The 144,179-nt window shown below is 38.3% G+C and overlaps 7 protein-coding genes across 13 annotated transcripts; 4 read left to right on the top strand and 3 right to left on the bottom strand.

Moving 5' to 3' along the window:
- Positions 1-12,142: 12,142 nt before the first annotated feature.
- Positions 12,143-18,133, bottom strand: LOC148410275 (transcription factor Sox-8-like). Its single transcript, XM_088436586.1, has 3 exons — positions 17,553-18,133; positions 17,093-17,352; positions 12,143-15,491 (listed from the first exon to the last, which is right to left on the bottom strand). The coding sequence occupies exons 1-3, from the start codon at positions 17,969-17,971 to the stop codon at positions 14,851-14,853; spliced, it is 1,320 nt and encodes a 439-aa protein (XP_088292712.1). The 5' UTR covers positions 17,972-18,133; the 3' UTR covers positions 12,143-14,850.
- Positions 18,134-73,534: 55,401 nt separating this feature from the next.
- LOC148410274 (ras-related protein Rab-26-like) lies at positions 73,535-102,461 on the top strand. Its single transcript, XM_088436271.1, has 9 exons — positions 73,535-73,935; positions 76,881-76,991; positions 90,977-91,018; positions 92,934-93,000; positions 93,297-93,349; positions 99,497-99,562; positions 101,553-101,609; positions 101,684-101,760; positions 101,855-102,461. Exons 1-9 carry the CDS (start codon positions 73,768-73,770, stop codon positions 101,952-101,954), a joined length of 741 nt encoding a protein of 246 aa, XP_088292397.1. The 5' UTR covers positions 73,535-73,767; the 3' UTR covers positions 101,955-102,461.
- Positions 99,839-112,399, bottom strand: LOC148410273 (arf-GAP with dual PH domain-containing protein 1-like). 2 transcript variants are annotated; one of them, XM_088436264.1, is made up of 11 exons: positions 112,196-112,399; positions 111,019-111,149; positions 110,778-110,869; positions 109,366-109,448; positions 107,118-107,230; positions 106,866-107,012; positions 105,569-105,652; positions 105,405-105,467; positions 105,262-105,333; positions 104,962-105,190; positions 99,839-103,712 (listed from the first exon to the last, which is right to left on the bottom strand). In XM_088436264.1, the coding sequence occupies exons 1-11, from the start codon at positions 112,284-112,286 to the stop codon at positions 103,684-103,686; spliced, it is 1,134 nt and encodes a 377-aa protein (XP_088292390.1). In that variant the 5' UTR covers positions 112,287-112,399; the 3' UTR covers positions 99,839-103,683. The 2 variants fall into 2 exon arrangements, with proteins under 2 accessions (XP_088292390.1, XP_088292391.1); XM_088436265.1 differs by having other exon boundaries at positions 110,782-110,869; positions 112,196-112,345.
- A 474-nt stretch (positions 112,400-112,873) lies between these two features.
- On the bottom strand, positions 112,874-117,870 carry rnps1 (RNA binding protein S1, serine-rich domain). Of its 4 annotated transcripts, none has more exons than XM_088436270.1 (7): positions 117,797-117,870; positions 117,005-117,154; positions 116,576-116,761; positions 116,375-116,504; positions 114,633-114,786; positions 114,239-114,380; positions 112,874-113,202 (listed from the first exon to the last, which is right to left on the bottom strand). In XM_088436270.1, the coding sequence occupies exons 1-7, from the start codon at positions 117,868-117,870 to the stop codon at positions 113,097-113,099; spliced, it is 942 nt and encodes a 313-aa protein (XP_088292396.1). In that variant the 3' UTR covers positions 112,874-113,096. The 4 variants fall into 4 exon arrangements, with proteins under 4 accessions (XP_088292396.1, XP_088292392.1, XP_088292393.1 ...); XM_088436266.1 differs by having other exon boundaries at positions 117,005-117,151; positions 117,793-117,862; XM_088436267.1 differs by having other exon boundaries at positions 116,576-116,737; positions 117,005-117,151; positions 117,793-117,862.
- A 19-nt stretch (positions 117,871-117,889) lies between these two features.
- On the top strand, positions 117,890-124,136 carry LOC148410271 (uncharacterized). Of its 2 annotated transcripts, XM_088436263.1 has the most exons (4): positions 117,890-118,007; positions 118,353-118,960; positions 119,032-119,151; positions 120,363-124,136. In XM_088436263.1, exons 2-4 carry the CDS (start codon positions 118,367-118,369, stop codon positions 121,227-121,229), a joined length of 1,581 nt encoding a protein of 526 aa, XP_088292389.1. In that variant the 5' UTR covers positions 117,890-118,007; positions 118,353-118,366; the 3' UTR covers positions 121,230-124,136. The 2 variants fall into 2 exon arrangements, with proteins under 2 accessions (XP_088292389.1, XP_088292388.1); XM_088436262.1 differs by having other exon boundaries at positions 117,933-118,960.
- Positions 124,137-124,269: 133 nt separating this feature from the next.
- Positions 124,270-126,525, top strand: LOC148410270 (uncharacterized). Its single transcript, XM_088436272.1, has 5 exons — positions 124,270-124,433; positions 124,498-124,533; positions 125,900-126,049; positions 126,116-126,234; positions 126,322-126,525. Exons 1-5 carry the CDS (start codon positions 124,340-124,342, stop codon positions 126,430-126,432), a joined length of 510 nt encoding a protein of 169 aa, XP_088292398.1. The 5' UTR covers positions 124,270-124,339; the 3' UTR covers positions 126,433-126,525.
- Positions 126,526-127,600: 1,075 nt separating this feature from the next.
- On the top strand, positions 127,601-139,044 carry ccp110 (centriolar coiled-coil protein 110). Of its 2 annotated transcripts, XM_088437161.1 has the most exons (14): positions 127,601-127,742; positions 128,146-128,297; positions 129,637-129,840; positions 131,473-132,562; positions 132,639-132,760; positions 133,794-133,938; positions 134,009-134,118; positions 134,206-134,322; positions 135,011-135,112; positions 135,242-135,358; positions 135,724-135,797; positions 135,920-135,985; positions 136,111-136,167; positions 137,532-139,044. In XM_088437161.1, exons 1-14 carry the CDS (start codon positions 127,634-127,636, stop codon positions 137,614-137,616), a joined length of 2,550 nt encoding a protein of 849 aa, XP_088293287.1. In that variant the 5' UTR covers positions 127,601-127,633; the 3' UTR covers positions 137,617-139,044. The 2 variants fall into 2 exon arrangements, with proteins under 2 accessions (XP_088293287.1, XP_088293288.1); XM_088437162.1 differs by lacking the exons at positions 135,011-135,112; positions 135,242-135,358; positions 135,724-135,797; ... (1 more) ...; positions 136,111-136,167; positions 137,532-139,044 and adding an exon at positions 134,756-134,969.
- The last annotated feature ends 5,135 nt before the right edge of the window (positions 139,045-144,179 follow it).

The following is a 144,179-nucleotide window of genomic DNA, read 5'->3' as shown; positions in this document are numbered from 1 at the left end:
GAAAAAATATAGTCATGAAAAAATGTGACAATAGTTTTTCATCTACAAAATGAACACTAGCAAAATCAAAATGCATGGGATGTTATCAGGGTTAGCACAATATCTTATAAATTTAAATGAAAATATCAATCAATATTTGCCTCAAATAAAGAGTTTTAAAGTGTATCTCTATGAGCCATGGAACCGTGCAAAAAGGCCAATACCGATACATGTCGAAATGCTGATAATCGGCTTGGACGATAAACGGTCTGTCCGGTTTACTTTATTTAGTGTATCCCAGATATTGTCACACAACATACAGGTGACAAATCCTTCATTTCCATCCATTCAAATTTCCGTTAGCTCTCGTACGTGCACGCTGACGTTGAGCGACATTTAAAGGCCCCGTAGTCAAATCAAACCGCTGGTATCTTGCAACAAAAGTGTCAGTTATCAGGCACATCGTAAATGCGTGAGCCCAGTGGACCCCCCCATCACAATAGGACCGCCCCTCGTCTCTGAAATCCCGGGCGCCAGAGGATTTTACAGCGGCTGACCTCTGCAACCACATTGAGGTTTGCATTGCTTGGCCACAATTAACCGAAGTAAACCGCTAAGATTTCTCTTACCAATGGCACGTTTGTCTATTATAAAGTTTTCCTATTAGGGTGATTGCCACATTTGTTAGGGGATTAGCAAGAACGACCGATTTGTTTGTTTTTTTCCTTTTAAAGGATGTGGTTGCAAACTACATATACCGTGTAACACAGATTTTGCTGAGTGCCTAAATGCAAGGCAACAATTGTGATCATTTGTTGCCAAAAAGTCAAGGTGTAACATTACACATCTCATTTAAAATAAACACTGTGTTACTATTGAACATAGGGGGTCTGCTACATCGTTTACAATTTGATAATGTTTTATTTGTGAGAACACAAATTCTGACTTGTGGGGACACACACCTTTTTTTTCTCATACTTCTCACACATGACACTTGTGGAGACCAGCAATCACATGCATCTCAACACACACATGCACACGCTTACACACACAAACACACACATACACATGTGTCTGGTGAATGACACTTGCGGGGACCACCAATCAAAGGTACGAACTTGGATACACAAACACACTTCACATGAAACTTCCTGATGAATAATTGTGGGGACAACCAATCACAACAGCCATATAAACACACACGCACATGCACACACAAACACACACATAGGTTCAACTCATAAATTTATGATAACAGAGATTCTGACGTGTAGGGACTGAATCTGACTTATTTTTCTGTCATTCCACTCACACACTCTAATTTACATGCAAATACACACTTGCATACAATACACACATACACACATGTGTCTGGTGCATGACGCTTGTGGGGTCCACCAATTGTAGATACTGTGCATACATGCTAACATAAATACACTTCACATAAAACTTCCTGATGGATAATAACTGTGGGGACCACCAATCACAAAGGCATGTAAGCATATGAACACACACACACATGTATGGTCATCATACAGGAATACACGACTTTCGAAATAACTAAACTTGTGGGTACCACCAATCACAAACTTAAACATGCAAACAAACACACGCAGACATGCATGTGTGCAAGTACAGAACACACACAAATGCATGCACAACTTCACACTCAATTAGTGAATGACATACAACTAATAAATGATGCGCAACTTCACACACAACTTTCTGATCAATATACTTGTGAGGACCACCATTCTCACACAATCATGCCAACACACACACGCACAGGTGCACGTACTTTCATACACACACAACATACATAAGTAAACACAGACAATGTTTTGATGAAGTACACTTGTGAAAATACACATACAGACATGTAAATACACACACACACACACACACACACACACACAGAAACATACTCTTATCTCAACCAAAATCAATTTTAAGTTCATACTCTAAAAGCAAGTTTTGACCCTCAAAATTAGGTCTGAGATTGTTGGGTCAACCAAAATGGTACCCTCAAGCACAAGAGGCCACCACAAAGGCAATAAAACTCATCATGTAGTAGAAACCAAACACGAAAACACACACAAATATGCGCCCACACACATGCATGTGCACCGAAAAGATCCCCACAAGCACAAAGGGTCCCTGCAAATGGTAGTAAAACCTGAAATTTGGTCCCCACTGTGTAGCAAAAACCAAGAACACACAAACACGTACACACATAGTTTCTTTTTTTTTGTTATATCGTAGTGGGGACACCTCATTGACATAATGGATTTCCTCGCTCCTAATCATTAATCATTAATTAACCATCACAGATTGCTTAGCCCTAACCCTTACAGTAATCTCAACCAAATTCGATTCAAACCGATATTCGAAAAGCGAGTCTTGACTCTCAAGAGATAGGAATTTTCTGGGTCCCAAGAAGCACAACAGGTCCCCACAAAGGCAGTAAATTCTGGAATTTAGTCCCCACCCAGTCACAAAAACCAAGGACACACATAGACACAAACATGTGCCCACACAAATGCATGTGCATAAAACCACAATCAGATCACTTTTTTTTTCTATCCTAGCAGGGACATATCATTGACATAATGAATTACCTAATCCCTAACCATCACAACACATTGCCTAACAATAATCCTTTCCATAATCTCAACCAAAATCCAGTTCTTAAAGCTAGTCTTTGCCCTCAAAAAGAGGCCTCAATTTGTTGGGCCCAACAAAATGGTCCCCAAAAGCACAATAGGTCCGCACAAAGACCGTAAAACCCGTAATTTGGTCCTTGCCGTGTAGCAAAAACCAAGGCCACACACAAGCACATACTGCCAAGCATGTCCATCCCACATTGTTGCGCGTGACAATAGATTGTGTTACATAAGGACGGCGGGTCCATATGAAAGGCAGGAACGGATCGGGGCCAGACTGGCAGGGCTCCAGCCAATCCAGAATGGGCCGGAAGAACTGTGGAAGAGCAAACCCTGCTGTTTGTCACAGCCCACAAAAAGATATCAAATGTGAGCCACTGGACATGTGTTGCTGATCACGGCGGCATTGAGGAAATATCAAAAACGGTCACCTAATATGTTGCGGTCATCCCTGAAAAACGAACCGGCTTGCGGCGTATCCAGGCCAAATTGAGTTTGATGGAACCTTATTTGGACTCCCAGGCTCCGTCACTGCTCTGTCCTTTTCCCTTTTTTGTGTCTTTTTTTTTGTCAAAGATTTGTTGCTAAGTGTTCCTCCCACACTCGGCATTCCGGGCTCCTATGGGATCCCACATGCTGGTGGCTTGCTCGCACTTTCCGCTGGCTGGCGGCTGAGGACTGCAACTTGTGTGGGAGCGATAGTGAGTGTGTTGCGAGAAGAAAGGGAAGGGGGGCATTATGCTAATTCCAGATCATTAATTACTTTGGCAAGATGAGCCATTCCTTTGTTGACACGGCGTCATAACCTCTGCCAAGCACAAAGACCGACGCTATTGTTTTGACTGCGCTTCGTTAGTTAGCAAGATTACGCAAAAATGACACAGGTCATTTCCATGAAATTTTGGGCGGGGGGGACCCCATTAAGTGTTGATCAAAATGTAATTAAATATGACGCTGAGATAATCTGTTGTTTATTTATTTATGGAGAAATAGGGGAAATCAACATTGTTGAGTGCTGCTGTTTTGGTTAGCAACTTAGATCAAATCGGCCGAATTAAGTCCAACTCAGTTCATTTACTGTTAGTTTAGGTCAAACAGATTTTTTTGGTTTTTCAATACTCTAATTTTCACAAAATGTTTTGGTTGGGGGTGACAAACCCATTAAGTGTTGATCAAAATATAATTACATATAGTGGTGGAATAATGTGTTGTCTATTTATTTATTGAAAAATAGAAAAAAAATAGCAACAATGTTGAGTGCTGCGGTTTTGGCTAGCAACTGAGTTCAATTTGCCTGAGCAGTTAACTCCAATTTAGTTTGTTTTAGGCTAGCTCAGTTAAAACCGATTTTTTTAATAATATAATTTCCACTAAATTTTATAGTGGGAGAACACCATTAGGTTTTACTCAAAATATGAATAAAAATGGTGACAGAATAATCTGTTGTTTATTTATTTTTAGAAAAATCTAAGAAAATATACAACATTGTGGAGCGCTGCAGTTCTGGTTACCAAATGAGTTCAAATTGCCTGAGCAGTTCACTCCAACTTAGTTCATTTGCTGCCAGCTCAGTTTTTTTTTTTTTTTTTTTTTTTTAATAATCTAATTTCCACGGTTGGGGAGAGAATCCCATTAAGTGTTGATGAAAATATAATTATAATATGGAATCTGTTGTTTATTTATTTATGGTGAAATAGGAGAATTAACCACATTGTGAAGTGCTGCTGTTTTGGTTAGCAACTGGGTTCAAATTGCCTAAACAGTTACTCCAACTTATTTCGTTTACTGCTAGCTAGGTTGAAAAAAAAAAAAAGCTGTGAATGCATAAATTTAGTCATTGCCTGCCCGGTAAACTCTTGTTTTAACGTCGATGGCCATCATTGGAATTGAACGAGTAAATCTAAGCTTTCCTCTTTTTGGCGAAATCTATTAACATGAAAATATTGCAGAGCCACCACCCGGTGGTCCGTGGACAGGAGTTATTGTTTAGGTTAGCGACTGAGTTCAAATCATCTGAATATTTAACTCCAACTTAGTTCGTTTACTGCTAATTCAGTTTAAAACAGATTTGTTATTAATATAGCTGCCAAAGCAATGTATGTGTTATCTTAGTCATTGCCTGTCCAGTAAAATAATTTTTTGACATTTATTGCCATCCTTGGGAGTGAACACATTCATGAAAGATCTCTTGCATGCTGGTGAAATTAACAAAGATTTCATATTTTATATACAGTGAATTTGAAAAATCCAGTACAGATATCACTACTTGATGATATTAGCATCGGGCACTCTCTTGGAGCGGTATCACAATTGGAAGAAAAGAAAATTGCAGTACATTTCATGAAATTATTAGGAATTTCAGGAAAAACTCGGCCGAGTAATCAGTCCACTCTCGTGAACATTTGTTTTGGGTCTTTATCTTTTGACTCTTTGTTGCGACATTGCTAAGTTCAAGTGTACACAGTAGAGGACATCCTTGCATTTTAACAATGTCTCATGTGTTTGGGTGGGATTCATTTCATTTTGTTGTCTCACCAGTGGACACAAATAATAGGCAAGGTATTATTTGCGTTTGGGAATACAGTATATAGGTCTTTCTTTAAAATTATGTGAAAACTACATGATTATGAGTGGTTTGTGTACTCAGTATTGGTATCAGTGACTGCTCAAGAGTTGAGTACGTGTACTCGTATCTGTGTGAAAAAAAAGTGGTATCAGATATCCTTACGAGATCCCTAAGAGACCAAGAAGCAATTTCAGCACCTTTGACCACAATTAATATAATCTATATGACACACAATTCAATTTGAATTAAAAAAAAAAAATAAGATGAGAAAAAGAGGAACATACAATAACCAGCTTGCATAAATGTACACACCCTCAAATTCGATATTGCAGCACCCTTGTCTATTGGAAAATATAGGTCTTTCTTTAAAATGACATTATTGCTTTTATTGGGAAAATTTGGGTATTAAACTATGAGTGGTATTGGTACTTAGTATTGTTGTTAGTGATTACGCGTGAGTGTTCGTACTGGTAGCCGTCTGAAAAAAAAGTGGTATCGGATCTCCAGGCAAAACATGAGACCAAAAAGCAATTTCAAACACTTTTATTCAACATTGAGTGGTAGTAGTACTTAGTATTGGTAACAGTAACTACTCAAGAGTTGAGTATTTGTACTGGTATTAGTCTGAAAAAAGTGATATCATCTCTCCCAACAAAAAATGAGACAAAGACGCAATTTCATCACCTTTGACCATCCTTAATGTAACCTAAAAAAATGCACAACACAACTTCAAAGAAATAAAAAATAAGAATAAGAAAAACATACAATAACCTAGCTGCATAAATGTACACACCCTCAAATATGATGATGCAGCACGTTTGGCTTATGGTATGGCACTCTTTTTTTTCGGAAGGAGCCCAGGACTGAAGACCCAGTTGAAACAATTAGATTCTGGCATGAGAAATGACAATAAGTAATAAGATAAAGATTCAGAGAGAAAAAAAAGGAAAAAAAAACATCAATGGGCAGCTAAATCACAGCCGTGGTTCCTACTCAACAAGTACGGAAAAGCTGTGGAGAGAAGATGAGCAGCTCCGTTGCCACCCCGTTCGCAAATTACTCGTGCCAAGCCGAAGTGAAATGAAAAAGACAAAGTGAAAGACTGTGGACAACTGTTCAGAGAAACACAACGCGACCAGATGTCAATTTGTTGCTGCATTTTTGTCACCCCCCCAGCTTACCACTTTACTTTATTTTCCTGCATGAAATTAAAAACATTCATCTGTGCTGAGTATAAAACGGCACTTTATTACAGCAAATTTTACAATAATGTGCAATGCAAGTGCATTCAAGTTTGTTTTTTGTATTAATCTTTTCACCCCAATTTAAAGTTAAAACAGCCCCTATGAATTATCTACAAAAAAAAATTTGGTAAACACAATTGTAATTGCCATCAGGGTGGATTTAATTGAAAACAAACTAGTTCTCCACGCCTGATGGAGTTCTTTTATGAATCCAATCCGACTATTATGGTTTGGATCGGCATCCAGCAGACATGTTGAGGAAGTTGAGGCCAGGTCCCCGTGGGAAATAACGGACGGAGGTAGCCGACAAGGCTGGAGCCGGCCTCAATTAAGTAAATGCTCATTCTGTCTGCCACCCTGTTTTCTTTGGCACGTACAAGACGTCAATAAATGAAATACTTTAGTCATTTTATTTGGTGCCGGAGAGAAAAGGGCGTCAAAAAAAAAAAATATAGGTGGAGCAACTTGGCACAACATGGGTAAAACTATTAAAAAAAAAAAAAAAAAAAAATCTTCTACCACCCTGAGACCCATTTGTGTCCACTGTTGTAGACATTTGCTTTTGGTCTCTATTACAGGACGAAATGGAGCTACCTCTACTAAGTTCTAATATCCTCAGTTGAGGACATCCTGGGCTTTCCGATAACGTCTCATCCGCTTGACTGGAATGCAATTCCCTTTACTGTCCTGCTGAGACAAAATGGACACACACCAGTGGACTCAAATACAAAGGCTGGCTCTCAGGAGATAAAAAATAATATTATTGAATTTAGAAACAAAAATATCACAATGTGAGAGCACCCAGCACTAATTCAGGGTATGGGTTTTATTAAAAAAAAAAATAATAATCTTTTTTGATTAGAAAAAAATATACATTTTATTTGATCGCCTCAAAAATATGTACAGTATTTGCATAAAAATAGTATAATATTTAATAATTTTACTCAAATTTCATTGATGCTTTGCTGCTGTTGCTTATTTTGTATTTTGTATACAGTGTATGTGTCTGAGTTGAATATACTGAATGTAGTTTAATTTTCAAATTGGAGCAATTTCAGTCTGACAGACTGAATGTACCATTGGAAATATGCTACAATTTTTTTAATGGAAAAAATGTGCTTTGTGAAAGAAATTAGAATTTTGGGAATGAGCAAAATAGTATCCTGAATAGTTTTGGGAGTTTGTTGAAATTGGAATTGTGTAAATCTGTGAATAAATGCAGGCGTAAAGATGAAACATGTGCAGTATGACATATTCATTTTTGGGCTGAAAAACAAATGGGGAAAACATTTCCATAGAAAAATGTGAAATTTCTGCCATGTATGTTTTGTTTTGTTTTTTATTGACAAGGTGTCAAAGAGAGGAGTGGAAGTGTGGAATATTTTGTAATTCGAGTGGCTGAATCGTTTAAAATTATAGGGAGACATCAATATTTTTAGAAATGTTTTATTGCAAATGAATGGACTTTTAAGGGGTGTAAAAAGTGTGAATTTTGTGAAAAAATTGTGAAAAAAATGGCATAGTTGTGAAAAAACTGCAGAAAAAACCTTATTATAGAAGAATAGGAAAACATAAATACGTAAATAAAAATACAAAGCAACGACTCAAATAAACATGCCGTGCCATGGGTGATTTTTTTTTTTTTTTTTAATCCGAGCTAAAACACCCATGGAAGCGCCAATTAAATGTGTGCTTGCCAACCTAAGATATCCAAGTGGAAAACGGCCAAGGAGATTCAGAAAGATGAAGAACCACTCATCCTTTTTCACCCATCCCAGCTCTTTTTTTTTTTCTTGCCCTGAGTCAGCTAGCCTCATTAGTCAGGATTGAAGCTACGCTAGCAGGCGAGCTAGCTCACTCGGAGAAACGACAACAACAAAAACAATGGGATGTGGTCAGGTGGTGGGCGCACTAAGTTTTTCCCCCCGCAAGTCCTATGGGAAGTAACCTCTCCACAATCACCATATTACAAGACTTTTTCTGCATTTCTTCATTCACAGGAAAGTCCCCCACCCCCCTGCAAAAGTCCCCGCAAATTTTATTAGAAGCTGCAGTGGATATAAAACATCTCCACACACACACCCCTGTTAAATTGCCAGGGTTTTGTCAAGAAAGTAACAAGATGAACTTTGATGTTAAGTATACGTCTTAATCCCTGGAAAGTATTGGCTGTGTCTTACTCCCATGTTGTCCATGTGTCTTGGTTTTGGGCTAGCAAGATGGAAGCTCAAGTGTGTCTGCCGTTAAATCATTCAAAGAAAAGTTTTTAACCAATATTTGTTTTCTAATGTTTTAGGTCTCTATTCTTGGACTCATTGAAGCCACCCAATTAAGTCCCAGTGTCCTCATTTGAGGACATTCTGGCCTTTGCAATGATGTGATCTGTTTGGGTGGAGTGCAATTGACTTTGCTGAGACAAAATGGACACAGCAGTGGACACAAATAATAGGCTGGGTCTCCAGTAGGTCTGTGATGTGTGGCAGAAATTTCCTGCAAGTATTTCTATTAATTATTATTTATAATAATGGGTATTATTATCGGTATTAGTATATAGTAGTATTAGTATACATTTGTGAATAGTGGGATTTTTCAAAACACTTTAAGTCCCAGTGTCCTCAATTCAGGACAATCTGGCCTGTCTATTGATGTTTTATGCGTGTTTGGATGCGATTCACTTTGCTGAGACAAAATGGACACAACAGTAGACACAAATTAATAGGCTGGGTGTCCAGTAGGTATGGGATGTGTGGCAGGAATTTCCGGCAAGTATTATTGTACATTTTTATTATTTAGAGAAATTATTATTAGTATTAAAGTTAGTATAAAATATTAGTATACATTTTAGAATAGTGGGATTTCTTTGTTGAAAACCATTTACATTTTTTTTTTATAGATTTTTTTGGGTGCTGAAAATCTAAGTCCTAGTGTCTTCAATGGAGGACAGCCTACAGTAGTTCTGAGGAGAACGTGCAATGTGCGGCAGGAGGATATGGGATGCTTGGCAGGAATTTCTGGCAAGTATTAGTGTAAATTATTATTATTTACAATAATAAAGATTAGCAGTAGGAGTAGTAGTAGCAGTAGTAGTAGTAGTAGTAGTATTAATAGTATTTGTATTAGTGTACGTTTTTGAAGGGTGGGATTTTTTTTAGATGTTAAATCTTATGTGGCATAATTTTGACAAATGATTGAAATTCCTTTGATTTTTTTTTAATAATATCATAAAACAAAAATCAATGGAAAAAAACACTCCGGAGCTGAAATTTCTAGCAGATTATTAAAACATGTCAAAACATGTTCAAAATGCACTGATTCTGACATTTATATGTGATTGCAGCTGGATGCGTGAGATTTTGTGTACAAAAATGATCATTGTCCACATTTTGGACCATATAAAACCATTATAATTACAATTTTTGAGATGCATTTGAATAGGATTCATGGCATTGATTTTCCTGCGTTTTTTGCAAAATTCCATTGAGCGGCGGTCAAACTATGTCAGCAAACAGATTTTTTTTTGTCGACTAATGTTTCACCTCAAGACAGTAGGTAGCGGTGGAGACCATTTAGTGGCATTCTCACTTCACAGGCTACAAAGACAGACCATACCATTTTTAATATGTTTGTGGGTGTTAATAAATCAAACCTACATACAGTATGGATGGATAGAACTGATGCCACTGACCAATTTGAGTGGTTGAAGGAAAAAAAAAAATCATAAATAACCTTGATTGTGATGCCTTTAAAAGCATCTATAAAATTTGGGGAAAAAAATGCAACGTGTACAGTATAGTTTGCAAAGTGTGTGCACAAGGGTTAAACAAGATTTTTTTCAAAAGGGGTGTGTAGACTTTTGAAACCCCCTTCAAAACCAAGAGGACAAGTTCCAGGGAAAACAGACCCAAGCACCCTGAAGAGCCTTTTTGCCTCACTTTTATTCACTCCTGTTCTTTCTCAAGAGTTTCCTCCTGAAAGTATTTGGCAAACACTAGTGCAAAAAAAAAAAAAAAAAAGACTTTGAGGGAAGAAAAACAACAAGTCGTTCTTGAGCCACCCACAGCCCATCTGCTGCGGTATTATCTTTTTTTATTATCCGCAGATTATGTGCGCTGATATGATTCTACAGTTTGTGTGTGTTTTTTATTTTTTTTATTTTTATGAGACAGTGGAAGGGAGGCTAGGAAATCGTCCTCCGTGTGCATCTAATTGTCCATTCAGGACCCTCTTAATGGCTTGTCAGTTCCTCTTGCCCTTCCATTTTCTGTCCAATTAATTCCTTTCGGGCTCTCCGGATAAAGGGACACAATGAGGGCCCTCGGCGGCATAATGAATCATTAAAATTCAGCGGTGCGGCCCTGGCACTGGTTTTGGCATGCGTGCCAGCCCCGACTCGCTCAAATCGGGACGGTCTCCCCTCCCCGTTCATTCGCCGTCTTGGCATTTTTTAGAAATAACTGAGCTAGCCTCTTCTTACGGAACTTCTGAAGGTTCGGGAGACTGTCAGTCATTTTGGGTTGAAAAATGCGAGCAAAACTATTTTCATGCTTTCCAACTTGTTTGTGTCCATAGTTGTGTCCATTTTGTCTCAGCAAAGTCAAACGCATCCCAGCCAAAAACATGAGCCATCAATGGAAATGCCAGGATGTCCTCGACTGGGCACACTGGGACTTCGTAGGGTAGTTCTAATGAGTCAAACTATTCAGACCCAAAACAAGTGTCCACTGCGCACACGTACACACGGAGGCTTTCTATCACAGTAGGGACACCTCAGTGACATAATGCATTTCCTTGCTCTAACCTTAATCATCACAAAAAGAAGGGATGTCAAACATACGGCCCGTGGGCCAATTCTGGCTCGCAAATGGGTTTACTACGGCCCATGAACAACGTGAATGTTTTATGATTAACAGTGATGTTGTGCATGTGTCAAAAAAATAACAAGACATCTGAAGTTGTGGTAATAAAGTTATATAAATAAATATAATTTTCCTCTCTGCAGCCTGCATTTTGTATCAAAATACAAAATCTGCTTTAATATTCATAGAAGAATTTCAGGCAAATACTGACTGTTTCCTACATGTGACAACAATCGGCCAAATTTTTCAGAATGTAGATGCATTAAAAACAAAAGCATGCAGTGAACACTCTAAAAATAGGCCGAAGTAAACACTCCTCAGTTGTTTGACAAAAAAATAAATAAACAAAAAGTAAAAAATGATCTTGTACAAGTTGAGCCAAATATTAGGTCAGTCTTTTTTGTTTTTTGACCATACCTAGCTTCTTTTTTTTTTTTAACAATACAAATCTGCGGTAAGTAATTGGGCAAGTAATTGCTTTGGCTGCAGGAGTTTTTGGCAAGTACTGGATCTGTCTTACACATGAAGCTTACCTTATTTTATGGCTTGGCTATGGATTTAAATCATCCAGAACCTAAATGGAGGAACAGCAGGAAAGCACCGAGCTTGTAGTACATGGGACAGCAATCGCCAGTATGCTTGAAATATGGCAAAGAAGGTCAATATTGAAAAAACTTGAAAACAGCTAGCACATTTAAACAAACTCCAGAAATTTCTGGCAAGTACTGGCTCCGTCATTCTGTACATGTGACAACATTCTCTAATGTTCACCTGAGAACAGAAAGTCAGAAGCTTTTGTCATCCTTGGGTTGAATAAAGACAATAAGAGGTACAGTATATGGAACATGTATTTTATTAAAAAAAAAAAAAAAAAAACACTCCAGAAAAATCAGCCAGCACATGGGTTAGCGTTGCTAGTGTGTGTGATTGAAAAATAGTTAATAGAACAATCATTTTCACAACAATTTTGCTCAAAATCATACACCCTTAGTAATGTACATAACAAATTTGAGACTTTTATGGTCTCAGGTTTTGTTTTGGGAAATACTGTCAGTAAAAAAAAAAGAATTAAAAAAAAAAGGAGGGAAAAATTGCTCCAGGAATCAGACTCTCACATTTACATACGGAATGGGCGCACACACACACGACATGTGTTGACCAGCTGACGCGTCACTCAGAACGGGCGGTGTTATTTCATCCCGTTTCCTTGAGCCCTCCGTCACGACCAATGGCAATTTGCCGACACCTGTTGCGTGCGTCCGTAACGAGGAATGCTGCGTTCTATGGAATTCGCTTTCATTGGAATGACGGCTTTCCTTTCGATTTTTTCATCAAAGCAAAAACACTAATAAAAATTAAACACATTTCATGTGTGTGTCCACTAGAAGAGAAACCAAGAATGCAAAAACATAAATATATTTATATATATATATATGTATATATATAAAACTTTTACACGGAAAGATTCATGTTAAGACTTGACTTACGGGAATTACAAAATTCATTTCATTGTTAATGTATACACTTCTCACGTCCCAGGAATTAGTCAGTAGCCCCTTTGACACAGCCTGTTTAGAGTCAGGAAGAGGATAAGAGCTGTAACAGGGACGGGAATGGGGTCTGTGTGAAAGTGAACACGAAAAAGGCGGGACCGGGGCAGGGTGTGAAGTTTCACAACTCGGTGCTCACATCTCTCGCCCCGACAAGACGGTTGGCATTGTCGTCATCTCGTTATGTGATTTTTTTTTTTTTGAGAGTCAAAAGCTGACAAATACTTTCTGTTGTATCTGTGAACTTACATCTCTGTGTGAAAGGCAAGAAAAGTTACACACTGCCGTTTCGTGCTGAAAGCAATCATCAGTGTTCAGTAAACTATTTCACGGTTGAGTTTTGTGGCAAAATATCGCTTTTCTTGGCTCTGTATGAAATGCTTCTGTCATGGCTGTGGTGCAGGATCTCTGTATGAAATAATTATGCCCATGGGAGTTTCAGAATGCTGGGACACAAGTGTGCAATTTATACCTGACATTTCCTTAACCAGTTATGCTAAAAATAACTGATGCTGTCAAATTGAATACATTGACCTCTGTGTTGTCAAATGATCAGATTGCATCAATATGCTACTTTTGCTGGATTCTGCGGAAAAGGTACAGGCAGGTAAATGTCAGCTCTGCTCCCTATCATTCTTTTATCTGTGTGAAAGGCGCGTTTAAGGGAATAGCCTAATACTGAGGCAGAGGCTTCTCTTGCCATTTTCAAGCATTTTATACATCACTTTAATAATTAAGAATATGATGCTAAGAATATGATGCCGTGTGAATGTGACAATAGCTGGTCTTTTCTGGGTTCTGAATGAAAAAGAAAAAAAAAAGAAAATGCCTTAAAGAGCTTGTAAAGTAAATTCAGGGGATTGTTACTGAATAAATATTTGAAATGTTTGGTTTCGTACTAAGGTAGACTTGTGGTAATACACTGTAGAGTTAAACTACTTCTCATTTTTCACAATTCTCTCGGTGTTGTTAAAATTTAGATACCTAGCTTGCTACGCTCTGTAGACACGTTTCCAGGATACCACAATTTACACAACATCTTATCGTCGATATTTAAGTTGACACTTAATCAGCTGTCTTATTAGCATGAAGCTAGCTGCTAGCTACATGATGTAAACACATGTTCTCTGGATACCACAATTTACACAACATCTTAACGTTATTTAAGTTGAGAACAGAGGTGACATTTTAGCCGCAGACTTATTAGCATGGAGCTAGCTTGCCTAGCTAGCTATGCTATTCCTAGCTATGCCCTGTAAGCGTGTGTTCACTGCATACCACACTTTACACAAAGTGTGTTAAGTGTTCTTAACTTTTGAAGAAGGGACTTGACACTTTAGTCGCTGACCAATTAGCTTAAAAGCTAGCCTGCTAGCTACGCTCTGTAAACACATGAATCCCATCTCTGGATACCACAATTAACACGTTAGCACCTTTATAGATGTTTTGAAGAAAGGAGGTGACACTTTAGCCGTTAGCTTGTAAGCTATCTTGAAGACTAGTGCCTCAGCATATGGGAAAATATTGCCACCGTCGGTGGATTCAACATTGTAGCATCCATTTGTCACTGTGACTGTGATTTACGCATTCAGGAGCGGATTACTCTTGGTTTTTAAGTGTTTTTTTTTAATGATTCAAATTTAGCTTGGTTGCTGGCCAAGCTTTCTGTGATGATAATAATTGCCACTTTACAGGACTGTTTTCGGTTATGTCTCTGATGCAGCTGTTTTGCGGGATCTGTGTGAAAGAGGCTAGTGTTTCACCGTTAAGTGCATGCCATAAAAAAAGAAAAAAAAAAGAAACACAAGGTGAACGTACAGGCTGAGATAATACGTCCTCATGGAGGCCCCACCAGAAGTCGTCTTGGTGTAAAAAGTCAAGTGTTGCAAAGATATAGAGTCTTTCGTATAAAATCAGCAGGCACTTTTTTTGTTCCTCTTTCATCGTTTGCTTGTTGTGCTTCCTTCGTTAGTAGCGCCGGAGCGGAACGCATCAAGGTCGGGTGAGCGTGGTGTAGACGGGTTGGTCCCACCCGGAGGCGCCGGGGCTGTGAGCCGGCGCCACCGACAGGCCGTTGAGGATGGGGCTGCCGTAGGGCCTGCGGGGCGAGTGGAAGTACGGGTACTGGTAGAGGCCCGACGGGTAGCCGGAGTACGGGTTGTAGTAGCCGGATCCCTGCAGGTCGCTATAGTCACACTGCGAGGCGGGGAAGGGGGTCGGCGAGGGGGCGGCGCAGGCCTGCCCGTTGTAGGCGCCGTAGTCGGGGTGCGAGGGCGAGCGCTCGCTGTAGTGGCTTGGGCTCAGCTGCTCCGTTTTGATGTGGAGGCGGTGCTGGGACACCTCGGGGGACGGCGAGGACACGGCGCTCTTGCGATTCCACGCCGAGCCGCCGTAGGCGTAAGAGGCCGGCTCCGCGGAAGCGTGGCCGTTCGGCGGGAGGTACTGGTCGAACTCGTGCACGTCGAAGGCCTCCATGTTGCTGATGACGTCCGAGCTCAGCTCCGAGATGTCCACGTTGCTGAAGTCGATGTTCTGACGCCCGCTGTCGGCCGGCCGCCGGCCTTCGTGCTTGGCGCCGTGGTGGGCGTCCGTTTTCGGGGTGGTGGGCGGAGTAGGCGGACCGTGGGGCTGGCCTGGAAAGGAATCAACCGGCAGAATTTAGGCAAGGATTCGGTTTTAATAACTCTTAACAGTGTCAGCTTTTTCAGACCCTTGTATAAATGAGAATAGAATAGAATAGAATGCTTTTATTTTTATTGTAAAGCCAGAATCTAACTAAATTTGGAACGCTGTTTGGATTGGTCCATGTTAAATAAATATGAGCAATAAATAGATGAAATATAATAGAATGCAAATCACTGTTTCACAGAGTGTAATATTTGTGAATTAAAACACTTTATGGACTCCATAAAGACATATGAATATGCGTTTGGGATTGAATGACAATTTAGTCTCTGCTAATTCAGATCCTTCTTACTTTAATACAGTATTTGAAAAAGCAGAACAAAAAAAACAACCAAAATGTCTAAACAAATGGGACTGAATACTGGGACTCCGTAAACACGTATAAATACGTCTTTGAGTTTGAATGAGTTAACTTTTTTTTTTTTTTTTAGTATTATTTAGGAATAAATGATTAACCAATATCATACAAGAATGATTATTTCACAATGTTTCAAACGGATTCAATTACTGGTTGGCTCATTTCATCAACATTCATTCATGAAGGAATTCCCATTTTGAGGCTGATGTGGATTTCGACAATTTTAATTTAAACAATGGGTATGAATGATTAATAAAAGTAGCTGTCAATAACTGTGATAAATCATTTATTAATTGACACCTCTAATCCACAGAGCTATAAAACTGGTGTCTGCAGCTGATTTTTCCCCCCCAACTTTCCCCCCAAAACGCCTGGGTATTCCAAATTTTGACATCAAGCTCCGCCCACATTACAGGCAGTAAACCATGTTTAAGTGTACTTAAATTTTTATAGGTAATCTTCTTTACAGTCAGCGCGTTGAGTGGGGGGAGGGTGCGAAAAGGAGCTTGGCAAAATATAATTGAGAAGCACGGGGTTAGGGGCAAGTTTTTTGTTTTGTTTTTTTCCAGGGGGCGCCACAGAATAAATATTGGTTCGGACCCCACCAAATGACATTTTCAACACATTTTCAACCAATCCAAAAAATGCAAATGACGTGACACTATGTGGACACGCACGTTTCCTAAGCAGTAGTCCATTTAGCTGAGCTCTGCCTACTTTTCTGTGGCGTCTCTGTGTTATTTAATTTTTATAATAGACTGGGATTACATGGTAGACAGGAATTGTCCTGATAACTTGTTGAATTAAAGCACAACCTAAATAAATGGGTAGCCCAGCCTATTGATTTGTGTCCATCAAAGTGGACAATATTTTTTTATATATATCATTTGATTCATTCAAGCTACCCTAGTAAATCCTAGTGTACTCAGTTGAGGACAACCTCTCCTTTCCAATGTCCCACAGGCTTTGATGGGATTCAATTTACTTTGTTCTCTTGAGACAAAATGGACACAACGGCGGACACCAACGGATCTCAGGAGGTGATGTGCCTATAAGAATTTAATCAGGCCTGCAAGCTCATTTATTTCCACTCCAATGTAATCCATACAGTAGCCCATAACACATAATAAGAAACATATTCACCATATTTATAATTGTTATAATTCAAATCCCTTTTGAAACGGAGCTGACCTGTATGTTCAGGATGGTGGTGGCCGTCGCCCATCCCGCCAGGTCCAGCCATCCCCGGTTCCGCTTTATACATGTGATGATGATGATGATGGTGATGCTGCTGGGCCAGCTCGGCACCAGAGTCCGAGTCACTCTGGCCCGGCTTGATGTTCTTCCGCCGCCTGGGCTGGTACTTGTAGTCCGGGTGGTCCTTCTTGTGCTGAACCCTCAGCCTCTCCGCCTCATCCACAAATGGCCTTTTTTCACTCTCAGATAGCAATCTGTTAAAAGGTAATAATTAAGAGGAGGAATTTGGAATCAGAGCATGGTGATTTGTTGTTTGGATTTTTATTTTTCTGGGATGTGAAGCTGGGAGATGGAATTCAACTTTGCGACAAAAGTCCACAAACAAACGTATACATTTTGTGTTCACCCCTAAATAAAAATCGAGATTGAACAAATAAAGACGTAATTTTCTTACCGCCAGAGTTTGCCCAGCGTTTTGCTCAATTCGGCATTGTGCAGATGCGGGTACTGGTCGGCCAGCTTCCTACGGGCCGCCTGAGCCCAAACCATGAAGGCGTTCATGGGCCTCTTGACGTGCGGCTTGCTTTTGAGGGAACCGTTGCCCCGAACCGGCATGGGCACCAGGGACCAATCGTAGCCCTTCAGCACCTGCGACACGGCGTCCCGGATGCAAGCCGGGAACCGCTCGTCATCTTCCGAGTCCAACTTCTTGCTCAGGCCGGCGAGCAGGGAGGCGGCGTGGCCGTCGGAACCGGTGGGCGAGGACGGCGCGTCCGAATCGGACTCGTCCTGGGACATGGAGCTGCTGGTGCCCGCGGGGCTGCACGGGTGCTCGCCCGCGCACTTGTCGTGATCCTCGCTCATTTTCAACATTCTTGTCGGGGAAAAGAACCAGCGGGGGAAAAGAACCAGCGGGGGAGCTCGGTGCGCTCTTTACGCGCGGCGCGTCAAAAGTTGGATCCGGTCTCGCGACAATCTTTGCGCCGTTTACTGCTTGTTTTCCTTCATCGTGATGCAAAGCATTCGTGCGGGAGGGACGCGTTCCGACGTGTGAGATGCGCGATTCACGTTTGCACAAGTTGACTTGGAGGTTTCGACGCGTCACTCACTCCGCCTTCCGCCTGCGATTGGACCGAACGAAGTCCACGCGGCTCTTCCACTGGTTCGACTGGTTTCGATTGATTTACCCTTTTTAGTTGACTCGCCCCACCCTCTATTTTTTGTCGCAGTTTTGGTTAAGTGCACGCGTTGTGGATATCATGTGATGTGCCACAGTTAAAATTGCAATATAATGTGAGTGCACTTCTATAACCTAATCATCGTTTTGGCAGTACGTTTTTTTTTTTTTTTTTTTTTTTTTTTTTACAGCTGACAATTGTGTGTCTGTGTCTGTTTTTTCCTCTATTAAATAATGTGAATTAAAATTTAAGTCACCCAATTTTTTTTGGTGATCAGAAATGTTACAAAACAATCATTTAGATAATTTAAAGTTGGCACTTTTTGCAGCTTTGCAAATCTTTTACAAAATAATAGTGATAATGCTTTGAGACCTGAAATGATTCATTACTTTATAGCTGTGGATTTGAGTTTTGATTTAACATATTGAACTTATAGACACACATTTCATCAAAACCAATGTATATTCATTACTGTATGTACAATTATATATTGTCAATTTGAAATAGTTAATAGCATCTGAACATAGAAAAAAAATTAAAGGTTTTGACTGTCACTTCATATCTTACAACTTTTATTTTTCCAAAAATCTTTTCAGCTAAAGTACCCCATAACAGCATAAAGCATTTTTGGTTGGAAAAAATATACAAATATATGAATGTTATGTCGTCATAATTTATGAAACAAAAATGCATATTGAGGATGTGGACCGTACAATAGTGGAAGGCAGGCCACAAATGATCCCGTTGTCAGAGTTTGGATGCGGCTGATTTACTCCAAGCAAATCAAATTTTTGTTGTTGCTCATTTTTAGGAAAGCACAATGCAAGAAACACAATAAGAAAAGAGTTGAGATTTCCACTTAAAATTTTAATTATTATCATTATTGTTTTTTTTTGGTTTGTTTTTTTTAACAGTACTGGCCACCTCAAGCAAATTGGCCGACTTACATTCTTGTCTTTTCAGGTGAAGTTCTTGAAATCTGTTTGTGGAGCACCTCATGTTTGACATGTCGCACTAAATTCTTGCAGCTAACATAAAATGGCTTCATGAGTTCAAAAATGTGTGAGACAATGTTTGAAGGTGAGAATTTTTCTGTTGTGGACGGTGTCCCTCTTTGGATCAGCACCAAGCCTTTTTCCAAGTAATCTACTCGGCGAGGTGGCGTTTGAGAGCGCTGCTTTTAATCATGGCCGTTACCCCCAGTGAGAGCCGGCATGTGCCAGGACCTCCGGTTGACCCTTCACCCCCGCACCCGCCCAAAACGTCTCCTATTAAAATGCCATAATGAGCGCTTTACTGAACCAATAGGCAGTTTTAGTTAAACCTATTAGGCAGCTTGGAAGCGGTGAAGGGGACTCGTGAACGGATCGGGGCCCACTGAAGGAAACAATTAGTCCAAAATGTCTGAGGGTGTGTTTTTGGCCTTCAGCCACGCAGTTTTTTTTTTGTTTAATGTCAAAAGCATAAAAGGGCTCAAGTGTTTCCAGATTATTTTCTGTCATTTCTCAACTGTTTCTCGCTGGCGATAGTTTACGCGTGTTCGTTTGAATTAGGAAGGATGAACAACAAGGATTTGGAAGCTGTTTTAGTAGCAGCTCGCTCGCTTTCACTCCAGGAATCTGCGATCTGCTCAACGTCAGGTGTCTCACCGCGACCACGGATCGCTTGCTCATGTTCTTTTTTACCTCCGCCAAGCATGAAAGCACAAGGGCGGAAAGGCATTATCATGGTCATGAATTGATTTTTTTTTTTTTTTTTACTTACTTTTAGTCAGGCCTGGAATCGCACCACAAATAAGCTATCGCTGTGAGCTTACCATTTTACAGAGTCCACTCGAATTTGAGTACTTTCGCCGAAAAACACGTCATATATGCCAACAAATGAAAAATACGATTTGGTCATATTGGTAAATGCACTTTATCTACACTATATGTTGTCTATAGCAGGGGTTCTCAAAATGTTTTGAGTCAGGGACCCCTTTTAGAAAAGCAAATTTTCCAAGGACCGCATTGCAAATGTTTGCAGAAACAAAACAACGACAACAACAAAAAAAATTAAACCATTTCAGTCATCCATTACTGTTTTCTATCAATTCAAATTTTGTGTACGTCATACTCATATTTTCTTTATTTGGACAGCTTATCTTTTTTCTTTTCCTCACTCGATGAAGTGGACGGTCTAACAAAGGCATTCATTGCTAAGTAGATAGTGAGTCAAGTCCATTTTATTTATAAAACACATTTAAAAAGATCATGGTCAAACAAGGTGGTGTACAATAAAATAACAGTGCAGCTAGAAACATAAAACACACAAACAAACAACAAACAAACATAAAAACACAAAAAACCAGGGTCAACCTCTTTGATGATGACGTGGATTTCGTGGTTCTATTTGACAAATTTCAAAATTATTACATTTTGAAAATTATATTAAACTGGTTGACTTGATTGCTTTATTGATGAGTCAGTGGTGAGTCAATTTAGTATGAATTAAAACAAATATACCTATAACCTTCTCAATCCTTCGTGTACACTGTCCAACAGTAGCACTCTGGGTTGTTTTTTGCTTTTAGCATACTTTTAAGTCCAACCATGTTGCCCGTGTCATGCTAACTAGCTAGCACTAAAGTAACAAAACTTTCTTCATGCTATCTTAGTGAAATTAAAACAAAGGCATTGAAAGACTGCCTCGATAGCTTTCATTTACTGACTACATAACAGTAAAATAACAAAACCTTTTTCATGCTAGTTTAGTGAGATTAAAAACAAAGGCATTGAAAGAAGAACTAATTTCCTCTTGTTTATGAATGACCATCATTTATACATTTTTATCATCATTTATAAATTCAATATAAACCATGTTTAGCAGCATACTACTTTCCTCCTTCCCCATATCTCTCCAACATAGATTTTGGCCTAGCAGACAAAATTTGCTGAATGAAAACAGCACATGGGTCAAAAATGAGCTGTCAAAAAATGAACAGAAGGAACGGCAACTGTCTCAGCCTATCAGTCTCAAAGTGTACCAGCATGTAAATTCATCATGCCAGCCTATATGGAGGACTTGAGCGCTGCTAGCTAGCAGCTACTGTAGTTTAACAGTTGTCTACCCGTAAACACTGGCAATGGGAGCTATACGTCAATGTAATTACTGTATTTTCCACACTGTAAGGCGCACCTAAAAGCCTTATTTTTTTTAAAAAGCTGATGGTGCGCCTTATAATCAGGTGCGCCTTATGTATGAATCAATATTGAGATTGGGATTCGTTTGATGGGGAATGAACCAATAATGTAAGCTTTACCTGTTTCTTTTGTGTGTTTACAGTTATTTATTATTATTATTATTATTATTTGAGTTATTATTGTTATAACTTTAGGTATTACTATATTTTGATTGAAAAAGTTTCAAAATATGTAATTAATTGAGGGTGCGCCTTATAAATGGAAAAGTTTTAAAATATGCCATTAATTGAGGGTGCGCCTTATAATCCGGTGCGCCTTATAGTGTGGAAAATAACGTAAGTCATTTTTTTTAGAGCCATGAACTGGTGACTGAACATTATTTTGGAAAAAATGTTCCATAATTTGTATGGGGTAATAACAGCATTACTTGCAGTAAAAAGACCAGTCAAGCTGTAACATTGCTGGGAACAACTGCAAAAAAAACCACTGTGCTAAGGCAGGGGTTTTCAAACTTATTAGAGTCAGAGACCCCCTTTTAGAAAGCAAATTTTCCAAGGAGCCCCATTACAAATGTTTGCGGGAAAAAAAAAAAGAAAAATTGAAAACATTTAAGCCAAACATAAGTGCCCTTTTTATTTACCAACAGATTCAATTTGACAACAAGTATATTAGTTATTATATAGTTACTTTTCATCTATACTGAAGTTTTGATTATAAAACTTCAAATTTCAAGCCCCTTATGACAAACCTGCTCAATTTCCTTTACCAATGATGGCTTCATGGCAAGCGATTGTAGACACAAAACACATTTTGACAAATTATTCCATTTTTTAAAAAATATGTGAAACTGGTTGAATTGATTGCTTTATTATAGAGTCATAAATTTTAAACAGAGGTAGTCAAATTAAACAGCCCTTTCAGTCCTACCTCACACATTTTACTATAATGTTCACTCGGAGCTAAAACATGCCCCCCCCCAAAAAATTGGCATTTGTTTTGATACTCAATTAGCTACTCAATCCCAGTTGTTTTCTATTAGCTTGACAGTTATTTCATTAGTGAAACAGTCAGAAAGAGAAGCTCAAATGTTTTCAGTCTAATGCAAAACTAAAAGGAACGGAACGGAGCACACTGTTCCAATACGTTGGGAGTGGAGTGTTGTTGTTTCTTATTTTCCATCTGGAAGCAAACACAAAACTCGAAGGCCGCCGCTTCCCTTGCTGTACCTTGTCCCCAAGTTATCCCAAAGTCGTGTGGGCGTGTGTTTTCGATTCTCTCCAATCCACCAAACACATCCCCCTCAAGTCCCCCCCCCCCCCCCCCCCCCCCCCCTCCACCTCCCTGAAAATGGTCTCGCCGCCCTCTCATCTTCGCAGCATATGCTCAGAATAAAACTTGCGGTATGCTTTTTTTCTCTCTTTATTCGCATAATGGCCTCCTTCATTCGCCTGCGAATTTGACGGTGGGGACATATAGACTTGTTACGGGAAGGAGAGCCAGGAAAAGAGCAAGTGTTGCCAGAGTGTACTTATTTTGGCTAGGGATGATTAGATGGCGGTATTGTTTTATTTACAAACGGGAATAACGTTGCATATTTTCATCCTCAATTTGGGATGGAGGAAGGTGTCTATGGGCCGGAGCCATTTATAAGTGGAAGCATCAAATTCTACAAATGATCAAATATTTTATAATATTCAAACAACATATTAGAGTGGCCTTTTATTGTGGGCAGCCATAAAGTCAGATTTAACAATACTACAATATTTGAGAAAGAAAACAACTTGTAATCCTAAATTCAGGCCCTGGACCTGAATTTAGGATTACAAGTTGTTTTCTTTCTCAAATATTGTATATATCAAATATGTATATATATGTTTGTTCATACAGTATATATTCACACAGTATTTGTATTTTTGTTCAGGAGATTTTGAAATTGATTGGTTGTATTTTCTTACTTGATAATTCTTCATGGTTTATTTTCATACAATTTATTAGTGTGAATGCATTGCTTTCTTACAGGTTTTAATATACACAGAATATGTTTTTTAAGTTTAAAACATGCATCAGGTTTTAAACAACAACAAAACACAATTTTCTGATAATTAAACACCAGGTTTAGAGTCTAAAATAATTGTTTTTATATTTTTATGTGAATTACTAAAAAATAAATACATTTGATTTCTCATTTAGCAATTGATATTACATTTATTTTTAAAAAATAGCTTTCAGAGTTTTTAGGTTTCGAATATTAGTCTCAAATGTGTTTACATATCCAGACAATGTTTTGAAACTAAAATTATAATCATATCATTTTTTTCATTATTTTTAATTTTAATTTTTAATTTTTCTTAAGTTTACAATATGCATCACATTCGTCCTATATTTTTTGTTACATTCAAATAATAATGAATATTTTTTTAAAAAGTATTGAATTGTTCTCAAAAAATATTTTACTAAATACATTTTCTTCATTTGGTAATTGATATTACATTTATTTGTAAATTATTGAGTTTCTAAATTTATATTAAAATGTATATTAGTCTTTAGTGTTTACCTTCTTACAGACATATTATTGTATACTAATTTAATGTTGTAGTATAACATATATTATGTTTCCTTTTCAGTTGCATCATATTAGTTATTGTATTTATTTTATTTTCAACTAATAAACTACACAGTGATATAATTATGAATAGTATCGATGTTACTAAAATACTGTTATTTGAAAAAACCTCATGTGAAAGAATCAATACAAAAACTAAGTGGAACACAGCCTCCTTCAGAAACGAGGTTGAAAACGCTGTTAATTTCAACCCCATAAACATAACAAAAAGCAGCTAACGCAACACCTGTCACGGTTGCGTCCACTCGACACGACACGCTCTCCTGCCCCCCGAGCATGAAAATCAGGAAGTCTAGCATTTCCTGCACTTGCTAATCCTGATATCACTTCACTATTCTTCAACTGATGCGAGTTGCGAACCGGGGGTGCCAACCACTGCGCTCTGGTGCCACAAACTGGTTTTTCGAGTTGGGCTTACTGGCTTCCAGAAGCCATGACAGTTGCGGAGCGTAGCGGGTCACACGGCGTGGGACTTACTTCCTGTTGGCCTTCAAGAGGTCCAGGGCCCGACGGGACAAAGGATTACATGGAAGTACTCGAGTGGCGTAAAGGGCTTAAAGAGTTTCAGTCAGCGGAGCAAAGTGGACCTCTTCATTTACGGGGGTTGAGCACTCTGGAAAGGAGCATGCGTATTGTCTGCTATGTGACTCACCACCCTAACAAACCTCGCTGAAAAGGTGATTAAAATCCTGGACTGATTGCTCGAATAGAAAGTATACTGCAGAGCTACTTACTGGAAGCTCCCCGAAAGTCAACTATGCGAAACATATACTCATATAACTCGACCCAAAGATAAAGTATATCAGGAGGATTAAAAGATATACTGAGTAAGCAAATGTTCCGGTCCCTGGTGTCAACTTTTCAAATGAGGGTACATGAAGGCATTTCAGGGTGTATATATGATTTTAACAGGATTCCTACTTCAATTTAAAGCCGTGATACTGTACATGCCGTGCGTACATATTTCTTTTCAAATTAAGAGCAAATTGATTGGAAAATGAAACAGCATATGACTAAACTGTGTAGTAGTCACTCACTTGCAAAATGTTGCGTGTCTTTAATATGCACAGATCCACTTTCATCCGGCATTTCTGAAATTAATGATGATTTAACATCTTATCCTCTTAGAAATGTAGAACCCAGGTTTAGTGAATCAAACACAGTTGACATAGCACTGTTTTGATTTTTTCTAGTTAGCGGATACATTGATTTAAGATAAAAATCATACAGGGTACATAAATCCCACTATTTGAGAAGGACTGCTATAACACAATTTAGCAATAACCCTCTCAATGAAATAATAATTTCTTACCTTAGCATATTTTGTCAGCCAATTATAATCAAAAGTTCAAAAAAGCAGTAAAGTTAAATTTGAACCCAAGAGGTTTGAAAAAAAAAGGACCCAGTTTGTTCATTTGCAACCACTTTTGTCTTTAGCAAGACAACAAAAGTGAACTGTTTCCTACCCAAACACATGAGACAACATTGGAAATACCAGCATGTCCTTTACTGAGCACACTGGGACTTAGTAATATACCCCCAAAGAGTCCAAAGCTCATAACGAAAAACAAACGTCCACTGGAGTGGACACAAATGAATACACTGAAAATGAGTTAGCTGTGTAAACCACTAGCTGACAATGCAAAATTTGCCACTTAATAAGTATTTTCAGATCACTAGCCCCTCCCCACTCTTCCCATTTTACGTGAACATGTGCATTCATGAGCTGCACCTCAGGTACGTGTTTTTATAGCGGCTATAAAGGGCACATGTACACTGCACTTCTGCAGTCTAATGACTTTTCCTCTGCTAGTCACCACTCAGTCTGGCTTGGAACCACAGGGACCCAATACAAACTCAAATGCCTCCGGGGGGTTATGTTACGATTTGCAACCATAGTCACTTTCTAACTAGGAACCCCCCCTTTAACAAAAAAAAATGTCCTTCAACCATTTTCAACCTGCTCTTTTTATTTCAGTGCAGATTGTTTAGAGCAGGACTTTCCCTTTCAGCAGCCATTTTTTAAAAAAAATACTCAGAGGACCAAGCTAGATTCATATCAACCCCAAAACAAGGTAAAAGGCAATACAGGTAATTCACCAGAACAGGAAATATCACTACAGGATGGACGCAACACAGGATAGCAAAATCAACGACGAACCGAGAAGAAATGGACTCAACCAGTGAACTACAAACACAGCCCACCTGACGAGATAACGAGGTACACCTGGAAAGACAGGTGTACGGTAAATGAGCTCACAGGAACAGGTGGAATCGAAACGCTAACGAGTGGCCATCACATGAAAAAAGAGGACACAAGCAAAACGTCAAAATATGAAATCTGAACAAAACTAAGTCAACATATCACATATTAGTACTAAGTGGAGCGTAAAATTCTAGCTTAAGTGTCCCTTTATCTGAGGCTTGAAATATGAGAAGCTAACGTCTCTTTGGTTGCTAACGCAATCCTGAATCACATATCGTTCTTAAATGGATTGTGACTCCAGCGCACCAGCCCAAAAAAACAACTAGGCCTACATTTGTCAATGGCAATAGTTTGTGCAGCGTTTGTTCATACGATCAAAGTTTTAATACCGCTACAAATTTAGCATGTGTACCTGTTAGCTTCATTAGCACAAGGCTTAAATTCGTGAGGTTTGTGAGGTTAAAATCACGTAATAAAATCTAAATCCTGAAGATATTATTATTGTTACAGTAAAACGTGTGATTCCAGCTGATGTTTATGATTGATGCTAGCATTTGCGATGAACAAACTTTTAAACAATCAGCAAAAAAAAAAAAAAAAAAAGCACCACAAAATCGTATACTTTAGCGCAGTAAAACAATTTGGGTTATTAATAAAAAAGACAGATTTGTGTTAATTTCATTTTATTTTATGTTAAATTGTGAATGTATTCATGACTCCTCAATAAGCAATCATTTAAACCTGTTTCATATATATTTTTAAAATGTAATAATTTTGAAATTAGTCAAATAGATCCATAATCCAAGTCATTACTAAGGAGCTTGATTATTAAGTCACCAAATATTTGGCAGCAACTTTGACCCATTTTGCGATGATGAAGCATGCAATTTGCACTATTTATTTTGTAAACTTCAGTATGATTGAAAAGTAACATACTTGTGACATTGAATATGTTGGTGAATAAAAAAGGCACTATTGTTTGCTTTAGATTATTTTTTATGTTTTGTCTCCGCAAACATTTGCATTGGGAGTCATTGGAAAATTTGCTTTCCAAAAAGGGGTCCCTGACTCCAAAAAGTTTGAGAACCTCTGCTTTAGCGCACTTTGACATAGGTGGACCAGTCAGCACAACATTTGAACTAGCATTGGCGCTAATGTTTCTGATCACGCTTGTGTGCATGACTCGTACATTTAACGCCATAGATTTGGCTGTTTTCACGCATTAGCCATGACTTGCGAAACTAACCATGTAACTCGGTAGATATTATTATTAAGGTTATTAGTATTCAAGGTTAATATTCAAATAAGTACTGCAGTACAAACGTAAGGGCAGTTAATGGCAGATAAAAAAGGAAAAAAAAAAAACGTTTTCAGCAAAAGAGACAGCCGTTGATGGATTAATAATGACTACGGCTTTTCATAATTGGGTAGAACAAGTTTTCCTCCCTTGGTCATTGCTGCGCATCTTTCTTCCTCCTCCTCCTCGGTTTGTGCATCTCCCGGCAGCAGTCGTATGCGCGCGCCTCGGAAAGATTACAAAGAGGCGCTTTGTGAGGCGGGATGCAGCTGCTGAAATCTGACTAGATCCAGCTGAAGAGAGAAGGGAGCAGGTGGGTCAACAACAACCCCACTCGGGCCGTTCCCAGAATATCAGGCTGCAGCAGATCGGCCCTCTACCGCCACCCGTCCAGTCCCGCAAACACGTATAGAACACGCATGTACATACAAACATCAGGCTGTGCTGTTTGGAAAAGTGTACCAAAGACTATGCGCACAAAGGTTTAAAGAAAAAAAAAAAAAAAGCAGAAACCACTATACAAGTGAGCCACCATTTCAATGACTCACCTCGGGCATAAACTGAAACGTTAATTCATATTATTCCTTGAAAAAAAGATTTCTACCAAAACCATTTATACCTTATGGAGTGAAAAGCAAGGAGTTGCTTGTGAACGTTACAGATAAAAGCGTTGTTAAAAACGTTAAAACTCTTGCGATCTTATATTGTTCATACAGATGCGAGGAAAACTCGGCAAACTCGTTTGAACGTACTTGGTGGAACTGGTGGTGGAACTCGCTTGAAATATGATGTAGTGACATGATATACTGGCAAAATATGTGTTGGAACAAATTTGCAATATAAAGCCAAACTAACATGCAATATACATTTGAACAAATTTGCAATACGCATTCATACATATTTGAAATATATGGTCAAATGTACTTGCAATATAGTTAAATGTACTCACACATTCTGACATACTGGCAAAATATGTGTTGGAACAAATTTGCAATATATATACAAACTAACATGCAATATAAATTTGAAGAAATTTGCATACGCGTTCATACCTATTTGAAGTATATGGTAGTGTATAAGTACTTACACATTCTGACATACGTGCAAAATATGTTAAAACATAATAGAAGACACATTCCAACATAAGCCATATCCGTTGGAACATACTTGAAATAAATATTTTGAGTGTATTTGCAATATATGTTTGAACATACTCACATTTTATTTTGGAACAAACTTGCAATATACGTTCAAACACACATGCAACATAGGTTTGAACGTACTTGAATACACATTCAAACCTACATGCAATTTACATTCGAACGTACTTGCAATATACCTTTGAACCTATTTGTATAAAGAAATTCTAAATACATCAAATCTTTCCCATAACGCCTTTCACATGTGCATACCCTATGGCATTATAGGAAAAATAATACACATTCATATATACTTGAAATATACATTCGATACGTTCAATATACATTCGAAAGTACATGCAATACACGATTGACTTGCAAACTACATTTGAACCTACTTGAAGAAAAAGTTTTATATACATCATTCCCATAATGCTTTGCACATTATTGGAAGATAATGCTAAATAAAACGCTCAAAAAATTACAATTGAACAAAGTTTGCTTACTTAATTTTCAAAAAGTATTGGTTTGATTACCAATTTGTGTGTGTGTGTGTGTTTTTTAAATAAGAGTTGTTATGCCATCTCTAGCGAGATATTGAAGTATTGCATGACTGATCTCCATCCTAATCATCTGCAGAGAAGCGACTTTGTTCAACATGTGCATGCTTCATGGGAACAGGCAGCAGGGAAACGAAGGACATTTTCCCTTCTTTTGATAATCACAAAAATCATATGCTAATCGGATGCGAAGGAGTTGGAAGAGCTGAAAGCCGCCATTAGCTGCATAAAATATGTTTCTCTTTACTGACGTCCTGACGGGGAGTTTTGACGCACATGGCGCACACCCCCTCAACACCCCACCAACCCCCACCCCACCCCTCCCCTCCCCACCCACCATGTGTGCAGCAATTCCTCCTTCTGTGCCTCCCAGAAAACCAATGTATTCACACTTTGAAAGAACCCACTGTCTGGCCCACCAACACCAAGTATTACGATGCGGCCACTCTGGTATGCGATCGTTTGCTTTTCGGTTGTCAGAAGTGATAAGGATACCAAAATAACCGATCTACTACAATATTACACTGCTGTAGCAACCACAAACCCCAAAATGGAAATGTAAGTTCTCTTTCCCCGCAGTAGTTTGGTTTGGTTCTGTTTTTGTTTTTTTTCTGTGTATTTCTATTGGAAATGGTTTCACATGCTGTTTGCGGTATTTGTTTTCGCATACAATCAACTGCTGAAGACTAAAGCTGTACTCTATGGTCGTAGATGATTGAGTTTTCAATCTAAAAATGTAGGGATGAAATGGAGAGAAAACAAAGTACAAGAGAATTAAAAAGATGAAAGGTTCCGTTCAGTCTACTGTTTTATAGAGCAGCAAAGGCTGAGGAGCAATCTGAAACGAGAACACAACCAGAAATGTTGCTATGAAGAAGCAGCGATTGCTACCTGCTCACTTTTACACTTCTCAGACTTACCATATTTTCCGCACTATAAGGCGCACCGGATTATAAGGCGCACCCTCAATTAATGACGTAATTTAAAACTTTTTCCACATATAAGGCGCACCGGATTATATGGCGCACCCTCAAATAATGACATATTTTAAAACTTTTTCAATCAGAATATAGTAATACTCAAAGTAATAACAATAATAACTCAAATAATAACTCTAAACTCTCAATAGCATAATAACTCAATGTCAATATGAGCAACCTTGTTCAACTGTAAACACACAAAAGAAACAGGTAAAGCTTACTTTATCGGTTCATTCCCCATCTACGAATCTAAATCTCAATATTGATCCATATATAAGGCGCACCTGATTATAAGGCGCACCATTGCCTTTTTAAAGAAATTAAGCCTTTTAGGTGCGCCTTACAGTGCGGAAAATACGGCTCTCTAACCCAGGGATGTCAAACAATAAACTCTGTCAGAGGGCCGGTATGACTGTAACGTCAAATAAATTCAAATAAATAAATAAAGTGTGTTCGTCACACATTTACCTAGTTTGGGAAATCAGAGGATGGTAAAGTCTGTTCAAAAGTGAGATAGGAAAAAATGCTTGAAAGTTTTAAAAGTTGAATACAACTTGTAAATTAGGTGTTTGAGCCAAAAACTTGCAGTCAAATTTGCATTTTGTAGGCCACATAAAAAGATGAGCCGGATTTGGCCCCCGGGCCTTGAGTTTGACCCTCGTGCCCTAAGCTTTTTAATACAGTTTATCTCTATCCATAAGGACTTGTCCCGACTTTGGGGCATTTTTTGACATCAAAAAGAAAACAACACCAGATTGAGCGCACATTTTGGAATGTTACAACAATAAACAAGACTTGTGGATTTTACATCCCTACATATTTAATCTGAGAGAAGATTTAGGGCATCATAAAAACTGAATGATTGAAAACCTTTCGAAACTGGTAAGATCATCTTCGAAATGTTTGTTTTTAGATTTGTTTGAAGGGGTTCATCCTCGTGCACCTTTCAAGTTTGAGTTCAAGTCAAGTTTGAGTCACAACTGTCTGAGTCCGAGTCAAAGTTGAATCACAAAATGTCCAAGGCACGTGTGAGTCAAAAAGTTCAGAGTCAAAGTTCAAGTCTGGATGAGATCAAGAGTAAACCTTACAAAATAATACTGTTTTTACCACTGCAAATTTAGAAAAATTGCAAGATGCAAATGGTTGAGACAATAAAAATACTTTGGGATTCCAATGACTGAGAACAAAAACATCCGAGTCAAAAACCAAGTTTGAGTCTGGATTGGAGTCTGAGTCCATATTGTAGTACATTATTTGAGTGCAAGTCCAGGTAGTAGTGTTACATGAGTCTGAGTCTGATCATGAGTACTTAAACCCTGGTTAGTATCCTGAAATTTTACAAAGTTATTATAATGGCGAAATGTTCTTTTTTTTTTTAAGAATCATTTTAAGAATCATTTTTTAAGAACCAGTCTGTAATTGTTGTTTCATTGTTTTAATTGATTTTTCAGCTCCCATCTTCACCAGGGGTGGACATTCTGCAATTTTTTTTCATTTCGGCAGGAAAATAGGCGCCCATCAGTGACGAAAAGAGGTAAATACAATGACGGACGAGAAACTGCCTAGTTTCAATGCTTATGTTGTCCTTTTTTTCTTTCATCTTTTTGTTCATCTGCTAAACGGGCATTCACACAGTATATCTGGCTCGGCGGGCTGCTCACCTCACCACCCCTCAAACGTACTTATAAGAGTATTATGGCTAAACTAAACGTCCGAACAAGCCCGGCTACTGCCGGTTGAGTAAAAGCTGAATTCCGACGGGTTTTTACTTTTTGAACCCGGATTCTCCATGTCCGATTGACCCAAGTATCCCTTTTTGTATCCAGTTTCTAAGATTTCGCTATCTTTTTTTAGTCAATATTTTACGGTCACTGGGTGAAACGTTCATGATAAAGTGCCACGCCAATCATCTGTTTGTCATTCATTTGATAGCCAGCAGACTCTGAGAGTTCCTGAGTGTCTTTTGTTGAGACAGAGTGATATCTCACACACGCTCACACACCCGTAGGAAAAACAAGGCTTCCATCCGTCATGCTGTGCGCTGGGTTATTATTCATGCTCTTATCTGTCACTGTAGTTCATCTGATCCACAATGAGGGTCAGTTGAGGTTCTCCATTTGCTCGGAAGAAGGTGGATGTTTTTTTGAAAAAGGTTCAAACTGTACCTCCAACTAGGCGCTCACTTGGGAGTGTGTGGTTATTGTTTAAGTGGCCATTGAAATTACCCATTACTGCCATTTACATTCGTTTATGGTAAATCATTCCGTCGATCATGTTCAATTACGCTTCATTGCAAGTCTCAAAATGAAGACAGATGTTGTTACTGTGGTGCTGGAGCATCGTGTTTTGCCTTTGTGCTGCTATGTCATCCTTGACAAACTGCAATACCCTCTCAACTAGGCATGGGCCGATAACCGGCTTGAAGGTTTACTTGTTTTTAAAAAGTCAAGGTTTCAATAACCGCTAATACCGTCCGTCACCGGTAATGAGAGCTCCTTATTTTAATCAAACAAAGGGAGTTAAATGCAGCAGAATATGATAGCTGCTTGCACAGTGGACTCAACAAGGTATTTCTTTAAAAATAATTAGATGGAAATTGCTGGGGGTTTTTTTTAACCTCCTTGGCATGCGGGTGAGGATAAGGAGGAGGTCTTTGTCTTAGCCACTTTGGAGCTAAGAGGCATGCTGCAGAGTGTGACACGTTTGTGTGTGTGAACCATAAATACGCTGAATGTTGAGGAAGTCGCCACGTCTGGGAGATGATCGGAAGAAACTTTACCAATAGAAGTCAAGTCATGACGCTTGGCACATTCTCCGTGCCATTTTTGGACCTTACAAGATGGCTCTCAAAACGAGACTTCAAAAAGGAAACATAAGTGCTCATTTTTGATTAAACACACACACATACACGCATGCACACACACACACACACACACACACACATATATATATATATATATATATATATATATATATATATATATATATATATATATATATATATATATATATATATATATATATATATATATATTTGTGAAAATGTGCTGCAGTTCAACATGAATAGAACTAGTCATATGGTATCAATAGTGCTTGCAGAGTCAACTCATCAAGCAGTGTCTATGAAAATTCATGGAGGGCAATCTTTGTTTTATAACCTTCTTGACATACATACAAATAGCTTATAAGTGACGGGGTACTGTGACTTACTAAGAATGATTAAAAAACAAGAAGATACTTAATACATTTATTTATGCATTTAGTTTTACCAAATGGTAGACATTTTCAATGTACAAAATATTTAATACATTGTTCAAAAACAAAATACATTGTGTTCAATGCAGAAAAAAGAGCTATCATTTTAATACTGTGATACCGGTGACACTGATATTCTTGCTATTGCTTATCGCAGTTTCAGATTCTAATATAGGCCAATGCCTACTCTGAAACCAACCCAACCTTAGACCACCATACAGATTCCCTCAAATGGTGCGCAAAAGAATAACTGGCCAGGTGGCAGTTCTGTTGTATTTAACTTGAAAGCTTTTGGCGTTTTCATTTCATCTTAAAGAACAGTTTGTTTTTAATCATTTAGTAAGCATCTCCATCCACTGGCGGCCATTTCTCACATCTGCTTCCTGGAGCACTGGCGGGGAAGTCTCGGCTAGGCCTCCCAGTGGAGCGAAGCCGCAATGTGCGTGCACATGTGAGGCCAGAGTGGGATTTTTTTCCTGAGTGTGCGTTTCTTTTTCAAAGCGTACTGCCGAGGTTGTGTTGAGAGGTCGAGGGTGCTCTTGAGGACGTTTGTTTGTTTGGTTCACAGAGGATGTTGTGGTGTGACAATACAAAGGCTTAGCAAGTGGATATCACAACGTTTGAATTGGCTTAAAGAAAGTTTTCATGTAAGACTGTCTCCCAAAATTAAGCGTGAGACACATTTAGTTAGTAACAGGACACATATTTAATAAGTAACGGGACATGTATTAGTGTATTATTTGTGTATTATTTATGTATTATTTTTCTTTATTGTATTCAGTATGAGCCAAGATCTTAAAGCTATGATATATATAGCTCAAACTGTACATACATTTGTATGTATGTATGTATGTCATTTACTGGCTCAGATTTGAACTGCAGGGTCATAAATCTGCCATAAATCTTGAGCCATTTAAAGCCCTTGGCCAGCACATTTTAGTGCAATTTTTCCTCATATCATATATGAATCAAGTATTTTGTCAAATTATATTCAATGAAGAGGATGGTTGTGTCCCATCTAAACACATGATACGTCATTGGAAAGGCCAGGATGTCCTCTACTGAGCATACTAGGAGTGGAGCTTCAATAGGTCAAAGGTTAGAGACTCAAAACAAATGGACACAAATAAATAAGCAGGGTCTCAGGAGGATATAGTAAAACAAGAAGGGCGATCTGGTTCTGTTCTTATGACCATGCATTCATAAAATAACCCATAAGCAAAACAGAACTGGTGGCAGACAGGGAAGTAAAGCATGTAAGTGTAACTGTCATATCTGCAGCCGCCATTTCCCCATTTGTCTGCCAACCGCGGAGGCATATAAACGCTGATAGACATCCACCGCTTTGCATCTCCAAACCGACTTGTCCACACCGAAAATGAACCCCGGGATGGTATTTGTCTATGCAAACGCATCCACTCTCCTGTGTTCTGCATATGGCACATGGTCGTGCCAAAATTTGGAAAGGAAAATAAGATGCAAAGATGATGGTTTGCATTTTGCAGTGTAGTTTTTTTTGTTTGTTTTCTTTTTGACGTGACACTGTTGGTTTTTGCTTGAGTTTTGCACACCAAGACAAATGTTTGGTTAAGGTTTTCTAGCCATACTCATGTATGCCTTGGGGGGTTGAACTTCTCGTGCCAAGAAAATAATTTCCCCTAAGTGCTGACAACTGTAAAAACCCAAAGTTGATGTTGCCGGGACTTGACTGCATGTAATTACAGGTAATTAAAGAAGGGAGAAAAACGAAAACACTTTCAGCGTTTGGAGATCTGGCGCATTATTATGTGATCTGTCCACAAGTTTTTTTTTTTTTGTTGAATTTGAATGTGCAGCAGTATACATGGTGATTTTGACTGGATTTACGCCACAGGCCCAATTGCCAAAGTTCCGCTTTTTTTTCCACTTCTGAGTGGCATGTGTTCTTAAATTTGAAAGGAACTGCATAGGCAGGACTTCTAATATCGATTTAACTGAGGGTAACCTCCATATTATGCCTGTATTTACATTTAATAACGTGCACACTATTTATGTTCAATATGGTCTATTCTTTTGCTGTCATTTAGTTAGTTTTTTTCATGTTTTTTGTTACTAACATTAACATTACACAAAACTACAAAAAGAATACAGTGTCTTGCTAGCACTGTAGCAGAATTGGCTAACAAAAGGTTTGTTTACTGTGTATGCCTTTTGAATGTTCATATTTGAGAGTAAGGCATTCACAAACGCTGCTATTAAATTTTTCGTATTCAGATATCCAACTGCAAAGGTCTATTTTTATGCTTGGAGAAAAAAAAACTGTTCTGAAAAAGAACAACAAATAACACATTTCTACTTAACTAGAAATTACCAAGTTTTATGCTTTCTTTTTTGATAGTCAACATCTTTTCGACGTACATTTTAAAAGTCCCTATCAGTACACTATATTTTTCTCTAGAAACATAAGTGATCTTTTAGACAAAACCATACATTTTTGTTAATAAGACACAGTGACATTGGAACAACACTAGTACAGTGTGCCCCCGGTTTACGAACACCCTGTTTTACAAATTTTTCATCTTACGAACGTGGACCGCAGCGTTTTTTTGTCCCCCTCTTATGCACAACCCTTTCGTCTTACGAACAATCTACAGTAACATGCCGGTCAGTGTGTCCGCACTATTTTATATGCTTTACTGTGTCAACAAAAAAACTACTCCCTCATGACACGGAAACGCCAATATGATATTGGTCTTATAAGGTCACAGTCACGGTCTCAGTCACGGTCTCAGTCACGGAGATGCTGATATGCTATTGGTCGATTAAAGTCACAGTCCCGGTCTCAGTCACGGAGATGCGGATATGCTATTGGCCGGCATCACATCAATCACAGAAATGCCGATATGCTATTGGCCGAACGCCTTCATCTAGCTTGATGGCACAGCTGGTCGGTGTGTTGTGAAGACTTTGCAAACTTTATCTGTTAGACATGGCTTCTAAAATTGCTAGTGGCGGTAAAGGAAGAAGTAAGAAGATGATGACAATAGAAATGAAGCAGGAGATAATAAACTACGAAAGAGGTGCACGCATAGTTCACCTTGCTCGTGGGTATGGCCGTAACCGCTCGGCAATCTTCTAAGGGCAAGACTTTCCTTGCCAGGGGACGGACCTCGGTAGACAACAAAATGGAGAGGCTTCTTCTATTATGGATTAAAGAGAAGGAAATCGCCGGTGATATGTTCTCGTTTAAGAAAAGAAATCAATAAATTCTGCGGGTTGGTCTCTGCTCCCCTCTGCCTCCACCCAGCTCAAGTCACGTCGCCCCAAAGGTAAATGTCATTTTTCCTTTGTATATGTTTTTTAATTTAACTGTTCAGTAGATTATGTTACAAATTTTTAATATGTGTAGAAAGTCGTGATGTTTTTACCTAAGGTTTTTGCACGCGTTGGACACATTCACTAATTAACATAGGTTTGGATTGCCCGTCATATGAGCAATTCGAGTTACGAGCATAGCCACTGAACGGATTAAGTTTGTAACACGGGGGACCACTGTATTTGTTGCTAGCTAAAACATTACATTTGAGTAAGCATGGTTTGTTAAAAGTGATCAGTAGGAACAGCAACTGTGTCAGTTGAGCCATTTACTTCTTATTAAACATCCCTTGAAAAGTAATCCAACTGCTCTTGCTAGATGATATCAGGGGTTCACAATCTTTAAGGATTCAGGGACCCTTTTCCAAAAGAACATTTTCCAAGGACCCCCGTTTGCCGAAACAAAAAGATATATATTTTAAGCCAAACATAAGTGCCCTTTTTAATGAGCAACATATTCAAATTGACAATATTTGTTACTTTTCAGTGATAGTGACGTTTAGAAAATAAAAATTGCAAATTACACACCTCTTTTTATCAAAAAGGGTAAATTTCCTTTCCAAAAGGTTGGTGCCAATTATTCAGTCTAAAACAGCATCAGCTTTGCAGGCTTATTTGCCTCATAAGTTTACACAAATGCATTTTTGACAAATTTAAAAATTATTACATTTTTAAAACTATATTAAACTGGTTGAATTGGTTGTTTTATTGAAGAGACACAAATACTTTCACATTTTCATAAAAAAATAAAATGAAATGAGCACGCATATATATTTGATAAACATATAAAAAAAAACAATGTTCTGTCCTTCTTTGATGTTATAATGGCTTCAGTCTGGGTAGACAAACAGTGCACATCAGTGCACTATCAACAGCGGCCAGAGGTGGCGCCCAAAAACAAAAGACTGAGCAGGAAAAGGCACAAATCTCTAACTGTTTAAAGATAAACTAAATCAGCTCTAAAATACACAAATTATTTCATAGACCCCCTACAGTCCGGCCACGGACCCCGGGGTTCCATGGACCCCACTTCAGGAACCACTATGGGTCACTTTAGCATTGCTAGCAGCTAATTTAAGTTAGATAGTGCTGAAACAGTTGAGCCACGTTACAATACATGTTAACATGATTAAGTCATTTCTTTAGCACTCGTAATTGCTCTTTCGGAACTTTGTTTTGTTCATGTTGGGAGAAATAATTGTGATTGCAATATAGAGATGCCTTGACCCGCTGCCAGGAACACAAACTAAAATTGTACGAAGGCTTACATTTACGTTTTTGATTAACTAAGGTTTATTTTGAAATTGACCGCGACGGCATGCTTTACGGTCATGCAAGGTATTAACAAACATCAAGCCGTTTTTCCTGATCTAATTACTTATGAACTTCAATCAAGTGGACGAAATCAGAATGCATCTGATTTCCAAAGTACATAAAAGACTAAAGAAAAAACAAAGAAAACAGTGACAGGAAGTAGCAAGCAGTCATTTGGACTGACTTCCTGGTGGCGTTTCAAGCAGCATGTTGGGAGCGTGACGGTGCACCTGTCTTTCACAAGGACACAACTTATCGCAGGATAACAGCATGATAGCAAGGGGATACCCTCAGGAAGGGAGGAACAGTGGAGGGGCCAGACTTGCCTGAGAATTGGACTTTTTTTTTAATAAAATTAAAATTAATAATAAAAGAAAGATCATAATCATAAAAAATAGCCGCATGTGGATGAAGAATTCCTTGGATTATTCCCACGCCTTTCACCACCGCTCCTTCGGTCTTTCCCTGACACACCTTCTCTCGCTCCTCTTTGGACATCAAACCGTTTCGCAGTGTTTTTGTTATGAAGTCATGTGCTGATAGACAGATTTATTGCATCCTTACTCATTTTGTGTTCTCTCACTTTTAAACACCATCATGAATATTGCAGTAAAAGGTCAGCATGGAAACTTCATTCGGGGCTGTTAAGAATATTTTGGATGTTACTTTTTTTGCCTGTACTAAACTAGCAACCAAAATGGGTATGAGAAGTTCTTTTACTTTAGACGACAAACTAGAAGAATCTGAGTCTGAATCAATCTTCTTTGCTAAGTTTGTTAAAAAAAAACAAAAAAAAACATGAAGTAATACTTTGTGTTATACTTATAGGAAATGGTCGTCAGGTGTCTACAACTGAAGGAAATATCCGATTTTTGAATTGCCTGTAATTCCTGTTTTGAAATCGTTGTGACCATCGGAAAGGTCAGTTGTAGTCAGGATACTGTTATCCTTTTAAGTCCGTACGGAATACCCATATGTGGCTGTTGTCTGTTAGCTAAAACCAAAGGCGTATCTATTGGATACTTGTGAAAAATTGCTGGGAAAATATCCCAAGATGCATTTTGTTTGAGGATTCTGACTGACCATCGTTAGTGGGGTTTTTTTTTTGTTTTTTTTAATAATTTCTCACAAAAATTAACCCCCCAATAATGACCCCTGCTCTACTGCGTCACAGTGGACATTTGCGGAAATGTACTGTAGTTCAACATGAATAGAAGTAGTGATATGGTATCAATAGTGCTTGCAGAATCGTATCACCAAGCAGCGTCTATGAAAATAACTATGTGTCAATGACTTTTTTTTTTTACAATCTTCTTGACATACATACATACCCCTGATATAGACCAATTTTCATTAAAAATCAATTCATTAAATTATTATAAATTTCCAAAACCTGCAAATAAATGTGTTTTTAATGACCAACAGTATGTTTTAAATATAATCGAAGGTTTAGTTATCATTAGATTATATTATATTGTGGCACACTCGCCATGCCTGTTATAGCTACGGACAGTCGGAGGAGTGTGTATTGCTGCATTTACCGTAATGCCCATAAAGGTGTCACGGGTGCAAGCCAAAAATTACACATACTCCCTTTGAGGTTTGTGGCATATGCCATTGGTTATTACAATAGCACGTCATTGGTTGGTAAGTTTTGATGACCAAAACAACTAGACTGCAAAAGTCCAGTTGGACCGTGCATACCTGTGATTTCAGTTTGTCGACACCAATGAGAATAACTTACATTTTATAAGGCCTTATCTAATAATAAGAATCAATTTTGTGACAATATTAACTTTTGTTGCTTATTCTTTGAGTTTTATTCTCTTCTCTCAGCTGTGTGCTTTCTATTTAACGGGATTACTGCATCTTACCCAAAACAGAACCCTCAGCCCTGTCCTGGATGATAATAAAACCTAAGAATAAAAATGCTGAATCATGGTTTCACCAAATATGAAACCTGCAGGAGCCTGCTTTCCTTCCTTCCTCCTCCTCCTCCTCCCGACTTTCTCAATGTCATGAGTCATTCGTTGGGAAAACCGTCTCCACCGAGATTCTTCGCTTCTCCGCTTGTTGTTGACCAAGGGTGAGGTTGTTCTCCGGACTCCTTGAGGCCGGACCACACAGCGTGCGTGTGCAAATGGGCTCTGCGGACACACCTCAAGTTTCACGCGAGACGTTTTGGATGGTGCAGAAACCAAAGCGGAATCGCATGATGGCCGACAGATGCAAAACCGTCCTCTTGGGGGTCTCGTAACATGTGACTGCATTATTAGCATGAGGCTAACATGCTGCCAAGCCACAAGAAAGCTTTCAATTAAAGCTGGAGTAGCTTGAAGGCGCAAGGGTTTTACATAACGATGAATATCCACAACCTCTTCCAAAACAAGTCGCACGATGCCAGAGCAGTTTCCGTATGAGTCAAAAGATTTCTTTTTTTTTCTGAAGAACGATCAGCAAATTCAAGGCTCGGTTCAAGGTGAAGTAGCTTGAAAGTGGACTTGTCAGATGGGAAAATATCTATTTTGGCGGAGAATTTAACATTACCGTTAAATCAGTCACGTTGTTGAGCAGTGTTTAGATTCTCATTGGCTTTTTAGGTAACGATTCCTTATGTTGCAGTGGACATGGAGACCGTAGAACTGAAATTGATTTTTTTCTTGATGATTTGAGTCCAGGCACTTACTTATATTTTTCCATTTCTTTCAAGTTTTGGAGGGTCTAAAGGTGACTTTAAATAGAACAAAAAGAACATGTAAAAATATGTCTTTGGGTTTGAAGGAGTTAAACAGGATGCATAAAGTGAAGTCTTTATTTGAAGAATCTCACAATTGTGATGGTTCATTAAAAAATGTATTTGTGCGTAATATTTTGCAAAATATGTCAAATATTGGCAGACATATTGATTTGATGGCAGTTTAAAGTTCGTCCTGATGAATACTTTGATGTTCAACTTTAGACTTTTACTTATATAATTCAGAAATCATTTCAGTTCTTTGATAAATTTAGAACACTTGTGATTATTCACTTATGAGACTTCAGTCAGTAAAAAATTAGATTAAAGAGTTGTATGACTAATATGAATAATGAAATTTAGCAACCAAACTCAAAAATAGGAAAGATGAAATAAATGATTTGATTGGACACGTTACATTTCAAAACGCTCTCACTCAAACATTCTTGCAAATACATTTGAACCTTTTTTGGAAGTACTGTATGTTCCCATGAGTTTTTCAGTCAAAAACGTTTATGATTCAAAACGAGCATACCCGAGCTATCTAAATCAACCTTTTTTCACACTAGATTATCGCTTCTGAAGATGAGTGATACTCAAAATGATTGATTTTGTTTCTGATGATGACTTGAACAAACTGACCTGCTGTTTTAGTCAGTTTTCCACACACGGCACCACGTTTGGTTTGTGCGTAGCTTGTAACCCAAGTGTTTTATGAGCAACCGGTCCAACATGGCTAATTGCTTCCTGAGGGAGCTGCCTCTCCTCCCAATGACTGATTAACGGCCAACATAAGGTTTCTCGACAACCTTGACGATCTTTTTTTTTTCCTGCCTTTTTAGTCACCATTTTTGGTTTTATTACATTACCCCTATGTAAATCTCTTATGTATTTACTCTGTGGCGCAATGAGTTTTTTTTTGTTTATTAATATAATTTAACGATTATTAGAAGTGCCACGTTTTCGCCGCGTGCATTGCGCAGTTGCCACATAAATGTAATAGTCATCTGTTTTAGCTTTTTGCTTTAAAGCCTGGGTAGACCGTGCCACATGCAGACGTGTCAGACACATTTTGATTTGCCATACTGTTACTTTTTTACTTATGTTTTTAAGAAGCATATTTTGGAACTTACTTGAAACCCACTAAATAGAGTAAGTTAAGTAATTATAGTTCTGCATTTTTATCTATAAAAAGGACGATGGGGATAAAGGATTTAAAATGTTCCTCATTCATAATGATAGAATATAAACCTTAACCCTTATGCAGTATTTTCATCATGTTTGGCTTATTTTCCTCCACATCATTGGAGTGTGAAGGCCATGCCATTCCGAACTTTGGCATGTTGTCACCATCTGCGTGAAATTTCAGCTCGCTAGTGTCTTTCAATGTTTTCCCTCTGATGTTAAATGCCTTCTTTAAGATCAAAATACTGCACAAGGGTTAATTAACTGAACGTAACGAACCGTACTAGACAAAGTTGTACAGTCGGTTACGATTTGTGTTTGGAATTCTTTAGCTGGTTTGTCGGTCATTTGTAGACTTTCATTGGAAAAAAAAAATGTCATTCTTGTTTTATGGGGTCATCCTGATTTTGTCCAGGGTTAGGATTAGGTTAAATACCAAATTGAAACCTCGTCTACTACGTAAGACAAATGACATTTTGCTGTATTGTGTGTCTCAAAAAATAGTTTGAAAAATCAGACCGGCCACCAGATCGAAAAACGCCTAAAGAACCCATGCTGGAAAAGACACAGAAAGTTTGCCAAATAAATAAATCAGCCCCTGACACCAGCCAAACAAGCAACATTAAACATGATGAGTATGTCTGTCATGAATAGACACACAAGAATGATACACGAAGCCATGTTAAAAAGAAACAGAAAGTTTGCCCTTTGTGTTGGAAGCGAACCATTTTGGGGTCATTTAGTCCAAGTGCTGTTTAAAAAAAATCAACCTCTGACACCAGATCAAGCAAGCAATATGAAATTTGGTGGAAATGACCATCATGGGTAGACCCACAAAAAAGTCTGAAGAAGCCATGTCAGGAAAGAAACAGGAAGTCTGTCATTTGTGTTGGAAGCATCCTTTTTAGGGTCAATTTGGCCACTTGTGCAGTTTTAAAAATTTAACCCCTGATGCCAGATTAACCCAGAAAAATGAAATTTGGTGAGCATGTCTGTTATGAGTAGACCTACAAATAAGTCTCAAGAAGCAGTGTTGGAAAAGACACAGGAAGTATGCCATCTCCATCTCCTTGTTCAAATCAGCACTACACAACTTTCTGCTGGCAATGACGATGATACTTGGGGGGGTAGAATTTTTTTTTAGTTGGCCAACACCATGAAACACAGGCCGAGCATGGAGACCAGATCTTGCTTTATTTTGCTACCGTTGCTTTCTGGCCTCTTCTCGCTGCATTTTCTTCTCTCATCAGTGTGTGTGACGATGCGACTGGGATCAGAGAGTTTCAAAAGGCGACGTTCCCCAAACAGGATATAGGCGTAGATGTGTAGGCCTGCTGCTCCATAAGGCTACAAACAGTCCCTCCAAGCCTGCGGGGTGGGGCCTGGAAGGAAGACGCGGTCTTCCTCAAGTTCACTTCCTTCATCTGGATGTCATCATAAGCCTAAAGAGTCCTGCTAAAACCAGCTTGTGGAATTAGGAAGTCTGTTCAGCGCAATCGTAGAATTTGTGGGCACTGAAAACATTACTTTTGCTTTGTTTGATTTGCATCAATATATGAAACTCTTAAAAATGGTCACTGAAATTGATATCGGGGAGAAAAATCTCAAGTGCGTGGATTACCGTTGAGACACACCAGGCCATGGGGGAGTGGCCATTTTTTTGCATTAGCAGAATCACATTTCGAGAACGATTTGGCATTCCAGGAGCCATTTATTCGATTAGGCGTAATGTCATCAATGCAAGAATGTACTCTAATAAATGGAAAAGTAGCCGATGAATTAGTTATTCCCGTCAGCAAATTCCCACGCCTGCATGGCCCTCCCCGCTCGCCGTCCCACCGGCCACATTGCCTCCTCAGTCTGCAATATGACGCATAATTATACTAATTTCTCTCAATTGCATTAGCCGAGGGCCTGCAGGAAAGAAAGGGCTTCTTTCTAAGATGCGGCGATGTGCGGTCAGTCTCCCTGCAGCTCTGAGAACGCATCCATGGAGGGGGGGCAACATGACCCCTGAACACCCCCCTTCCTCATTTGCCTCTGCTCTTTACTCCTTCTTCATTCCCTGCAGCCCGGATTCCTCTTTTCTCATTCCATATCTTCCTCCCACACCCTTTGCTTCAAGTTCATGTCAGCTGAAAACACGGCCTTGTTTCCTGGAGTGAGATCACCCTAACGATTGTCCGCTTCAAATCACTCTGCTTACTATTTTCATTTTGCCCGTGAAAAATACTGAGGGAAACAATCTCCTTCCAAATATGACGCAAAGTGGTTTTAACTCAGCGCTGTAACCTTTGCAAAGTTGTATCAATATTGTATTCTAAAAGTCAAAGCAAAAATAATTGGCTCGTATCTCGAAAAACTGATATGTTTGGTCAATTGTACCTCAAGAAAACAAACAAACTAAAGCGTGGAAAGTATCCAAGCCACTGAAATGATTTAATACGGGGCAGTACTCATGATTTGGTCCAACGGATTTCAGCAATGAATGAGGGGGTCCGGGAACTGCGGGACAGGGTACAGCTCGGATTATGAAAGACGCCATTGTTCCGCCTGGCTGGCCGGCACACAGAAAATGAATAAATCAAAAGCGTAGAGATGAGGAGAGGAGGCGAGGATGAGCCGGGGGACTATCGGACATCTGCATTTTCCGAACGACTGCCCTCACGACGGCGTGTTTTCGGGATGGGCTCGCCATCGCAACAATGGCCTAAGAATCTCGCCTTGAATTATGGTGTGAGACGACCTCTAATCAGATCTCGTCTATATCTCTGTGCTGGCTGCCAGCGCAACAATCGGCCCTCACACATATCTCAGCTGATTTATTTGTTGTCAGGTTTCGGGTGAGGAATTCCATTATGGACTGTTTACCTTGTGGACGTTCATTATGGGCACATAGCTGGTGGAGGCAATGGCACTTTGGATTAGAAAATGGCCGATTTATGATCGTAAGAATTTATGGCAAGGTTTAACTTGGAAGATTGTTGACTTGGATTTGGGATGTGTCCTGAATCACCACTGGGCAATTTAACAGGATCTGGTAAAATACTACCCAGTGGACACTCAAAGAAAACACTTATTTCACTACAAGTGTTACAAAAATTGTCAAAGTATCTAGGATCCAATGACGATTGGCATTTTATGTCTCATTATGCGTTATTGTGCTGTTATCGCAACGTGTTGGATACACAGATTATGGGAACTTTGGTCAAAAGCCAAACTCAATGTCTCATGAGCCAGGAAGCTGAGCGTCTTGCTCCTTGATTGCAATTGAGTTGAATGAGCTTCATGAAAATGCAGAGTGAAAGTAAACGTAAAAAGGAAATAAACTTTAGCCATTGCTGAGATAAAAACAAAAAGTGGCACAAATAACTATGTGGAAAGGAACCTTAGCATGGTTTTAGCTTACAGACATGGTAAGCACGGTTGCGATCTTTTCGTATGCTAATTGGATCGTTAGCATGAGCATGATGCAAATGTACATGTTCTGAGCCAGCAAGGGTCAATGGCACTTAACAGAAACAATGTCTGAAACACTTGAAAACACAGACTTACAGACGTTGCTTTCGAGCGAGTAACAAAGTAACGCAACCCAACACAATGTCCAGCAGGCGGTAAATTGGCTATGGCCGGCTCATCTGAACGAGCACAGCCTACATGCTACCTTTTACACACAGCAACTTCCTGACTGCGCCTCCAAAATAAAGCTGACTGCAGATTCTAACTGCATAAAACAAATGTGTGTGTTTGTAAACTCAAATTCGCCATACCTAGCGCAAAATAGCACACGTGACTTATAACATTTCAAAACATCCCTTAACAAATATTACTGTGGTTAGAACAGTTAGGTATTTAACACTTCAGAACGTTTAAGATTTAGATGTTGGACCTCTCCGACCTTGTTGAGATGTCCCCATTTCATTATTTTTCATTTTACCAAAGAGGTTTGGACGATTGCAAGTCACACATTATCCCTAACAGTCAAGCATTCCCATTTTGTTGGCCGTACCCTTGTAGAAAATATGAAACTGTTTGCACTATTTGTTTTGATCATGTTTAATGAGTTAAAATAAAAAAATAAATAACGCGGCCCTTATATATTTTGATTTATTTGTATGCAGCCCTCAGTGGGAAACGTTTGTACACCCCGCATGACCATAGTCTCTTGCCGCTAACTCAAACGACATCAAAACTTTTTCAATATAGCTCAATGTGAGTTCTTCGTTCCCTTTCTAAATTGACTTCTTCATCAGGACATGAACAGAGTTGTATGTTTAACCCAAACACTGGACCATTACCCCAGCTCCTGACACTGGGAAGCGGTTCTAGCGGCAACTCCCATTGTTTTGTATGACCATTTGTCGCCAGAAAAATTTGACGACTGTCTACCACTTGCTTCTTATGCATTCATACGGAAAATGACAATATTTCATCGTAAAAATGTTGACGGCTGAATTAGCGGGGCCATTCAGGAGGGCAAGTGGACGGCGGGATGCCAGCGGTCAGTTGTTGGACTCCTGCGAGACTCACAGCTGCTGCCTTAACATGTACCACTTCCATTCCAGGTGTGCGTGCGTGTACAATGGCCAGCCTGTGCGACCCATCTGCGCCGACAAGCCCTACTGTCCCGCCGCTCTTCTCTCGGTATTGACATCTCGCTACAGGTGCCCGGCACATCTGGCCTTCGCACACATCTGCTGAGGCACCGATAAGCTTCAATGAAGGCCCTATGGAAGAGCCAAAAGAGTGCAAAGCCTAACAAGTTGCCCTTCACGCAAAATGGGCCACCAGCACATTCATTATCGGAGCAGGCCACAAGTTCATGACCAGACCCCCAGTCATTAATTGCATCTGGGTCGGAGTTCGGAACAGTCGTCACACTGTTATTTCATCGACAACGACCCGCCAGGCAACTTTTCGTACAAAACGCATCCCGGCGAATAAGACGAGCTCTGTTATAGCCAAGCGCAATCACAAAAAAGTGTTTGTCTGAAAGGAGGCCATTTATAAACATTTTTCTAAGCGAAGGGAACATTTGTTGCTTGTGGAAAGCGGCGATTCCCGTGGCACAGTTGTTTGCAAAGAAAGGTCATCAGATCAAATCTGTAACTTAGTCAGTTCATTGGTTTGAAACAATTTTTTGGGTGAATTCAATCGTTTTTTGTTTTTTTTTATTTTTGGGTGCAGAATCCAAAACTGATGAGTTTTCTCAATCTATAAACAGTTGTTTAACTATAACGTTTTTTTGTTGTTTTTTTTTATTGCCATAGTATAATGAATTGATAGTATTGATAGTATTGACCAACATGTAAAATACAACAAACATAGATGAAGACAAGAGGCTTGAACTCCTTTTAATCGTGACGAGAGCGCACAAAGATGTGCTCAGTTCAGCTATCGCCGATCACTTTGGATACGCCCTTTGTCTGCCCTTTTTTTATTCACTAGGATTGCCCGGCTGCTGCCTTGAAAGGTTAGGGGAGACATTCTGGCAGCAAGGTAACAATCATTTTCCGATATTGGGGGACATAGGTGGAAGTCCATACACTATCAGTCCATGTAATCACTGCTATCTTCTTTCCCAGGAACATAGCGACAGAGCCCGTACTGTCCCATTCTGTGATTAGGTCGCATTGCCTGTGATTAGGTCGTTGCGCCTGTGATTAGGTCAACTTGTCTGGCCAAAATGCCTGCTTTTTTTTCTATCACCGCTACAGGAGACATGTTGTCTCCTCACACTTAATTCAAAAACAACTCCAATAGAAAATATCCATGTCTACAAATATACATGTTGCAGAAACAAATACGTAATAACCTATATACAATTATTTTATCAACTGCACAAACAAGGTGTCATGTAGCTGTAGATGAGTCCTAATTGTAATCAGCTGGCAAGTGTTATGACATCTAATTAGTGGAATTTTGCTCTTCTGGAGGGTAAGATGTGGAGAGTAAATTTCACCCGCTAAAAAAAACAAACAAAAAAAACGGACTGGAATTTTAAGTTTTAATCAGCAACATATTTTTTTCACATTGTTCTCCAATGTTATCCATTGAAAAAAAAGGCTGAAATGATACAGCTTAACTGTTCTAACTTTTTCATATATCAGGGAGGAGGTGCTAAGTTTAACCTGCGTTGTAAATAGAAATTACAAAGCCCAAGAAGTGTATGATTTTTTTTTTTTTTCTATAAATGGTTATAAACGGAAGGTAGGCAGTCTGTCTGTCACTGATGGACATCTGTTTTGCTGACAGACAAATGTCAAATGAAAGAACAACCAAGAGACAAATTGGTTTTGGCTAAAAAAAAAAAAACACACACACAGAAAATTAGCCAATCTTTATTCAACTTCAATTTGACACCCATACATAAGGCGCACCTGAATATAAGGACACTGTCAAATTTTGAGCAAGATAAAGCAATTTAGGAGTGCCTTATAGTCCGGAAAATACGGAAAGTCACTAACGGGAAGAAAAAAAAAAAAAAAGGAAATAAAGTCAGTGGAAATAATAGGCATGTAAAAATAGGCCTGACATCATTAGCCAGGATTGGCGTGCAAGCAAAGTGACAGTGTGCAAAGCAGTTGATCACTTCCTCCTTCACCCGACGGCAAATTTGCATGCGCTTACCAAGGAGGAACAAACATCCGAGCAGCTAACATGCTACGCAAAGCGACACCCTGCTGTCATCTTTTTGCAGGTTTTGGCAGGTCGCTGCAAATAAAATCAAAAAAAGATTTGGCCTCAATTTAGCTTAATGCTACCAAACTATGTGGGTAACTTGATTTATGTTGAATTTGGCGCATCAGAGTGCGATGGATTTGCACGTGGGCTCCCTTTTATTGGGATGCTGTACACTCCGTAAGGGGAAAAGGCTTCCCCACTGACACCCCCCACCCCCTCCCCTTTCCTCTCTGGGTGGGTGGGCTGCAGTTTATGGGCTCCGGGAGCAGGTCATCACTGGGCGGCAGGGGGAATCTTATTGGCTCATGTTTGGAGGAGCATCGTGGAATGTTAGACTGATATGAGCCTCTGTGTGTGTGCGTGTGTGTGTGTGTGTGTGTGTGTGTGTGCTTGGACTTCCTGCGTGCAATGGAGCATTGGGTGGGGGCGGGGGGCGGGAGGGGGGCATAATGGGGGTGAGTTGAACCTTGACCCTGACCACATGTCCTGGTCTCTTCGCGGCTCACCCACACTTCCGGCCTCATGGCCTCTCTGCTGCGCTCTCTGAACCCGAGGCATCTTCATCATCATCATCATTGTCATCCTCCTCCTCTCAGACACTTTAACCCTTTACTGGACACAGCGGCCACTTTCGGCCGATAGTCTAAAGAGGCAAAAAAAATTCTCTAAAATCCTGGAAATTGCCTTTTAGAACATTCGAAAAATGCGGGCCTAATAAAGTGCAGTTCCGTTGCGTAGTTAATATCTTGCTTTCCAATATGGTGGACACAGCTGCTGTTACTTCTACTACTAACAATTATAAACTTAATAACAATAATATGGGGTATAAATACAACAGAAAAAACGTTTATTCACTGACTATAATTAGAATTAATCTATTTGTATTTCTTTTTTCATATAATCAACATCAGTACTGTATATTGTTATATTTATATATAAATGCACTGTATTTTTCAGACTATAAGCCGGGACTCTTTCATCATGATTTGAGCCCTGTGGCTTATAGTTCAATGCGGCTTATCTGCTGGTTTCTCCCTCCGGTCAAGCAAATGTGTCTTCAAGGAGTCAGTTTATGGAACTATGAAATAGAACTGAAAAGATGAGAATCAATGGCTGTGCTCAAAAAGAGTTTTAAAATATATTATAAAATATAAAAAGGAATGTTGCATAAAAGTTTGTGACGTGTAAATTTGATATATGGTATGACGTATATATGATTGTATTTATATATTTGTGATTATATATATTAATTTCCAGTGTGTGCTATTTGCAGTGTGTGCGATGTTCACCAAAATAATGTCAGGACATCCTGGCATTCATAATGTCTCATGTGTTTGGGTGGGATCAAATTCCCTTTGCTAGACAAAATGGACACAAAATTGGACAAAAATAGGCTGGGTCTCAGGAAAAGATGATTTAAAAATTCAAATCTGAATTATTGGTAATTGATCTATTAATTATGCTAAAAATTATACATTCATACAAATATAAATTAATGTTTCATTCATTGTTTCTTCACTTTTCATGTATTTATTAATAATAGTATTGTATTACATAATATTTACTATTATTATTAGTCTATATTATTACTATTATATGATTGTACAAGTTATAATTATGTCATTATCGTTATTACAATTGTACATATTACATTCATGAATAATGTCAATAAACAAGTGATCAATTTAAATGTGGTTTTGCTTGTCTAAAATCAAGAGAGAATATATTCTGTACGTTCCCCCCAAAAAAGCTTTACAATATGAGAAGCATGTTCTGTTTTTCTATACTGTACAGAACAGCAAGGTAATATGAGTTGATTTTTTATTTTTTTTTCTATTTCCACCACAAAAGCCGGTGATTCTGCAACTTGTTGCCTCTAGCATGTCCCTCGGCATCAGCTCACGAGATGATTCAATGACACGCACGTGCTCTTGTCGCTCTCTTTCCCGGTAGCGCAGCCGTTGCGCTAACATGGTTAAATTACATAATCGCAGTGACTGCAATTAGCAGAGCATGCTTGTCAATAAAGACAGCATTATGTCCGCGTTGCCAGACAAAAACATAGTTCGTTCCAAATTGTTGTAATTAAATGCCAGTGTCTGCATTTTGTCTTATTGGATTTATTTGAAGCGATTAGCCCCTGGCGCAGTGACCGCTGGCTAAGATGCTGCTGCTGCTGCTGCTGCTGCTGCTGCTGCTGGCAAAATTACTCACCTATAGCAAGGGTTCTACAACTTTTTGGAGTCAGGGAATCCTTTTAGACAGCAAATTTTCCAAGGAGCCCCACAGCAAATATTTCCAGAAACAAAACAAAAAGACAATTTAACATTTATTAGCACTATTAAATTTAAAAATTGAACAGGTGCCCTTTTTATTCACCAGAAGATTTAATTTGTAAGTATATTTGATACTTTTATACTTTGTAAGTATATTTGTTACTTTTCAGCGATACATAAGTTTAGAAATAAAAAAAATTATAAATTGCACACCTCATTATCACAAACCGAGTAAAATTAAACTATTTAGTCAAAATTAGCATTATTAAATAAAATGCCGCTTTGGCTTTGCTGGCTTCATAGCCTTGTTAGCAAGCAATTTTACACACAAAAAGCATTTTGACAAATTTCAAAATTATTACTTTTTCAAAAAGATATTCAATCATTCAATGCCAGGGATGAAATTTTACGTTTTCATTTTTAAGTCCTGATATTAATTCCCATTTACTTAAGTATTAAATCGATACATAAGTATGTTAATTTGTAGATACTTGAGTATTAAATTGATACTTCAGTATCTGGAATTGAATGCAAGGGAAAATACATGAAAAAAAAAACAAAAAACAGAATTTTACCAAAATTTTGAGAACCACTGACCTAGATGGACTGCTATAAGTAAAGGTACTTCAGTAAAATGAAAAAATAAAACTTGAATCACATTAAATGATATTTTTACTGTCAATTATGTGCAGCATTAATTTTGATAGACAAAATGATATTGACTTTAATAGACGAATAAAACATTGTGTCATTCATACACAAGTATTGGTGCCGCGTTATATGTGATTGTAAAGTACAGTATTCATAACTAAAAAATTGTAAATGTTCGACACCACTTTTTCTCAGTCTGATAAGCATATACTACACTTTAAGTCACATATACCGATACCAAGTAACAACACTAATAGTAGTTTTCATACACAAAATCCCCCTCCCCCAAAAAGCAACGACATATTTTTAAAGAAATATGTCTATATTCCAATACAGCACTTTTCCTTAAAAGTTTATGAAATTAATGGCAGTTTTCTTTTTTTCGTATTTATACTTTCTAGTTCCTGATTATAACACGACTCCAAAAATGCGCTCGACACTAGTAATGGCATCCGTGGAGAATACCAGTGCAATGAAAGAAGTCAGGAACACAGACCGATGCCGATGCAAAATGCGCCATTACTACGACATGAATACCACTTTTGCCAGTCTGACATACAGTGTAGCTTCAAAACACCACTTTTCAGTTAGTACTGAGTTTTACCTCGAGTGACAAAATCTGCCCAACATTGTTGCCCACTGAGGTAGCGGCTGCAGACAGACTTCAGGTGCCGTCTCCTCTAAGAGTGTTTATGAGGTTCTACGCTGGTGTAATCCCAGTAATTGTTTATTACGCGGCTCGAACCGTGTGCTCCAGGTAATTACATGTGGGTGCCCCTGCCTTGTAAAATCACTTCCTGTCTAGCTGTAGCTCCTCCCCTTCCTCCTCAAAAAAAAAAAAAAAACGTGATTTACATGACATTTTTAAAATCTGTATATGCAGCTGTAAACCATATACCCTGCTGGGTATCAGTATTCCTCAGATACCTCATTGGTGGGTCTTAATTACGCTTTCAATGGTTAGCTGTGAAACTTGTCTGCAACCCTTTCTGTCATCTGATTCCGTCTGCAAAGTAAGAGAAAAACTGGCTGAAGGACTATAAAAAAATGGGAAAAATCACTGATACTAACACACTCAAAGACAGTACAGCTGACAACGGACACCCAAAACGCAATGGACTCACATCGGCACAGCTGCACATGCTTAAACACAGAGTACATCTGTCCATAATACATCCGTCAGTGCCTCCACATCTGTGCACTTTACACTCACACACACACACCTCCACTGAGCTTGTTTGGCATCGTGCCAAGCCTCAGCTGAGCGCTACATGCGCTAACCTCACAATGTCATTTTACACTCTCGCCTTCGGCCTATTTTGGGCTATTCCTGAAGGGAATGTGATACGGTCACTTTAGAAATGATGGCTCTTGCCGAGTTATTAACTTGAGTCAATATATATACATCACTTAAGAACAATGTTGGGAGTGAAGCATTACAAAAGTAATGTAATACTGTAATGTATTGCAAGAGTAATGTATTACTGTCATGCACTACAAAATATAATTACATATGATTGTAATGCATTAATTTCTGCTGTAATGCGGTAGTGTAAGTCTTTACACACAAAAAAAATATTTTACAAATGACAGTAACACATGTTACAAAAAACACGCTCCAAAAACCATTTAAATTCACAATATTAATTGCAGCACTTGATGACATGAATGCAGTTCATTTGGTTACCTTGAGATGGTGCTGGTGTGTTGTTGGTAGACAGAGAACTTTGTTTAGATCGTTTTATTTGTTCATTTTTATTTTACATTTCCAGCAATCTACACATGATTTACAAGTCCATGGGAGCAATGATATTTACTTTGGGATAGGGTTAGGGTTAGGGTTACTATGTGAGTTTACTTACGTTTAGTTTAAGGTCATTCCGCTGGATTGTAATGAGCATAATGAGCTACATTTAGAATGCCAAATCCATATTTTCAGGTATGTTAGTGAGAGTAAGGTAAAAGTAATGCAATAGTAGTGTAATGCCTTACATTTTACCGTAATATTATAATGTAACTAATTGCCTGGGGATACCACTATGAATGTAGTTTCAAAGATTAACCCTTTCGTTCCCATAGGGACAATGTATCCCATATATATATATATATATGGTTCGTTACACACCTATCTACAGACTCGAGTGGCTACTCACAACTTTTTCCATACACAACAAACCAGTGCTGGGCCACCTGTCAATAACCTACAATTTCTTATCAAGCAGTAGAATTCTTGTGAACATCCCTGTCAGTGACAGTATGAGTAGCTACCATCACCCTGAAATCACCTCTGTCTCTAGTTCATTAGTCACAAGTGTGGAGGGAAGGGACAGTGCAGAATGGACCCTATTGTTATTGTCCCACCCGGCCAGGGAAGAATCACTAGCACCAGTCGGACCGTGCTTGGCGCCAAGTCTGCTTTCCCTGTGAATACTCGCAGGTGTTCGCTTGTCCGCGGGTGTTGGCGATTGTCGGCGCTGCGGCCGTATCACCACGGCAACTGCTCTTTTTGCTAGCGTGTGATGTGGCACAGCCGGACACCGCCACATGGGCACCGGAAACTTGCCACCATCTTAGGCAGGATTCACAAGTAAGAATTTTTAACGGGTACGCCGCTTTTGTTAACCTTGGTGCTGCTTTGCGGAGAACCCCTGAGAAGAGGAATTTGTAATAGTGTAAAGTAGGCATATGACGAAATCTCGTAGGACAAGCTCTCAAGATTAGAATGCCATAAGATTTCTCATTTGTAAACAGGACAAGATATATTTTCTTTGGACTGTTGTTTTTGACATGGTGTACACAAGATAATGCGCTTGCCTATTAATGATCTGCAAGATGGTAAAACGCCAACAAACGTGGTGAGAATTTCAAAATAAACCTTATCATACCATACGATATAATGACACCAACATAGGTCGTAATGACTAATAAGACTTACGGACTGTTGCTTCAGGAGTTGTGAGTCACGACCCCTGATATAAACAGTGACTTTCTTCTAAAATCACGTTCAATCACTGATTCAGGGTGCTAAAAAGGACTTAACTATGCCGATGATGTAGTGGAGATCAGTGGTTCTCAAAGTGGACTCCGCAGACCCCCAGGGGTCCGTGGCCTGATTGCAGTGGGTTTGTGATTTGTATTTTTTTGAACTGATTTTGTTTGTATTTAAACAGTTAAAGATTTGTTCCTTGTTTGGCTCAGCCTTTAGGCACTGCCTCTGGCCGCTGTTGATAGTGCGTTTTGTGGTGGGGAAAGACCATGTGGCTTCAGTTGGGAGCAGTTGCTGTTGGTGCGCACCCGTTGTTCCTTCTCTTTTTGAGATATATATAATATAATAAATATTAATAAATAGTGAAGGTATTTTTTTTTTTTTACAGTATACAGTATTACAAATTTTGTATAAGTTGTGTTCTCGTGGACTCAGTCTCGTAAGACATCTCGTCTCGCGACATTTGTGTCTTGTCCCATCTATAGTGTAAAGTTATTTGGACGAAAGCAAAAAGCACTATAAACACACGTTGGCTGGTACGCTTGCAAAAAACCTCCTTTAGTGTTGAGGTGCAGAGAGATGTCTGGCAGCACGCCTGACCGCGCTACTCGCGCTCAATAGAACATTTTGTACGTCCGCCGCATACCCGCTGTACCTGTTCACCCCGTGGAAAACCATTCAAAACTGTCACTCAGTCCATTCTTCTAATGAAACTTTTATTATTACAGGCAGAATAGAAACACACACCGTTTTTTTGGCATGTTTTGCAGGAGACACGGATAATTCCCACAGCGAGCCTCGCAGTGTAAGTTGGTAAGGGATATCCCTCGTCCTGTTGGTGCTGACCCTTGAAATGATGATTTAAAAAACAGAACATGTTCAGAACGAATTGGGGGATAACGGATTTAGGTGTTGTGGTGGTTTTGTATGATGGAGCTCCAACTAAACCGCATGATGCACACTGTTATACTCGGAGGACGACGTAAAGACACCCAAGTCCAATTATTCCAAAAAGCTCCTTCACGAACTGACAATTCAATCCAATTATCTGACACGGCATTATTAGATTTATGGAAGAAATGCCTCTACATTCCCTGAATGCATGCCAGCACAGGACAGACTCCCTGTGGTTATATAGCGACGATGCGAACAGGTGATGAACCATATGCTTTCCACACATTCTGTGGGCTGTCATCGTTGAGCTTGCAGTTTCATGCGGATGGGACTAATTATCCAGGCTGTTTTTGGAGGCGAAAAACTAGTGGAGTGCCTTGCTTCAATAGGGAAAATCAGAGAAAAATATAATTTGCTTTAGAAATTCCAGTCTTATTTTGGAGTTTTGGTATATTCTGGATTAATCTAATGTGTATTTTGGGATTGGTGTATTTGTGTGGCCCCAGAGTTAGGATTACAGTATAATCCTGTTTATAATCCTTCTCGTTGTTAGAGATTGTGTATCTTCTAAATTAGTCCATTTCTAAGGTTTTATTTAGGAGTCATACAAAACATTCTTGGAATAATTGTATATTTTTAGTGAGTGGATCGCCAATATTCAAAATGTGCTGATAGATTGCAACCACCTGTTTGATTTATCTGAAAACAACAACAAGAGCAACAAAATAGAAACTTTTTGGTGTTCATTTCACAGCAGAGTCATTCAAGCACTTGATGGGTTTGAACTTCCGACCTGGGATGCATCATGGAACAATTTCCGATGTCCTTATTTGGAAGAAGACAAACATCTGCTGACCTCCCCTGAGCCGAACGCAATGACAACTTTCCTTTCCTCTCTGTTCTGATCAATCCGCCCACCCTAAAACCCCCTTGAGTGTTTGAAGGAGGTGGGGTCGCACATCTGAGGTTTATTTGGCCTGTCCCCCGTCGGGATTGTGGCGAGGCTCTCCATCTCAAAGGAACTCGTAAGGGCTGGCACGCTCTCAAACGCACGCTTACGTAGATGCACTGAATGTATTCACACTGATCACAGTTAACACATTTTTCTTCCTCTGGTTCAGGTGATATTTTGTCATGTCTGTGATCGTGTGATATGTACCTCGTTGCTTGGATTTACATCTGGAACAGGATAAATACTTGGCAAATACAGTTTATATTTGAATAGAATAGTGGTCCATATTATTCTTTAGAGTTATTCTCAGATGGCCAAGTACTGTATATGTCACTAAGTTCAGTGTTCTGTCTGAGTGAGTGCTAAGACTGCTGACTAGCCTGGTTTTTATTTTGGGATTAGTGTATATGACAGATTTGCACAATTTATTCCTCACAATTTGGGTACCTTGTAGAATAGACCAGTACATACATCACGGCATTCAAACATACAGTACTTTAATATTAGCAAAATATATTTGCAGCATGGTTTGTCTTTGAATATCCTAGGGGTTTATTTATTCATGGAATGATGTAGTATTCGGTGTGCGTTCTTTCATGTTAGTATTGTTTTCATTTGTTCCACACCGTATATCACAGGTGTCAAACTCCAGTCCTCCAGGGCCACTACCCTGCATGTTTTCTAAACCTCTCTCTCAGACACGCCTGATTCAAATGATTAGGATAATTTTCAAGCTCCTGTGCATCTTTCTGAAAAGATAATCATTTGAATCAGGTGTGTTTGGGAGAGAAAAGCAGAAAACATGCATGATACGAGCCCTCGAGGATGGGAGTTTGACGCCTATGCAATACATACTGTATTTCAGGATTAGGATATACCAGATGTGTAGAATAACGCATCATTTTTCTTTTTAGAAAGACCCTAAGCCACTAGGGGACGAAGTGTCGGCGAAGGATCGGATGTTGCAATCTCATGAGAATTCATTCACAGTCGCAAATGTTAGCCACACATACACCATGTATTGAAGTTCAAATTTGAGAACAAACATTAAAACTGTTGGCAACATTGAATGAATCCTAGCAATAAGTCCTATTTATAATCTAGTACATTCTGGGCTAGTCTGAGACAAACGTATGTTGTGGGTTACACACCGTTTTGCGCCTAAAGTACACGACCTCCAATAATTGCAGTATAATTACTTTATTTTTGTAATTTTGCAAATTAATTCTAACTGGATAAATAGGGGTTTGGAACCTAAACCCTTTTCACTCATTCGTTCGTGTTACGATATCTCTCGGAATCAGACATCAAATTATATTCTGGGATAATCCAATGGTCCAGATTATTTCCTGAGCCATCATTGCATCATTTCCAATCACCGCACCTCATTATTCCCCCCCTGCCTCCATGGCTGGCTGGTTGATGACACCGTCCCGGCCCCTGAGGCTTGGCCCCCTCTTCCAGTATGTTCCCACAATCCCACCTGGCTGCCATTGAGGTTAACAAAATCACCCAAAGCAGAAGGAGACAATCATAGACAGGTGGCTCCTCTTATGACCCGGATGTACTTATCCCCTGATCCTTAGTGACCCTAACAGGAAGTAGCCAAGTGACCTGGCTCCTCAACTCCCACCCCCATACCCAGTGACCCTTCCTGTCCCTATGATACCTTCCAGGAAGAAAAGATGCTTTTCCCCCATGTCTCATGTTCAGCCCTAATACAAAAATGTGATTATTGATTCCAGGCTCACCTTTCATCCTCTTTTGTTTCCTTTTGATTCAGGACCATCCAAGTACCTTTCATTTCTCTGACCGTTGATACATTTAAATACAGTACACATCTTTAATACATCCCTGATTTCATTTTTCTGGAAGAAACCAAACATTACGCTTCTGGGTTGAGTCTGCATGGATTTGAACAAATTTCACAGGATGACCATTTGGGGCTGGTTAAGAAGAGACGGCGTTTGTTGTGCGTTTGGCTGCGTTTTAAGGGAAGGAATGTGAATGAAGAAGGTGAGGGAGTCATGAGCGCGCTTAGATGTTGTGCAGGGATGGCGGCAGTGTATGGGAAGATGTAAGCTTCCTGTGAGCGCATCCATGTTTCTGTCTGTGTGATGGAAAACAAATCTTTTTTTTTTTTTTTTAAATGTAATGAGGACAGCAGAGCAGCTTGTTCACTGGTGGTGGTCGCTACCATGTTATGAACATGTGAGCAGCCGTTGTGGTGCACATTTTGTGTGTCCATACATATACACTTTCAATATAATAGCGGCACCTTGAGATATGACGAAATGCAGAAAACGTGTTTCTCAAATAATCCTTGCCCCTCTAAATGAATCGTAATACAATTAATTTGTTCTTATGTTTTAATACTTTCTACATTCCAAGAATTCCTACATTAGTTTTTTAACCTTAATTTTGCCAATAAATTCCCTACAGTTAAAATATAATTTATATACTTTTATCTTCAAAAAAATTGAAGTTTTTCAGGACGTCTTGGGAACAACTAATAATGATATGATTAATTTAAAGGGTTTAGCAGTGTATTTTTAATTATTCTTAAGATGGTGTATCTTGATTATTATGCACTAATGTAATTCTAATATGTATCTGTTACAATTTTGGATGCATTTATCATTTAGTATTCATTTAAAGGGTTTAGAAGCATTTTTGGGGCCTTGGAACGGATAAGGCTATTTACATGTAAACAATCTATATGAAATTAAATTACAATTAATGATAATAAATTACATTAAATTTAACATACATATTACATAGCCGATTTTACATTATTTACTGGTACATAGAAAAAGTGTCTCTACTTATGAAAGATTGACATTACGAAAGTACTTCTAGAATGAATGAATTTCATATTTAGAAGTACCACTGTACAGTACTTATCTCCAAAGTCCAAACTTCTTGACAGAATCAAATCATGTAGGGAATAATTCCGATTAAAAATAAATAAATAAATGTAACATTTGAAACATATTTTCCCTTTCCTGAGTGATTAAGGTTGTTCCAGCTTTTAAAGACATTCTGAAAATTGGTTAACAGATGACCCAAATTTAACCCAAATAAATAAACTCCAAAATCCATAAAGAGTCCTTAGCGCTTCAGGAGAAACATGTTTTGCAGGATTCATGCACCTTTGGTACTGTCACCAAAAGTGAGCTGATGTGGCATAATTGAGTCCAGGGACATTATTACATAAGTAGAACCTGACTAGAGTTCCAACACATCACCAACACTCTTTAATACAGCCACTCGTTTGTGGGCCAGAAGAGTGCAGAGACACTTACACTAACTCCGCGTCTCAGACAAAACAGCGACAAAAAAAGCTATAAAAGAAAAGGAAAATTTGTCCGCTGGTGTTTTTGCTAATTGGTCTCAGCGGAGCGGCTAATGGTTTTAAGGTTTATGCCCGAGCGTCACCGAGGAATGAGTGGAAACTTAATGAAGGACTCACTGTGCGTGCGAGTGTGTCTATATGCATTTACATCATCGCGCGAATGTGAAAAGTTGGAGGAGGAGTGCGTAAAGTGGTGAATTTTTTTTAAAGGAGAAGTGAAATCACCTCAGAGCTTGGCTTCCTGTCACTAAGCGATGCCTTCAACAGATGTCAGCTTTCATTAGCTCGTTTGTTTCACCGTGTTTAGGGCTTTGCGTACATACCCAAAAGCTTTTATACACATTGGTCACCACGGTAAGCATACAGTTCACAAATCTCGGCTCTTTACTTCCTTCCATATTTGAAAACATACTTCGGATGCACTGAATACTCAACATTGTTAGTCTTTGCCACAGGTGTCAAACTCAAGGCCCTGGGGCCACATCAGGACCGCCACATCATTTTATGTGGCCCTTGAAATGCTGATTCCACTTCAAGTTTCTGGTTAAAATACCAAATTTGCAAATTGTTTTCAACATTTAAAAAATTGGAAGGAAAAAAATCTAACATACCTAAAGTTTATTTTTTTTTCAGTCGAAACTATAAATACACCTACAGTATAAAACACCTCTGGTCTACGTAAAGGGTAGAAATAGTCAACACAAAAAAAAACACAAAAAAAAAAATAAAAAGTATTTTCCGTTATTAATCTGACCGGTAATATGGACAACAAGAGGAAAAGTAAAAATAAACAACTGAGATGAAGTGGTTGCATGAGTGGTTGATGTTTTAAAAATGATCTAAATTGTGAAACCAAGGTTTAGAACAAATGGCAGAATGCTGGTGGGGTGGTGTAAAAGATGTGTTTACAACAATTAACTATGGCATTTAAAATAGTTATGCACAAGCCCGGAATGTTAAATTTACATTAAAACTGATCTAAAAATCATGATATACTATTTTAATCTGGATGTATTGTACATGATTTATCTTTTGAATGAATGTAACCTGACTGAATTATTTTTATATAATATACATTTTGTATATACATATGTGTGTGTGTGTGTGTGTGTCTGCATTAATGTGTGTAAATATATATATATATATATATATATATATGGAATGTTTAATAATTAGATACGAAAAAAAATACAAAAAGAAAAAAAAGAAAAATGCAAAAACTTCCTAGCTAACAAAAACAAAGCTTTTCCTTTCGAACCAAATCCAAACATTTTTTTTTAAGTATTTGACTTGGTCTAAAAATTGTATCATTATTTAAATAATCAATTAAACTGCCAAATAGTTGTTTTCAATGGATAATTCTATAAAAATTAAGATTTTAAAGTAATGCGGGAGATAAAAAATCTCTCTAATCCGTAACCCTTCTCAAATGCATTGGTGACTTTTAAGTTTTTCAAATAAAAACAATAATAAATATTTTTTTTAAAAAATTATTAAATAATCCACTGGACATCCACAAAAATATTTCTCATGCCTAATACAAACATTAAAATCGTGAAGAAATTTGCAACATAAACTTTCAAATCTGAAATTGTATGTATCAATTCTAGAATTAAAAAAAAAAAAACAAGGATAATAATAATCGAAAGTGTTGAAATGACAGAAAATAATCTGTCTAATCTGTGATGCTTCCTGAGAGCATCGAAATTGCTGGATTATGTAGCTACTGAACGTTGTAATTACTTGATTACAGTCACAGCTAACCTTTGTAACAATTGCAATTGAAGACGGTCAGTTACTTCTTTATAAGTACTTAGCTACTGTTTGTTATTTACGGTTACTGCAAAGACTTTGTAACAGTTGGAGTAACTTTTGTTACAAACTCCAGATGTGACAGTGTTCAGATCTAATCATGCAAAATCTGCTTTCCTGGAAACTTTTGGGGGTGCCCTTGAAAATATAGACCACAAAGATTGGGACTTGACCTCGCCTGTTGTATACCGGCTTTGATAAAATATCTTTAATGTCTGCACGTTTCATCTCCGGAGCCTCCACGGCCCATTTGCTCACGCGGCAAGACGGCAGTGGTCACATGGCATCTGTCTGCCTAATAATCCTGAATTTATCTCAATTTATCATCAAAGTGTTGCGTAATTGAGTTAATGAGGGTGTTTGCTCGGTAACCCGATCTCCGTTTGTCCTCGGCTTCTTCTTCTACGCTCCCAGCCAGGAGGCGAGGAGTGAAAAGGGCCCCCGTGAAAAAAGCCCGACAACAACTGCGGCTTCACGCTGCGGTTCTGGCAAAGCTCACGCTGGGGCGCAGCCAATCGGCGGCTAATGAAAAGACAACAGCGCGGGCCAAGGAGATGGAGGAGCGGCCTGGACGCGAGTGACCCGCTCGGCCCTGGCAGAGGACTCAGCGCCAGTTGTCACCGCCTTAATCCGACCGGCGCGATGACCTCATCGCTGCCAGCCCGTCTCGATGGCTGGGTGACATCACCGGCCCGAGCGGCGGACACAAACATGTCCGGGCATGTGTCTGAGTGGTGCTCGAATTGTTTAAATTGTATAGAAAACATATATGAAGAGTAAAATAAAACTGACCAAAAAAAAAAAAAAAATGCAATCACTGCTACTGACGTCAATTATGGTCGAAAATCCATTTTAATTGGGCTCGCCGTGAGTGAGTTCATAAATAATCATGAAAAAATCATTATCAATGATCAATTTTAAATGAAATCCAGGAAAAAATGTTTTTTTTTTCATTCAAATGCAAATGAGGGAACAAGACACCTTTAAAATGCATGGTGAGAAAGTCCAGTGTGGAAGTGAGCTGCGGATGGGGCCGAGCAGAACCGCAGATTTTGCCTCAGGAGAACCATAAGGCGGAACCCCGTTGTGGGGTGTCAATTACGATGACATTTGACCCTTTTCTGCGATGATGTTTCACATTTGCAACCACGCATTTTCCTCTAAGCGACTTACAAGTTCAGTGAATGTAATATTATTTCTTCACCAAAATCATAAATGTTCCTGACTTAGTCTGTTCTGAAAGCCTTTTATGAGTCTTGGACACTGCGAAATTGGCCCATCAGTACTAAATTATGATGACAAAAAGCATTGGGAAAAAAAAAATCTAAAAAAAATACATGCCTAAAGCTAAAAGGAACTCAGCCATTTTAAACCACCTTTGTTCGAGGAGTTTATTGATTTTGAGGGTGGATGTCCTCCTGAGAGGATTTGTGCGAGAGCATTTGTGTCCACTGTAGTGGAAATTTGTTTTTGTCCTGTATGTTATGACTCATTTCAGCTACTACTTCATCAAGTCCTAATGTACTACGTAGAGGATGTCTTGGCCTGTCCAATGACGTGACATGTTACTGTGGATTACAATTCATTTTGTCTCGCTGCTGACACAAAATGGACACAATGGTGGATGCAAATAAATACTCAGATTTACACACCACCAAATTTGAACTAGTTTCAGTGAGCAGACAACCACGAAAATATATATATATATATATATATATATATATATATATATATATATATATATATATATATATATATATATATATATATATATATATATATATATATATATATATATATGTACAGTGGGCCCCCGGTTTACAAACTCCCTCTTTTGCGTATTTTTCATCTTACGAACGTGGACCGCGGCGTTTTTTGTCCCCCTCTTACGCACAAACCTTTAGTCTTAAAAACCATCCAACATGCCGGTCAGTGTGTCCGCATTATTTCGCTTTGCTGTATCAACAAAAACAACTTTTCTCGCATGTCACGGAAATGCCGATATGCTACTGGTCAATTAAGGGAGTCACAGTCACGGTCTCAGTCACGGTCTCAATCACGGAGATGCCGATATGCTATTGGTCGATTAAGGTCACAGTCACGGTCTCAGTCACGGAGATGCCGATATGCTATTGGTCGATTAAGGTCACAGTCATGGTCTCAGTCATGGAGATGCGGATATGCTATTGGCCGGCGTCACGTCAATCACAGCAATGGTAAATGTAATTTTTCCTTTGTATATTTATGTTATTTAATTTAACTGTACAGTAGATTATGTTACTAATTTTTAATATGTGTATAAAGTCGTGATGTTTTTACCTAAGGCTTTTGCACGCGTTGCACGCATTCACTAATTAACATAAGTTTGCATTGCCCGTCATATGAGCAATTCGAGTTACGAGCGTAGCTGCTGAACGGATTAAGTTCGTGGACAGGTTTGCTAATAGCTATGGCACGCCATTAATGCGGATCAGCTAAGCTAACACTATTGCGTAGCTTGGTTGCTGAGGATAGCATCGCCTTCCTGCAGTGAGCATTCAATCACATCGTTTTCAACATGAGGTCTCTAGATGGCGATCTTATGACTCGATTGGCTATTGCAGCAGTCTATTCAAAATATGGGCCTGTTTACATGTGTCTTTACACATGGCACAGATGGCCCGCTTTTGAGGCAAATGCCCTTGTGCTTAGCGCGGAAGGCAGATTATATACAGCCTGGCGACACAAGTTCGCTGAAAATAATTATAATTATTACTACTATCATTAATATAATTATTATAGTTTATTATAGTTATGATAATGTCAGGTTTTATTAGGCCAGCAGAGAAAGCCTTGCTGGCCCTGACAGTCCACCACTCTGGTTGGAATAATTTCAAAATGTTCCTGATTTTTGTGTACTTTCTTTGTGCCTCATATGGGTACAAACAGTGGTGTCAAAATGATCATTTAAAAAAATAAAAGTCCTTGCTCACCATGAGGAATGACGGCCTGTTTTGGTGAACATACAGAAGCAATTAACTGCATGTGTCATATAAACAGCCAAAACATTTGCATATTGTATACTTTATATAACAACGCTCCATATTGTACTAAACAAGATCAGACCCTAAAGAGATGATAAACACAGATGTACAGAATGGAAGTGAACGTACAGTAGAGCCACACACACGCACGCACGCACGCACGCACACACACACACACACGTGCTATGTGAAAATAAAGAGACACTTGCTCTTGTTGGCACCTCCTCCCATCACACACGCCGCCTCCACTCCTTCATCCCAGCTGTCACAACTGCAACAACTCCACAAATACACAACACACACGTTCACACTCGCTCACCCACACACAACACACACACACACACACATGCGTGCACGCCATTTTTCCCGCTCACACCTTTTCCCGCTTGCAACGGCCGGCTCCAGTTGGTGCCCACTCGCGACTGCACATTTGTGTGTCGCGGGATGTTTGTGTGTCTATGTACATACAGTATGTGTTTTGCATTGTTCTGTCTGACATGCGGCATCCACACATCGACACTTTGTCATTTTCCTGAGATTTGTGGCTGGTATACCATAAAATATGTGTTTGTGAGTAAGTAAAAGTGCTTGTGAGTGAGTGAATCCATGTGTGTGTGTGTGTGTGTGTGTGTGTGTCAAGTGAGAGAGCCAAATCTTTCCCGTTCGTCCCGCAAGGACCATGTGTGAGGTCATAAATCTGATGGCCATGGCAACGTAATCCAGCAACATCGATGCTAGCAGGAAGCATCACAGATTAGACAGATTATTCATGGCCATTTCAACACTTCTACATATTGATATCATTGTTTTTCTTTATTTCGAATTGTTTTTTTTTTTCGATTTTTTTTCTTTTCAAACTAAGAGCAAATAAATTGGAACATGAAGCAACTCATTGCAAGATTGTTTTGAAAAATCCAAATTCAGATCTAAAGTTTAATAAATAAATTAAAAAAAGAGACATGGTTGGCATAGGTCACTGTTTTATCGCTCTCTCTCTTTTTTTTTATTCCAAAATGTTTTTTGTGGTTAGGAGGTATTTAGCTGACAAAATATTTCACATCATTGAAAAATGACTGAGAAGCACCAGTTTGATAGATTAAGAGATGGAAAAGAAATCATTTTATTCAGATATGTGCCGTTCCACTCCAGCACCCTAGAGGGTGCTACTGCTCAAACCATTCGAGCCAAGAGTCTAATTGAGTCTAATTTGAACCGAGCCGTCATCACATACTGGAATCTGGGGCAGATATTGGAAAGTGGTGTTTGCGGGGATAAATTGGACTCTTGGTGGTGATTATTGCACCGGGCGACTTATTTCCGTAGTGGAGCCCTGGCACACTCGCATACGTCTGGATCGTTTTAAGGCTCCTGGGAGACTCGGGCACGTATTATTATTATTTGCAACACTTGAGAACACTACAGACGGACCCCCTGCTGGGGAAGCGTGGCATGAAACGTGTTGAGCACGAGAGCTGCGGCGCTGCCATGACGTGTGTGGAAAGCCGGTAATAATCAAGCGCGTCACCTTTTTACAACGCGCCGCAAAGAATATTCAGCACAATGACAAATGTTGAGGTTTTGGATTTGGTGGTTAGCACATTAAAATGGTCACATGAAACAGACGAAAGCAATTTGCTGCGAAGGATACATTTACACTATGTTCCCGGCGCCCATGTTTGTAGAGCATCGTGTTGTGGGGCACTTGATAAATGATTGAGAGAATTTTTATTTGTCGCTATCCCTCAATTGAGCTTGCAACTCATTGGAATATATGTGTTGGGGATTCTACCTATGAACGTGTTATTTGATTTCTATTGACCACCACCAGGGGGCTCCGGTAAGAGAGCACACATCAGTCTTCAAGTTGAACTCAACCTTTATTTTGGCTCAGCGGCACACGAGATATGTGCCACATATCCTTAGATATCATTCTGTAGAACAACAAATTAGCAACACTCTTAAAGCTAATAAGCTACCATATAGATGTTTACGAGACGTTAGTGTTGTACATAAGCACAATGTATTTTGAGGCTACATTAGCAAGTTAGCAATTACTAGCAACAACTACTAATTGCAAAGTGCAACATTAACACAGAACGAACATTTAAACAGTATTAACACTAATAGCGACGTGAATTATTAACTTAAATTACAATAAACTGAAGTACATTCTTACATTCTCTTTTTTAGTGCAGTAATTTCAATGCAAAGAACAAAATGTATCAAAACAATTCTGAAGAACAGTCGAACATCTCAAAGAGTAATACAGAGACAATAAATACAAAATAAAAAGGAGACAAAAAATAAATATATACAAACTAAAATTAATAAATAAATAACTATGATAGGGGTACGAAAACGTGCAAATCTCTATTGTTTTTTTAGTTTTTTTAATTGTCTAAATATCTAATTTAAAAGAATGTATTGTCTAACCTCGTTAGAAAACACATCAAAACACCGTCCAATAAATTTGGAACAATGAACGTGGTTATTTTGACAAAACCAAAAAAAAATTGATAAATAGAATCATTTCTTTCGCTATTATTTTCAACAAAGTCAAACGAAACATTCTTCCAGACAATCATGACATCCTTTTCAAAACTATTGTAAACAAAATCACATAATTTCGGCCATAATAAACTTACAGACGGACAATAACAAAAAAAATTAACAAGCGTCTCTGGGGATTTACGACAAAAATTACAGCTCCCATCTATACCTTATTTAAATGTTTTACTTCAATAACTTTTTGTTGGGTTGAGCTTGTGTGGCACCTAGATCGTCATTCGCTACTGTGACGAGAGGAATGACGCACAGAGAATTAAAAATAGGAAAAGGAAATTCGGCGCAAACTGTCAAAGTAAAAGCATGCATTTCAAATGAAGATATTTAAATGTCACTGAAACACTTGAAGAATTCTTAACAATATGGATGTGTCATTAATTACAGCCATCTACCAAAAATATAATTTTCAACCATTTTTATGTAAAAAAAAAAAAAATTATATGGTAATGTATCTTATTATAAATGAGCAATATCATTAAGAATTCAACAGCGTGTAATATTTTTGATTCAGTTCAATGGACAATACAGCGGTTTGTCTACTGGAGGGGTTCTCAGTTTTTTTGGAGTCAGGGTACCCATTTAGAGAGCAAATTTTTCAAGAACCCCATTTGCAGCTGTTTGTGGAAACAATAATAATAATAATAATAATAATAATAATAATAATAATTTAAACCAACCATAAGTGCCCTTTTTATTCATTGTAGACAGAAAAAGAATTTTGAACAATTTAAAAATTATTACATTTTTAAAAATATATGAATCTGGTTGATTTGATTGCTTTATCGAAGTCATGAATACTTGCACAATTTAATATAAAATGAAATAAACAAATACATTTTTAGTTTAGTAACACAAATTATTTCACGGACCCCCACTTTTAGAACCACTCGTGTAGTGTACGCTTATTGGCCACCAGGGACAGTGTAATAATTTTCAGAACTTTATTATTACCATCAATTTGAACCAATTTTTACAATTTCAGAAACCTGTCATTATTCTTTAAACAAATGTAATGCTTTTTTTTCATTGGAATTTGACATTTGTTTTCTATTTTAGCAGTCCTCACAAAATAAGTGTTACAGAAAATAAATTCAACCTTTTAAAATTGAAATTGAAGTATTACCTTAAAAAAATACAAATGCAGTTTGAACCAGCATTGTGCTTAAAGGAGACGTCATCCCATTTTTTATTATTTATTTATTTTTTACAATTATGTGTTAAATTGAGCCCTACTACAACATTTTGAAAATGATTGTGTTTGTGGAAGATGAATTAAACAGTAAAAGTTATTTTTCCTCATCTCAGAAGGCGGCCATTTTGCCTCTTGCTGTCAACTGAGAAAGACATCACCAGCTCAGACGGCTCAGCTTTTCGAGTATCACATGACCTAACTTGGGCAAAGGGTGATTGGTTGCTTACCTGAGTGTTCAGCAGCTGTTATGTCATACTTAGGTGACAGCAAAAAAGAATGATTCAATGTAAATGTATTACACATAAAATTGAAATAAAAACTGTATCTAAATCATTCACTGCAAAAACATTGCCATTTAAAGTTAAAAATAACCAAACTTTAGTGAATGATTGTACTGGATTAGAATACTGCCCACACTTAGAGAATAACTGTCCTAAACCTTCACGTTCATTTTTTATTATCAATAACCCTGCAGTCTTTCTCTCACATGCGCACACACGCATCCACATTTTATGATGCCTCTGGGAGCAAATAAGCGCCAGGCAGTACCAGTCCAGCAATGGCTGCTGCTCTTGCCAAGACCCAACAAACAGGGGGTACAGGCTGGCTGGCAGGATGCCCCCTCTTCTTCCCTTTTCCTCCACACACGCTCACACACACAGCTGAAAGAGCGAGTGAAAGCAGCCAATAGATCAACAGTTGGCGGGACCGGGACGGTTTGAGCGAGTGGTCAGACGGCTGCACGCCACCACGTCCAACATTTTTGGTCACCTGACCCCGCGTAAACTGACAAATGCCAATGGGTGAAGGAAGGCACACACACACACACACACACACACACACACACACACACACACACACAGGCTGGTCTAAAACGACACCTTCAAACATGACTTTAGAAGTGCACTATTTTGCATCAGCTCAGCTGAATAAAATAACTTGCAATATTCTCTGTAACGTGATATTTAAAGGGACAATGTGTAATATTTAGACTATTTTTCATTACGGACACCAGGAGGTGCTGCATTCACCATTGTCCATAGCTATAACAGACATGGCAACCTCTGGAAGGGTGCCACTCCCCCATGTAATATCATTTCATGACAACTAGACCTACGCTTATATTTAAAACATACTGTTGGTCATTAAGAACACATGTATTTGCAAGTTTTTAACATTTATAATCATTTAATTTATTCCTTTTTAATGAAAAACGGTCTAAATCTTACACATTTTCCCTTTAACGCACAGAGAACGTAGAACAGGAAACGGAAATGCAACGCGACCCGACAAATTAAAAGCATGCATTTCAAAATAAGATAAAAAAAACGTCACAAACTAATGTTTGAAGAATTCTTAACATAGTTATTAACTAATATTACTTAGTTATTTGATGAATACAGTACTGTATAATGTACTTGTTTGCTTTTTTCATTTTTTTTCCATATTTGCGCATTTTTTAAATTATTTTTTATTTTGAAATATTTTTAATTTTTCCTGGAAAAACCCCCGAAGTTCTGAGACCGCGAAGTAGGAGGGATCACGGTAATTACTTTGCTCAATGTAATATGTGCATTTAAATTAAGTTACGGCACATTGGCGATTTAATTTTTGATTAAATATTACTTTTATGGTACCAATCTTTCCAACCAGGAAGTAAAACGGTTCGTTTGCGCTTCTGTGTAGATGCTTGCAGCTCAAAGGGGGCCACATAATAGGGATCTATTTCCCATGGGAACTCAGTATTCAAAAAAATATTTCCGCCCATGGGTGAATTATTTGCTACCAACGTTGACTGTCCGGCTTTTTGCTCCCAATCACTCGGAAACAAAACGAAACTTTTCTGCATGGGTGGGGCAGTTGTGATAGAATAAGCAAGAAATGCTTAGAAATGCATCAATGTAGGTAAAATAATACTTCTGGAGTGTTTTGAGTGAGAAATCAACTTTGGAACACGGTTAAAAAGCTCCCCAAAGTTGACCATTCATCTTGCTGCCCCTTTAAAATGATTCATGTGTTGTGTATCAAAAAAGCGCAACAGATTAACTTTCAAAACGTTGGAAAAACTTATCCTTTTGAATAAAAATGTGTAATTAAAATAAAATCCCTGATCACAAGCATCATCATTAACATGTTCACTTAAAATGCTATGTTATGATACTGTACATAATCACATTATTTATTGAATGTATTCAACAATATCAAATAAGTTTTACTGTAGGAATTAAAACAATTGGAAATAGAAGATGCTATGTACAAAAATGTTATTTTTGTGTATACTAAGTCATCAAATCACTTTCATTTGAGTCAAAGTTGCCTTTCCACTGTAGTGAATGTTTGTTTCCATACCTTTTGACTCAATCGAGCGACATTGCTAAGTATTTAATTCAACAAAGCGAGAAGATGGATCAAGTAACATCATCTGTTTTATTTTTGGATGTTCCGCTGGAAAAAAATGTGCCACTAATGACAATACACATCTGTATAAAATTTAGCAAAATAAAGGCATACGATGTTTTGCCAAAGAGTCACAATAATCAAATACAACAAAGATTTTTTTTCATGTTTCAATTAATTTGCTCTTAATTTGAGATATTATTCCTCTCGCATCATTACCAAAGCTTTAAATTAGATTATCTGATAACAACAGAAATGCTATTGCTCACATACCACGCTGATGTGTCTTCAAATCAACCAAAATTGAGAGGCTAAATAAGTTTGATTAACCAATCCAAAATCTTTAGTCAGCAGTGCCTTGAAATACAAGTAACCCAAAGCGAACCCAAAGTTTTTGAAGATATATGATGAAACTCAAAGCATGTATTTTTCATCCTCTGTGAAGAATGACTAATATTCTATGGAGCAGTTTTGAATGGCTCCACAGTGGATGTTTGTATTTTAATGCCTCCAGATGTCCAAAATGCACACAACATATGGAGCAGCACAATGGCCATTAAAATGAAGAAAAAGATTTGACAAACATTCTACATTCTATTCAACTGTCAATACAACATTTTTTTTTTTTTTTAATATAACCAGAAATTCTGGCCTTTTCAATGATGTCTCATACGCTTATGTAGGCTGCATTGAAATATCTCTCTTGCTGAGACAAAATGGACACCAATGAACAGGCTGTGTCTCAGGAGAATATGGCCCAAAGTTCCTAATGACAAGCGGGCAAGAGATCCAGAGGTCCGTCCGTGCCGAATCCCCTTCTAAACGTCCAGCTGTTGCCGTGGCGACAGCTGTCCGGGCGAGCAGAACCAATCTCAGCTGTCAGCAGGAATGCTCAGCAGAGGTTCCCGGACGATTTGGAGGGAAGGCGCAGAAAAAGCCGCTCGGCTTCTCTTCACGCAAACTCTCAATCTTTTGGTCTTCATCAAGCCAGCAGAACTCAAATGCTTCAATTCGGGCTGCATTCGGTGGTGGTAAAAAGTTGTTGCCAGAACCGCAGAATCCTTTTCCATGACTTGGAAACGTCTTTAAAGCAAGCTGACTTGTCATTTAAGCAAACGATGTTGACATTTCAGCAACGCTCCCTGTGGGATGTCATCCTTACGCGGGCCGGTAATGAGGCCTGACAGGCGGCCATTTATGCCACAAACATTTGAATTGGACTCACACTAAATATTGTGTCGCCACGCTGTTTGCTATGATTAACAACGAATTTGGTGCCAGTGACGGCTATAGACGTTAAAGATCCATAATAACTACAAAATGTGAAGCCTGCCATATGATATAATAGTAATAATATATTCGAGGCATAGAGCCAGAATGACTGTAAGGTGAATTACATTTCAAAGTTTGTCACACACTTACGTAGTTTTAAGAACGGAGGCAGGTAAAAATTGTTCAAAAGAGAGTTTGGGAACAAAAATCCTTGTTGTTACCCCCCAATAAACGTTTTCAAGTTGAAGACAACTTACAAATTTGATATTTGAGTTAAAATCTTGAAGTCATAATTCCCATTTTGTGGGCCAAATAAAATGAAGTGGCGGGCCGGACCTGGCCCCCAGGCCTTGAGTTTGACACCAGTGATGAAAAAGATCTCACACTCTCACGAAAATTATTCGCAGTTGCGACAGCTATTCCAAGCCGCTTCAGTAAACAAACGAATATTCTCCGAATAGGAAGACATGGAACGACTGTTGCGTTGAATCATGCTGCGCCTTTGCACGACAGGTATATTAGGCAAATCTCAAATAAATCGGTGTAAAAGTATAATTCAAACCATCACCAAGAATTAACTGAACCTCATCTGTGATGAGTCAAAGTCAGGCAAGTGGACCGCTACTGTCAGTGATAACAAACATTTAAATTGTTTTCTTCTATTAATGAATACAAATCAAGAAATAGGTATTATCTTTTATATGAAATTAAAAAAAAACATGGTAACCTAAATAAAGCTGAGGTCTAAGAACACACGAGTAATTAATTAAAAAATGGAAAATTACTTCAAAACCGTTAGATGACAAAATGGTGGTTAAAAAAAAACACAAACTATAAAATACAAAAAAGGGAAAACATGGGAATTGGTAAAAATAATTGTAAAAAATTGTAAACTTTTCAAAAATATCATAAGGATGGGAGCGGTTACATTACATACGTTACGTAATTAAAAGGGAAAAAAAGAAACATGGTAATATAGTTAAAAAAATTATTCAAATGGTAAAGTCTGAAAAAACCTGGTAGAATGGTGAACAAAACTGGTAAATTACTAATTTACTTTAAAATAAACATGGTTAGGGTAAATAATATACAGCTTCAACAGACAGAAACGTGATGAGTTGGTTGAAAATTTAAAAAAAAAATGTAAAAATGGTCATGACAGAATAGTTTAAAAAGTACTGGTGAATTAGGAGGAAAACAAAAACGTGAAAGTTGGTTCAAAAGACCGTAACTCATTACGTTGTAAAGGTATTGACTTGTCGCTCTCTAGTGGAGCATTATTGAAATCACATGTTGCCGTGAGAGAACTCGACAGCTCCCCAGTGTGGAGAAACGGCGCCCTCTATCGCGTTATTACCGTTCCTGCCGAATCTGCGTCCGCTTGCATCAGCAGTGCGCGCGCGTGTTTGTGTTGCTCACCGTGGAGCAAAAAGCTCCTGCGACGAGGAACAAGAAGACACATTTTGGACATCCAGCTGGATCTTTTAAACCCAGCACAATCACAAAGTCTATTCCTTCTTTTTGGGAGGGCTTGTTTTCTTCAACTTTTGCCTCCCTTTCAAGACTATTGAAGTTTTTGCGTTGTTTGTGTGATTCGGAGGGCATGTCTCGCAAGAAGGCTGCCAGGGGCAAAGGCACGGGCAGCCCCTCCGGGAAAGGCAGTGGCAAAGGTGCGAGGAGCAGCCCGGCCATGGTGCACCTGAACGGGGTGGTCCATCCCAGCGGACCCCCCATCAGCAACAGCAGCGAGTTTTACGACATCGCCTTTAAGGTACACTTGATGATGTTTTATAATCTTGTAAACTCTATTTACATCAGAGGGACTGAATGTCAGAAACACTTTTGCACCATTTGCTGTTTATCGATTCCAAATCAGTTCAGTTGATGATAGTTATTAGTGCACACAATTACACATTGGATTATGTCATTATTATTTGATGCAAGGCTTACTTTTTTGTCATCGTAATTGTTTGTTTGAATTATAATCTTGGGGATGGGAGAGAACCGATAGCAGGTATCAGTATAAAATCGATACTGGCTTTATATTAAGATATTAGGTACTCTAGAAGGTTGCAGATACCAGCCACCGATACTCAAGGGAAAATCTGATAGAGTAAGTCCTCCTCAGCAGTAGTTGGCGCTATACTTTGGTGACATCCGTGAATCATCATTTACATAAAAAATAAAAGTCATTTATTTACTGATGGAAAAATTGTAACCGCCTTCTTTGTAATCTTTGTCATAAAATGAAAAGGAGAGCCCGAGAACACCATAAAACCTTGGTGCTCTCTCCCTCTTTTGGAAAAGATCATTTTTGACTCAGAGTCTTGGCTTTTCTCCAGTCTCTTATTATTGATAATTCTGACATTTACAATTTTTGCCATTGTGCTAAATGGAATTTTAAAATTTAAATGATCAGAAGTGTCGGTTCTTGGTATCGGTGAGTACTGAAAAAGTGAACACTTTTGACCTGGCAAAAATAAATGTTTATATCATTATCCATTGTATGAACATTAAACACTATGTGATTTTTTTTCATATTTATGATTTTATTAATTGTGAATTTTTGTTATTTTTTATTTCATTTTGCACAGCTTATGATAATAATTTTGTGATCAATATAAACATTTGCATTGTTTTTCTTCTTGTATGTTATTAAACATTTATTATTTGTAAGTCATAAGTTGCTTAGGTATAAATGTCATCAGATCTGTAATTATCAATGTACCTGTAATTCCTCAGTATGCATTTATTTGACGCTTTTATTATGTTCCTATTGTGCCCAGTGACTTGTGCCACTCTTGTTTTGCAAGCCTTTTTTTTTTTTTTTTTTTTTTTTTTTTTTAAGCAAGCACCTTTTATTCATTACACAGCAGCACTGGCTCCCACGACCAGCTGTGTCAATAGACGATCGATAACGCGGAGAGGGGCCCGCTGCCTGATAACGCACACAATCAACACACGCCGCACGCTTGCGAGCGTGCACAGCGTCCTGACCCTGATGCGTGCGGTCGCCCGAGTAACACACATAAAGAAAAAAAAAAAGTCACCGTATTCCATGGGAAAACATTCCATCTGCTTCCAGCAGTGGCCAAACGGCCTTCTGTGCCTGTGAGTTAAGCGCTATGATTTGATTCAATAAAGAAAGACAAGAAACTATGTTGGAATCAGTAGTAGAGCTTCATTTCGAATAAAGTTGTGCTTAGCCACCATTTTGTGGCAATCTGAGGTCCGGAAACTTTATGTTGAGGTGTTTTGAGTTGAAACTTGAATTAAAATCTTGCTCTGCTGCGAGGAAATTATTGTGAAATGATTTGAGTCATAAAAGCAGTGCAAGTAAGTGTGGGCAAATACCAGGTATTGGTATTGATGTACCAGCCTTAATTTAATGCGATGACAGCTGATATCATAATAACCCAATTTACGATCAGGCTTTAGAAATGAGAAAATTAGACAATTGATATTCACATATGGGTCTGTCTGAAGTTATCATGTTTTTCAAGAAATCTTCAGCATCAGACGTATATGTGGTATCGGTACTTAGTATCCGTCGGTGACTCCTCAAGAATTGAGTACTTATACTGATATTGATCTGAAAAAAGTGATATCGAACATCCATAATAGGAACTATTGTGAACTCAGTAGAATCTTTTTTTTTGGACAAAAGTAGAGCATTGCTGCTATTTCTAAGCATACTAGTCTGCGGGCCTGTGCTAAAAGAAATTGAGGAGCTTCATTTAGACAAAAGTAGTTTTTTGCCACCTTCTTACAACATTGTGGTGACAAGAAATTACAGTACATATATTTAAGTACATGGAGGAGCTTAATTCAGATAAAAGTAGTACTTTCCCGCTATCTTGGGCAATTTCCACAAATGTTTGAACCCATTCACTGCTATCAATGGCAATGAATGAGTAAACTGCTAGCCCATTAAAAATTGACCCTTGATGTCTATAGCTGTCATTTCTTCTGAATGAATTTAAATATAGAAAACTATGAAATCACAGTGCACTTCATGCAAATATTCACAGTGCAGAGATTAGTGTAGCCTGGGTTGTTAGTGGTGATTAGGATCCACACCCCACGTGTTTTTAAAGCAATACTAGGGAATGAGTGTAAAAATAGAAAACCATATCACAGAGCACTTCCTGGAAATATTCACATCACAGAGATGAGTTTAGCCTGGATTGTTAGCGGATGTTAGATTCCTCACCATATGTGTTTTTAAAGCAATACTGGATAATGACTTTAAAAAAAATAAAACTATGAAATCACAGATTACTTCCTGGATATCTTCACCGCGCAGAGATGAGTTTAGCTTGAGTTGTTAGCAGGGATTAGAGTCCACATCCCATGTGTTTTTAAAGCTAAAGCTAACAAATGTTTTTTTTTTCCATTTCTAAGGCATTGATTAAATGCTAATTTCGTACGATGAATGAAATAATAGCGTGACATCTTTTAAGGTAGCGTCGATAACTTGCTCCACTGTCAATTCCACACGATCGCCCATGTAGTTCTTCATTTTATTTTTATGTGCCTCTCTACTAACGAGACACCAGCAGAGACTTGAAAGCATCCGCACATAAAAGTCGACTATTTATAGGCGCAGATAAAGAGAATTGGAAAAGAGTGTGGCATCTTTTGAGTCGACCGTCCGTGGCCCCCGAGAAATCTAAAAGGGAATAAATGTGAAAGCTACGTGGTGTTGGTGTGCAGGTGATGCTGGTCGGAGACTCGGGTGTGGGCAAAACCTGCCTGCTGGTGCGCTTCAAGGACGGCGCTTTCTTGGCCGGCAGCTTCATCTCCACAGTGGGCATCGACTTCCGGGTACGACCCCGCCCCCACACACGTGTTCCGCGCCTCCGCGCACACCTGCCTGCCTTCAGGATTGATAAAACAAGGCCAGATGCACCAGCGGGATTTCAAGTCTCAGTCCAGCCTTATTAGCGGCCTGTATTGATTTCTTAAATTAGTCCGACACGCTTCGTGTGCCAGTTTAATGGTCCCGTGTGGCAGGTTGGCAAGACACACGTCTGTCCTCTTATTGGTTGCAATCAGTCATGTGATTCTAAATGATTCCACCTATGGCTCGAGCTAGCTTGGTCAAAAAAAAAAAAAAAAAAAAAAGAAAAACTGTGACCAGAAATGCATTGACCACCATATAGTCCGGCGGTTCTCAATCTTTTTTCAACAATGTAACTTCTATGAAAAAAATGTTTTCAACCAAATTCCCATGTAACATCATTTGTTTCATTTATTGGTAGTCTGTCGGAGAATTGATGCAACAAAATGAAGGTATACAGCTTTTTTGCAAAGGTGTAGCTCTTACACAATTTAACAAAAAAAAAAAAGCGTCATGTTTTAATTGCTTTGCTCTTTATTTGAAAAGAAAACTGTACATTTCCAATCACAGCATTGCAAAATTCTGAATTAGATTTGCAGATACTTGCAGTACTGGTGTTAAAATGTCATGTACCCCCAAAATTAACTTGATATACTCTCTTTTGTGGAATGCTGACATAGCCCACCAAAATTGAGAGGCTAAATTAGCTAGATTTGCAGGTAAACATAGCCAGAGTTTGTTTGTATTTCACTGCCCACACTTAGCTAGCTTTGCAGGTTAATAAACAACATTTCTTTTGAATTGTCTTTTGTAGAATGCTGCGGCACATCACACTTTGAAAAACACTGATTTATAATGGTGGCGACACCTAAACCTCACAGCAGTGCCTTGAGATACAAGTGAGGTTTGGGGATGTATATATGTAATGAAAGTCATAGTTTATATTATTCATCCTCTGTGAAGAACGACTTATACTTCTGCGGCTCACTGAGGAGTTTTGACTAGCTCAGGAGTTTTGACTTACTATTATATTTTAATACCAGCAAGTGTCAAGGTATCCAAAAAAAATAATAATAATTTTAGTGGTGACAAGCCTAACTTAAAAAAAAAAAAAACCCTTATACAGCAGTACCTTGAGATACGAGTGATGTATAACAAAACTCATACCATGTATTCTTTATCCTCTGTGAAGAACAACCAATATTTCTGTGCCTTACTGAGGATTATTTACTGGCTCAATATACCTGGACTTTTTTATTTTACCACCTGCAAGGGATCAAAGTGTCAAGGTGATTAAAAAGCATTGGTGTAACTAAAAATAAATTGACCAAATAGTCTATCAAATTGTTAAAGGTTCAGTTGGCTTGCTTTGCAGGTTTAAAAAAAACAACAAATTTATTATTGTGGTAACAATAAAGCTAACCTATATATTATCATTAAATCATATTTCCGTGGCTCATGGAGGCGTACTGTATAACCATAAGTTTAAGGTTTATTATAGTTGAAAACCTGTGCATTCTATTTCATTAGCATCCTAAACTAGTAATCCATTATCAGTAATGTGATAGTTATGATTTTTTTCAATTTAAACCTTTGTTTTTGGCTTTCAAGCATTACTGGTTGAGTTCACGGAAGTATTTAACTCATTCAATGCCAGGGACATATTTTCACGTTTTTTAAAAGTCCGGATATTAAATCTGAGATCCCTAAGTATTACATCTTTACTTAAGTATATTAAGGACAATAATTTCCAGATACTTAAATATTAAATTGATACATAAGTATGTGGGATTGAATGTACAGACTCTTACAAAAAATGTGAAAATACGTCCCTGGCATTGAATGAGTTAAGAAAGCTTTCCGTGCAAGTGTCTTCAAAGGGTCAGGCCTTCATTTGTCATCTTTTGCTTCTTTTTTTTTCTTTTTTTTTTTACTTTTAGTGAATGACAAAAACAATCCCAAAAGTCATCCTCTTTGTGCTGCTTTTACGGCAGATTGCTCCATGATTCAATTACTCCAAATGACGTGACGTGAATATATTCATCCTTCCTCAGGGCTCCGATTTGCTTCTGCTTGGTTTCAGTTTTTGGAAGAAAAAAAATCAACTTACTTTTTTGTGTGCACGTGCGGCAATTAACAGGCTTGTAAATATTGGTGTTGAGCTAATTAGGGTAATTAAATCGCTGAGGACATACAGTACAGTTTTTGTGTTGTGGTGCACAGAAGCCCCCTCCACTCCGGATGAGTCTTTTTACTGGAGTGAGCCATCCAGATTAAGTTATTTTCATAGGGAGGAAATAAGCTTCTTTTTTTTTTTTTTTTTCCATACAGGCGAGCATCTTCTTGGGATTTGTCTGGCTTTTCACTTCAAAGCCACAGTGAGCTCGTTTGTTGTCATCTGGGCTTTTTTTTTGAAGTTTCAGCATGGGCGCCGCATTACGACAAACACAAGCCGCTTTTAATTGTAATTGTTTGTAAATAATAAAATAAATGGACGTGTTTTACAGCATGTCGAGTTTGATGAGGTGAAATGCCAAAAAACGGAACATATAGTAATCCCGAGTTTTTGCAGTTAATGGGGACTGAAACCCCCCTGCGATAAGTGAAAAACTGTTAAGTACCATCTCCCAGACGGAACTTTTATGCATGTGTATGTGGGTACCAGATTTTTTGAAATGTGAAAAGTATTTATACTTTACATATTTAAGGCAAATATTACTGCAGGACATGTATTAAATGATTAAGATTCAAGAGTTTTATTCTCATATGCATAGTAACACTACACAATGAAATTCAATTTCCCGAGCAGACTACGTTACACAATCGAGCAAATAATAAAGTAGGCAATAAAACAAAAAATAAAAAAACAGAAATAGAGCAATGAGGGCAGTAATAATGAACCACTAATAAATGAATAGAGTTACATTCCGAGCATATTAAGGAGTAGATGGAAAGGAAGGAACTGGAAACATACAACTGGATACAAAATATTGCAGAGATTTTTTTCTGCAATGACAAAAAAAAAAGTCAATCTGTCAATCAACTCAAGGGGCACATACGCAGGCTCTCATACAAGACACATGATTGGCTCCCAGTGAGACAATTGACCAATTCCAACATGTTCCAAAAATTCACGTTTCCCAAGGTATTAATTTCCTCACTCCTGTCTTTCGTAGTGTTCTCATAAGTTAGCATTTTTCAACCCCAAAATCATGATTCATTCCGAATGACCTTAAAAAATATTCCATTCAAAATTCAAACTATTCAGCTCTTTCAATTCACCTTGGCAATGACTTTCAGCATTCCTACAATTCTAGTTTTTTTGGTCATTCAACTACTTCTGTGTTTTTCAACTCATTCTTACCTTCAGTTATTTTCTCATAAAAAATCTGACATTTTCAAATAATTTTACATTTTATACCTACAAAATTGCTAGAATTTCCTATGACACATTTAATATTTCAGATAGCATTACTTTTATTTTGTGACTGATTCAAAGTATTTTTTTTCAAAGTGCTAAATGTTAATCGTTTTTGTTTTGTTACCTCTGATTACCACTTTTGGACCGATTCAAACTTTTCCAACATCAAACAGTTTAGCTCATACCCCGCTATAATTCTTTTACTCAAATCTCAAATTTCCAATTTAAAGCAAAGTATTCGGATATTACTTGCTTGAAAATTCACAATTTTTCAACTGATTCTCACATTTCAGATTTAAAGTGTTCAGCTCATCTTTAGCACTACAATTTTCTTTTTATCAAAGTAAATCACAAAATTCTAATGCTTTTGTTCGACCAATTATTAAGATTTCAACTTTAATCGTTGAACTTATTTGGTTCATACATGTTTCCATGAAACAAAAGCAATTTTTCATAATTCTATATCGTCGAATACCTTTCCATATAATTCAAAATCATTCTATTATATTCCATGATTCCAAAGCATTCCACATCCTTTTTTTTCATTCAACTTTCAGTATTCTCTCACAAACTCTGCAGGAATTGCAACATCTAGTTGAGCAAGCATCAGAAATCTCAGTCCTAAATTATTTTCTTTATATTACAAGAATTTTATGATAAACTCGTGATTCTTTCAATAATTGTGTTTACATGTTTTACTCTGATTATTGGGAGAAAGGGAAAAAAATTATCAAAGATGTTAAAGTGTAATTCAGAAGAATTGGAAAAATAGAGCAGGCAGGTGTCCTGTTGCCACGGCGACGCAGGTAGGCAGGTGACATCGGCTGACCGCGGGGCCAAAGCTGATTGCCAAGCACACCGTGTCTACTTTTATGCTTCAATCACGAGGTCACGACACGTATGAGAGGTTTTATGTCGATAGCGAGTGCACTCGGGGCATAAAACTGAATGGCGGACGCTTCATGCTCTTTTTTTTTGGTTTGTTTACCATCAGATATCTAGAGGACTGGCTTCAATTAATTCCCTCTATTCATCCGTGCACGCTGGCATTTTCCATCAGAGTATTTCACTTGGCAGAGATGTTTATGAGTCATAACAGGTCAGGGTCATGTAGCAAACGCGTGGGAGAGTCTTGTCTGTCATTTGAACCTAAAATGGACCTGTGGGATTTTTTTTTTTTTCTTCCAGTGAAAGCACCAATAATCCATTAGCACTTTCAGGGTTTTTCGTGGATCAAAGAATGCACTTGTATCTTTCTGACTTTATTATGATGACTTCTAGCAACTTTGGATGATACTAAAAACTTTACGACTTCATTCTTGAACATTATAGACGTTTTTTCAGCATTATTTTTGTGATTCTGTGTGCTCAGAAAATGTGAATGAACATGAGTGTCTTGGTGCTGGATTAATTAATTTCTGAAGGAAACCACATCGTGTTAAAAAAGTGCTGTTCTTGTAACAGTAAAAATATAGACAGTGTAACATAAACTGTTTTATTTCTGGATCGCCTGCCGGAATATTACGTATCTATGATCAATGTGCATCCTTATAAAGTGTAGTAAAACAAAAAAATATATATAATGTTTGAAAAAAGACTCACAAAAACACAAGTGGGCAATAAGCTACTTCATGTTCTAATTAATTTGCTCTTAACCTGAAAAGAAAATGTAGAATCAAGAGGAATTAAATTAAATTTGCAGTAAAAATGTAGAATCAAGAGGAATTAAATTAAATTTGCAGTAAAATCTCATGCACACATTGTGCCTTAGCATACTACCATTTGAGAACCACTAGTTGAGTAATTAAAATTTGGGGGGAGAAATTCAAACAAGTTAGGCTCCAAATAAACAAATCAGCAACAACATTTCAGTGTGTTGCACAGAAACTGTCAGAAAATGTTTCCATTTTCAACGCTACGTGAGTTTCAATCCATCATAGTTGCGTTTTGTGTGTCATTCTTCTGTCTGCCCCCTCCATCGCACGCCCCCACCCCCCACCCCCACCCCACGCCGCCACACACACACAATAGTTCCCCAAACTCAAAGTGTGCTGTTTGAATGTCATTTGCTCAGGGGCAAACATTTGCATTTCCTGTGCAAAAAAATAATGTTCCTGTGCAACAAAAATGCTGGTGTTAAAAATAAGAGCAAGGTATGATAAACCTAATGACTCCCAAATGCTATTTGCATTAAAAAACAAGAAAAAAGAATATTGCTTTCAGTTTAAGTGGCCATTTGTGTCATGCTTCCACCAGGGTTTTACGATAGATGTCCTCCGGAGTAAAAGATTAAGAAAGTAAATAAAAACTGAATGAGGGTTAAAAAAAACAAACAATCTCCTTGAAAAATACTTTAATCCCAGTCCCCTTGATGCATTGATTACCATTCCTCTGTTATCGTGAAGAGCAGCGCTTCTCACCTCCAGTGACAGACAGCCACTCTGGGGGACTCTTATGTAACCACCCATTTTCCTTCCTCGCATTGCAAGAAAACAGTCAAACGCAACCATGCCGAAATGTGATAGATATTGCAGTCTAATTTTTACACAGCACTTTTAGAGTTGGGCTGTTGCTCCACCATCCTTGAAAATAAACAATCTTGGAAATCCATCCATTCCATCGAAGGGGGGGAATTCATTTTGCAAAGAAGCCGTAAAAGAAAAGGGAGTGTTTGTCAAAGGAGAAGCCAACATGATAAACTCAACTTTCTGCATTATATTTTTAATAGTATACCATACAAATTTTGAGCACTTTTAGACATCAATTATTAGACGGTTATAAACAATATTATCACGTGAGTGTCTGCGGGGACAGAAAATAAAAATGCCGTGGAGAAATGACTGTACTGTATTTGAATTAAGCATATACAATAGGGGTGCACAATTAATCGAATTTTAATCGTGATTATGATATTTACTGCATTTTCTGTATGTGTTCAAATGTGCACCATGTTAGCATAACCTTTTTGGCATGGTAGAAGAAGAATAACAAAATTTACATCAACAGTTTATAAAAAGAATAGCTAAAGTAACAGTATGTCCTCTCTTCTAATTTTCATATTTTTATAAAATAGTTAGCCTTACTTGAATGTCTCACCGTACATCACGCAACCTTGTTATCATTCACTTAGAATAAAACGATGGTTTTAATTGATTTTTTTTTTATATACCGTACATAAGTAAGTTTTGTCCTCTTGGTCAGCAGTAATAGCTAGCAAAACAGATCCTCCTGAGAAAAAGTTAAACATTAGCACAGATTTGCAGTTTTGCAAATTTGTGGTAAAAGTAAATGTATTCCTTTATTTAAAAATTATGTGATGAAAAGTATAGCAGTAATCTGTAAATTGTACTAATCAAGCCTATGATGGTTAAATACCTACTACTGATGAATATGTAGTGGAAAATCAGATAAGTGAAGGTTGACCTATCTATCTATCTATCTATCTATCTATCTATCTATCTATCTATCTATCTATCTATCTATCTATCTATCTATCTATCTATCTATCTATCTATCTATCTATCTATCTATCTATCTATCTATCTATCTATCTATCTATCTATCTATCTATCTATCTATCTATCTATACTGTATATATGATCAAAGCACTGAAAGTAAGAGTAGCATGTTGCGCTGTTTAGCATGGCTATTAGCATTAGCATTCTGACTCCACAATGATGAAATCAGTTCAAACTCATTAAAAATGCACAGGATCCTCTCTCTAAGATCAAAGCTCCTAAAGTAAGTGAAGAACGTTGTGTTGCAGTTAGCGTTGTTAGCATTAGCATTCTGATTTAAGAAATCAGTTAAATCTTTCGGAAAGCTTTTGATACACAGTAGTAGGGTGGCTCGTAGGGTAGCTGTCACTCTAACAGAAATTAGAGCAAAGCACATGGATTTGTTTATAGCATTGTGGGTAGCAAGAGCAGGAAATAACTAATCTTTTTTTTTTTAAACTGGACAATATTAAACCTGCAATAGCTACATTGTTGTACATTGTGGCACAGCAAATACAGTCTTTGTATTAGGAAAATCAAGGTAAGTGTTTTCCATAAAAACCTGTAATGTTTCATGTGAAGCATTTTCTTCACTTGCAATACTTGACAATGTGAGTGAATTTAAGCGTCAGCCTCTCGCATTGACATGCACAACCGGCCTTGACCCGGGGGACCGCCTTCCCTCCCTGCGCTACTTTGAACTGTGTGAGCAAAATGTGAAATAGCTCCTCTTAATTTAGCATTCACAGTTATGCAATTGAACAGAATAAGGTGTAAAATTGCCGCAATGGGCAAATTGTGATTTTATAGTAGCCAAGTGGATAGCAGCGTGTATTGAATGACTCCAGCACATGAATAATTAATAATAATGATAAACAGTTGTAAATAGAAAAATGGCAAATGAAAAGGTAAATACTGTTTTTACATCCATAGGTAAATTTAAACAGTAGTCAGTAGCAATTTATGAAGCAAAAAAAAAAAGAACAACATGAATAAAAAGCTGAGGGTGAAATAAACACCAGTGGTGGAATGACAACAACAATACATACAAACACATTTCTAACTTATTATGTACATGCGAAGAGTTTCATGAATAACTGTCAGCCCCTTTTATGATAATTTCCCTCTCTTCTGAAGTTATTTTTGGCCATACTTAGTATGTATGGTGGGGGGCAAGTTAAGCAAAGGATGTGTCCTCTGTGGCTTATACTGTATTTCAGATTGAAGCTGAGCACTTCTATCATGCTTTGGTCAATAACGGTGCCTTGACATGATAGTAAGCAATATGCACCCAGAGGACGCTCATTGGAAATACTTGATAAAAAAAAAATGTCTCGGGATGCGTCGTTGGGGATATGGGAGGTCATGACTGTGTGGGCAATTAATATTTCAGTGCATCCTGGGACTCAATTGCCCAATTACAGAATCATTATCTTAAGGAGAAAATGGAAATGATTTGGGAACTGGCTGATTTGCCAGAGGTAGTAAAGCAAAGATAATGCTAATCCTGATTAAGCCCTCGGTGTCTGGGGATTTTACACTAACCTGGCCTTATTATCACCCAACTTGGGCTGACTTTGAAAGGGTCATAACATCATCAAATGTAAATATATTTTTACTTTCAACCACTCAAAATGTTCAGTGGCCAAAGCTCTATCATTCCATATGCACATTTACACAGACACACACACACACACACATATATATATATATATATATATATATATATATACACATATATATATATATACACATAGAGTCCCTGGCTTACGTTTTTTTCATGTTGTGACGTGGAATACTGAGTGTTTTCGTCCCCTCTTAACGGTATTTATCCTGACAAAAACAACTGTCATGACCCTAGGGGGTTGGCTGTATTTGTGTTGTTTTGTCTGAATCTGCAGGAAACGTTTTTAGGTAATTGCCCTTATTTTCTGCCTCCATGCAACGCGTCACTACACTGCTAGTCTACTACTGGTCAGTGTCTCCTCACGGAGATGTTGGTCTGTTATTTGTCGGCCTCACTCAATTCAAAATGGCAAAATGGTAAAGCTTTGTTCTATCTATACAGTCCACCACTTATATTCTAAGGCTATTTTCTTTTGAAGGATTTTCATTTTGTGAGGAGAAAAAAAAAATGTTAATAGCTATTCAATGCTGCCGATTTTGAAAATATGTAGATAAAATTGTATCCATTGCATGAAATAAAACGCCTCCCTGTAGCAAAATAAAAGCTTTCCTTGTCAACTACAAGTCCCACGATGCATAGCAAGAACTTTGCCTTATGGTAGTCAGGCTAAGCCACTCAATGAAGTGATTGAAAGGCTTGCAAATGTCATAAGTTGTTCGTTACCACAGGGCTTGCTGATGACGTGATTATTTGAACCAGGGGTGAAAGGCGAGGGCAAGTAGTAGCCAAGCGCTTCTCGTTAGTCCGGTTTGCGTTTCTGTTTTGCCTTTGTTGGATTTTTGTTCAAGAATTATTAAACCATTTGTTTTTGAGCACATTTCCTCCCAGCTCCTTCCCACATTTTTTGGGTCCCCCACCTTACTCACCTCCACTTGCCATGCCTCGTCTTGACAATTGCCGTCTTTTGGAATACTCACATAATCATAAACTTGGTGGAACATGGATAGTGCACAACTTCAGATGTTTAAATCAAGATGAACTCAAGCTGCATTGCGAGGAAAAGGAAAAACAAGTGATTCTAGCACATTTAACGTTACATTGATGAGGTGGGAAATCTGAAACAAATGTAACCCATAACAAATATAAAACTTACGGATATGAACATAAGAATATATGAAGAATTTACAAAAGATGAGATTAATCTGTTATGCTATAGTTTTTCCATGGTCACCAAAGTGACAGAATTTTACCCCAGAATTAAGGGTGTGTCCTCCACAAATGTGCATCTTACAATATATTACATCTACGTTACATCTAATTTTTGAGCATCCTGTGGTGCCACATAAACGCAGATGATCTTTGTTCTATCAGCACACCACTGTAAAAATTGATCAAACCTCTAACCACTATAATAGGGAACCAATCACATTTCCTGGAAAGACTTGCAATCCATCAGAGCCCCACATCCCCTGTGGCTTCAGCACTTCACTATTAGACCCCGATGACAACCTCCCGTTGCGGTCGGTCAGTTGGCGCTGCCGACAGCTCAGCGGACGAATGATCTGCAAATCAGTACGACCTCAGCATTGAAACATGTGCAAAGCAAATGAGTCCGTTTCCTTTCGCGTTAGTCATGAGCCAGTCCGTCCTTGGCGATGAATCACCTCTTGACATGCGCTTGTTGAGCTTTACGCCCACCGTCGCTCGCTGTTATGTAGCTCTCCTTAGCCACCCTCTTGTCTTTTGTATTCTCACGATGATGGCTCACATATAATGTTCTGAAACAAGTGCCCATTAGTTACCGACGCATGAGGTGTGAATGGTTTTGTCAACATGTGACATATATAATATATATATATATATATATATATATATATATATATATATATATATATATATATATATATATATATATATATATATATATATATATATATATATATATATATATATATATTTTACACACACACACAGTATAAACAAATACATACACACACGTATACATATACATCAATGTATACAAATATATACACATATATGCTATATATACATTCACAGTCAGTGTGATAAAGGTTTAAAAATGTTTGTGTTTGTGCTTTTTAAATGTGTGTCCGACAGGTGCTCATTTGTGTGTAATTAATGGAAAGCAGCTTGGCGCCCTGCTAGCCTAATGTCACCAAGCATTAATATTTAAGCAAGGTCTGGAAAGGATGGCTAAGTGAACGTTTGTAAAGCACACGAAAGAGTGACAAGAAATAAGATGAAAAAGTAGAAAGAAGCAAATGTGTACAACCGAAAAACATTGTCATTCTAATGCGAACGTACGTGATCAGCTCCGAGTAGATGTTTATATGCTTTGCATCGAGAAAATCTGGAAAAAAAAACTGTTTTAATAAATTTTATGTTTATTTTTTCCAGTTTATGGTTTCAAGTAAACAGTGTGCAGAGAGCTAGTATTTGTCACACGTCATTGCATGAGGCATACTTTGCTGTACTGATTTTTTCTTATGATCATTTGTATTTTTGTGTTTGGAAAAAATAAATAAAAAAGAAATTGTGAAAAAGCTCTTACATAAAGAAAGGCATTGATTAACTATCATTTTTCCCATAACATATAAAAAACCATTTAATAAATGTTTAAATTATTTTGTGCACGCAATTATGGTAAAAGGTCTTATAGGGACACACACAGTGCATAAAAAAAAAGAAAGTGAGAAGAAATGTTAGAGTTCCTTCTAACAGCTTGTTATGCAGTCTGCAACATGAGTCAACGCTGCACTTGGTCACAAAACAGCGCCACGGCGCCAACGTTGCGCAAGCACGTCTTCATGGGGACTCGTACAGGCCATGGAAAATGCCAATGGAAATGCGACCTAGCGTCACGTGTGTATTGCTGCATGTTCTATTGAGAAGGGTGTCAGTTTTTGAAAGAACACGACTAATATTAGCATTAGCACGGCATGCTACGATAATCGATTCTAAAACACTTTTCTTTTGCATTCCTCATTTGGTTCCAAATTTGATATTTTCTTTAACTTCTTGGCTCTGCTCATCCATATTCATCAAGGACCCATGTACACAAGTTTTATCTCAGTGGCAACAACAACAGCGCTTTTTGGAGACTACCTATGAGATTTTATTTTATCTGCAGGCCTGACTATGATCACATGCGCCGCACGGAGCGCGAGCACACGGCTTCTTCGCTTTTTAGCCGTCTCTTATCAAGGTTGAACATCACACGAGGGAAGACAAGTGCCTCGCAGAATACGTTTGTTGCCGTGGCAGCATGTGACGTAAGCCGCCTTGAACGATTCGACATTGACCGTGTTGTCACGAACAGACCGTCAAACCTTGTTTTTACAGTCTTAATGTTTCAAGAGGCTGCTCGACATTTGATTTGTTGTACTTTCAAATCACTTTCCCCCATGAAAAAGAAAGATTTAATCCTAACTACACAGCTAGCAAGCTAACGATTTAGACACTGAACATGGCGAGTTAAATAGCTAGCGATAGCCGGCTCCCTCATTGAAAATTAAATCGTCCATAGGTGTGAATGGTTGTTTGGCAATACGATTGGGATCAAAGTCATTTTAGCTAAGAAGCCACATGGAGGAAAATCTATTCATTTTTTTAATGCTTCGCAAAATCATCTTGTGGACCGGATTAAACTTCCTTGCGAGCCAGATCTGGACCGCGGGCCGTATGTTTGACAACCATGATTTATACTGTATGTGTCCTATAATTAGCTGGCAACCAATCAGGGGTTCAGCACATCTGTCGCCCCAAGTCAGGTGGAATGAGGCTGCAATTCACCTGTAGCCCAACTGGCCTATGGAAAATGGAAGAATAAAGGACTGAATGACTAAAATAAAAATAGAGTAGCCTTTGGTGAAGTCATTCCTCATTTTTGCTACACTGCCCTGTTTAATAGGCATAAGTCAGCCTCTTTCTGGAGATGTATTAAAAATATATATCAATAGAAGGAGTGTCTGGAGGGGAACTCAAGAATTATTCTCTTTGGAATTGATTTACAAATCGATTTTATCAAATCTGGATGCTGCAGCGGCACCCCTGAGCAGACCAGCAACCACGAAAGTGGCTTTAAAATATTCCATCTACAGTTTATAAAGGACAATTTGATCACTTGGGACAAATTAATTCACTACATTATGTTATTTGGGAAACTGTGAGTTCACTTGTATTATACTTTCATTAAATTAATCACATTTTGGGGTGCCGCAACATAGCTAAATGCTAGCCATTTTTTAAGTAGCCTGAAGTGAATATTAAGGGTACAGACAAACTCACCAAAATTTAAAAGAATACACGGTGCCATCCATGTCTGATTTGATACTTTGGAACTTCAGATCCAGCTCTAGTTTTATCCCAGGATGAATTTCATTCAAAAACTCCAGAAGTTAGATTGGGTAAAATCATTATTTAAGGCTCATCTGCTGAAAATTGCATCACTATTGACAATGTGCATCCATAATGAAACTTAAGGCATACACTTTTAGATGATCAGTATTTTTTTTTTTTTTTTACCGATACCACTACACATTCTCAACTCTTTACTATTCACTGATATCATGAACAAAATGTCCACGCATCCATCTAAATTATCAGTTCATTCCTCGTCTACGAATCCCAATCTCAATATTGATCCATATATAAGGCACACCTGATGATAAGGCACACCATCAGCTTTTAAAATAAATTAAGGTTTTTAGGTGGGCCTTATAGTGCGTAAAATACGGTAATTTGCTTTTAATTTCAAAAGAAAACTAATGTACTGTCTCAGTCCTGACATTAGAAAGAATTCAATTAAATTTGCTGATATCTGCAGAAACACTGTTAAAATATCATGTAGTACCTTCATGCCCCCCCCCCACCCACCCAACCCCCCAATAACACCCACCCACACACAAAACAGATCCGGCCCAGACTTTCTTACGGATAGTGAGAAAAACTTACAGCCCTAGACACCAGTTTCACTTATTGAAACAGAACTGGACGCATGACCAGTTTAAAGCAGGTATTTAGGAGCAATATCAAGGTCTCCTACTTTGATGGACTCCATCAAGGAAATTAGGTCCGAGAGCACACAAGCAGGTAATGGCAAAGCTCTGATCCAGCTCACAAGTTATGGATCAAGTCAATTTGCGATTATGTTGTTTGACCTTCGAGGCGTCTCCTCTCGGGACCGAGCTCACCTCCGACCCAAAAAGCTGGTCTAAGCTTCACTCACAGAAGAGGATTGTCTCCTCCTTACTGGGGAGAACGGGTCAATCCTCCGGGGAGGGCCGGGTAGGGGAAGGCCAGGCCTCATCAAGCCGGGCCAACGGTAGATGAAGACATGCATTATTCATTACGGGCGGGAGCGCGCCGGCTCATATTAATGATTTCTTTCGCTCTCGTTTCCAGAATAAAGTCCTCAGTATTGACGGACTCAAGGTGAAGCTGCAGGTAAGACCTTTTGATTTGGACCATCATCTGAAACATGGTGTCATTACATTGGGTTAATAGAGAACTGTCAGTCAAATATAAAACAAAATTTGGTAAAGCAGTATGTGGCTCCTCATGGAAATCCCATTTAAATAAATGGAATGCTATTAACCCATTCCAGTCCTTCTAAAAAATATATATATACCGTATTTTACGGACTATAAGCCGCGAGTTTTTCATCATGATTTGAGTCCTGCGGTTTATCGTCCAGCTTGTCGAAAAAGCCGAGAGTTTTGTATTGTAGTCAATGGAGTTCGCGTGACTGGGCGCGAATGCACGTCAGGCGACGCGATGGACGGAATGGAGAAGCGAAAAGCGAAATTTTGCCTTTCGCGTGAAGTTTTTTTTTTTCTTTTTCCGCGTTTCGCGTCGCGACAGCCAATCAACTTTGGGAACATTCAACGGCTCACGCAGGGGGAAGGAATGAATCATGGCGGCCGCTTTGCGGTCACCCGGAGTGATCCAACATGGCCAGCTGAGCTTTCAATACAAAACGGAGCCAAGCAATAATACATACCTGTGAATATTATATTGTCAAGTCTTCATGTTTTGATGAGTCCTGTCAATTATCTGTTGCTTCAAGTGTTATTAACCTGGCTGGGACAGACCGATTATCGGCCGGGCTGATTATTGGCATTGATTTTCAGCATTTTGGGAAAATACCAGAATCAGACTTTTTTTTTTTAATTTACAAAAAATCCGACAGCAGAAAATACATTTTTAGCTGTTTGAATTTCAGGTAACTATTTGCTTAAATTTTCAGTTACCTGTAACTTTATCAGACATTGGAACACTGCAACTTTTGTTTTAAATTAAAGCAAAGACCAGTAAAATTTTAACAGCTCAGTACTTTTTTATAATAAAATTATAGGGAGTTATTTAAATATTTAAGTTTTCATTTAACATATTAAGACATTCTAATGTCCCTCAAGACGGGCGGGTACCCCCTTAGTGGGACGCGAGGCGATGCCGACATGGGTGTGGATGCGAAGTTTTTTTAAAGATTGACATAATTTTTATTTTATTTTAGGCACTTTGAGGCACCTGTTTGTTTTCTGTTTTAGACTAACCTGTGACCTGTAATCTTATTCATAGTAAGCACGGCAATTGGGGGACATGAAAGGGTTTCTTTTTCTTGGGGGGGGGGGTGAGCAAAATGTAATGGAGAAGCGCTGGTTAAACTGAAAATAATCACAACATTAAAATGCTGTTCATCAACGATTTACTACAGTTTACATGTTACACAAAGGTCCCTAATGATAATTAGTTAAGTTCTTTTCCCTAATTTTACGGAAAACTACCACTCATTTGGATGACCGCGCCATTGTTGTACAAGCTCGAAATTTTCAGCAGCAAGTCATCAACTGAATGATATTGTTTGGTGGCTGAAGGAGGGCTGTATGTGTGTGTGGGCGAGCGCTCTGTTATGCACTTTAATTGGCTCTCCATCACTTCAGAAAACAGAGTTGTTGTTTTTTCCCCCATCCCCCCCTCGTTTTAATTTAACAGTTAACAGCACGCCCCGTGTGTGGGCAAGCTTGAATAGAAAGTGAACAAATATAAATAAATACTGTACTGTATGCATGGTTACAGTAGAGGGAACATTACGTACAGTAATTCTGTCACTTCCTAGGACAAAAAAAAACAAAAACGTTCAGTGTTACGTGATTGGAGTTAGTTCAATTTTGCACATCAACTGAAATGATGTCACTGGAGATGTCAGCATTTTGGCCAACGTCAATGGCAAATAAGCAATTTCACCAGCTCCACTCAATGTAGGCTTATCACCAACTGAATTTGAATGCACACTGCACAAATAGAAAAAGTCAATTTAAGGTAGACACAAAAATTCCTTATCAGTCTCCTCACTCTGCAGATTTGGGACACGGCCGGCCAGGAGAGGTTCCGCAGTGTCACCCACGCTTACTACCGCGACGCCCACGGTGAGATGAAATTGCTAGACTTTGATACATTCTTCCAAAGAATTCTTCCATTTCTTTCTGGTCCCAAATAAAGTAGTTAAGTTATTTAAAAGTCATTAATATGAATAATCCCTTCAGTTTGAATGTGTAATTCCAAATTATTTTAGAGTGACTTTTAGGATGTCATTTTCCGATAATTGGAACATTTATATTTTATATAAATGTGGAGGGGCCTCATTATTCAGTTTTGCAATTTTGTGATGAAATGAATTATAGCATTTAATCATGTTGATTTTGCTGGTACATCTGTATTTTAGCTTTGCTTCTTCTCTACGACGTCACCAACAAAACATCATTTGACAACATTCAGGTAAGTTGAATTTGTATCACCATCACACTTGTCTCAATCATTGCAACATATATATATATATATATATATATATATATATATATATATATATATATATATATATATATATATATATATATATATATATATATATATATATATATATATATATATATATATATATATATATATATATATATATATATATATATGTGTGTGTGTCTAAAGCACACCTGTCTGCATTATGCATCAGTCAGTCAGCGGGTAAAATGAGGGTGAAGGTGACCCCTGCTGGGCTGTTCTCCATCTTTGATGGAATGTTTCAAGTCAGACGCGTGTCCTCATTAGTCACCACCAGTAAGTCGGAGTCAAACGCTAGCATGAATAAATGAGTTTTCGTGCCGTCACATCTTTGGAATTAATAGTCGTCTTCGACAATCTTTTAAGGGACAGTCACACAGTGTTCTCATATCAAAAGTTTGAATGAAGGACTGAAGTTTATTATATATTTTACCTTAGAACGGTGTGTCTGTGGATCCATAATAAGCCTTAACTGGATTTTCCATTAAATGTAGATCTTTATTTTGAGCACTATCACAGAATCTTTTAGATCGGCCTAAAAATATCATACCTGGTAGAGTATTTTTTGGACTATAATGGTCAATAAACAGGTCTCTTTTGAAAATGTATTAAGGGTGAAAACCGTTCGTTATAAGGCTCACTGGGTTATAAAGTAAAGATATTTTGAGAACTGCAGACATTGAGCAACTGTTTTTGTTGGTGGGGTTTGTGACAAACACATTTCATGATAAACGATGAAGGTAATAAGAGCCAAAAGCATTCATTAGCGCCGCATATTTGATTTCCGTCATAACAAGACAGATTGGGTATATACTGAACGTAACCAAGAGGAATGATTGTATTGGACATTTGGATTTTTGGGGCTGTTTTGGCCCTTGGACTTTTGCCATTAAATTGATATCTATCTTGTAATTTGTCTCAATTTGCACTAGAAGCTTTGCCACCTCATGTCACACCATCATCTATGCACTTTATATTAGTGCAGACTTCTTTTTAGTCTCTCTTAGAGAATGCACAAATAAATCAATATGTGGAGTAATTTTTTTTCTCAACTTTTGGGTCCATCGCATTGACATATCCTCCAAACTAAAAGAAAAGTAAAAAATGACCAAAAGAAAGAGAATCGTAGACTATTGATTGCAGAGGTCCCCAACCACCGGTCTGCAGCTCGGTACCGGTCTGTGGATAAATTTATGCCAGACCGCATGGGCCGCAGCCGAAATAATGAACTTGTCAGGCTAGTAAGAGTTCCCTCCCTTTTCAGGCATTTTTGAGTAATTGATCTAATTTCAGTTAATTCCAAGCTGTGTTACATAGGCTGATTTAATCACGACACCTCTGGCTCAAGGGGCAGTGACGACATCAACTGAACAACACACTAGTTTCCATCTTAACAGCCGCTCGACAGCTTTACATATGTTGACAAATTATTATATATGACCAAAAATACCCTCTTAGGATATTATTCTATAATTGAAGTGATTTGTGCTGATTTGGTTTGTTTAAAATGGGGTAATGCACTTGATAATCCAATGAGCCTTATAGTTTGGTGTGGTGTATACATAGGAATTCCCTAAAATTGGCAGACCATTGAGACTGATGGTCTGTGCGTTGGTCAGTCACTGACAGATTCCCATTTTGCCAAGGAATAACAAAAGATGGGCCAGAAAAATTGTAAAATGTCCACTTTTGGTGGTGACGAAGGAATCACGTGAGCTTGGGTAAAATAAAACGAGGGAGCGACGAGTTTTGGTTCGGCTTGAACAAAATGATGGACTGACGATGACGGAAGGGGGCATAGGGCGTCTACAAACCAGCAAAAATGTGTGAAATAACTACCCCTGAGAAAAAAAAAATATATATATATATATATATATATATATATATATATATATAATTGATCATTGAAAGTTGCCTTATAATCAGATGTGCATTATTGTCTGCCAAATACAATTGATAGAAGATGATAAAAAAATCAACCTTAACTTTAAAATTCAGAATCACCAACTGCGAAAAGCAAAAGAATATTGTACAGAAGAAATGTGGACCTCAATATCACCCAACCACACAAAAAAATGAAAGGTAGCACAAGCATTTCTCAACCCGAAAGACATCTCACGATATGCAAATAATCCATCTGGGATTACAAACGCTGATATTTTCCTGGCCCATTCAATCATTGGAACTTGCCAACATCCCTCCAGTAAATGGAATCTGGTGACAAAGAACTGAACCAATTGGATTCAAACAGTCATTCTTCCTTGACAAAAAATATAAGCCTGGTTTGATGACAGTTTTAGTTTTAAAGATAGCGGAATAAAACAGTAATTTGAGTAAATTGAGTGCCTTGGGTACCAAAATGCCTAAAGCTTCACCCTGTTTGCACTTGGTTTCAATGGCTTTGCACCCTCCGCATAATATGTGCGAGAATATTTGTCTGAGAGACAACATCTGAAAAACATTAATTCAAGGGAATCTTCTAGTCTCTTTCTTTCAATCAAAGTCAGCAAATGCCAGAATATTGGATCCCTTGAAAAGGTTATCCTGAGTGATTATTGTGATGCGGTCCATATTAGAGCGTCTTCTGTTGCCACTCTATTTTTCGTGAGGTCTTTCAAGCCCCTATCCCACAAAGGGGCAAAGTGTCGGCAACGGTAGCAGCTCTTTTTATCTCATCGGGGTTCTTTAGAAGAATGTTTGCTTGTACTGCTCTTTGCAAAGAAAATCCAAAGTCCAGTGATCGTGAACAAACCCTGACGATATGTAAAGAGCTGCTGTCCTCGCCGATTTTTGTATCTGCATTGCATCTGTATCTTTTAGTCATCTAAACCCTTTACATCCTGGGATTTACTCTTTGTGTCCCACTTTTTATAACTTTTATAAACTCCTGTCTATACAAGCCTCTGAAATCGAGTCTCTGGAACCAACAGGTTGTGGTGTGCTAAGACATTTGAATAGTCACTATATATAGTCATGTCCCTGAAAATATAAAAGAGAATGTGGGAGGCAGAAACTGGCTATCTGTCGTTCTTTTGGTCTCACATTCAATGTACGTAGCACATTGAAGAGAGGGTGCCTAACAAGCAGAGACTGTCAAATGTCATTTCAGCCTTTTCCCCACAGTCCCTGTTTTTAACATTTTCCCTATTTCATCAGACAGTTTGTATACACACATTCAGTCCGTGGATATTGAATGGAAGGCGCTATTCAGTATTTTCTTGCAAGTCTTTTGTGACGGGGCATTGGGTTGCCTGTGTAGATGCACCCATGTCAGAGAGGATGCTTTGCTTTTCTGAATCAACGTGATATTTGGTAGGCAGATCTATTATAAGATGTCCAACATAAAAGTCGTGATGGACACAAAAAGACACTGGTTTGAAGAGTCCATATTACAGTCTTTTTAAAGGCACGGTACTCTAAAACCTTCTAAAACTTTATTTTTCTTTTTTGGCCTAAGATAAACAGGATTCTGTCAAAAAATTAAGTAAATCTGCAAGTGATCCTTTGTAATACTTGTCCGAATGCAGATTTTCAAAGCCCATCAGTCATCCAGACGTGCATCACGAGCTTTGCCAGTGCCTCTAAATCTGCTTACGAAGCCGTCAGTGCTGGTTTTTTTCTGTTGTTCTTTTTGATGATGCCTTACGCAAGAAGATTTTAATGAAGCTTTTCTATATAAAATGTTGCTTACCACCACAAAAAAAGAGGGAACAATATCCTGGCTCTGGCCCTGGCCAGGTTTAAACGGAAGGGAGGATAAATGCTTATTTATCAGTAAGCGCGTACCCCACATGAGTATGTCTTTCGATGGTACTGTACATTTTGTTCTAGCCAGGCCACAGCGTGAATGTTTTGTCTATCAAACTGCGTCACTGTCGCAAAGCTTCAAGCTCCTCTCATGGGAAAAGTCCTACTTTTTCTTCCAGCTCCTGTGGGTAATATCAGACTATTTTCTTCTCGTGTTCTGTCTTCTCTCCTCTGATACTCTGATCAAAGCTTTCAGTCACTCTCAGCCAATCCCCCAGAAAGATATAGAACACAGGTGGAACTGCAGGATACTCAGCTGAAGTTTAACGTTCTTTTAAGTTTTCTAAGAAAAATAAATAATATAATAAAATTATATATATATATATATATATATATATATATATATATATATATATATATATATATATATATATATATATATATATACACACACACACACACACAAAAGTCCTTGTGCATTGAAATTTCCCCTTATGACTCGTTGTGCATTATCGTTTGAAAAATACGGTAATAGTAAAGTATACATCTCACCACAGCCTTCCGTTAATCATTTTAAATACATAAACCTCATATAAGCATGTTCCCCACTATCATTTTTTGTTTGTTTGTTTTTTTAAAGGGTTTTAAATGCGCTGTATAGTCCGAAAGTATGGTATTGAAAATGACAATTAGAAAATATACATTTGTTTAATTGCACAATCAACATCACATATCAGAGGTCCACAACCGTCAGTCCCTGGTTCGGTACCAGTACATGGATCAACTAGTACCGGGCCGCATGGGTTGCACCCGAAAAAATGATGTTATGGAACTGATTTAGTTTATTCTTTAACAGTTCATTCATTATTTGGATTGTTTGGATGGAGATATGCTTTTTGGCGCTGCCTCTAGCCGTTGTTGGTATTACATTTTGTAGTGAGGAAGGACCGTGCAGCATCAATTGAGCGCAGTCACTAACCCCCCATTTGAAAGTTTCCAGAAACAGAGAAAAAGAACTTAGTTTCCTCAATTCAGTAACTACAGACTACAGATGACTATGATTGTCTACACAGACATAAAGAATAAACACCATTTTTAGCAATCACTTTGATACTTGATAATCTGACAGTAACTTAAAAAGTTACTTGGCAATTTGAGCCAGGAGGCTAACAATATAAGAACTTTTTTAATGCTTGTCAGAAGTGAATGACACCCACTCCATATGTATAATATATGCTTGTTTTGTTTGTTTCACTGAACATTTGTTAAAAGTGCCGCTCTTGAATAAAATATGAGCACAGGCCAGTCACTTGAGCCAAGCCACTGATAGATATTCTAATTACTTTGAAACATCATATTAATCTTGTTGAAACCAGAATAATGTTTGCCTCCAATTACCATTTTGGCTTATTTTTGTTGCATTTATATTCATTAAATTTTTCTTTCAATTTTTTTTTTTGTTCTGCTGACACTAAGCACTTGTCTTATAATAATACTTATTGGAATGTTATTTGTTTTCATGCAAGTTGCATTAAGGCAAACATCATCACTCAGCCACCATAGCGAGATAATAGTTATCTAATCATGAAATCAATGGTGGCATATATATGAAGTGAGCTGAGGAAGAAGCGAGGGTGTGCTAAAAACAGCTCTATGATCTCATTACATGCCATGTGGCATCAGCATGTATGAGAGAAGCTGTCAATTCAAGGAGATTTTGTTCATGCTGAGGAGATGCGGTGATCCTAAACAGAAGGTTGGGGGATGATATAGTGTTTATTATATCCAAGCAAATCAGCACTTTTTTTAGCTCCTCCCTCCTCTGTCATCCCTTGCCCTGGAGGTATTCCTGTTGACAGGATTATTAATATCCCAAATTTTGCAATGCTGTTTCCATATTTTTCTTTGTTTTATTTGTTTGTTTGTTTTTTTACAACCACAGATCTCTTTTTTTAACTCCCCATTACCAACCATGCAGTGTTAACCTTTGCCCTCCACTGGTAACAGTGTGGGCTCACCTCTTGCCATTTAGAATGGCCTCTGGCTGGATGTAACCTGCTCACACTCCTTCTAAGAGACAAAAGGACATCATCGGGTTTAATTACAAGTTTAGCATTTGTGTCAAGGCGCACAGACAGTTGTGCAAGCGCTCCCAAAAACAAGCCAGATTGATCGTTGGCTGGCCATTTCGAAAAGTGCAATGTGAGGGGCAAGACACTTAAGGACACGCTCAGCATGCTGGTCTGATGAAGGGTATTCAAATAAGAGGTCAATTCAGTTGCGGGTTTCTGTCTGAAGATGAACTGAATGTTTCTTGTCCATTCTCTGTTTTATCTCCAGGCTTGGCTGACCGAGATTCACGAGTACGCCCAACAAGATGTGGTGCTCATGCTACTAGGAAACAAGGCAAGAATTGAAACTAGGGATGGGCAACGGGCGGCCCGCAGGAAGAGGGGCCCCGACCACATTTAAAGTGGCGATTAAAAAAAAGATATACAGTATATTGTATGTATTTTTTCCATGAATATTCATTAGATTTTCCTCACACAAAATGGGTGAAATGGAAAATTCCAGGAAAAAACATCCCATTATGCATTATTTTATTGATTTATTTATTTTTAAAAGAAACACATTCACAACACTTTTTTAGTTCGTTTTTTTTAAACTGCTTACTATCGAGGTATTGATTAGAAGAAGAAAAAAAGCCTTGCTATACACATTTTTTTAAGCAACAAAAACCAAAACACTTACAGTAAATAAACACGCCTTACATACATGGTTTATTGTTTAGTTTTTAGACAAAGAAAAAAAAACACTGTACTATACTTGATTTTTTTTAGGGGAGTAACTATACAATACATGGTGAATTTTTTTCAGAAAAAAACCCCACCGTGTAAGGTGTTTATTCCAGATGAAAAAATGGGAAAAAAAAATTCTGCAAATATGAGATTCTGGATGGACTGAACCATGAGGACGCTATGATCACCCTCTATATTGTAAAATCATCATTCACCACTAAATGGCAGGTGTGGCTTAGTTGTGCCTACACTAGGTCTTATGCAGTGGACCCCTGGATTGTGGCGTCCATGGCTTCTGTTTTTTTCATGTTACGAAGTGGAAAACTAAGTTTTTTCGTCCCCTCTTTATGACATTTTTCCGCTTTATGACATCAATATCTGTCATGACCTGCGGGGACGGCTGTGTTTGTGGGTTTTTTTGGCCTCCCTTTTAGGCGTTTTAGGTAATTGCCCTTTTTTTCTGTTTGCATCAAACTGCCTGCACTGCAACGCATCACTAAGATGCTCGTATACTATTGGTCGGCGATCACGATGTCAACAAGATGCCGTCACGGTGTCACTAAGATGCCGACATGCTAAAGACTTGATCTCGTGTGAGTGCTTACAATATCGTATTCATGGATCCCAAGATGGCTAGTGATGTTAAAGGTAGAAGTAAGAAGATAATTACTGTAGTATGGAAACGAAGCTGGAGATAATCAAGAAATACGAAGCTAGGCAAGGCTACCCTCGCTAACGATTATGGCCGTAAGTAAATCAACGTCACTCAAAGGAAATCCTTTATTTTATTTTTTTTATTTATGATGTTATTTAAACTTATACATGTATATTATATATAAGGAAAACTTACTATACTATTTTTTCGCCAATTTTTAATATGTATACAGTATACAATTTTTATGTTTTTACCTGGGCATGCATTAGCTAATTACCTTAGGTTTTTATTGCCCGTCATATGATTAATTCACCTTACGATCCCAATCCAGGAAAGGATTAATTTTGTATAGAAGGGGTCCACTGTACTGTGTGAGTAGGCCATATATACCATAAATAGTCCATAAACTGCTCCTACAACATTTTAGTGTCATTTTATAGAATCTGCCTACACATACCCTTGGCCAATATATATAGTTGTAGGAGCAGGACTATTTATGGTTTCAACCATTGCTTTGGCACCAAAATGTGGCCAAGGATTTGTGTAGGCAATTGTTAACATTTTTAGATCGTGTGCATTTGTATTCAATTCAAGGCTTATCCCCTGCTATTCACAGGGATGACTGTATTCCAAAAAGTAGAATTTTATTCAATTTCTGGCATAGACACACGCCTCCCACCCTGCCAGCGCACCAGCTCATTTGCAAATATCACTGATTACACATCACGTTGTTATTTCGCATGCCTCCCTCACAGTGGAGCAGAACAGATGGTTGACCCACCTCCGTTAGCATCCCGATAGCCACTTAAACTCACTAGTACCTGGACGCCAACGGCATCCGCGATGTAAACTGTGGACAGAAGAGCAAGCGGGTCTGCGCAGCTGGCTGTTGCTCAAATGTTGTGTGTTGACTCGTTATTGACGTCCATGTTGTCTTTGGCAGGCTGATGCTACTCATGAGCGGGTGGTGAAAAGGGAGGATGGCGAGCGGCTTGCAAAGGTGAGGAATTTGCCCATCAGCTTCCCAAAAAGTTATGAAAAAAATATAGATTTTTTTTTTTTTTAATGGTGCAGGAATTTGGGGTTCCCTTCATGGAGACCAGTGCCAGGTCTGGTCTCAATGTCGAGTTGGCATTCACTGCTGTAGCCAAGTAAGTTAACATACAGTACATCTTTTCAACATGATCAAATCCAAGATATAGAAGATTAATTTTGTTCATATTAAGTCTTTTTCTTGTGTTTCAGGGAGCTCAAGCATCGTTCTGGGAAGGATCCCTGCGAGAACTTCAAGTTACAGGAATTTGTGAATAATGAGGTTAAGAGTGCTAGCTGCTGCAGGGCTTAAAAATCATCCAAGCCCTGAAAATATGTATCTTATGTGAGGTTACAGGGGAGCCCGTTATCTTCTCATAGAGAGAAGCAGACTTTAGAAGGATATGATTAGTACTCATAATAAAGTATGACATCTTTATACAGCTTTGAGTAAGGGTGTAAATATTGCATGTAAAATTATTCCAGTAAAAGACAGACTACAGAATGTTTACAATGTTAAGTATTAAAACAACAAGACTGTGTATATTTCAGTTTTAAATGTATTCTTGTTGGTGGGGTGTATTATTTTATGTATTTAATTTGTCATACTTTTCATCATGTAAATTGAGTAGTAGTGCATTTTTGCAATATTTTGTTGACAGTGTTAAGACTGGAGCTTTTGTACAATATTTGCCTGTCAGAATAACTATGAATATAATGATAGCGAAGTTCAGTTTCTGGTAAGTGTTTACTGTTCCTTCCAATGTTTTATGAGTGTTTCTTTGTTGTTGTTGTTACAATAAAAGCAGAAGCCACTACAGTATTGTGTGTCATTCTTGATGGATAACTTACAAACATTTTGTATATTAATTTGCATTTGTGGTGTGCTTGTGAACACAAAAAAGCCAGCCTATTAAATTACCCTATTTCAGGGGTGTCCAAAATTTTTCCTCAAAGGGCCAGAATAACATAAGAATTCAAGAACTTTTTTATTTTTTTTAAATACATGACAACAATTTTTTGGTTTTAGTTTTCTTAATATCTGAGCAGTTTTCTACTTGACAAATATTTTGTCATTTTGCAAGATTTTATGGGAGTCAGGCATCCTGTAACCTACCAGAAAATGTCAGACCTTACACTGAGCAGCAATCAACTCCTATTTCTACATTCAGAACCAAATTTGGAGAAATCGCTCAAAAGACAAATATTTTTTTAAGCCATCACTTGGGAATAATAAATGTGATATGTTGACATTTTTTACCTTGACATGGAGCAGAATAAATATTTACAATTACAATTATGTAGTAAAAAACTACTCACCACTGTGTTTTGAAGATAAATGCTAATTCTTGTTTAGTTATAAATAGTTAATTTGCAACGTTGAATATTTAGAAAGCTCTCCGTGAATAAAACAAATTTATTAGTAGCAAATGTCATTATTAGTATATGGCACAGGCCACTCAAAAATGAATACAAAAAGTCAAAAATCAGTTTTTGCTGATGTATAACTAACTATGAGCTATGACATCCGTATAACTTTGAACTACAGTATGTTGCTAACCAGATTAATAACACAACTTTGGTACAAGTTCAAGTTCCCTTTGCAGTACAGTTTTAAAAATGATGTTGAGATGGTGCCTTTAATGACAAACTAGCTTTAGTAGATATACACTAATGGAGTAAATGATTTACCACAAGACGACCGTTTAACTTAAGTCTGTGAAAATTTAAAACCTTACCTTTGTCTCCCCCTCGTGGAAAGTACATGGCATACAATGAAAAATATAGCACGGATAGTAAGGTTGTTGTTTTTTTAGTACAGTACTGTGATTATTTTAGAATTGAACTGTTTAATCCAAAATGAAAAGAAATGGCCTTGTGTGGGATGCGCTGGCTTGAACTTATCCAATGTGAAACAGTTTGTTCAAACTTACACATGGTGTCCTCTTGCTCACAGTGTGATAGTCAAGTGTGAGGGGAAACGAACTCTTTCAAGGGATCCTCCAGTTTGTCTACTCATCCTGAAGAATAGATCCAAGTAGTCAAGGTCTGTGCTTAAAATAGGCCTCCACTGCAGAAGGGGCAAACAAAGATGAAAAACGTGTATTTTTTTTTTTTGTTAAATGAGCATGCTTCAAAGATGATCTACTTGGAAAAACTGCTATGAAATTTGACTTGCTGAAATGATTGTATCGTGACAATTAAGGCCTTTTAACACCGGATTTGTTTTTCGTGACATTCACTATAAAGTGCGGCGCATGGACAACAGCTATCGTGAAATATTGTTCATATCTGGATTATATAACATCCCATCAGGAAATAGCTTGAGAATCACGAGTAGAGCTACAAAGAGTGTGGCAATTATTATTCCCAAAAGGTATAGGAAGTCTGCCGTTTGAAGTGGGTTTTAAAAACAAGCTACTCCAGTAGATGTTTATTACATTTATTTTTATTTAATTACATATTGTAGACAGACGTGTGATGCTACTGTAAATTAGAAAGAACTATTTTTTTGTCATTGCCTGCGGACAGAGCATTGGAGTGACGTTTTATGTTGAGTGCTAAATCAAAATCCATTATTTTGATATTTGCTGAAGTAAAAACTTTTTATTCACTATTTCGTCCGAAGTCTTTTCATTATTAATTTGAATGTACAATTAATACTTTTAAGAACACATTTTCCCATTTGCTTTCAACTGAAGATGACGTCACATGTGCTCATCTTGCAAATGTCACATGACCAAAGCCAGCCAACAGGTGAGCCATGATTGGTATTGACCTGACCTTGAGCTGATGTGATGTCATTTTCAGTTGACAGCAAATGGCAAAATGTTTTTGTAAAGATATTGCTTCCATAAGATACATATCGCAGAATGTATGTAAACAATGTATTTTCATTTATTCCCTAACATCACACAGTAGAAGATATACTACAAAAAACATATCATTTATAGACAAATATATTACTTTTTACGACTGAAAACAGCTGAATAAGCTTAATATCCACAGGTTCAATAGTTTCAGCTCCCGAAGAGACTTTTACTTTGCCACATAAAGTTTGGCTAATAAGTTTGTATCTTTTGTAGACGCACAAAATAGTTTCAACAACCAATATCGTCATTATCTTACTGGGAGTGGGTGGAGCTTGGGAGTAAAATTTGCTGATTTGCGAGAAAAACATAATAACAAGAACTCAGCGAAAGGGGTTAATCACTACCTAAAGTACAAGTAGTTAAATCTACCTGAAATAAAGGTAATCTATCCAGACAGTTGACTTAAGTCAACAACGAGGTGGTGACCCAGCTGTTGATTGAACGTACCTGCGTACTCTTGAGGTAACATAGATCGGCCGATGACCGTCTCAAACATCATTATCCAGTCCTTTTGGTCCTGTTGGCTCTCGCACACAAAAAGGAACTTCCTGTCCGGTGTCACTATGGTGATCCCAAACTGCCAGTGGGTGCTCTGAATGCCCAACGGGAGTCCCGCTAGGACACTGTAGCCATTTTCCTCACTGCCGATGAACACCTCTCCTCGCGCATAGGCGTCCTTGCAGAGCAGGGAGTAGCGTTACCAGACCGAGTGGGAAATCGTCGGGACACCTTTTCTCGGGTACCCACCAGTGGATCTTTGAAGTACATGAGTCTCCTCTCATCCATGGCAAACCATCTCTTCTTAAAACCCTCCGTGTACTGTGCATGAGATAACCATGACACCTTGTTATTTTCGATTCCATACCGTGGAAGAGAAAGGCGGGCATCACCTTGGGACCGGTCTTCTCCATGAAGCCCTGTTTTGCGTAGTTCCTGGTTACCTTGGGTAACAACTGGAGAAACATTAAGCAAGTTTAGAAGTCCGAATCGTGCAGCGTTGTGGGGCAATTGACGATAGCATTGATGGATTTAAATACATGCAGTAGTGACTTACATCAGCTATGGGCGCTACGGGGAAGGCCACCTGCAGGTAGTGTAATCTGGCTGCTCGGATGGCGTTGAACCAGTCCACCATTTCCTTCAGAAAAGGACCAGATGGTTGCCAAGCGACATAAAGCATTAAATCATACCTGCTGGATTGAGAGACCCCAAGATGCTTCATGTTGAATAAATTGGTAGCAAATTAACAATATGAAAGGTTTATTACGTTTAGAACCACTAAAAAGTCTCATGTGCTGATTCTTGAAAAGACGCAGCAAGTTGGCCATTTTGATGTGAATCATATATTTTGATCAGTTCCAGGGGTCCTTCAGAACAAAGCAGTTCAGGTTATTTTGTTCAGTTGTTGACAAATTTGAATGATATATTCCAGACAAATGAAAGAAGTGACAGACAGATTTGGCTTTTTGACAAATGAGGGCATCAGCCTTTATGTAAGCTCAAAATAAAACTGCAATAACTTCTGGCAACAGGTAAAACTTTACAAATGGGTGATGCTGACCGTCTGTAATCTTTATTTCTGTTTCAAACAAAAAAAAGAGAAATTTTAACTAAGTTGATTTAAAACTTTGGAAACCTTTTTTATTTTGAATTTTTAAGTCATATTTTTTTAATTTATCGGTCTCTAACACATTCCGATGACACTGGGAGCTCCCGGAACTTTTTGTTAGAATTTACAACGAAAGATAGATTTTTCTAAGGTTTAAATTGGAAATGTGCAAATGTTGCAATCTGAAATGTTGTTCAATGTTTAAAGATAAAATATAAAACAAGAGTTGGAGTTAGTAGTTTTTTTTCATGTTTGACGCCAAATTTTTCCTCTTAACTGAAAATGGCTATGCAAAAATTGTCTATCAGTTTCCTCGTACACTAATAATCAGTATCAGCTCTAATAACAAAAAACAAATCGGTCTATTTCTAGATGGAATACTATAAATTGAGTGGTTCAAAATCTTGTTCATAAAACACGTAAATCATAAATTGTCATGTATTCAAAATAGAGACCAAAGTCATTTTGACCAATGTTTTTAAATGTCTTGAAATTTTTCTCATGATGCTTGGCAAACCTCTTGTTTAAATTAAACCAGCTAAATATTTTGTTATATAGATCAGTTCTTGTTCATTTTTTGTGTTTTGTGAAAAAAATAATATAAATAAGACTGACCATTATTGAGTGAAGGTGACAAAATAGCTTGATCAAAGTTAATTATAGGCACCAATCCTGGAAAAAATGTACTGTATAGCCGCAATAGCGGAACTCAATTCAATTTGAATTCTGCAAAGTAACACACCTTGCCATCCTCATGGTAAACAAAGATATTGCGAGTGCTGTTGTCCTTCAAGTAGGTTATCTGAAGACCGTTGGCTGTGCCAATTTTAGCTGGCTGGAAGGTAGCATTCATTGTAGCAATGCTCATGATTGCTTTTGGCTCCCTCCCCTGTACAAAGAAAAAAACCAATGTTATACTAATAATTATAAAAGCCTTTTTTTAATTTTTAGTATAATGTAGCGAAAAATTCGGATATGCATTTTGACTACTCACATTCTGCTTGTTGAAATACTTGAGCACGCCCTCTTGTTCGGACAGAATGAATTTTCGGCTCAGGTACTGTCCGTTGTCTCGGCCACGTTTCCATAGAAACCCCTCCCGGTAGCCTGTCACACAATGACAAAATAGCGGGATTATATTCTGGCAGTCGCATCATTAGGTACAGATGCATATGCAATGGAAATTTACCAGAATAGGCTGATACTGTCGGTGTGATCAAATAATAACGTTGAAAGAACTATAAACAATTGTATGTTTTTAATCAGGATGCAGCTAGATGTTGAGTGACGACAGCTGCTGTGTTAGTCAAAAATGTTTTTTTTTTAAACATACAGAAGAGGGTTTGGGGCCAGTGAAGAAGAAAACAAAAGCCTGGCAAGATTCTGACATTTAGCTCAGAATTCTGACTTTATTCTCATTTTTAAGTTAAAATTCTGAGGTTCAAATCAGAAATATGAGGTGAATGTTAGATTTTTTAAAAAAATCTCACTAAAGAAGAAGATTTGGGCCAGTGAAGAGGAAAAATATGGTTGGCAATATTCTGACTTTAACGCAGTGCTTCTCAATTGTGTGTTGCCAAGCCCCCGCCCCAGGAAAGAGAAAGTTTTTCATTATCCACGAAAATTGTATAAGTATACCTAAACCGTGTCCTTTTAACATTAACAAAAGAAAAGGGCAATAAAAATCACAACGACTGTTAAATATTTTTTACAGCATTCATACGGGTTACAGCTTTGTCTAAAGCTGAAAAAAAAAGTGCATCCAAGTGCCCAAAACTAAAAAAAATAAAATAAAAATGAACATTATTATTTTATTGCAATTACACTTCACATGGGCAAAACAAATCCTTTTCCCTGGGGTCATCTGCGCCCTACCGTAGGAGGGCCCGCCCCACTTTTTGAGAAGCACTACTTAAATCTCATAATTCTGACTTTCTGATTTTGTCTTTATTCTCAGAATTGTGATTTTAGTCAGAACGTTGACTTAAAGTACGATTTATGCTCGTAATTCTCACTTGTGTCTGAATCTGATTCGTAAGATAAACCAGAGAGAGAGATTTCACAATTTTAAAAGTGAGCATTATGACTTTAAAGTGACAATTCTGAGAATAAAGTGAGAATTCTTATTCAAAATCGACATTAAAGTGAGAATTCTAAGAATAAAGTGAAAATTTTCAGTCAGAATTCTCACATTAAAATAAAAATTCTAACAAAAGTGGCATTTTTCCCAGAATCCTCCATTTAAAATCAGAATTCTGACTAAAGTGAAAGTTCTAAGAATTGAATTGAGAATTCTACGATACTATTTCTTCACCGGCCCAAACCCTTTTCCATAAAAACTTACTTGATTTTTTTCCTTCATATTGCCAAGTGTCCTGAATTAAATCAACCTCATTTATTGTACTCTCTCATTTGTTTCCGATGGTGGGAGTGTGAGCAAACCAGAAATTGCACTTGCAGGAAGATGTGGCTATCATTGCCTAACACACACGCTTACGGCACAAAAGCACGCACACAGTCACACCACCCAATTGAAGAGCAAAAGCAACACTGGCGTTCTTTCTTTGGACTGCCATGCAACACTGCAAGTGATCATAATAGCAAGTTGTAAAACAATGATAATGTACTTCCCCTGATTTAATCAAGCATGCCCATGGAGCATGTTTTAGGCTAAAATTCAGCTGAGAATAATTTGAACCACTGAAATACCGCATACAAAATGGGGCTGGAGACTAGTGGGACATGGAATTATCAAGAACAAAAGCGGTCCATTCTTCCTCGCAGCTGCGTTGCTGAATAGCACAATACAAGGCGCTATTGACAGAGGGACACGAACTCGGAGGAAGAGTGTGTCTGTCATGGCACACTCAGATCAAACATATTTGCACTCCATTTGGATGTCATCTTCATGCGCGAAGTGATACTAACATTCACATTCAATATATCTTTTTAAAATGTGGTTTCAGGGAACAGATAAATGGCAGAATTACATGAATGACTCTGAGAAAGAAGTGAAATAATTCGCTTCGAATTTGCATGAGTCATTATGACATTATTATCACTGAAGCAAGGAGGAAGTAGTTTAGGGTTTTTTCCAACAATAACATTTGCATTTCTCTGACTATATCTGGTACACATCAGTAAATGATATAACAGTAAAAAGTGCACAACTTTCAATGAAGGGGGTAATAAGCAAGAGAGAGATTTTACATATACGACTGATTGGCATGATCAGTTCTTACCTGCTGAGTAGGACTCCTGCGTGCCCCCAGGCATGAACTCCCTCCTCTCGTATTTGGCACGGATCCACTGCTCACGCAAAAGTCTGACGAACAAAAAAACATCATTTTTAACTACAGAAAAATTCTTGTACTACATTCAAAACTTTGACTTATTACTGCGTATACTTGTAGTTTAAGACGGTGTTTTTCAAATGAGACTGGAGATACGTGAAGTCAGTTTGGAGGAGAGGTGAAATTTGAACAGGGTTTCTGTTCATTTAAATGAATGCTTTTTAATGCAGGGTAAATGTTTCTTTCCTAAGCAAGAGCAAATGATTGATTGGAACATTTTGCACATTTTTGTTGTAGTGACTAACTCTTTTCAAAATGCTAAATGTAAGGATGAGCGAGTACCAAAACAAAAGTTTGGGTATCAGGTCAATGCATGTATTGGAACAATACCCACATGATACAGTACGATATCAGCTGCTCTCTTGCAATAGTTTTATGATCACAAACTAGAAATTACAAATAATCCAACCAACCATTTTCTTGAGCCGCTTATCCTCACAGGCCTGCTGGTGCCTATCCTATCAGTAGGTGAGGGACACCCTGAACTGGTTGGTGGACTTGAACTCGGGTCTCTGAAATGTGAGGTGGACATGCTAAACACTGCCTCACTGAGCCACCCAGAATTACAGTTCAGAAGAATAGAAAATTGCCATTAATTCCACAGTATTTAAAGAAAAATGCTATACAGTATTGGCATAGGTGGATCTTTCTTTAAAAATCTTTCTTTACACAATCTGTCATTATTTTTTTAGGGATATCTAGTGTATCATAAACACTTGTGGTATTGGTGGTTGGCATCAGTGATTTCTCAAGAGTTGTGTACTCGTACTGGTAACTATCTGAAAAAAAATGGTATTGAACATACCTAGTTGTTTGCCTTTATTTTGTTCATCTTCATACGGATGCACATTGTCACTAGTGAGACAACAAACGTTGCAGAAATAAAACAGATGATCTTACCTATTCTGTTTTTTGGAATTGCTGATAAAATATGCCTTGACATAGTACTAAAGATGTAGTTCCAAAGTTGAATACCCCAGACAAGCACAGCACAGGACTGAAGGCTTTTTTTTTTACATCTAAATATAATTACTTGGCTGAAAAAAAAAGTATTTCACAGGGGGTACATCTATGAAAAATAACTGAGAACCACTGCCTTAAAACACGAGTGACCCAACTTGTGAGTTTGTCAATGTCGAGCAACACACGTAAACAGACATTGTAACAAAACATAACTGGTATATTCTTTTTGTCCTTTGCAAAAAAAAAAAATGATATCCGTTCAAAAATTATACATCCAAGCAAATATTCCTTGAAATGACAAACTTTTTTTATTAAAATTGTTGTGTTGTGACACTTACGCACAGTCTTTGTGAGTGGGCTGGTAGTAGAAGGCGGGTATGGTCTGCTCGTACTTTGCCTTGGCTGCGTGGTTCCCCACTGAGTCCATCAACTGCATGAGGGAAGGAAGAGAAATGCGATGTTTGTCAGTGATATGTTATCATTGTGCATGCATGCTGTGTTGTGGCGACCAACTTGCAGAGAAGCTGATCTTATTTTTTGTTTGTTTAATTCGAACACAAAAAGTAAGTTAAGCCTCGCCTCCAATTGTTCCATGGTCCATGGGTCCAGCAGAAGCGACTTGACCTTGCTGACCTGTGGGATATTTCTGTGAAGGCCTGAGCAGCTGTGGCACACAAACACACCCAGGGTATACGATGCCCACTCTGGATCTACAAATAAAAAATCCCATATTAAAAAAAAAAAAAAACCATGAAATTTTCTGCAAAGTTTTTTAAAATCATTCAGGGTCAAGGTTTTAAATTGATTTGCAGTCTGGGAACCAACATGATTCTTTGTCTGTTGAGCCACATCTACATTTTCTTAGTATGAGAGTATGCTTCAGCAATAACATTTAAGTGAAATCTTTGTTTTTTCACACATTTTGAAGGGAAAGTCAACAAAGTTTTTTCCCAGTCATTTAATCTATGCAAACCTCACCAAGAATTCTGTCAGTGAAAAATTAAGCAGAAAAATCCACCTGCTTTTACTCATCTGAGGGAGCAGCTATTTTGTCACTGGCTGTAGCCAGATGACATCAAAGTTGCTCAGGTAGCAACCAATCACAGCATGCCTATATTCAAGATTAGGTCGTGAGACGGTTGCAAGCTGAGCTGTGGTTGGTTGTCATCAATTTTGCCACTCCCTGAGATTGATCAAAACAGGTGCAATTTACTGCTTAATTAATATTATTTTTAAATTTTGTGTAGTTAATATTACACAAACGCAATATCAATTACAGATTCACTTTAGACAACTAGGGAACATAGGACATCATATTGAACAAAAGATTTTGGGGTTGATTTTCCCTTAAACCAGGGGTGACAGTAATGGTGACGCTGTACAGTATATTTTTGCATTTCGTTTGGTATACAGGATGAATTCAACATTGGTAGCAATGAGCGGGGGAAAGGTAACAAAATAAATATTAACAAAAACAAAACACAGCAAATGGTTAAATGTATTTTTTATTTTTAAAACTTCGTGTAACTGTTGGTATCTTTCGCAAGATATCGCGATAACTTAGGGGATTCTGGTAGCTTTTGGAGGTGTATTCAATTACATGTTTAAACGTCTTTTTGTGAGAAGTAAGCGCAAGATCGTATATCGACTGAATGGTTGTTTTTCAAAGGCAGTATAATTATTTGTATATGCGTCCGTTAACAAAGTAACATAATACAGTAATATGGCATCTTTGATCATCCCGCCCCAAGTGTACCTGCCGTTCCACAGTCTGCGCAGATTCTATTTCCGGGTTTATCCAAAAGTTCCATTAACTTCTTTCTACTGTTGTGTCGATCCGAAAACATTTTCAAGACGATTCCAGGTTCCTAAGTCAAACTCCGGTTCGACAAGAAGTCGCCGCAAACGCTGCATTGAAGTGGGAGAGTGTGGCGTCAGCTCGCAACGGTTTTCTGTCGGGGTAAATGACCAAAGTGGAGAGAAAACGACCCCGAGCGGCGTTTTTGTGTATTACATCAACAATGACCGTTGGGGTCCTCGGTCTTTCTGCGATGGACGTAACTTAAATTTTAATGCAGTCGGAAGGTAAACTCGCATACATGCGATAATAAAAAACAAAAAAAACACATCTATATTGTATGGCGGTAACAAGCGTGACAAGTATCTTAAATGCTGTTTCATAAAACTGTTTTTCATCTTATGTAAAGCCATATTTGAAGGTAATTCATATTACTATTAACAGCACAGTGAGTAGTGGTTAGGATATCTGCTTCACAGTTCTGAACTTTCAAAGTTCAAATATGACATCTTGTTGGGACAAACACTTGAAAATGCAGGAGTTCATTATATTGCCTCTATTGTACGAGAGCCCTTGGAGAAAATTAGAAATGACCTTCTGTATAAAATTAAATATTCAACAAGATTAACCACACTGTTAATGTTTCACAAGTTTTATTTTTCAAATTCTCTAAAAGTCAATAGAGTAAAAAGGGTCATTATCTCAGCCCAAACTCGTCAGAACAAACAAAATGTACAAGAAAGTTACATTGACAAGAGGGGAAAAAAAAGTACTACGGCAACATGTTGCGTTCAACTTTTTTGTCAATTGGTAAAAAATAAAAAGTAATGTGAAATTGCGCTCAAAGCGGACGATGTGTTTATCGGGACGAGTTTGAGCTGGAACGAGAGCGGTGACGCCTGCGGCCAGGGGATCTGGAACGAGAGCGGCGGCGTACTGGTGAACGCCTCCTTGGGGAGCGGGACCTGCGATGGGACATTGTTACATTTTTAAATGTCAGAGGAAGCCCACTAGAACATCTGAACCATAAGGTAAATCAAAAGCATTTCACAGTCGCTAACATTTCACATTTTACAGTTTTGAAAGAAACTGAATTGTTAATTGAGAAGCGGGTGTGCACACTTTTGCAACCAAATCTCAACTGGATTTTTTGCTTTTTTTTTAACATTACCAGTCAAAAGTTTGGAAACGGAAATTGATTAACACAATCATTTACTCATGTTAAATCGTTATCCAAACCAAATTATAGTTTAGATTTGTGATTCTTCAAATTAGATAATTTATGTCAAGAGCTTTGCACAGCTTGGTATTTTATCAGTCAACTAAATGTGGATGATGCATTACGACCTGAAATGACTTAAGAGTAAATAGCTTGAAATTCTTGACTTTGTGTTTGAAGTTGTACGCAAACTTTTGACTGTCACTGTGTATGACACAAAAAAGTTTTCTCATTCAGAATTATATTGCGGGTAATGATTTATGAAGTTCACAGTCTTATTTATTTAAGTTTCTTCAAAGAAGAAATCATTTGTCTACAACAGCTTTTCGCATCTTGGTATTTCAGCAGTAACCTTCATGATGTGGATGATGCTTTATAAGCTGCAATGACTTTCAGGGCACATCTATGCACTTGAAGAGTTATTAGCTTGAATTTCATGACCTCTTAAATGTGTTTGAGATCATTTGAATTTGAAAGTGCTTTGAAACATTCGACAGTTTACTGATTGTCACAGAAAAAAACTCAGTCAGCTTTATGATGTGGATATGCTTTATGAACTGGAATGCCTTTCAGTTCACAGCTGAACATTATTTTTCAAAAAAGGTAATAGCCTGAATTTCCCTTAATGGATAAGAGATGAGTTTAAGGTGTTTTCAAACTTTTGACTGTCACTTTGTATCACGAAAAAACTGGTATTTGAAAAGGTGTGTGTGGACTTTTTCCTCAGAGACTTCTCAACATGGTTCCTGACTTGGACAGAATACTAGTTAAGGAAGACCGACCTTCTCCTCATGCGGGGCGGGCTGCGTCGCCACATGGGTGGCGGCGGGGGCATTCTGCGAGGAGGAGACAGGCGACGAGGAGGGGGCCGGACCCTTTGGGGCAGAACGGCGGCTGCCGTGATCTCCTGTCCATCAATCTGACCTATGAACACATATGAGAGGGAAAAAAAACAAAACCCTTGTATCTATGTTTTTCTCCTGTGTTGGGCTTGATCTAAAATAGGGTGGTAGTGAATATATATATATATATATATTTTTTTTTTGTTGTTGTGCCATGATGACATTCTTCAGTAACAACATAAACATGTTTGCAAAGTCAGTACCTGAAATTCCAGGCCGCGCTTAAGTGTAGCCCCCCTTCCATGTTTCCACACGGAACCAAATATCATCCTACCTCCGTCCATATACTTGAGGGCCTTTTGGGCCTCCTCGGGGCTCTCATACTCCACGTAAGCAAAGCCCTTGGACATGTGCGGCATCTGCCTCTCCATCGGCATCTCCACCGACTTGATCTTCCCGTATGTGGCAAATATCTCCTGGATGTGGTCCTTCACACGAGAAAAAAAAGGGGAGACTCATTCATAATAATAAAAACAAACAAATTACACCTTATATGTTCATCTTATTAAAGTTGCTTATTCCATTAGTTGGGAGTGGTAAAAAACAGACAAATTCCTTGTGTGCATTTAGAAAACAGTATCAAGCAATAGTTTGGAAACACTTTCATGTTTGTTTTTTTTTGCACACCTGTGACTGAAACTAATTCCAGGTCATAAACACCCACATCATAGAGATGAGTGAAAAATGGCATGCTAAAATGTATTTCCTATGTGTTGCTGCATAATCAGTATGACTCCAGGAAGACAATAAAAACACTGAATTTAGGCGGGAAAAAAAAAAATCCCAACCTTTTCTATTAATAACATACGACTGAATTGAGAAAAAACTAAATCTTTTAGAAAACTGATGCAAAAAAAAAAAAAAAAAAACACGTAAGAGTTTGTTTGCACAAGTGTGCAGACCCTAAAACAAATACCGCATTTTCCCAAATATAAGACACACTTTTTTTTCCCAAAATTGAAGGCCAAAGTATGGGTGTGACCTATAAACAGAAACTTAAGACTTTTTTTTTTCCTCTACATCATTCGAGGAAGATAGATTCATCAGCCACATAAGCAGAGTTTTGACACTGATTCACATTTTTATATCGGCCGTATTCTTACTTACAATAATTACCATAACAGGGCGAGCAAGAGGACAGGCTGTTAGCAGCCAGTGCCTGTTGCATCTAACAGCAGCTTGTGGTCGCTGAGGTTGTTATAGCATTATTTTTAATAAAAGATCCGAGCAGACTGAACCACTGTTCGAGTCCATTCATATTCACCCAAAGAAATATTACTAAATGGACAGGATCGTTGTAAAGGTGCGATGTCTCCAGCTGATCTAAATATGAGTGGCAAGCTATGCAGTCGAGTGCGCCGGTTAGAGATCAGATTTTTTTCTGTTTTTCTATACTTTTTACACTGTCTCCAAATTGTTCGAGCGTCCAATACACAGTAATGTAGGAAATACCAGAATTTGACCTTAAAATTAAGGGTGCGGCCCATATGGAAGCGTGTGCTTTATTTGGGTAGTCACGGTACATGTAAAAAAACAAAAAAACAAAAAAACAAAAAAAAAAACTGAAAAATGTGCACCCCCCAAAAAAATACACATAAAAATAAAAAAAATTGAATATGAAGTAGTTTCCAAACTTCTGAGTGGAAGTTTAGGATAAAAAATTCTAAAAAAAAACAAAAAAACTCACCAACCTCCAATTAATGCACAACTCAATTGAGAGGGAAAATAGCTGTTTGCACACCATAAAAATTTAACAAATGTAAAAATGAATCACTGAAAATAATTGTAAATAAATGATGGTTACAAGGGTGCTACTCTAAAATAATACAAATATAAAAACATCAAAGTGGAAGGCATTTCCAAACTTATGACTGGCACTGTATAATAAATGACCAAAAAAAATATGGAGAGTAAAAAAAATAAATAAATTAGAAAAAAAAAAAATATATCAGACTTCCAACTACTTTTCAACCATTAAGGTAGGTTAAATATTTTAGAGAAGTAAAAATGGCAAACCTTGGTGACATTCCTGGTCAAGCGCCCCAAGTGAACCTTGGTTGGTTTGGGACTAGGAGTCCTTTTCCTCCTCTCTTTGTCTTTATCCTTGTCCTTTTCCTTTTCTTCCCCCCTCTTCTGTGTTTTGGACCTGCACAAAACAATAACTGTGACCATCATGACAAATAAGTCCAACTTATACCTGAAATTCACGAGACTTACGCTGAGCGGGAGCGGCGGCGGTTGTCGTGGCGCCGGCGGCTTGGGCTTGGCGAGCCCGAGGAGCTGGAAGAGGAGGAGGACCGCGAGCTGGAGGAGCCCGAGTGGCTGCTTCCAGACGAGCTGGATCCGCTGGACGAGCCCGAGCTGGAACCGGAGCTGCTGCTGGAAGAGGAGCTCGATCGGGACCTGATTGTAAACGTGACCGGTCAGCTCATTTAAGGGGAAGGTACAGTGTCGAACTCCCCCACATTTGGTACGATTTGGACTGGAAGCGGAATTTTCTCAACCTGCTAGTGGCCTGTAAATGTTTTACACTTAACCCACAAGTGTGTTAAGCGCTTTTTTTTTTTTTTTAAGATGTCACCACAGAAGTGGTGAAGGTGCAAGCTGCTATTACGATGTAATGATTTGTGATCGTGGGCTTCAGACCTGCTGCTGCTGCTTCCAGTAGACGCGCTGCGGCGTTTTCTGGCTTTCTCACGCCCTCTGTCTTTTTCACCGTCCTTGGCAGCAGATTTCTCCTTGGCTCGGTCTTTAGTTTTCTCCTCTTCCTTCCGCTTAGTAGGAGATGGAGCCCTAGAGACCCAACATTAAATAAAAGATAAAATTTAAGATGGAATACTATGAGCAATCCAGCATTACCAAATTGCTATTTATATGTGTGTGTGTGATTAAATTATCAACTTAATAGGAACATCTCACCATAATAGTGCACACAATTGACAGTGTTGTTGCATAAATACAATGCCAGCCGCGTGATACAAAACCATTTTTTAATATTGTATGAAGAGTAATTGTATTTCATTCATACAGCAACGCACTTTGTCAATTAATGTAGCCATGCGTCGTAGATGCTAACTGGCTAGCTACACCAAACGCCGATAATGTTTTCAGATACCGGTTTCTGCATAATATAAGAAAATATTGTGATTGCGAGTACCCTAAATTCAGAAAAGGCAAAGCAATGAAGTGACTATGGCAAAACAGCATACATTGCGATTTGCAAAAAAAAAAAAAAAAAAACGCCGCCATTGAATTTCATTCAGGCCGCTTTTTCTCAGCGAACGGAAGCCACGGGGCTTTAGTTAAATCATAAAATGCTCGACATCGGAAGTGTATAAAACACTCCATTATATAGAAACTCGTTTCATGCAATGAAAAACAGCAAATAACACAATGATCTCAATTGTAACTAATGAATGAAATAGCAAACTTACATGTTTTTTGTCACAGGTGGTCCAATCTTGTGCGACTACGGGCCTCGAGAATAGTCGCTGGTTGATGACGACAGACATCGGAAGTGACGTCGCAACACGCGCGCCACTTATAACTCAATTTGTTTATTTATGAGCGTGGATCTACAATGAAACGGTAGCTAGCAGACGGAGCTAAGTCGAAAAAGACACCGAGTGTCTTTTTATTCTTTCACCAGGTGAACGCTTGACTTTCTGTTATATTTTAATTACGCCAAGCTATCTTTTGCTTCGATGTTTGTCCCTCACATTCGTGCATTATTTGAGCAGACATCGGTTCTTCCGAGACATTCCCGACAGAGTAAAAGTATATTTGCATATATATCTTTATAATATATATATGAATATAAATATGTATCTTTAACTCATTCCAGCTACCCACATAAGTCTCTGCTCTGTTGAAGCAAAACTCCTTATGTTTTTTTTAAGCCATGAGCTATTGTGCCCAGTTGATAAATCCTCTGCACTGTAAAGAAAACACATGATGTGGTATGCTTTGGATCACAAGGTGTTCTTTTCCACAGATACAAACCACGCCATGGGTCGCCTGGACGACGCCGCCAAGCGCAAGGTGGTGGAGCTGAGGAAGGCCGGCTTGAGTTTCCGCAAGATCAAGGCCGTGCTGGAGCTGGAGAACATCAAAGTGTCGGCGCAGGCCATCTATCTGTTCCTTCGGGAGTTCCAAGGCAGGAGACCGGGCAGGGTCAGACCCCTGGAGACAGGGAGCGCTGGTGCGTCTGCACACGTGCAAACTCTGGTAGGGGGTCTGCAGGAGAGATGGACCAATATACGTATGCAACATCTGCTGCGGGGTACATCGCATCACACCGGCTTCACCAAGATGTCCAAGCAAGCACCCACGGAATCAGATGGCAAAGTGTCTGGCTGTGGGGAAAACAGCACAGAGAAACAAACGGACCAGCAGCAGTGTGTGGATGATAATGATGTCCAGATCGTGAGCGTGACATCTCTAGCTCCGAATCAGCAAAGTGCAGAGACAAGCACGAGTTCTTCTCCAGCAATGGCATCTGTGGCCTTCACCAGGAGGAGAGTAACTCCCTCCCCCGCCACCAGCTCCATGTTGGCGGCCCGTAAACGGATTTTGGATAAAGCGCTGACACACAAGTTGAAGGTTTGATTCTTGGCATTCCTATCTGTCACAGTTGTCAAATGCAATTATTTGTTTTGATTTTGTTCAATCAGGTGACGTCATTGTTGAGGAGGGAGCATGCAAATGTTCAAAGATCAGATGTAGCTGCTTTGTCACAACCACCATCAGCAGCCGCAGTATCATCAACACATTATGATCTGACGACTGAAAAGGTGAGAAAATGGATGATACATGATGTGGTTTGCTTTGGATCATGAGCTATATCTTTCAATTTCTAAGTAAATTTAAACCTACGACGTGGTTTGTTTTACGTCATGCAGCGACATAGATGTAGAGTTGGCTCTCAATGTGGTATGCTTTGGACTATCAGATGTTCTTACTACATGTAGAAAAATGAATGAATCGGTGACTAATGATGTGAATGCTTTAATTATGAACTTTTCATTTCCATGGATAGATCCCTCAACAATGTAGTTTGATTTGGATAATTAGCTGCTACTTTCGATAAACTAGATGCAATTGATGATCGATGATGTACATTAATATATTTTGGATCATGGGACCTTCATTTCTGTCAATCAGTAAGTCATTACCTCATCTGAAATGGATTGTGACGTTAAATGCTACAGATCATCGGATGTTGCGTTTATTCAAAGCAAAATTTATTTTTGATCTTAGGTCATTCAAAGTAGACACATTTTGCCTAGTGTACAGCTTTACAATTCTTGGTATTTTCTCAGTCAACTTCATGATGTGGGTCATCTTTTGTGACCTAAAATGACTTTCTGTTCACAGCTGTAAATTTTCAACGTTTGAGATTCTTCAAAGTAGGCACCTTTTGTTCGAGATAACATCTTTGCACTTCTTGGTATTTTCTCAGCCTTCTTTTATTGTGTGGATTATACTTTATGGACTACAATGACGTTCAGTTCACAGCTATGTATTCTTTAAAGTTGTCCAGGCAACAACTTTACTCATCTTGATATTTTCTCAGTCAACGTTATGATGTGCATGTTGTTCAATGAACTGGAATTACTTTGTTTGCAACAGTGGATTTTCAAGATTTTAGATTCTTCAAAGTTGATGCCTTTTGCCCAGGCAACAACTTTGTGCTAATCTTGGTCATTTCTCAGTCACATTTATGATGTGGATGCTGTTTAATGATCTGGAATTATCTTAAGTTTGCAACAGTGTATTTTCAAGATTTGAGATTCTTCGATGTTGACACCTTTTTTCCAGGCAACAACTTTGCACATTTTGGTATTTTCTCAGTCAGCTTTATGATGTGGATGATGCTTCATGACCTGTGATGGCTTCAATTCGCAGCTCTTCATTTCCAAGACTTGATTCTCTAAATTTCATGGTTTGAGACCAGATGAATTTTGAAGGTGTTCCATTTATATTTTTCCTTCTTGTCTCACAGACGGGACTGGAAGATGGTGGCACAAACACAACCGGGCGCTTTGTCCCACAGAGACCAGGTCTGTCCTCGCGCTCCATTCCCACACTTCCTCGAGCTGGAGTCCGACTTCCCAACCGTCCGATGGCCCCTGCCGCCGGAGGCGCCGTCCTCAGCATGCAGACCTCCGGCGGAGAGCCGACCCAAGATACCGGGCCAAGAGGCACTCTTCAGGATCAGATTCAGACACTGGGCTGCGAGGTACGCAGCCTGGGTCTAGCCCTCAAGATGATGGTGGAGCAGCAAAGCCGCTTGGAGAGGGAGCAAGCGCAGCAGACTCACATCCAAAAGCAGATCCTCAGAACCCTACAGAGCCTCGCCTCCAAAGCGGGATCTTGCGGCAACGCTCAGCAAGCCCAAGACAAAACTCCGCCCCCTTCCTGTTTACCCGCCACTTCGTCCTCGCTCAGCCAAGACACTTTTGCCTTTAACCAAGTCACCTTCAGCCAGTGCGGCCAAACCCAAACAGCCTACGACTCACTTGAGACCCTGGAACCTGTGGAGGCCTTTAAAATGACCGTGCTGAACCCGGACGGCATGAATGGCTTCCCGCCGTGTAGCAGCTCCGAAAACCTCCCGCTCACTCACACTCCCTCGCAGACGCAGCAACTGTACGTGGGCGCCTACCCCCAACAAAACTGCCAGACTATTCTGGCACCCTATGCCCAGGCTTTTGTGCCTGCGTACGACCGTTCACATCCTCAGACCTTCAGAGAGGCGGGAAGCAAAACGGAAGATTTTGAGACCAGCTGCTCCGCAAGAAATCTTCAGGATTGCAGCGTGTCCACGCAGGATCAACCCCTTAATGTTATCAAAGTAGAAGGACCCTAGAACTACGGAGTGTAGCATATGGCAGCTTTCTTTTTTTTTTTAACTTATTTATTTTCTAAGTACGGTGGAACCTTGACTGCCATTTTTAGAAATGTAAAAAACTAAGATTTTTACATTCTTAAAAGGGAATTCAACCCAAAATTTTCTTTTACAATAGTTTGCTCTATGCACCCCAAGTAGTCTAAACACTGTATTGTGAATCAACCTTTTGCAGTATTTTGACCATTTTCTGGTCTTTTTTTTCCACATCATTATCGCAGTAATTTAGCCAAGGGATGGCGCACTCTGATAGTATGATAACTAAGTGGTGGTGCGATTCAAATTTTGGTTCAAATTTTACATGTCACCTTCCAGGTGAAATTTCAGCTCCCTAGTGTTCTCTTTCAATCCTTTCCCTTCAATTTGAAATGCCTTTGATAAAAAATAAAATTAGAAAATGCGAGGCTTGGACAAAATACTGCACAAGGGTTTTATTGCATTTGTGGAAAATGAATTAAGCAGCAAGATCTACCTGTTTTCCTCCACCTTTAGTGGCAGGCATTTTTTTTTCTCAGAAAATAGCATTACTGTTGCTCAGAGCTCTGGTAAGAACAAATCCCAGCTCACCTGTTTTTTGAGTTTGATCATGTGCATTCTAAAGCTGACCTGCGATTGGTTGATACCTGAGGCCTGTTGTGATGTAATTTTCAGTCAATAGCAAGCGCTAAACTAGCTGCCTCATAAGATTAATAAAAATAGATAAATTATGGTGTTTAATTCACGTTCCACAAACTCAATATTAATCAAAATGCCATGTTTAGACTAGCAGGGACACACAGAACATATCCTTGTCAAGAAAATTTTAGGATCAACGACAAGTGCAAACAAGCTAATAGGCATTTCCTAGCTGGGTTGTAAAACAAAAGGTTGTGTGAACTTAAACTTTCAAGGCAACAAATTCCAATACAATTTGTTCAACTTCAAATTCAAGTAGTGTTGCCCAACTTAGTTGGATAACACAACTAAATATTTTTGTTCAAGTGAGAATTGTCTTTCTCACAATGTCAACAAAGAAATAAGAGTTCACTAATTAGTAACTAATAACTAGTTACCTTCTAATTAGAACTACTTTACTATTTTCCCTTTAACTTAAAGATAGACATAAAAACATGCCAGCAAATTGTTTTGGAGGAAGCAACTTAATTGTGCAAACTAACGTTGCTGATAGAAATTTTAATTTATTTTTTAACTTTGCCCCAACTTAAAAGACTGTTTTAGCCTGGGGAAAATACAAGTTTTTTTCCACAATGTAGTATTGCAGTATTAATGTCAACTAAAGCGGGGTACATCCCTTCTAATTTTGAACTCCTTTATTGGTTTTTGAACAATGAGATGCACTAAATTGGTTGTACTACTAGGATTGACCAATGAAAGGCAGTGTGGTGCCACAGGGCATAGAGACAGTTTCAAAGAAGAAGCAAAGGTAACTGGTTAGCATATTTAGTACATTTTAGTCAAAACAGTCACAATACAATTATGCCTTTTTTTTTTTTGATGCCACGGAATGTGTTTATCCCACTTTAGTTGTCTGGGCAGAAAATGCAAAACTAAGCAAACATTCTTATGTTAGCTTATAGGTTTTTTGCTGTGCCTTACCTCTGGAGGCTACAGTCTCCATTTTAAAGTAGTATAGTGTCATCATCTTGGACAACCACCCATGTTGAGGTGTAAATACCAGAGCACTTTTGTTCTTGGCATTCCAACTGATGCACTCACTGTGACAAATTTTTTTGCCCTCTGGAGTTGCCCTTGGCACTGTCGTGCAGAGGAAAGTTTACACTCGTGTGGTTGTCATCGCATTCCTGCTTACTTTGCCTTTGTTGGTGCTCAGCTGCCAATGAAAAAAAAAACCCATTTGTGGTTCCACTGTACTTTAAATTCCAATTGTCAAAGGAATTAAATTTGTGATAGTCGTGTATGTAGCATAACCAGTTATTTAGTCTTTTTTTTTTTTTTTTTCAAAGAAGCCAAAATAAATGGTTTGGATGAACATGCATTTGTTTTAAGCTTTTGTCCACACAAAAGTGTCACGTTGTTACAAAAGTTTTGATAAAAGAGGAAGTCATCGCCAACATTTTCTTTTTATAGACATGATTTTGGTTAGTATTAAGTTTGTAGAAAATAGATTAAATAGCAATGTCCACCTGCTTTTACCCATTTCAGGGGGGAAGCCGTTTTGATACTTGCTCTTGACATAAAGGGACACGATGTAAGATTTAGACTGTTTTTCATTAAAAAGGAATTAATTAAATTTCAAAAACTTGCAAATAAATGTGTTATTAATGACCAACTGTATGTTTTAAATATAAACATAGATACAGTTATCATTAAATAATATTACATGGCATTTCTCTGGAGGCGGCCATGTTTGTTACACCTACAGACAATGGTAAATGCTGCTGTCTGTAATGAAAATCGATCTAAATCTTACACACTATCCCTTTAAAATTAACAAAGTTGCTCAGGTAATGACCAATCATGGCTTAACTGTTTTTTGAGTTTGGTCATGTGACATCTGCAAGCTGAGCTGTGATTGGTTTTCGCCCTAAGCAACTGTGATGGCATTTTCAGTTGAGAAGAAGTGGTAAAATGGCCACCCCCCTGAGATGGGTACTAAAAAGTCAATCAAATCAGTCAAATCGGATTTAGCTTCCTAATTCATATTCCACAATCATAATAATAATAATAATAATAATAATAAAATACTCTTGTGTGTGGCTGCACTCCACAGATTAGTGTAAAAAATGGGGTTGACTTCCCCTTCAAGTTCAAAACAAATATGTTTGATCTTGCATAAACAAAAAAATATTTTAAACCAAATACAGTTCAGTCCATGGAAACAATATTTTCCCACACATGAACTCAACACGAAAACAAAGCAGATACATGTTTTGCATTCAGAGACACAATAGAGCAAAAATACCAACCGTAGCTCTGTTTACATGTAATATCTTCTCGAGAAAACCAGACAAACCTGAAATTCGATGCGACCCGATTGTCTTGGGAGATCATGTGACTGGCCGGCGATGCAAAAGATAATAATACCTTTGCATGTTCACTAGTCAGGTAACATGATTGTTTCGCTGCCACACGCCATGAAGCTCATCTTTTGTACGCTGTTTTGTTGCTTCTTTCTACGTGTTCAAACTGAAGACATAGATCGCCGTAAGTACACGCTTTACTGTACTACCTTTTAAATTCCTTCCTATTCATTGTTTTTCCCCCATAGATGCCATCTGCGAAAGTTGCATCATCGTGGCCAAAGGTACAGTACTGTACATTGGATGACACCCTGGTTTATATCAGATTGACCAATCAAGTCACCCGGAAATAAAAAGTATTTCATTTCACTACTTTTCATTAGTTTTGCTGGTTAACTTAGTCCAACAGTGTTCAGAACAGAACTAAACCCTGCCAAAAATAATGAAAGTCTTTGCGGCTCTGCGTTTGTCTAAATGAAATTGCGCACCTCTCGTTCAAATAGTTCTTTGGCACTGAGATGGCGCCAAAGCATTACTTTGGTGTGAATGTGTAATATAGTTCTCTGGCACATAAACAGCAACGAGCAAATTGTCAACATGAAATTCCTTCAATCACTGTAACATAGTTCTGTGGCACCAAATTGATAATTGTGTCTCATCTTACTTCACGATAGTTTTTTTGGCAAAAAGATGGCGCCAAACAATCCTTTCTGTTTAAATTAGTGGTTCTGATCCTTGTTTTTTATTATGTACTATTTTTTCCAGATTAGTACCCCCTCACCAGCACAAAGAATTTTAGATGAGGGGAAAAAAAAGAGGCCATCCATGTCTTATATATTGACCTTTGAAACTACATTTACGGTGGTATCTCTAGGTGTACTTTATTTTGCAACCCCAGAAGGTGCATCATGTAACATGATCTGATTTGTTTCTGGCTCATCTGCCAGAAAATCGCAAACTTAAGTTATAAAACTTTTTGTCAAGGAATAACTATAACAAAATTCATCAACAAGTTGTTCAAATTACTTTGCTCTTAATTAGAAAAATACAAGGTACCGTTCCTGTCTTGGCATGAAAAAGCATCAAATTAGATTTGCATTCTCGTACTTCTTGGGGTGCATGTACTACTTGATAAGTTGCTTCCTGTCCTACTTAGTTGCTCTTAATTTGAAAACAATTAAGTACCATTCCTGTCATGGCATTAAAAACGGATCAAATTACATTTCAGTTTTTGTACCCCTAGGGGTACATTTAAAACAAGATAAGTTGCTTCATGTTCTAATTAATTTGCTCTTAATTTGAAAAGAAAAATGTACACTTCCTACCACAGCAAAAATTACATTCCTTGGTACCCGGAAAAACGCCATCAAAACCTCATGTACCCTCCCAAAGTGCCGTCATGTACCCCCATTTGAGAACCGCTGGTCTCAATCAAGCACTTTAACATTTGTCTTCCATACCATGATGGTGCCAAATTGCTAATTTTGTCAAAATGAAGCTCCTCAATTCATCAAGATGCTGCAGGATTGTACTAAAATGACAACTTTTAATATGGTTTGTCAACAAAACAACGAGTGGGTGATTTTTTTTTTCCCAAACAGCAGATTATGGTTTCTGAAATTGTGAGTATATTATTATTCTGCTTCCTAGAGTTTGAGAAAGAAATGCAAGAAACTCCCATTGAAAGGCGAAAGGCGCTTGTGGACGACCTCATCAGCACCGGCGAAGTGTGCAACAGACTGAATTCCTACAAGCAGTTTAGCAAAGAAAAGTTGGCCTCTGCCTGCATACAATTCTTAAGTAAGATTGGCTAGTCATCTGTTTAAGTTTGAACAAGTAATACCCTGCAATTGATCCCATGCTCAGATTCCCACTACGATCAGATCTATGCTGCTCTGCTGAGTCATGAACCGAACCGACTAGACGTTTTGCTTTGCTATGAGAAATCCACTTCGTGTGTCGGGATAAAACGACTCTCTTTTGAAGTAGGGTAACACTCATTTGATTTTATCTTTCGCAGCTAATTTCTCTTTCCGCTTTTCTAATTATTTCTGATTTGATTCCTATTACAGGATTCCAAAGTCCATTTCACAGACGATCACGTTGAGGCTCTAATTCGAGACAACAAGGAAAACCTACGAATCTCTCAGCCTATACATGCAGGCTCAAAAGATGAGTTGTGAAATGAGAACAACATTGACAGTATTAATGACATTTTATGTCCTTTATAAGGCAATTTTGGTGGTGTAATAAATAAAATGTGTTCGTAAAACACATGTGATTTGACTCTTTTATCTACATGGGGATGTGACATTTTGGCTGACTTAACCTTTATAAGAAATAGAATAGAATACCTTTATTGTCATTTTAAAGTAGGTAAACAATAAAATTGGAAGTGCTGCGCCGATTGGTGCATTGTAAATAATTATGAGCAGTAACTAGTATAGAACAGTCCTTTTAAGTGGGTCAAAAAATGTTCTACTTTAAAGAAGGCTTTTTTTTGGTACTTTTGATGTACTGTTTTTGATGCAAGGTTTTTTTTTTTGTTAGTTTCAGACTAACCTGTAACCTGTATAAACCCTGTGAAAAGGAAAGTTAACATTTGTAGAAAGTTGTTTTAACTTGCTTTTTTTTCTTTTGTTAGTATTAAAAAGGATACAATTTTTTATGTGTATAATACAATTTCCATAGACAATAATATTACTTACAGTCACTAAGGTGAATAGGGGAGTTTGAAATGTTTTGAGTGAACTTTGCAAAAAATAATTCAGAAACACTCGTATAAAATTTGAATCATAGTTTTACTACAATACAATAGTCAAAAAAACAATCATATAACAATAGATGATGCTGAAAGTGTGTTAAGTTTCGCAAACATTAATATTATTAATGGTCTAAATAATATGCTAATGCTCGGGATTCTGCACAGTCCAAAAATGATAAGCGAATGATTGCTATTATTACTTTACCTTTATTCTATTTTTTAAGTATTTAATTGTATTTAACTCGCCTGAAGCCATTTGAGCAGATGCTAAGCGCTGGTGTTCAACGGCATGCAGATCAGGTAACAAAAAGACCTCGTCCCAATTTTATATATTATATATCCTATACTATTCTCTAGTTCCGTTTTGGTTCTTTCATATGAAATTTAGGCCCACATAGATATCTTATTAGCATTAATTTTGTGTTTATTTGGCACTTTAGTGAAATAATTGCAACGAGTGAGGAAAATGTGTGTGTCGTGAAACGAACAGTCTGTGCGGGAATCATATTGGGACGCAGCCATTCTCTTGTTGCTAGGAGGCGCTGTTGTAGCCCGGAAGAGGGGACGTCGACGGCGGTGATGGACAAGCCGGGACGAGGAGGACAGATGCGAGGTTTTTGATGACTTCCGTTGCTTTCCCGTTTCCCCCCCAACAAACTCCGACGGTTTATTTCCAGCGAAAGCAACAGAGGACAGAAAAGAAGGAGAAACGTCGCTATTTCTTCGTGGGTATGAAATGAGATGGGCGGATCAGCTGTGTCATGTGAACATCTGTACTACAGCATCCAGAAATAGCTACACTAACAAATACCATATTTCAGCGTTTAAGCCATGTATGTGATAATATAGTAATGTGGGTCAGTGGGACTACGCTGTAGGTTATTGCTTGAATCAAAAATATTATTGACCTTCATGGTCACTGTTAATGTCCATTCTTAAAATGAAAAAAAAAAAATCGGATAGTAATCGACAGACTGTTTGTGTATGTGAGATGAGTCAGGGTAGGAATGGCAAGAATTTGATGAGCGTGATGAAAAGGACTAAAAGCAGACAGTCTCCCTTTGTTACCCTGTCCCTGCAGTCACATATTGACACAAGCGTGTATTGACTAAGTGCCCATTCAATTCGACAGTGACAATGTGGATGGAAAGCTATGAGGAATTCTGCCTCCGAAGTGTGGCCACGCTGCAGGAGGAGGGGAAGTTCAAGAGAATGACATGTGAGCCCGTCGTCACGTACTCATCTGTGATCGTCTTCTGTGGGAAAGCTGCCCTGTCTCCTTTGGTAAGGAGAAAATGTACACTTGAGAGGCCTTAACAGCTACTTTATTTTGTCTATTTGTTTCTGAGATGATGCAGCAAAATAAATAGAACATGTAAAACTAGCTAAACATCGTGGTTCATGTGACCTCTGAAGTCTTAATCCGGTTAGAGAATGAAAGAGTAACTGTAAATTTGTGTTCTGTATCTTGTTTTGACCACAAATGAAAGGACGGAAACCACACAAATCAGTGTTAGAGATGGTCATCTGGGCCACAATGAAACGCCAAGGAAAAGTGTCATTTTCTGTCATTTTTGGGTGTGGATATAAAAAACTGGAAGAAGGATGCAAGTGGCATTTTAAATTCATTAAACATGTTAAATCAAGCACATAAACAATTTTATATTTTTTCATTTAATAAAAGCAATACAAATATAACTGATGGCCAAGTTGGAATGATATGGAACAATAAGAAGAGAAGTCTTATTTTATCTTCCCCTTTTCTTCTCAGAAATCAAGTTTCCAAGAACTTAGAAAAAAAAACTCCAACATCATTACATCACAAAAGCAAAAAAGCCAGACAAACATTACAACCCGGCATGAAAACATAGCACAATGTTCACAGGTTATATATTTTTTTTAATTTCAGTTAATGTCATGAAACAAAACTGACAAAACAATCAGGCATATTCTGCATACATCTATAACATACTAGCTTTTATTGAATGTATGACTTTGACATCTCATTTGATTCTTTCATTTATTTGTCCAGATTGCTTTATAAGTTGATTCCTTTTACAGAAACACAACATTCTGGTCCTAATCATATATTTTTCCCTCTAAAATATCTCTCTTCCTTTTATCTTTAACTTTTTTTGAAACTTTGCTGGAAGAAAAAAAAATGATGTAGGATTTTCATGATTTTTTGGGGTGCACGGAACTGTATCCTAGACCTTGACATAGAGAGCAAAGTAAAGTAAAGTATTTATGCTTCTGTTTTGCGTTTTGTTTGATGAGAATTTTTCTTATTATTTTAGTCATAAATAAACCCTTGTTAAGATCTTCAGTATGTAAACAAATACATTAGTAATAGTGGCATATAGTTTTGTTTTATAAATATCCTTGCAACCTGTGCTAAATCTAATTTTTAACAAATGCCACGGGCCGCTTTAAAATGTATAGTGGGCCACAAATGGACCCCGGGCTGTAGTTTGGACACCACTGTCCTTACCCAAACTTTGCAGCACATCCCTAACCTGTATCAGATCCAACACATATTACAATATCTTAATTAATCAACAATCAAGTCCCCACAATGGATCAAATTTCCCAATCTTTGACATTGCGTGTTTTCTTTTTACAGTTGAATGCAGAGCAGCGTCAACAGATGTGCGACCTCAGACGGAGGGCGATCCAGCTGGAAACAGAGCGGCAGAACCAGCAGAGGAGAAAGCCCTCGGTCCAAAGCAAACCAGAGAGCTGTAGCATTCAGTCGCAGGGATGCGCAGGATCTGGTCCAGTTTTGGTGGAAAATGAAACCAAAAACAGCAACAAATCGGCTTGCAAGGTACAGTATATTCAAACCTTATCTTTAATACGGTCACAGATATTAATTTAGTATAAAACCAGTACTTGGGATATGATCCAGCAAAGCAGGGCTAGTTGTTTATAAATAGATGGATGTATATAACAATCATAAACTCTTGCAGTCTTCAATACTGGTTGTCCGACTCCAGACTCAATATACTGTATCTTCCTGTTTTCAACCTGATGTTGGTGCTGTTTTGTCCACTCTTCTAAAACTGTTTAGGTCTGTCTCAGTCAGTCCTTTAGTTGACACGCTCTCTCCGTTCAGACTGTGCTGCCATTGATTGTTTGACAGAGACAGGATGGATAGGGCTGTAAAACGCAAAGTGGAATTCAGGACTTGGTTAACATTCAACTTTCTGTCAGAAGTGATAAAAGTCAGGTGTGATTTCTGGATGCTGAGAGTGGTTTCCGGGAACATTTTCTTCAACCTTCTTCTGCAGGTAGTGTTGTAGTTAAGACCACACCAACCAAGACAAATAAATTATTGGGATTAGAGAGTATTCAGACTGAGACAAGCCCAAGGCTTTCGAAGGTTGAGACCAAGCCATGACCAGGCCTTTGGAGGTCGAGCTTGAGACAAGACCAAGTCTTTCAGAAATCAAGTCCGAGACAAGACCAAGACTTTTGAAGGTCGAGACCAAGCCACGATCAAGACTTTTGGAGGACAAGCTTGAAAAAGAAAAGTATTTTAGAGGTCAAGTCAGAGACAAGACCAAGGCATTTGGAGGTCGAGCCAGAGACAAGATCAAAATTTTGGAGGTTGAGACCGGAACAAGACCAAGATCAAGCCCTTTGGGGTTTGAGACCGGGACAAGACCAAGTCTTTTGGAAATTGAGACCAAGACAGGACCAAGAATTTTGGAGATCGAGATTGAGACAGGACAAAGACATTTGGAGGTCGAGAACCCGACAAGTTCAAGACCTTTGGACGTTGACGTCAAAAGATTACCAAAATGTTTGGAGATAAGACTAAGACTTTTGGAGGTTGAGACTGAGACAAGACCAAAATATTTATCAAAAGAGAACCCCCCCCCACACACACACACTGATGCAAAAAAACCCCAGAACAAAATACTAAATGACAAGGAGCAGTTAGCAACAAAGACAAATGGTGCTGTTGTTTCTTAAATATGAAACAAATCTCCAGTTTAAATGTGTCATTTTGTTTTCTACAGATGATGTAGTAGCAGTAGTAGTAGTAGTGGTGGTCTCGACCGGTCTTGATAAAAATCCTGACTCCCTCCCAGGGAAAAGACCTAGAAAAATGCCCTGATTATAAAGACGAGATCAAGACCCTTAAAACCAAGTCTTGTTTCTAAGACCAAACTTAACAAATACAACACTATCCAAAGGTGTATCAGCTATGCCTCAAAGACTCCATCCAGTTGCTTTTTTTTTTTTTTTTTTTAACCACATAGTAAGGTAGGGACCTCCAGTTCCTCGACAGCCGTGCCCTGCTTGTTTTCATTGTTTCTTTTTTGCAACACACCTGAAAACAATCCCGGGCATTTGAATGAGGTGTGCTCTCAAGGAGCCAGAGTTCCCTACATCAGGACTGATTGGAGATTACTTTAAAGATTGTTAATGGCAAATTCTAATCCTGAAACAGAAACCTCAAGTACCAAGTGGTGAGGCTGAAAATTCCCAGAGTCCCAAAGCAACAACGCTGAATGGTTACACATTGATCACGGACTCGCCTGGACTTTCTGTAGAGCCTCAAATTGGACTTAAAGCAAGTATTCAGCCAACAAGCCCAATCCTCAACAGTGTTATCGCTGAAGATGAGGCAAAGCTGGAGATGGAAGAGAAGAGCGATGAGGAAGATATGAGCATGGACAGTCTCCTCAAGCAACCAAAAGAAGATCTCCCAAGTAAGGAAGTTACCATCCCAACGCCTTCGCCCGAAACTATCACAGAAAAAGAAATAATGAGTCCAAAAAGTGGTGTTGAGTTTGGCTTTAGTTTGCACCGCAGTCCTGTTGGTCCTCCTAAGATTCCCTTCCATGAAAACCTTTATGATCCAAAGCTTCAACAGCCTGTATCACCGAGTGTTCCCAATCAGTTCATTCGGCATCCGACCCCAGAATCCAGTTTTAGCCCCCAGGTTCAAAGACGTAAACCGCGGCCGTTCTCCACAGGCAACATCCACATCGTGTTCCCGGGAATGCCAGGGGAGGGCGCCGGTATGTCGGATCGGGAAGAAATGCTCTCTGGTGCCACATGGTCCCCAGATCACTGGAGTTCAGTTTCAAGCAACGGTCTGGGTGGTCTCAACAGGCGAGGTAGTCATCAGTCGGGATATTGCCCCATCAGTCCAAAAACTCACAGCCCTGTCAGCCCTTCTTTGCCCAGCGCGATGGGGCAACTCGACCAACTGCCGTCAACGTTCCGTCGTCGCTGCCAAACCATGGACAGTCAGCTGCACACTGACCGAAGTGGAGCTGATCACATTGACCGCAGTCAAGAAAGGACGCCTCGCTTCTTGGCGGGAGTCACGATGCGTCCCTCAAGTTGGCGCAACTCGGCTGCCTCTTTGAACAAGTCATTCAAGGTAGAGAATTCTTCACCGTATCAATGGAGGCCTCATATTTCCCCGGAAGTCACTTTCAGGAAGGAGCTCGAAGATCCTCAAGAACCTAGTAACAAAACCTCACCAATCTTCCTCAGACATGCAGGAGATTTGCATCCCAGTAACACTGGTATGTGATCATCGTCTAGAATAACATCATAAGAACAGTTTGAAAGTGTATAAAATATTCACGTTTTGGCATACAGAGGAGACCCAGAGGCGAGCGCAGTTTTTGGAGGAAATGCAAAAGCGACTTGAGGAGGAACATGCTTTACAGATGTCTCTGCTCCTGGCTGAGCAGGAGAAAGAACAACAGTGCCTCCGCCTGGTGAGAATATGTTTCAACTTATTCAATTTGCGTGCACATTGCAGCTAAATGCAGTTTCATCATGTTTGTTTTCAAATCGGGGCTCCACTAATTGGCTAAAATCTGAAGACTTGAGAGCCCGATTGGGCACCTTAATGCATTGAAGTATTTCATTATGCAGGACTACATTTCTCCGGTGCTTGGTTCAAAACTGTTCAGAACGGACCCTGCCACAAATAATAAAATTCTAAAAAAGTAAATGATGCCTTTCCGTAAAGCGTTATAATTCCATATGGATGCCAAAAATTGGCGGCAAAGCTCTACTTATGTCTAAAAGAGACTGCTCATCCCGTTTTGTCATAGTTCTTTGACACAGAGACACCACCAAAGCAATATGTTTGTCCAAATGAAGCTTGTCAGCTCACTTCAAGATAGGTCTATGGCATCTACATAGCGCCAAAGAGATCGATTTGTCTTCATGAACTTCCTCAACTCACCTCAAGACAGTTTTTTGGCACCAAAGTGATTCTTGTATGTAAATGAGGCTCCTCACCTTATTCCAGCATAGTTCTTTGACAGCAAGATAGCACCAAGAAATACAGAGGGTACTCGTACTCCCATTTCAGAACTACTGGTCAAATAATTTTTCTGTGCCAAGATGGTGCCAAGTGTTATAAAGACTTACAACATTTGCAAAGAAATCACTATAACACAATCTAAAAATAAGTTTTCATATTCCAATTAATTTGCTCTTAATTTGAAAACACAGAGGTACAGTTTCTGTCATGGCATTAAAAAAACATTAAATTAGTTTAGCCTTTTCGCACCCCAATGAGTACACATATAACTATTTGTAAACCACTGCCTTAATTTCAGGACCCAAAGCATTCAGTGATTTACAGACTAGTAGCAAACTCTCAAATTCCAAATGCACAGACTAGCTCATTGTGCGTCATTCCTAACCTTGCAAGTCCTACCTATATCAAGGATCTCGTGTAATATAGAACATTTTCAATGCCAGCTCTGCACATCCCTCTAATTTGTCCTGTGACAGGAGCTTGAAGAGACTGAAAGAAGACTAAGGGAGCAGGAGAGTATGAAGCTCCAGACCTTGGACTCTTGTCAGTGGAAACGAGTTTCTGTGAATGATGGACTTCCAGGAGTTAGCCCATCTGCCACATCACCTGGCCATGACAAAGGTAAGACATCAGTGTGCTCACTTTTACTACTTACATTTTATGAATCAGCAGTTTCTCCCTTTTTGTCCAGGTTTTCCTAGTCCCATTTGTTCAAATGTGACTTCTCCCTCCGCACAGTCCCCCATCTACCAACATGGGCCCACTTGGGCAGCACACAGACCTCAAGCAAGACTAAGTCAGGTGACCATGTGCTATGATCACCAGGACCTTACTTTCTCAAACCCCGTCGATTTTCCTGTCTGTGCGGTTACATTTTTTTGTTTGCAGATTCTAAAAGCAGAACAGCAGAAAGCATTGTGTCGAATCAGCGCCATCGCCCGAGGCTTCCTCGTGCGAAGGCTTCTCAAAACACACAAGGTCCAACATCTGCGTCAGACCGTTACGGTGAGGCCTAAGCGCTTGCAACATGATCTGACACAACCATTAGTTCAGTAGTCATGTGTGTGTTGGACTTGACCTTTCTCATGCAGTTCTCCAACACTGATTAATTAAACTTTTTAATTGCACTTACACACCAGAAATCCAAGATCACTGCAGTTATGTTTTGGTCCAAGTGTTACCTAAAAAAGTTTTGCAGTATTTCCGCTGTGTATTTGATGTAAAATTTCTCACACAAAACATGAAAGAGCAAGTAACTTTAGTTTATTGATTTAATGGTGTCAAGGTGATATAAGTGGGACAGCACTGTTGGGTAGTGGTTAGCACGTTCGCCTCACAGTTCAGAGTCTCAAGTTCAATTCCAGCTCGCTCCAGCCTTCCTATGTGGAGTTTGGGTTTTCTCCCTGTGCCTGCTTTGGACGCTCTAAATTCTCCTTAGGTGTGATTGGGTGCGTGGATGCTTGTTCATCCCTGTGTGTCCTGCCTACTGCCCATTGACATCTGGGATAGACACCAGCAAGCCTGCGAACCTAGCGAGGATAAGTGGCCATAGAAAATTACACACACCTGATAATTAAAAAACAAACAAAACAAAAAAAAACTCAGAACCAGGAATATATTCATTTATTTGTGTTCCAAAATGTCACTAGCATGGATTCAACTGGGCCAAACTTTGTTTCTGAATGTGTTTCAGGACACACAAGACTTCATTAGCTCCTTCCAGACAGAAGGTCCGCAGAAGAAAAGCACTTTCTCCGCACAGGATCTCTCCCTGCAGGACAGAGTTAGAGCCCAGGTTAGAATCAACAGTCGACAAAAACAGTTTGAGTTCATCTCTGCTCACCACCATAGGCGGGCCGAACCACACTTCTAGTCATTACAGCTTTTATACTGTTATTTACTCATCAACATTTATTTGTCTCAGTTACGTGCAGCCCTCTATGACATCCATGAAATCTTCTTTGAAATACCACTGGGGGATCGATTAGCACTGCTGCAACAGGACAGGGAGCTCTGTGCTGAGAAGAAACAAAGAGACATGGTAACCAACATGGTATCCCAAAAATGATATATATATATATATATATATATATATATATATATATATATATATATATATATATATATATATATATATATATATATATATATATATATATATGCCACAGTTATAAAATTATCACAGTGACAGTTTAAAGTGTCCTTTTTGACACAATTTTTTTTTTTTTTTTTACAAATCCCCAAATGGAAATTGCATATGAGAAAAAGAATAGTTCTTGGAACTGTAAAAAAAAACAAAAAAAAACAACTTTGTATACTTTTACATTTTACGATGTCTTCACTTTAGTCGCTCATGTTACAAAACTGGATTATTTATGTGGCTAAACATATGTATTCAATGTGAAGGAGAAAGCCAAGAAGGAAAAGGAGAGAGCAGTGCTGTCCGCCGCCACACAAAGATCTCTGGATCGAAAAAAGAGGTAATGTAAAAAAAAATAAAAAAATACCCTCTGAATAGGACATTCAAGGGCAACTTTTCTCGTCTGTTTATGTTAGCAATAATTGAATCCAGCATGGTGACATCACTCTGTTTCTCTTTCAGGGAGGGGGAGTCACCGGGCCAGGCTCGAAAGGTGATGCAGAAGCCAAAAAGTCCTACTCCCACCAGGTACTGTATTTTTTTTTTTCTTTTCAGTCCTCACGCGGTCTCTTTTACTGTTGTCTTTTGTCTTCCCCAGTTCTGGTCTTCATTATTATTCCCGTGTCTAGAAATCTGATTTATTTCTTTCCTAGAGTTCAAAAGTCCAGCCAAGTCCAAAAAAGTCTCCCGGGCCAGCTCAACCGCCAGGGGTGAGTTCATGTCTCATTCACTGTACACTACTTAAGTGTTGGCTCCAATGCTGCAGGGCATATAAAAAGTAGCGCAGTAGAGTGGGGATTCCCATGATAAATGCCAGCTTTCCGTGCTGCAATAACACAGGACCCACTTGAATCATTTCAAAATGTTTACACATGTGATTTGATTGGCGGGCAAGAGAGATCCAAATGGGCCAGATTGTGGAGGGACATCCCTTCTGCACAGCGCCTTCTTCGGGGCACCCCCGACATTTTATTTTGATTTAGGCTTGTATTTGATTTGGATTTATTGCATATGCATGTGTGGACCATGAGTGAACAAGTCCAATAAGTGAGTTCATTTCTTAGAATTACTAATAAGAGTACAAGTGGATATAATCTAAAAATAATATTGAATGATAATGGTCTCGTTCACTTGCGGACATTTTATTTTCATAATTCTCCGTATTGCATTATTTTTTTCATGGATTATACTGATCATTGGCCGCCAAGATTGCTGATGACTGACATTTGCATAATATCTATAACATAGATAATATCGATTAGGGGGTGTCCTGGTCACATATTTTGCACCCAAGTCAGTGTCCGGGTCACCGGAACTTGAAATCTGCTGATACTAAGTCACAATATTTTACCTTGGAAATGTAAACATTTTTTGCATTAAAAAAGGGTCCAAATTTGTTTTTAATTTTTTTTTTGTTTTACCAAAAATGTACAATCCCTATTTATATGGTTAGTAAATCAGTGGGTTAAACCGAATAGTATTTAAATTTTCTCCTACCAGCTGTGTTTATTTGTGCTGTTGTGTACAGTACACATAGATATGCTCTTTTAAAACTTTGACAATATCCGTGGATTTTTTAGGCCTTAAAAATGAAATAAAAATTGTAATAAAACGAAAATGAAAATTTCCTAACCCAAATCCTGTCCCCCCCATTTTGATCAGCTGAGCACAGGATCTGGACATCCCTTACATTTACTATAATATGTTTGATATTTATAAAAATGAATCAGCAACCAGATTTATTCCAGTCATTGGTCACATATTGGTTATAGCCCACTTGCATCAGGGGAATGTCATGATCATCCAACGCCAACCAATTGTATTTTTTTTAATACTATCATATAAAAAACAAAACAAAAAAAACATTTACATTAATAGAATGCTTTGACCTAGTGCAGGTATATCCACTGAAAATCATTGTAAACTTTTAGTTGTAACTAATACCCAAGACTTAACAGTTCCTCTATTTTTAGGTGAACATGCAAAGAGGAAATATTCAAATGTATTTTTCAGTGAGTTTTGGTGCCATAGTCCTATTTCCAACTTAATTTATTCGTGTGCTCGATCCTGTTAGGAGCTGGTACAAAAAGACGCCTGAATCCAGAGTCAAGCGAACAGACAACCTGAAAAACCTGAAGAAGCAACAGTCTCTGGGTTAAAATGTGGCAAACGCATCCAATGACATCATTTTCAAAGACAGCAAACCACCAAATCTTTTTAGCACTGAAGTTGCAATGCGATCCATATTTGGTAAGTCAAACTTTAATTGAAATAAATCCGATGAGGAAATAAGGAACCATATGAAGTCAGTGGTACCTTGGTGGTACTGCTGTAATGAATTAAATACATTGATAGAAATATACATTAAACCTATTACATTTTTAATAACATTCTGAGGGGAGGCTCGGTGGTGCAGTTAGCACGTCTGCCTCATGGTTAAAGGGACCTCGAATCCAGCTGGCTCCAGCCTTCCTGTCTACAGTTTGCATGTTCTCCCCAAGCCCGTGTGGGTTCCATCCAGGCACCAGTAAGCCTGAAACCGTTGTGAGGATAAGCAGCTCTAGAAAATTGATGGATAACATACTGAGTGTTTATAACAGCTTTTCCAAATATTTCAATGTGTGCTATTGACAGAAGACTTGAGCAGGGGCGTAGCCAGAAATGTTTTTTTTTTTTTATTTTTATTACCGGTATATAAATGTAATCAATTTACATGTAAATATGCAGTTGAAGTAAATGTCAGGGACATATCAGGGGGTAAAACAAAACAAACAAAAGAATCTTCCTAATTGTGGCGGTGGCTAGAGTGGGGGCCACCATGTAGCTCCGCCCCTGGACTGGAGTAGCAAATGTGCCTAATGAACAATGCCTTTATTTTCTGTCATCTTCGGAAATAAGTGTTCACATTAGCCAGTGCTGCTAAGATGACAGCAATTAATGTGTATATTAATAGGCGTTTTAAGGGCTTTGAGTGGCTTTTTTTATGGTATTGGATTTGCCTTTTACTTATTTTGTCTTAAATCAACACCAGGCGAAATCTGAATGTATTTGTTTACATAACTGGCACAACCACTTTGTTGCAGCTTCATTATGAGTCATTTAATCATGGATTCTGAATGTGGGGGAAAAAAATGTTAAAGTGGTAAAATAGCACCACTTCATTCTTGTGTATTTATTCTTTTCTCATAATTTTTGGAGATTTTATGGCATGTATTGCAGAAGCAGCAACAGTATTTTGAATATTTACTTTTTCCCTTATGTGGCCTTTATACGCCTTTACCAAGCAAAAAACAAAGAAAACAAACAAAAGAAAGAATCCTGAAGTAGCTCCATAGATACCCAGTTTCTATATATGCTTCATTTTGGGATTGGAATGGATAGTCCACTTATTTGGCCATTTTCAGTAGTAGTTCATTTGATGACTAAATTATTTTTCATGTGCAATTAATACTTTTCAAAATACTCTTTGCCACTTGCTGTCAACTGAAAACAACATCGCCTGTGCGCAAGCCTCAGGTTGCGCCCAATTACAGCTCATTTTGTGAATGTCACATGACCAACAAGTGCACTGTGATTGGTCATTACCTTAGCTCTAAGCACAGGTGATGTCATTTTCAGTTGACAGCAAGTGGCAAAGAGTATTTTGAAAAGTATTAATTGCACATGAAAAATAATTTAGTCATCAAATGAACTAATGATCGCGGAAAAAAAAAATATTAAAAGGTATTCAGTGGCACATGAAAAATAATTTAGTCATCAAATGAACTAATGATCGTGGAAAAAAAAATATTAAAAGGTATTCAGTGGACCTGATAATCAACAGCTTAACCATAGTGATGGAAGTGGTTAAATAAATGGACTATCCATTAGAGTTATGTGTCTTCTACAGAGAAAAAAAGGGTTTTAAGGGATTTGTACCATACTTCTAGATAGAAACAAATGATTACATTGACAAATACATATCACATATAGCTACCATATACAGTATTTGTGCTGTGTTGATTGCATTTTCAATTTGTGTGTTTTCATTTTAACTGTCAATTTGACATGTTTTGTATGACCAGAATAACTGTCAATTTAACATGATTTGTATGACCAGAATAAATGATGAAATTGACTTTGAATTGAGTATCAAAAGCAATTTCTTGATGAACAGAGTTAAAGGTAATAAAAGCTACAAGCTGATGTCCAGACTTTCGCATCATTCTTTTGCTTACAGTTTTGTATTCATGCATCTTGTTCCTCAACACTGTTTCTTCACGAATAAATGAACGCTGCTTGTGATGTTTCACTAGCCAAGAGATTGTGATCTTCATTGGTTACCCGGTAACCAAACACAACTGGGAAAAAAAAAAAAAACAACACAGCCCTACACCCTCTGTGTGTTGTCTTCCCTCCTTTTGTCTGGTCCTCCACTGTGGAACCATAAAAGGCAGGGATGCTGCGTGATGGATGGCATGAGGTGCCGCTGCACCTCGTCCCTGCACTTTCTGCTTTCACACGTGACCACCGGCCCACCTTCTGTCTCTCACCCTGTCTCTTTCCAGGCCTAGTAACGCTGCTGTATTTTCTTCCTTTTCTTTTTTTTTTAACACAAACTGCTCCCTAGCTACAAGGCCAAAAACAACATGAGGCCCTAAAAACAAACAATGTGATTTCCCTTATGTGGCCTTTCTACCCCTTTACAAAGTAAAAACAAACAAACAAACAAATGAAAAAAAAACCCTAAAGTAGCCCCTAAGATACCCACTTAATGCATATATATTAATTTTTGGTGTGTTTATGTGGCCATTTTCTATGGTGGCCCTGAAGCGCAAATCATAAAACGAAATAACAAAGCAAACAAAAAGGGGAATCGCAAACGAAAAAACTTCACACACAATATAAAAGTCCAAACACAATGGCAAATCAAAAATCACAAATAAAAAAAGTAGACAAATTAATTGCAAATCAGGAGACACAAACAAATATTAAATCAAAACTAATCGCAAATAAAAGACACATTACATTACATTGTGATTTTTCATATGATGTTGTGTTTCATCTTTTGTAATTGTCTTTTTGCTATTTGTTTGTGGATAATTATCTTTTGTGTTTTTATAGGGGATTTTTGTAAATCGTGTTGGTTACAATTTGTTTTTTGTAATGTTTGCCATTAATTTTTGCCATTTGATTTTTTTTCTTTGTGATTTGTGATTTTTCTAAGATTGAGATTTTTCTTTTATGACAACATATTTTTTGCTTATTACTAAAAACATCTTGCAACTTGCTGTCGATTGAAAATGACGTTACATTTACTGAAGGCTTAAATAATTACCAATCACAGCTCAACGTGCATGTCACACGACCAATAGTTGAGCTGCGATTGGTTGTTACCTTGAGCATAGGTGATGTAGTTTTCACTCGACAGCTAGTGGAAAAAAATGTGCTTTTAAACGTGTTTTTTGTATGTGAAAATTATTTTAGTTATGCACTTTTTATTGCAGAAAATGGCTTCAAAAGAGTTTGGGTTCGACTATCCCTTTAAACTAACTGGACGGATTGATTATTTTTACAACTCTTTTTCTTTTTTTTCTCATAATATTACAACTTTATTCTTGTGAAATGAATTTTCTCTCTATGTTTATATTGGAGCAATAATCTTAAAAGTCGGATGTGATGGCAAGATCTCCTATGTTTGGTGTAAAAACGTATGATGATTTATGAAGTTATATTTTCGGCGAATTGAAGTGTAGGAATGTAAAACTTCCTGTCATGTGCCTTATTGAAAGCTATTAAAAGCGTGCCAATCCGCGTATGTCCAAACATTCTTCAAGGGCCGTGGAAGAAGTTTTTGAATTAGCCAAATATTTGCCAGGGCCATTCATGCCTCCCTTGTCATTCACACTGAAAACAAATCGGAAATGTATTCACACGCGTGTGTAGGGCGAGCACCTAAAATGATGGGATACGGAACGTTCACACAAAAGACCTCTTAGAGAAATCCTCGTTTAATAGGCAGCGTTTGTGTTTATTTCCAACTCTCCGCACACTATGTTCAGGAACTATTAAATCATACCGTGAAGCCACCATTTTCCACACTGACGCGCCAAAATACTGCACAAACATACATTTGCAATGTACCATCGTTTAGTGCTATAAAAATGCACGGATGGATGGATGATTGATGGCTCAAATGCTCAATGAAGACTTCAAAGGTGAATTGAGCGTTTTAGCATTTTGAATGTCCTGGAGGGGGCGCAAGAGTACAAGTCATTGAACGTTTCCTGCGGTTTGATTGACGTTCGTTCTCATTCGTTTGATTTTATGGGGATTTGAATTGTTTTTTTTTTAGCACGCACACATAAAACAAAATTATTTTCACGTTAATCCATCAATGTAAAATTATATTTTTAATAATGTGATAATATTGTGACTTATGTAAAATTGCAAAAATTCTTTTTTTGTAGTCCAATTTGGTTTTAATCCCATTTTGTTCTCTCCCCTCCTACCTGCAAGTGGTGCCTCAGGATTTTTTTTCATAGGTATGGCATTGCAAAATCCTGGTGTGTCACTGCAAAACTAAAAGCATTAATATCAAGATATTATAAACTATTGTTGTAAACTGACCAGTGGAAACACTTAAAGCAGGAGTGTCAAATTAATTTTGGCTCAGGGGGCCACATGGAGAGAAATCTTCCCTCAAGATAAACGGTATATCTAAAAAAACAATTACAGTATATGTAGATTTTTGTTCTGAGAACTGGGCCTGGACGCAAATAGCTCCCAAATGGCAGGGGTCACCTGTAAATATATTGTTGAAACGAAAATGAGAAAAAATAATCATAATAAAGATAAGGTTAAAATACAGTTAACTTCCTTTTGGGTCACACGTATCACAATATAGCATTTTTAGTGAGTTGCGTGAAAGGAATGAACATTTTCTATGATTGTTTTTCCATTTTTCTTTCAAAAAACACATTTTTTACATACCACTTAATTAAAAAAACAAAACAATTAAATGCAATGAAAAACAGATATCCAGAGAAAGGAAAATTCTCCAATCAGAATATGTGGTTGTACGATTTGGCGAACTGCAAAAACAGACAGTTCAGATTAAAATGTTGCTGCAGTGTCTCATTCTGGACACTGAGTGTCACCCACGTAATAATATACATTAAAAAAAAAAAAGTCATGAGAAAGAAGTCATGCCTTTATGTCAAATGCAATGGAGCTATGTGTCAATAAAGTAAATAAAACAAAATACATGACTGATTTCTGTTGTGTTTATAATACAACAGAAACTAAAGGGAATGTTTGGTAATAGCCCAGTTGGTGAGCCCCGCTTGTTGGGAATCTCTTCAGGGTGATTTTGTTTTACACGCGCTGGCAATAGCATTACAAAGCTAAAAGCTAATGCTAACGTGAATTTTCAACTTCATGTAATGAGTAAGCTATTTGGTGCGAACATGGAGTCTGGTCACTTTGGCTTGTTAGTTGCAGTGCTCATCTTTGTGTTGCTTGTAAAATAAGAATTTCTGCGTGTGTTCGTTGTTAAACATAAGGAAGCCTGCTAAGAGGGGAACGAGTGAGTTCTCATCAAGCGTGAGTTGCAGCTGACTGCATCTTGGGACAGTATGCTTGTTAAACGTTTTTTCTATTTTGTAAGTTGCAGTATTGGTTTTTGCATTGCTTGCAAAAGTTTTAAAAAATGCGCATTATAATTTGTAACATTCGTTGTTTGGCACAAGGAAGACTGCGAGGGAGGAGTTGTTATCGAGCGAAGCATTAGTCTGATTTTCAGCTGAAAGCAGTTTTAGACGCTTGCCGTTTTAATTTTTTTCTATTTTGTAAGTTGTATTATTGCGTGTTTGCGGGCCATGTTTGACACCCCTGTCTTAAAAAAATTCTGACTGATATTTTTATATCGATTATAATAGTACAGTCAAACCTTCTACAAAGAAACCATGTTTGGAGGCAGAATTTTTTTTTCACTATAGCAAATCAAGGTCTCGGACGTAAACATTAAAAAAAAAAAAAAACATGTTGTGCAATCTACAATCTGACTGAAGTTAAGCTATTAAAAAGTAATATACAACAAAACATCCCCCACTTGACTATTACACTGTAAACAGCAGACTAAGTTACCATGCTAATACTCGCAAGAATAACGCGCTTATCGCTAGTTAACAAGCTAATTGTGAGTAAAGGTATTTCTCGCATTTCTCTGACATAAAATTGCAATCAACAAACTTCCTTAATTTATACTGACTACATTTCACACACAACGTTTATGATATTCTCAGTCACTTTGGCACAGCAAGATGCAAAACAGGAAGTTCCTCACGCACCATAATCTGGTTTGCTTTTCACAATAAAGCATAACTTTACATTTAAGAAACATAAACAAGATTAAGGAACCAGAATATGCACAACTTGGGGCAAAAAGTTCTTAATGGGATAGTCAGCAAATGTATTTCTTCACAAAAAATAAGGAAAGATTGGATGGATTTATAAACACATTTCTGATTTGATTTTCCAGAATGAGTGAGCAAAAATAAGATGCCTTTTCACATATGGCCTGTTCACAGTTTACATGTTGCCTCTACACGAGAATTCACACTATCAATCTCTTCTCTATGTGCAGGCTCGAATGTCTGCTTAATAATTTTCACTTTGCTGACAAGTGCAAACATAATAAAGCTATATCGGACTGCGGCCCTTAAGAGCGCCAGTGTTCCAG

This window comes from Hippichthys cyanospilos, chromosome 16 (genome assembly GCF_059441005.1).
Source record: "Hippichthys cyanospilos isolate Australia breed blue-spotted pipefish chromosome 16, RoL_Hcya_1.0, whole genome shotgun sequence".
Taxonomy (NCBI): domain Eukaryota; kingdom Metazoa; phylum Chordata; class Actinopteri; order Syngnathiformes; family Syngnathidae; genus Hippichthys; species Hippichthys cyanospilos.
This window is presented reverse-complemented; position numbering and strand designations above follow the sequence as displayed.

Bases quoted from the DNA above. Each gene is read 5' to 3' on its own strand.
- LOC148410275 (XM_088436586.1), bottom strand. From the start codon at position 17,971: ATGTTGAAAATGAGCGAGGATCACGACAAGTGCGCGGGCGAGCACCCG. The intron at 17,353-17,552 runs GTAAGAAAATTA...ACCTTTTAACAG, and splicing joins ACGCTGGGCAAACTCTGGCG to ATTGCTATCTGAGAGTGAAA. The intron at 15,492-17,092 runs GTCAGCTCCGTT...ATTCCTTTCCAG, and splicing joins CCACCATCCTGAACATACAG to GCCAGCCCCACGGTCCGCCT.
- LOC148410274 (XM_088436271.1), top strand. From the start codon at position 73,768: ATGTCTCGCAAGAAGGCTGCCAGGGGCAAAGGCACGGGCAGCCCCTCC. The intron at 91,019-92,933 runs GTAAGACCTTTT...CTCACTCTGCAG, and splicing joins GACTCAAGGTGAAGCTGCAG to ATTTGGGACACGGCCGGCCA. The intron at 101,610-101,683 runs GTGAGGAATTTG...TTAATGGTGCAG, and splicing joins ATGGCGAGCGGCTTGCAAAG to GAATTTGGGGTTCCCTTCAT.
- LOC148410273 (XM_088436264.1), bottom strand. From the start codon at position 112,286: ATGTTTTCGGATCGACACAACAGTAGAAAGAAGTTAATGGAACTTTTG. The intron at 107,231-109,365 runs GTAAGAACTGAT...ATTGTGTGACAG, and splicing joins GCAGGAGTCCTACTCAGCAG to GCTACCGGGAGGGGTTTCTA. The intron at 105,191-105,261 runs GTGGGTACCCGA...CTGCTCTGCAAG, and splicing joins TGTACTTCAAAGATCCACTG to GACGCCTATGCGCGAGGAGA.
- rnps1 (XM_088436270.1), bottom strand. From the start codon at position 117,870: ATGTCTGTCGTCATCAACCAGCGACTATTCTCGAGGCCCGTAGTCGCA. The intron at 116,762-117,004 runs GTCTGAAGCCCA...GTTTACAATCAG, and splicing joins ACTGGAAGCAGCAGCAGCAG to GTCCCGATCGAGCTCCTCTT. The intron at 113,203-114,238 runs GTCGGTCTTCCT...GTCCCATCGCAG, and splicing joins CCGCCCCGCATGAGGAGAAG to GTCCCGCTCCCCAAGGAGGC.
- LOC148410271 (XM_088436262.1), top strand. From the start codon at position 118,310: ATGATGTGGTATGCTTTGGATCACAAGGTGTTCTTTTCCACAGATACA. The intron at 118,961-119,031 runs GTTTGATTCTTG...TTGTTCAATCAG, and splicing joins CGCTGACACACAAGTTGAAG to GTGACGTCATTGTTGAGGAG. The intron at 119,152-120,362 runs GTGAGAAAATGG...CTTGTCTCACAG, and splicing joins ATGATCTGACGACTGAAAAG to ACGGGACTGGAAGATGGTGG.
- LOC148410270 (XM_088436272.1), top strand. From the start codon at position 124,340: ATGATTGTTTCGCTGCCACACGCCATGAAGCTCATCTTTTGTACGCTG. The intron at 124,534-125,899 runs GTACAGTACTGT...TCTGCTTCCTAG, and splicing joins TTGCATCATCGTGGCCAAAG to AGTTTGAGAAAGAAATGCAA. The intron at 126,235-126,321 runs GTAGGGTAACAC...TTCCTATTACAG, and splicing joins TAAAACGACTCTCTTTTGAA to GATTCCAAAGTCCATTTCAC.
- ccp110 (XM_088437161.1), top strand. From the start codon at position 127,634: ATGACTTCCGTTGCTTTCCCGTTTCCCCCCCAACAAACTCCGACGGTT. The intron at 127,743-128,145 runs GTATGAAATGAG...TCAATTCGACAG, and splicing joins ACGTCGCTATTTCTTCGTGG to TGACAATGTGGATGGAAAGC. The intron at 135,113-135,241 runs GTTAGAATCAAC...TATTTGTCTCAG, and splicing joins AGGACAGAGTTAGAGCCCAG to TTACGTGCAGCCCTCTATGA.